The 140442-nt window shown below is 51.2% G+C and overlaps 8 protein-coding genes and 2 pseudogenes across 10 annotated transcripts; 4 read left to right on the plus strand and 6 right to left on the minus strand.

Moving 5' to 3' along the window:
- Nucleotides 1-2871: 2871 nt before the first annotated feature.
- On the minus strand, nucleotides 2872-11992 carry LOC308268355 (cocaine esterase-like; the record flags this gene model as incomplete). The annotated part of the gene is made up of 12 exons (XM_080703501.1): nucleotides 2872-3058; nucleotides 3476-3548; nucleotides 5434-5571; nucleotides 6591-6735; nucleotides 6955-7035; nucleotides 7133-7273; nucleotides 7556-7654; nucleotides 8071-8329; nucleotides 8409-8542; nucleotides 9382-9523; nucleotides 10746-10950; nucleotides 11929-11992. The coding sequence occupies 12 exons, from the start codon at nucleotides 11990-11992 to the stop codon at nucleotides 2872-2874; spliced, it is 1668 nt and encodes a 555-aa protein (XP_080559627.1).
- Nucleotides 11993-15243: 3251 nt separating this feature from the next.
- LOC308268356 (cocaine esterase-like) lies at nucleotides 15244-25349 on the minus strand (the record flags this gene model as incomplete). Its single annotated transcript, XM_080703502.1, has 17 exons — nucleotides 15244-15430; nucleotides 15848-15920; nucleotides 17266-17403; nucleotides 17813-17957; nucleotides 18181-18261; nucleotides 18372-18512; nucleotides 18787-18885; nucleotides 19294-19552; nucleotides 19632-19765; nucleotides 20652-20793; nucleotides 21681-21885; nucleotides 22873-23102; nucleotides 23311-23333; nucleotides 24526-24572; nucleotides 25004-25110; nucleotides 25167-25183; nucleotides 25329-25349. 17 exons carry the CDS (start codon nucleotides 25347-25349, stop codon nucleotides 15244-15246), a joined length of 2049 nt encoding a protein of 682 aa, XP_080559628.1.
- A 3736-nt stretch (nucleotides 25350-29085) lies between these two features.
- LOC308268357 (cocaine esterase-like) lies at nucleotides 29086-43530 on the minus strand (the record flags this gene model as incomplete). The annotated part of the gene is made up of 16 exons (XM_080703503.1): nucleotides 29086-29272; nucleotides 29690-29762; nucleotides 32182-32319; nucleotides 32730-32874; nucleotides 33097-33177; nucleotides 33296-33436; nucleotides 33722-33820; nucleotides 34235-34493; nucleotides 34573-34706; nucleotides 35634-35775; nucleotides 36753-37181; nucleotides 38066-38179; nucleotides 38337-38392; nucleotides 39729-39731; nucleotides 40054-40175; nucleotides 43482-43530. 16 exons carry the CDS (start codon nucleotides 43528-43530, stop codon nucleotides 29086-29088), a joined length of 2172 nt encoding a protein of 723 aa, XP_080559629.1.
- A 394-nt stretch (nucleotides 43531-43924) lies between these two features.
- Nucleotides 43925-52307, minus strand: LOC308268358 (cocaine esterase-like; the record flags this gene model as incomplete). Its single annotated transcript, XM_080703504.1, has 12 exons — nucleotides 43925-44111; nucleotides 44528-44600; nucleotides 46590-46727; nucleotides 46931-47075; nucleotides 47498-47638; nucleotides 47915-48013; nucleotides 48395-48653; nucleotides 48733-48866; nucleotides 49572-49713; nucleotides 50686-50890; nucleotides 51746-51912; nucleotides 52270-52307. 12 exons carry the CDS (start codon nucleotides 52305-52307, stop codon nucleotides 43925-43927), a joined length of 1728 nt encoding a protein of 575 aa, XP_080559630.1.
- A 5781-nt stretch (nucleotides 52308-58088) lies between these two features.
- On the minus strand, nucleotides 58089-69637 carry LOC308268359 (pyrethroid hydrolase Ces2e-like; the record flags this gene model as incomplete). The annotated part of the gene is made up of 13 exons (XM_080703505.1): nucleotides 58089-58275; nucleotides 58693-58765; nucleotides 61080-61217; nucleotides 61638-61782; nucleotides 62005-62085; nucleotides 62199-62339; nucleotides 62852-62950; nucleotides 63342-63600; nucleotides 63680-63813; nucleotides 65812-65953; nucleotides 66935-67139; nucleotides 68100-68266; nucleotides 69552-69637. 13 exons carry the CDS (start codon nucleotides 69635-69637, stop codon nucleotides 58089-58091), a joined length of 1857 nt encoding a protein of 618 aa, XP_080559631.1.
- A 1166-nt stretch (nucleotides 69638-70803) lies between these two features.
- On the plus strand, nucleotides 70804-72154 carry LOC308269019 (nascent polypeptide-associated complex subunit alpha-like; annotated as a pseudogene). The gene is made up of 2 exons: nucleotides 70804-71141; nucleotides 71854-72154. The product of its transcript is annotated as a nascent polypeptide-associated complex subunit alpha-like (transcript).
- Nucleotides 72155-94030: 21876 nt separating this feature from the next.
- On the minus strand, nucleotides 94031-98322 carry LOC308268360 (acylcarnitine hydrolase-like; annotated as a pseudogene). The gene is made up of 7 exons: nucleotides 98173-98322; nucleotides 97980-98078; nucleotides 97080-97220; nucleotides 96388-96532; nucleotides 95859-95995; nucleotides 94635-94707; nucleotides 94031-94217 (listed from the first exon to the last, which is right to left on the minus strand). The product of its transcript is annotated as an acylcarnitine hydrolase-like (transcript).
- Nucleotides 98323-101564: 3242 nt separating this feature from the next.
- On the plus strand, nucleotides 101565-103647 carry CIAO2B (cytosolic iron-sulfur assembly component 2B; the record flags this gene model as incomplete). The annotated part of the gene is made up of 5 exons (XM_080702715.1): nucleotides 101565-101709; nucleotides 101843-101946; nucleotides 102206-102331; nucleotides 102800-102845; nucleotides 103550-103647. The coding sequence occupies 5 exons, from the start codon at nucleotides 101565-101567 to the stop codon at nucleotides 103645-103647; spliced, it is 519 nt and encodes a 172-aa protein (XP_080558841.1).
- A 5556-nt stretch (nucleotides 103648-109203) lies between these two features.
- RRAD (RRAD, Ras related glycolysis inhibitor and calcium channel regulator) lies at nucleotides 109204-112153 on the plus strand (the record flags this gene model as incomplete). Its single annotated transcript, XM_080702432.1, has 4 exons — nucleotides 109204-109570; nucleotides 110693-110766; nucleotides 110881-111085; nucleotides 111876-112153. The coding sequence occupies 4 exons, from the start codon at nucleotides 109204-109206 to the stop codon at nucleotides 112151-112153; spliced, it is 924 nt and encodes a 307-aa protein (XP_080558558.1).
- A 4420-nt stretch (nucleotides 112154-116573) lies between these two features.
- CDH16 (cadherin 16) lies at nucleotides 116574-124773 on the plus strand (the record flags this gene model as incomplete). Its single annotated transcript, XM_080702930.1, has 17 exons — nucleotides 116574-116654; nucleotides 116927-117010; nucleotides 117388-117543; nucleotides 117617-117755; nucleotides 118079-118237; nucleotides 118975-119171; nucleotides 119748-119870; nucleotides 120072-120222; nucleotides 120452-120679; nucleotides 120762-120838; nucleotides 120909-121097; nucleotides 121198-121439; nucleotides 122017-122150; nucleotides 122985-123227; nucleotides 123373-123480; nucleotides 123750-123866; nucleotides 124676-124773. The coding sequence occupies exons 1-17, from the start codon at nucleotides 116592-116594 to the stop codon at nucleotides 124771-124773; spliced, it is 2508 nt and encodes an 835-aa protein (XP_080559056.1). The 5' UTR covers nucleotides 116574-116591.
- Nucleotides 124774-140442: the final 15669 nt, after the last annotated feature.

Raw genomic sequence — 140442 nt, forward strand, 5'->3', positions numbered from 1 at the left:
GTCTCAGCCTCCCAAGCGCGGGGATTACAAGTGTGCGCCACCACACCTGGCTTCCAACTCTATTTTTTATTCTTTATTTTGAAACAGGGTCTCACTAAATTGTGGATGGCCTCGCTAAGTAACTGAGGCTGGTCATGAACCCACAATTCTCCTGTCTCAGCCTTCTGAATAATGAGATTAAAAGTGCACGCCACCACGCCTGGCTTAGATAGAGCTTGTGTGTGTGTGTGTGTGTGTGTGTGTGTGTGTATGTATGTATGTATGTATGTAGGAGGAAGAAAAGTTTCAGGACAACAATGAGGTGAGAAGGAAAATTGATCACGTGGATGCCTGTAGAGAGTGGGGAAGGTCAGGAACTGGGAAAGAATTGCGAATGAAGAGGAACTCAGAGAGCCAGGAACAGAAATCCTTTCTGATGCAGAAATGGGACCTTTCCAGTCCCACTTCTAGGAAACACTCTGCAGATGAACATCTTCACAGATGTGGCATGAGCAGGTGAGTGTGGAGCTCATGCTGTCTGCAGAGCCATGAAGATAAGCGCAAGCTCCAGGAGAGAGGACCTAAGGAAACTGCCTGAATCTCCTGCACTTCGGCTGGCCAGGCTCCAGGGGCCAATGGACATACCCAGTCCTCCTCCTCAAAGCATGGAGCCAACCAGGGCGTGGTGGCGCACGCTTGTAATCCCAGTACTTGGGAGGCTGAGACAGGAGGATTGTAGGTTCACGGCCAGCCTCGGCAACTTTGTGAGGCCCTCTGCAACTTAGTGAGATCCTGTTTCAAAATAAAGAAAAAGAATAGGACTGGGGTTGTAGTTCAGAGGTAGAATGCCTCTGGGTTCCATCCCCAGTACTGCAAATAAAACAAAACAAAACATGAGGCCAGTCACCTCTTTGGGACAGAAATAGATGAGTGAGTGGGTTGTTCAAAATGTCAACGATAAGCCGGGCGTGGTTGTGCACACTTGTAATCCCAGCATTCGGGAGGCTGAGACCGGAGGATCGCGGTTCGCCCACAGCCTCAGCTATCTAGTGAGGCCCTCTGCAACTCTGTGAGACCCAGTTTCAAAATAAAGAATAAAAAGACGGGCGTGGTGGCGCACGCTTGTAATCCCCGCGCTTGGGAGGCAGAGACAGGAGGATTGCGCTGGTTCGGAGCCAGCCTCGCTGGCTTAAGAGACCCTGTTTCCAAATTATAAAATAGGTCTGGGAGTGTAGCCCGGCGGTAGAAGGGCTTCCAGGAACCCCAGTACCACCAAAAAAAAAAAAAATGTCAACGATAAATGACATCTAAAAAAAATATCATCTAGCCTTCAGGGGCAACAGGTGGAAACAGGGACTCTCACCTTTTTTAGTCTCTAGCCCAGTGGCTGATCTGCGGGGACTCTACGTGCTATGAACTGAGAAATTGCATCCCTCAAATTAGTATGTTGAAAGCCAGCCTCTCGAATGTGGCAAACCATGGGGAAGGATCAAGAACCATATAAAAGAGGTTTGAAAACCTTATTTGCCTTCTCAGTCCCCACAGGGGAACACAGAGAGAAGGCGCCAGGAAGAAGGCAGGAGCAAGCCCTCAGCACACAGCAGATCTGCTCACACCTCCATTCTGGACTTTCAGCTACCGACGCGGAGTGCAATGAATTTTTGTGATTTTAAAGCTATCTGAAGCCGGGCGTGGTGGTGCACGCTTGTAATCCCCGTGCTTGGGAGGCTGAGACAGGAGGATCGCACGGGTTCGAAGCCAGCCTCAGCTACTTAGTGAGGCTCTCAGCAACTTAGTGAGACCCTGTTTCCAAATAAAATATAAAAAAGGTCTGGGAGTATAGCCCGGAGGTAGAAAGCCTCTGGGTTCCACCCCCAGTACCAACAACAACAACAACAAAATTTAAAAATTAAATAGGGCTGGGTAGCTTAGAGATAGAGTGCCTTTGGGTTCAATCCCCAGTTAGGAAAACAAAAATGCACCCAGGAACGGTTGGAATGCAGAACCAGCCCAAGTCCCCTGCCCTTGTTCTTGGCTGGACCTTGCCCGCAAAAAGGAACATAATTTGAGGGCAGTGTAGCCCAGAGGTAGAAAGCCTCTGGGTTCCACCCCCAGTACCACCAAAAAACAACAACAAAAAAAAGCTATCAGCCTTGTAGTTATATTTTGTTTGTTCATTTTGGTGATAGTACCGGGATGGAATTCAGGTCTCACATGAGTAGGCAAGTGCTCTATCCCAAGTCCTTTTTATTTTATTTTGAGATAGAGTCTGGGTAAATTCCCCAGGCTGGTCTAGAGTTTGCAAGCCAAGCCTCCTTCCTTGTCTCCCAAGTAGCTGGGATAACAGGCACGTACCGTGGTGCTCGACTAGCTTGCACTATATTTGTTACTTTACTCTGAGCGAACAAAGACACTGGGGCTTCCAACACCCAGGGTTTCTATTGGCCCCTTACAGATAAGAGAATGCAGGAGGCTTGCTGAGAAGTGGGTGTGGGCCTGTAACACGTGTGGGGGGGGCACTCCCCAGGGAATCTTTCTCAGAGTGGAAAGTGTGGGGGAGCCTGGAGGAGAGGGAGAAGAGAGGGTGTAAGGAGGGGAGGTGAAAGGAAGAAGGGACCTAGTGGGTCTGCAGGAAGGTGGGTGTTCACTGAGGCTCATCCATCCCCAGCTTCCTGGGGGTGACTTACTGAGTGTGTCTAAACAGAGAGGACTTGTGGCTGGCCTGGCTATCAACATCATGTGAGGGGGTCTTTGTAATCACTGGCTGAATGGACAGATAAAGGGTGGCTCTATGGCTTTGTGAATGAAGGTCAGCCCTGCTCCTGGGTGGGCATGTGGGGCCCTGGTCTACCCCACCTGCTCTCAGCCCACCCTCCCTCCCCGGCACAGGGACTACAGCTCCGTGTGATTCTCCTTGGTCCCGCGTAGCTCTCGGATCTTCTGGGGCAGGGTCTTGGTCCAGAACTGCAGCCTGTGGGCCTTCAGGGCCCGGCCCACGGCAGGATGGATGTCCAGCTGCAGGTACTGCTCGTCCTGGTCGAACACGGGCCAGTGGGGCAGGCCCTCGCTGTTGGGGTTCCTGTGCACATGCCCCCAGCGGGGCAGGGCAGGGTCACTCTGAGCCCTGCCGAGCCCAGACCTGAGTCCCCTGCCCTCCAAATTTGGGTCATGCCAGGGGGCTGGGGTTGTGGGATAAAGGGTGTTTTGCTGGTGTAGGAAAGCAATGGTCTCCCCTCATGATCCATGGGGTCAGGGCAACCTGGCCTGTTCTGTCCTCCCTCTCTGGCTCTGAGGGCGGCACAGCACTGTGGCCCACCTTCCAGGGCACTGGAGAAGGAAGCCGTGACCAGCACCCAAGTGGGGCACTGTGTCTGAGAGATCCTGGCTGGGGACACTGCCATCATGTGACGAGGCCCACAGGAAGCCCAGAGGCCACCGGAGACAAGGAGCATGGCGGGGACCGTGGCTGGGGAGGCTGAGCGGGGCTTCCTCTCACCCAGCTCTGGCAAAGTTGGCCCAGTACTTCATCATCCTCCTGCTCAGCAGCTGCTCCTCCTCAGTGAGTTCAACTGCAGGGAGGAGGGGAGCAAGGTCCAAGCCTGGCCAGCCACCAGCTGCCCAGTCACACCCATACTCACCACCCAGAATGTACCTGACCCTAGAGCCCAGACCTGGTTCTCTTCTGTTACAGTTTGGATCTGAAATGTCTCTAAAAGCTCATGTGTTGAAGGCTTGGTCTCAGGTGGTGGCGCTGTTGGTAGGTGGTGGAAACTTTAGAAGGCGGAGTCTAGGTGCAGAGGTGGTCCCTGGGATCAGTTTGAATGCATATTTTATACCTTCACTATTCCATTCACTCTCTTTTGCTTCTTGACTGCCGTGAGGTGAGTGGCTTTGCTCAACCTCCAGCTCCCAGCCATGAATCTCTACCTCACCACAGACCCAGAATCAAACGAGGCAAAAGGCCCTGGATAGCCAGGGGTGGTGGTGCATGCTTGTAATGCCAGCATTCGGGAGGCTGAGATAGGAGGATCACGGACAGCTCGGCAACTTAGTGAGATCTTGTTACAAAATAATAAATAAAATGGAGCTGGGGGGGTAGCTCAGAGGTAGAATGCCCCTGGGTTCCATCCCCAGTACCACACACACAAAAAAAAAAAAAAAAGAAAGAAAGAAAAGAAAGAAAGAAAGAAAGAAAAGAAAAGAAAAGAAAAAGAAAAAGGAATAAAAGTTTACTCTAGGCATTTTGTTGGGAAAAGATGACTAACATCCTCTCCCCTAACAATTCTAGTGTCAGGCCTTCCCATTGTTCAGTCCAACCTTATTCATCCTGGCCTCCTCTAGTTGAATAGACCTTGGGCTTATTCCTGGCCCAGAAGGCCCCAGCTCAAATTCATAAATATATATAGTATGTGATAGTGTATGATGGTGTGTGTGTGTGTGTGTGTGTGTGTGTGTGTGTGTGTATCTGTATTTGTGTGTTACTGGGAATCTAACCCAGGGGCATTCTACCACTGAGCTACACCCCAGCCCTGTTTTATAACAGGGTCTCACAAAGTTGCTGAGGGCCTTGCTAAATTACTGAAGTTGGTCTTGAACCCATGATCCTATTGTATAAGTCTTTCAAGTACTGGGATTACAGGCATGTGCTACCATGCCTGGCAATGGAAAGTCATTTAAGAAATAAATATGCCAGTCAGTCATGGTGGTGTACACCTAGAATTTTAGTACTCAGAAGGCAGTGACAAGAGGATTATAGATTTGAAGCCAGTCTCAGCATCTTAGCAAGGCACTCAGCAACTTAGTGAGACCGCATTTCAAATAAAAAATAAAATTGTTATGGGAGTGTAGCTCAGAGGTAGAATGTTCCTGGTTTCAATCTCCAGCACCACACTCACAGCCACACATAAGAAACAAATATGCCATTTAAACAACCCCCTCTATGCCCAAGCTGGACACCATGGGGCTGTGGGGGAACACAGACTGAAGTGGAAAGGGGTTTGAATTCTTTTTCTTCTCTCTCTCTCTCTCTCTCTTCCTCTTTCTTTCCTTCCTTCCTTTCTTTCTTTCCTTCTTTCTTTCTTTCTTTCTTTCTTTCTTTCTTTCTTTCTTTCTTTCTTTCTTCCCAGAACTGAGGATTGAACCCAGGGGCATTCTACCTCTGAGCTACACCCCCAACCCTATTTTATTATTTATTCTGAAATAGGATCTTACTAAGTTGCTGAGGCTGGCCACGAACTGATGATCCTCCTGTTTCAGGCTCCCAAATACTGGGATTACAAGTGTGCGCCACCACGCCTACCTTAGGGGCTTGGTTTTAATCCTGGTACAGCCTTTTGAGCTGTAAGATGGTGGACACCTAATGCTATTCCATCTCTAAGCCTCAGTTTTCTCATCTGGACAGTGAGGGCAATGACCTCACAAGGCCCCAAGTCCTGGAGAATGATGAAGACTCACCTTTGTTGCCCCAGAAAAAGGATCTGAAGACAAAGAGGACCTCATCGCCATGGTCAGCTTTCACGTGGGGAGGTCTAATGTCCTTGAAGAAGCTGGGCCGATGCTGGAACTCATAGAAGTAGACAGGGGCTCGGGACCCTGGGGGTGGGCAGGCAGTGATGTGGTGATGCCTCACCCGGAACTCCCCTGCCTCACCCTTGGTGATAAGATCCTTAGACCAAGCCTGGTGTAGTGCCTTGAAAAGCTTGTAATCCCACGGCTGGGCGTGGTGGCGCACGCTTGTAATCCCCACGCTTGGGAGGCTGAGACAGGAGGATCACACGGGTTCGAAGCCAGCCTCAGCTACTTAGTGAGGCTCTCAGCAACTTAGTGAGACCCTGTTTCCAAATAAAACATAAAAAAGGTCTGGGAGTATAGCCCGGAGGTAGAAAGCCTCTGGGTTCCACCCCCAGTACCACCAAAAAAAAAAAAAAAAAGCTTGTAATCCCAGTACTGGGGAGGCTGAGACAGAATTGCAGGTTTAAGGAGAGCCTCAGTAAGTGGTGATCAACCTAGTGAGACTCTGTTTCAAAATATAAATAAAAAAGGGTTGGGGATATAGCTCAGAAGTAGACTGCTCCTGGGTTCAGTTCCCATGAACACACACACACACACACACACACACACCACACACCACACACACACACACACCACACACACCACACACACACACACACACCACACACACACACACACACCACACACACACACACACCACACACACACACACACCACACACACACACACCACACACACACACACACACCACACACACACACACACACACACACACACACACACCCCTCCACCAAGGATGGCTGGAATCTGGAGAGCAGAGTGGGAAGCCCAAACCTGAGCAGGGGTAGTGGTGAAATCATGGCTAAGCCATGACCTTGGACTTCCTAGCTGTGTGGTTGTGGCCAAGTCAATAACTCAGTTTCCTTATCTGCCAAAGGGGAGCGATACCTGTCTCCTATGTTACTCAGGAGCATTTGCTGAGATGAAGGCTATCAAGTGCCTGACACCAAATGCTTGATAAAGACACAGGTCAGGACCTGGACAACACAGACCTCACCTGGAACCTGCAGCAGTCAGGATTCAGGTACAGATGTACTCACGCTGAAAATGTGCTACTTGGAGAGCAGGCATCACAAACACGAAGTCTTCCATCATGTTCTGGAACTGGGCTCGGAGGGTGTGGGGGTCCTCATTGTCCTCCATGTATTCCTCCATCAATAGGTCAGCAAACTCAGCAGGCAGCATCTAGCCCAGGGGATCAGGAAGAGTCAGGTTAGACAGACTCCCATGTAGGAGGCAGCACCTAGAGGTGGGGAGATGGGGCCTGGTGTGGGGTAGGGAAAGGTGGGAAGCCGTCAAGTTCTAGGGTGACCCCACCCACCCACGCATAGTTCAGCCTTTGTTGCTGGGGTGCTGCAAGGGCAGGACATCTGGGGGTGTGCTTTTCTACCCCAGGAGTCTCACCATCTGTGCTGCCCTTCTCTGCAACACTGCCTGTACAGTTCCTCTGTCTATTTCCTTCTGGGGGTCAACGGTGCCCATGCTCTGGGTGGCAGAAGCAGAGTTTAGATTGCAGTTCAGATTGGCTTGGAACTATGGGAAGTGCTTCCCAGATACCCAGGGGCTTGGAGCTGGGCCTCACCGAGGGAAGGATCCAGCCATACTCATCACTGTTGATACCAATGATGCTGGGGACAGGTTGGAAATCTGCAGAAGCCAGCAGTTCCTGGGGGTGCTTGGGCAAGAAGGCTCCGTCCACAATGCCGGGGATGATCTTGAAGGCCTGAGGGGGCATTCAGTATCAGGGAGCAAGGTCAGGTCCTAGAAAATATTTCATGCCTTCTGAGTGCCTTCTATATCTGTTTGGCTCATCCCAGGATGCTCAATCCTCCTGGAGATCCTACTCTTGACTTAGACAATCCTGGCTTCATTTTCCATTCAGAATTTTGGGGCACCAGAAGATGGTTATGAATGAATCATTTCAGAGTTGCCAGAGCACCCAGATCTGCCTGCCTCAGTAAGTACCAACCCCACCTTCCTCCAATCTGGGACCACTCGGCCCGACCTCGGTGATAGCCAGCATTTCCTCTTCACTCTTGCCCCGCAGGCAGCCCACGAAGGCCTCGGAGTCCACCTGCTCACAGCCAGACAGGTTGGCCACCATCTGAAAAGGGCAGGCAGGGGCTGGATCTCCCTCCAGGCAGCGAGAGGGGTTTGTCCAGCACCCCAGTTGGGTGTAGATGCCCCCAAAGCTCAAAGCATCCTGTGTGTAGATGGCTGCAGGTGTGAAATTGTCCCACCTTTGGTGATCCTTGGAAGCCTCAGCCACAGGGTCATCCCACCCACTTACATGGTTCTGTCCTCCATGGGCCCCCAGGGTGCAGCTGTGCAGGCCCCAGAACAAACTCCACCACCAGGATCCAGAGGTGTGTGGATTCTGACCTGGAACCCCTCAGCAATTTCTCTATAGGGAGTAATTCCCAAATTAAATGGACTGTCCTTGTCCCTACCACAGACCAGCAGAGGCTCTAGGCTGAGGGGGAGGCAGCGGGCTGGACTCGGCTGGTTAAGGACACTCACTGTGGAGACGGACTCAGATGAGACTACAATGAGGCTGGGAATCAGGGCCACCCCACTCTCCATGATGGCAGCCTGGAAGAGTCCTCGGGCCATGGGGGACACCACAAGTAAGGACACGCTAACGCCACCTGCAGACTCCCCAAAAATGGTGACGCGGTTGGGGTTGCCTCCAAAGTGGGCGATGTTCTGCTGGACCCAGCGCAGGGCGGCCACTTGGTCCAGGAAGCCCCAGTTGCCGGTGGCGTGCTGGTCCCCAGTGCTGAGAAGTGGCAGGGACAGGGTCACTGGGTGCTCTGGCTCTTCCCAGCGCCCAGTGACCAGAGCAGCTCTAGGCTCACCTGAAGAAGCCCGGGACACCCAGGCGGTACTGGATGGTGACCACCACCACGTCCTCAGTGGCTGCCAGAATGGAACCATCAAACATGGAAGCCATGCCTATAACTAGTGCACCACCGTGAATCCATACCATCACCTGGGGAAGTCAAGAGATGTTTCATGTGACTCCTACCAGCCCAAACTCTACCTGGAATCCACACTAGGCCAAACATTATGCATACAGATGGAATTCCAGTAGAACCCTATGACTTGGACCATGAGTGAGGGGCATAAGTTCAATAAGGATGACCAGGCCTCCCATAGTTTGGGTCTACTCCATGTATCAAAGCCTGGATCTATTACTTTACTTTCTGAGTCTTCTATGAAACCATAAGAAAGAAGAATCTCCCTGATATCCCCAAATATATTAGTCAAAAGTATTCTTCAAAGCCAGGGTGGTGTCACACACTTGTAATCCCAGCATTTGGGAGGCTGAGAGGAAGATCGCACTCAGTTTGTGGATAACCTCAGCTACTTAGTGAGGTCCTTTGCAACTCAGTGAGACCCTGTCTAAAAATAAAGAATAGAAAATAGAGCTGGGGGTGTAGCTCGGAGGTAGAATGCCCCTGGGTTCAATAAAAAAAAAAAAAAAGTATCCTTCAAACTCATGAGCTGAAAGATAATTCATGGCTGGAATCTTTGGTGACCTAAAAATTTAGCCTTTGGGTACCATAGTGGATTGCCTGGGCACAAGTTGGTTGAATGACCCTATGTCCATCCAAGAGCCATAGCCTTTGACCTCTGGGAGCAACCAGGGCTTTTTGACCCTCTGTTCAGATCAGGAGCCCAGTTAGGTAAGAGATATTTTGGGATCAGATAGTGAAGGCTTCTTATCAGGGTCCAAACTGCAGTTGGGCCCAGATAAACTTGTCTCTGATATATCCTTGCTGAAGAAATGTCCCTCTGCTCCCCATCTGACCATGGTCCAACACTCACAGGAAGGTTAGAGCCCTCCTGGGCATGGGCTGGTGTGTAGATGTTGAGGTACAGGCAGTCCTCGGACATGGGAAGGGGAGGCAGGGTCACATTCAACAGCTTCAAAGCCTGGGTGTTCATTGCTTCCGCATTTTGCTGACACCTGGTGGCCAACCATGGGAGACAGTCCACCGAGTGTCTATGCAGCTGTCAAAAGCGGAGCCTGGGGCCGGGTATGCGCCCAGCCCCTCCCCCACCCCTGATGCCCTGCTCTAGGATCCTTCTCTCCAGCCCTCCCCATCAAGTTTCAGGACACAGGCTCTGGGAGGCTGGGAAGGAGCACAGACCAGCAGGGGGGCCTCAAGGTCAGTGAGGCCTGGATCCCCCTCCTCCTGAGGCTGGGGTTCAAAGACTCTATGGGAACCATTGTCTGCACGTGTTGACACGCACCATTTACCCCTCACCCATTCAGGCCTGGAGGAGGGTATGTGCTCCACAGGTGCTGCAGGAATGAGCAGAGCTTCGTTCCCCATAGAAGGGCAGTGAGACCCCACATCCCAAATCTGGACTCTCAGGAATCTCATCCGTCCCAGAGTCCAGCTGTAAGCATGCACACGTGTTCCTTGAAGAAGGGCACCTGGCCCCGTGTGTGGACACAGTGACGGGGAGGGCGGGCCCCCAGGAGCCACCTCTGCTGCCCTCCTCAGTGGTCTCCAGCATCTGTGCTAAGTCTGGGGCTTCAATGGTTCATAGAGCCAATGTGAACCTTTCCCAAAGACAGCTGACCTGGTGGCAGAGAAAACTGGACATAACTAGAAATGGGGGACAAATGTGTCTCTGCTTCTCTTTTAGCATCAGGTTTTTTGTGTGTGGTACTGGAGGTGGAACCCAGAGGCTCCGGGCTATACTCCCAGACCTAGTTTATATTTTATTTGGAAACAGGGTCTCACTAAGTTGCTGAGAGCCTCCCTAAGTAGCTGAGGCTGGCTTTGAACCTGTGCAATCCTCCTGTCTCAGCCTCCCAAGCGCGGGGATTACAAGTGTGTGCCACCACGCCCGGCTAGCATCTGGTTCTAATACCTCTGGATGCCAAGGCCTGAGCCAGGCACCTGGCAAGTTCCTGCACCCCCCAGAGCCTCCGGATACTCACAGATAAGGGAATATCCCCAATGTGAAGAGAAAACCGCATGTGGCATTTCCCCTTAAGTGTTTGTTTTTTTAGGGCTGGGGATCAAGCTTTAAGGTTGCTAACCACGCTCAACCTCTGACCTACACCCCCAGCCCTTGCAGAGGGGTTTTGGTGAAAGAACCACTGAACCTGGCCCCAATCTCAGAGCACCCCCAACCTCAGCCCAGGAGATTTCTGGGCACCCATGAGATCTTACATGGCTGGGTGGGTAGTCCCATCCCTCACTCCACTCCAAGGCTGAGGGTGCTCAGGGGGTGCAAACCGCAGCGGTCCTAGAGGTGGCTTGGCAAAGGGAATTCCCAGGAAGGTGTGCACCCCCACACCGGTGCCCTCCACGTGGACGAGGCTGCCACGCACCTGCCCAGTGTACGTGTTCCGGATGGGGCTGGCCGAGTCCTGGCCTGCGGGAGAGAGATGCACTTGGGGCTGGGGTCTGCCCAGTGGCCGTCCTCCACACTGTGGGAGCTGCTGCCTCCTTAGGCTCCTCAGCTGGGCCTTGTGGGGGACCCTGGCCTGCAACGATGGCCTCTCACTCTCCCTGCTGTCACCCTCTCCCTCCTCCACCACCGCCTTCAGTGCCCTGCTGTCCTGGCCACTGCCTGGAGGCCTGGGGTCCTTAAGAGCCTGGGTAAGGTAGGCCAGGGAGGAGCCTGGCAGGGTGGGCTCTGGAGGAGGGGAGTGTGGAGTCCTGCTGGGAGATGAGGTTGGGGCAGGGTGGCTGGTGTTCAGGTTCCTCCCTAGGATCCTGTGGGCTGAGAGGAGTCAAGGGCTGCAGACACAGCCCAGCCTGGCGCTCCCTGGGAAGGTTCCTCAGCCTCCTGGCAGCACAGAGCACCATCACCTTTGCCCTAATGCCAAGTCATGCCTGTGCCCCAGCTGGGGTGTGGGGTGAGGGGCCCAGCAGGCTCTCAGCTGAGCTTTGGGAAGTGGTGCTGGTGGCTCTGTATCTTCCAGGGTCAGTACCTTGCCAGGGTCCTTTGGGAAAGTGTCAATGGCTTCTCTGGACCTAGGAGTCACACTCAGAGACAAAGGACAAAGGGCAGGTTTATGATTATTCTTGTTATTACCTGAGGCTTGGTAGCAGCTACAGGAAGCCTCACACACTGGAGGGAAGTGTCACCAGTCCCTGCTCCTCTGCCGGGAGGGTGCCACTGCCCATCCATGTTCCTCAGAGCCCCTCCCACGCCGATCACACCCCTGTGGAATGACTGCACTGACTCTCGCTGGAATCCGGGGGCCTCTCTCCACTTTTGCTGGGGCACATTTTCCGGCTGTCTTTGTCATCTCCACTAGCTTCTCCCTGGTGCCTCCTCTCTCCCAGTCACAGGAGCTGGATCCCACCCTGGCCCCTTCCCCCTCCCACCCTGCGGGAGCCTCACCCTGAGCCTGGCTGAGGAGTAGCAGGAGACCCCAAGATGCTGCGCTAAGCGCCTCCGGCCGCATGGCTGCCTTGCAGGTTTGTTTCTGTGGCGCCGTGGAGAGCCACTCTTCACCGAGAGGTTGCTTTGGAGCTGAGTTTTGCCCAGACCAGAGTTTGGATCTTTCAGGGAGTAGGTGGGGCGGAGTTTGGTGCTGGGCCAGATGAGTGCTGCTGGAGAGCTGCCCTAACTGAGCAGGCAGAGGTCAGGAGAGTCCGTGGGCAGAAGGAGGGGCAGGGTACTTCTCTGTCAGCTCTTCACCCTCTTCCCAAGGACCACGCAGCCCCCGCAGTCCCTCTGAGAATCTCGGAAACCTCTCCTCAAACTTAGACTCACTGAGTGAGTGACCTGTAGACGCCCCCATAGCGGGTTGGGGTTCAGAGAGGGAGCAGAGGGCTGCAGCTAGAGAAATCAGGAGGACTCCTGAGGAGGCGCAGGGGGAAGGTCTCCACAGGCGGAGGAATGGGAAGCCCTCTGAGGGGGCGAAGGAACTGCTTGGACGAAGCAGGGAGGTGTCTGTGCCCTTCATCCAGAATGCTCTTCCCCCACTTTTTTTTTTGTGTAGAAGGATATTATTACAGAATTGTTTATAATTACAAAAGTTATTTAAAATGAGGCAATGGCTTCTCAAGTGTCTTCCTGAGAGGGCCACATCTTTGAAGTATTTGGCATGAGGGAGCTGTAAGAGCTGTAGAAAAATTGGGTCAGTGCCTGCTTGTAAGCCCCAGGGGTGTTTTTAGGTAAGAAAACCCACCATTTTGGCATTTATGTATTTATGTATATGTATATATATATATATATATATATATATATATATATATATATATAATTTGGTACTATGTACCAAACCCACCCAGATCATTCTACTTCTGAATTATACCTCCAGTCCTATTTTTTAAAATTGATTTTGAAACAGAGTCTCACTAAATTGCTGAGGGCCTCACTGGGTTGCTAAGGCTTACTTTAAATTTGTCATCTTCCTGTCTCAGCCTCCCAAGAACTGCTATTACGGATGTGCAACATCACATCCAGATTTTTGACATCTATGTTTTTCCTCTTTTCTTTTTTTAAAATTTTGTGGCACTAGGAATTGAACCCAGAGGCATTTTACCCCCAAGTTATGCCCCCATGCCTACTTTATTGTTTCTTTGTAAAGAGTGTCTTACCAGGTTGCAGAGGGCCTCACTAAGTTGCAGAGGTTGGTCAGGGCACTATGATCCTCCTGCCTCAGCCTTCCAAGAACTGGGATGACAAGTGTGGGCCACCTTGCTGGCTCCAAATCTTGATGTCATAGTGGTTGCATGTTTTACACATTTACTCAGAATTTTTAAGCTGTTAACCTAAAAGAGATTAATTTTACAGTGTGTAAACCATGGAGACGAATCTACACTGGATGGAGTGCAGCTCCATAGTTTACACACAGTAAAATTAATCTCTTTTAGGCTACCATGCAGTTCTCAGCACACAGATAACACAAAAACAATCCTCACTAACGCTGTTAAAAATTAAGATGACTATGACATCTAAACAATTTTTTGGAGTCCACTTTGGAGAAACATAGTGAATATCCTCAGAACTGAAAAACAGAGGGATGCTTGCAGCCGGAACTCAAGGAATGGTTTAAAGATACAGCTTTAAGCTGGGCGTGGTGACGCACGCTTGTAATCCCTGCGCTTTGGGAGGCTGAGACAGGAGGATTGTGCAGGTTTAAAGCCAGCCTCAGCTGGCTTAAGAGACCCTGTTTCCAAATAAAATATAAAATAGGTCTGGGAGTGTAGCCCAGAGGTAGAAGGCTCCTGGGTTCCATCCCCAGTATCACACACACAAAAAAAAAAAAAAAAAAAAAGAAAAAGAAAAAAGAAAAAAAAAAGATACAGCTTTAAAGGGAAGCTGGGCGTGGTGGTGCAAGCCTGAAATCCCATCCTTGAGAGGCTGAGACAAGAATAACAGGTTAGAAGGCAGCTGCAGCAATTTAGTGGAGTTCTGAGTAACTTAGTGAGTCCCAGTTTCCAAATAAAAAATAGAATAGGCTGGGGTTATAGCTCAGAGGTAACAGGCCCCTGGGTTCAATCCCAAATCTCTCTCTCTCTCTCTCTCTCTCTCTCTCTCTCTCTCTCTCTCTCTCTCTCTCTCTCTCTCTCTCTCCGGGGAAAATATCCACTAAGAAGTGTTCCTGACAGGAAACTCTTTCTGTGTCAATTCAAGTCAGGCCAGGCTCATGCACCAGCCAGTGAGCTAAAAGGAGCATCTCTTTCTGAAATCCCGTCAGCCTAGCAGAATGTCGTTTTTGTCTGCACCTTGGTGTCCAGCGCGGGCAAGGCAATCTTCATTTTTTCCCCCAAAGGTCATTATGTCCTTACATTCACTGGATGAAAGAACAGGGACTTCTCCCCGGGTGACCCACATGGCATGTTGGTCAGAGGTGGGGGTACAGGGGAGACCCAGAGTCCATGGAATGGGCAATACAGCCACTTTGTCACAGAGAGAAAATGCACCAGGGCACAGAGGCAGATTGGACACAATCAGAACAAAATGAGATAAAAAGGAAATTTAATCATGTGGGCACCCATAGCGCGTGGGGGATGGTCAGGGGGTTTCAAGATATTCTGAAAGCGGGAGACAAATCCCTGGCTGGAGAGACCCTCAGGGAGCCAGGGACAGGAATCTCTTCTGCCACTCACCTCTGGACCTCCCCAGTCCCACTTCTAGGACACACCCCACAGATGGTCATCTTCACAGATGTGGTGTGATGAGGTGTGTGGGGCTCACGCTGTCTGCAGAGCCGTGGAGAGTTAGAGGAAGCTCCAGGAACCCACCCGGCCCTCCTGCACCCCCAGCTGGCCCAGGCTCCAGGGGCCAATGAACATGCCCAGTCCTGCTGCTCAAAACATGGGGACAGTCACCTCTTTGGGACAGAAATAAATGAGTGGTATAGCTTGGGGTGGGGGAAAGGGGTGGTCCATGCCGATAGTACTGGTCTTGAGAGTCGGAGACAGGAGGATCTCAGGTTTGTGGACAGTCTCAGCAACATAGCAAAACCCTCAGCAACCTTGTGAGACTCAGTTTCAAAATAAAAAAGAAAAATGGCTGAGGTATAGCTTGAAGATAGAATGTCCCTAGGTTAAATTCCTAGTACCACAAACAGACAAAGAAATAAATTAAAAAGTGACTGTATGGCTTTGTGAATGAAGGCCAGCCCTGCTCCTGGGTGGGCGTGCGTGGGGCCCTGGTCTACCCCACCTGCTCTCAGCCCACCCTCCCTCCCCGACACAGGAGCTACAGCTCCGTGTGATTCTCCTTGGTCCCGCGTAGCTCCCGGATCTTCTGGGGCAGGGTCTTGGTCCAGAACTGCAGTCTGTGGGCCTTCAGGGCCCGGCCCACGGCAGGATGGATGTCCAGCTGCAGGTACTGCTCGTCCTGGTCGAACACGGGCCAGTGGGGCAGGCCCTCGCTGTTGGGGTTCCTGTGCACATGCCCCCAGAGGGGTAGGGCAGGGTCACTCTGAGCCCTGCTGAGCCCAGACCTGAGTCCCCTGCCCTCCAAATTTGGGTCATGCCAGGGGGCTGGGGTTGTGGGGATAAAGGGTGGTTTGCTGGTGTGGAAAACAATGGTCTCCCCTCATGATCCATGGGGTCAGGGCAACCTGGCCTGTTCTGTCCTCCCTCTCTGGCTCTGAGGGCGGCTCAGCACTGTGGCCCACCCTCCAGGGCACTGGAGAAGGAAGCCGTGACCGGCACCCAAGAGGGGCACTGTGTCTGAGAGGGCCCGGCTGGGGACACTGCCATCGTGTGACGGGGCCCACAGGAAGGCCAGAGGCCACCGGAGACAAGGAGCATGGCGGGGACCGCGGCTGGGGAGGCTGAGCGGGGCGTCCTCTCACCCAGCTCTGGCAAAGTTGGCCCAGTACTTCATCATCCTCCTGCTCAGCAGCTGCTCCTCCTCAGTGAGCTCAACTGCAGGGAGGAGGGGAGCAAGGTCCAGGCCTGGCCAGCCACCAGCTGCCCAGTCATGCCCACACTCGCCACCTGTGCAGGCTGACCCTAGAGCCCAGACCTGGTTCCCTTCCCTCCTTACAGCACGGAGTGTCAGGCCCTCCCCTGCCCAAGCTGCCTTCCTCATCCCAGCCTCTAAGTGGGCTCATTTCTTTTTCTTTTCTTTTCTTTTTTTTTTCTTTTGGGTACTGGGAATTAAACTCAGAGGGACTCAACCTCCAACATATACTCCTATACTCCTGGCCTCCTCTTTCTCTGTGGTATTGGGGATTAAATTCAAGGCCATTCTACCTCGACCTACATTCCCATTCTCATATATATATATATATATACATATATATATATATATATTTGGATACAGGGTCTCACTTGGTGACTGAGAGACTTGCTAAGTTGCTGAGGCTGGCTTTAAACCTGCAATCCTGCTGTCTCATCTTCCCAAGTACTAGGATTACACCACACCAGGCTTAAAAAATTTTTTTTTCAAATGGGAATTGAACCCAGGGGCATTCTACCTCTGAGTTACATACCAGAACTTTTTATTTATTATTTTGAAATGGAGTCTGGCTAGACTCCACTAGCAACTGCTAAGTTGCTAATTCTGGTCTTAAACATGTGATCCTTCTGTCTCAGGCTCCCAAGTTCTAGGATTCTAGGTGTGTGCCAACATGCTAGAGTACAGTTGTTGTTTTTTTTAATTTTGAAACAGGGTCATGTGAAGCTTGGCTTCAAACCAAACTTAGTTTGCCTTAGTTTCCCTAGTATTGGGGTTCTAGGCATGTACCACCGTGCCCAGCACCATTATGTCTTTAATACATCCTCCTTAGGCTTGTCTGTGGCCTATGTCTGAAGCCTCGTACTTGGGAGGCTGAGGGAGAAGGCTCACAAGCCCAAGACCAGCCTCAGCAACTCAGCAAGAGCTCTGGAAACCTAGTGAGACTCTGGAAACAATAACACAAAACCAAGGGGCTAGGGATGTAGCTCAGGTGGAACTCCCTTGGGTTAAATTCAGTACCAGAAAATAAACAAACAAACAGTTAAAAGGGCGTGGGTGTAGTTTGGAGGTAGAATGCTCCTGGATTCATTCCCAGTACAAAAAAAAAAAAAGAATAAAAACCACCCTCATCTGCACCCATGCTGGACACCATGACTGGGCTGTGAGTAGATGGAGGGAGCTGATTTCTAAGCCAGGCACAGTCTTTTGAATTATAAGCTACTGATAACCAGATCATGCCATCTCTGAGCCTGTCTCCTCATCTGGACACAGGGCACATTTAGAAGCTCCTGGGCAAAAAGGGATACTCACTTTTGTTGCCATGGAAAAAGGATCCAAAGATCAGGAAAACCTCATCGCCATGGTCGGCCCTCACGTTGGGCGGCCTCATGCTCTTGATGAAGTTGGGCCCATGCTGGAACTCGTAGAAGTAGACGGGGCCACGGGATCCTGGGTTGGACAGGCAGGGACGTGGTGGCCCCTCCACTGCAGCTCTACTGTCCCACCCTTGTGCTAAGACACTAAGGACACAGGCTGGCTGGAATCTAGACAGGGGTGGAAGCCCAGGCTGGAGCAGGGTCAGGGAGGCTTTGGCAAAACCATGACCTTGAACTTCCTTGCTGTGAGGTCAGATGCAAGTCACTAAGTGTCACTAACTCAGTTTCCTCATCTGCCAAATAGGAATGATGTCTGTCTCTTACACTGTCCATGAGGATTTACTGGGATCTTCAAAGGCCAAGTGTCTACACCTGAGGCCTGATAAAGACATAGGTCAGGACCTGGATACCACAGACCTGGCCTGGGACCGCAGCCCTGAGCTGCCCCTAGACAGTCAGGACACAGGGACAGATGTACTCACGCTGCAAATGTGCTACATGGAGAGCAGGCATCACAAACAGAAAGTCCCCCATCAGCTCCTGGTACCCAGCTTTCAGGGTGTGGGGGTCCTCACTGTCCCCCATGTACTCCTCCATGAACAGGTCGCCCACCTCAGCAGGCAGCATCTAGCCCAGGGGACCAAGGAGAATAGGTGAGGCAGCTCCAGGGCAGGAGCCAGTGGCCTCAGGGTGGGACAGGGTTCTGGGATGGGACAGGGATGGAGGGAGCTGTTCAGCTGTGGGGTGACCCCTCCCACAAACACACATAGAGTAGCTCTTTGCCCTGGGGCTGGTGCAGGGCAGGGTAGCTGGCTGGGCTCTCTCTGCTGCAGGACCCCAGGAGTCTCACCATCTGTGTTAACAGTTTTTGCAGAATAGCCTGCACGGTCTCTCGGTCCATTTCTTTACTGGTTTCAGCAGAGCCCATATACTGGGTGGCGGAGAGAGAGTCACAAGTTATGGGTAGGAAGGACGAGGCTTGAGGCTTGAGGCCCATCAGACCCACTGCCCAACTTTCACGGGGCTGTAACCAGGTCTAACCGAGGGGAGGATCCAGCTATACTCATCATTGTTGACACCGATGATGCTGGGCACAGGCTTAAAATCAGAAGAGGCCAGCAGCTCCTGGGGGTGCCTGGGCAGGAAGACTCCGTCCACCACACCGGGAGTGACCTTGAGGAGCTGAGGGGCATCAGGGCAGTGGTCAACATAAGGTCCAGGCTTCTTCTCATGTCCCTGCGTCACTTCCTAATGTATTCACATCCCATGATGCTCACACCAACATTAAGAGACCCTATACCTGGTGAAACATATCACTGTCTCCATTTGCATGGAGGGTTATGTTGATATGAGAACGCCAAGCCTTAGAATGAGATAATTGGTTCGGAGCAGTAGAACTTGCTGCCCCTCCCACTATGACCCCTCTTCCTCCACACCTGGGATCACTCAGCCCGACCTTGGTGATAGCCAGCATTTCCTCTTCACTCTTGCCCCGCAGGCAGCCCACGAAGGCCTCGGAGTCCACCTGCTCACAGCCAGACAGGTTGGCCACCATCTGAAAAGGGACCGGGCAAGAGCTGGATGTTCTTTCAGCCAGAGAGAGTGGTTTGTTCAGTACCTTAGCTGGGTGCAGGTAGTCCCAAATTTTTGTGTGTAGATGGGTGCAGGTTTGAAATTAATTGTCCCCCCTTCCCCGATGCTCAGAGGTTTCAAGAGAGGGTTCATTCCACCTGTTTACATGGTTTTCCCATGATGAGCCCCCAGGGTGCAGCTTTGAAGGCTACAGAACACACTCCACCACCATAAGTAAGAGGTAGATTTTGACCTTAGCCCTTCAGTAATTCCTCTGTAGGTAGGCATTCCCAAATCAAAAGGACTGTCCTTGTCCCCATCACAGACCAGCAGAGGGTCTAGGCTGAGGGGACAGGCAGCGGGCTGGACTTGGCTGGTTAAGGACACTCACTGTGGAGACGGACTCAGATGAGACTATAACGAAGCCGGGAACCAGGGCCACCCCACTCTCCATGATGGCAGCCTGGAAGAGTCCTCGGGCCATGGGGGACACCACAAGTGAGGACACGCTAATGCCACCTGCAGACTCCCCAAAAATGGTGACACGGTTGGGGTTGCCTCCAAAGTGGGCGATGTTCTGCTGGACCCAGCGCAGGGCGGCCACTTGGTCCAGGAAGCCCCAGTTGCCGGTGGCGTGCTGGTCCCCAGTGCTGAGAAGTGGCGGGGACAGGGTCACTGGGGGCTCTGGCTCTGCTCAGCGCCCAGCGACCAGAGCAGCTGTAGGCTCACCTGAAGAAGCCCAGGACACCCAGGCGGTACTGGATGGTGACCACCACCACGTCCTGGGTGGCTGCCAGAATGGAGCCATCGTACATGGAAGCCGAGCCTACAACCAAGCCGCCACCATGGATCCACACCATCACCTGGAGAAACCAAGAGAAGTGGCACATTTCTCCTGCCATTCAAACACTCCTAACTATGATGCTCCTAGAATAAACAGCTCTTTTGCTTTTGCAACTAGCCACATAAACCATACTCCATTAGAACCTTATGAGCTGGGACAAAGGTCAGGGGCCATGTTTAATCTGAAATAGCAGGCCTCCCCAACTGGGATCCAACAAACAGCCCATGCCTGGGCCCAATATTCTCAGAACACCTTTTTATTTATAGTACCAAGACTGAGCTCAGGCATGTTCTGCCTAAAAGCTACATCCCCAGCTCAATTTTTATTTTTTATTTTGAAACAGAGCTGAGGCTGGATGTAAACCTGTGATCTTCCTGTCTTAGCCTCCCAAGTGCTGGGATTACAAGTGTGCACCACCATGCCTGGCTAAGAACACCTTGAAAAGAAAAGAAAAGGCATGTTTCCCTGAATGTCCCGTCTGAATATTAATTAATAATATCATCTAATTTCTACGTCCAAATAATCCATCCCAGGGGCTTGAGTCACCTCCTTTGCTCCGTTGGGCACCCGCCTGGGTCTCTAGAGTGAGACCTGCATTAGCATTGGCCAATGACCTATGCTCTCTGGGAGCAGCCAGGGCTCTGTGACCCCTTGCCCAGGGGTCAGCTGCTCGTCTGGATAGGAGGCCTCTTGGACGGGTAATAGAGGCCTCTCTAGAGTCCTCACTGTGGCGGGGCCTGGCTGGACTGTCCCTGTCAGGCTTGCTGTGTCATTATTCTAGTGATCAGAGCCAAGCCTCATAATGGTTGGCAAGCATCCTAGCACTGAGAGATGTCCCTGACCCCTTTCTGAGGTTCCAAAAGAAATGTCCTCCCACATTGGACAGACCATGACCTGACACTCACAGGAAGACTGGAGCCCTCCTGGGCATGGGCTGGTGTGTAGATGTTGAGGTACAGACAGTCCTCGGACATAGAGATGGGAGGTATTTGCATATTCATTTTCTTGAGACCTTCTCCAATCATTTTGTCAGCGTTTTGCAGACACCTGGTCACAGTGGAAGACAGTTATTGCAGGCCTGTACAGCTGTCAGAGGCAGAGCCTGGGGCCAGGTGTGCTCCCAGCCCCTCCCACATCCCCATGATGCTCTGCTCTAGGATCCTTCTCTCCAGCCCTCCATCAAGTTCCAGGACACAGGCTCTGGGAGACTGGGATGGAGCATAGACCACCAGGGAGGCCACAAGGTCGGTGAGGCCTGGATCCCCCTCCTCCTGAGGCTGGGGTTCAGAGACTCTATGGGAACCATTGTCTGCACGTGTTGACATGCACCATTTACCCCTCACCCATTCAGGCCTGGAGCAGGGTATGTGCCCCACAGGAGCTGCAGGAATGAACAGAGCTTCGTTCCCCATAGAAGAGCAGTGAGACCCCACATCCCAAATCTGGACTCTCAGGAACCTCATCCATCCCAGAGTCCAGCTGTAAGCATGCACACGTGTTTCTCGAAGAAGGGCACCTGGCCCTATGTGTGGACAACAGTGACGGGGAGGGCGGGGCCTCAGAAGCCACCTCTGCTGCCCTCCTCAGGGGTCTCCAGCATCTGTGCTAAGTCTGGGGCTTCAATGGTTCATAGAGCCAGTGTGAACCTTTCCCAAAGATAGCTGTCCTGGTGGCAGAGAACACTTGCATAACTTGAAACTCAGGAAAAGTATGTCTCTGATCCCCTCTTCTGTACCTGGAGCTAATTCTTCTGGACACCAGTCCCTGAGCTAGAAGCCTGGCAAGTTACTGCACCCTCCTGAGCCTCAGGAGGCTCATGGATGTGAGACTCTCCCTAACATGAAAGGAAAACACTGTGGCATTTCTCTATAAATATTTGTTTGCTTGTTCATGTGCCAGAGATCAAGCTTCAGGGTTGCTAAACACACACTTACCTAGCTGGGTAGGAGGTCCCATCCCTCACTCCACTCCAAGGCTGAGGGTGCTCAGGGGGTGCAAACCGCAGCGGTCCTAGAGGTGGCTTGGCAAAGGGAATTCCCAGGAAGGTGTGCACCCCCACACCGGTGCCCTCCACGTGGATGAGGCTGCCCCGCACCTGCCCAGTGTACGTGTTCCGGATGGGGCTGGCCGAGTCCTGGCCTGCGGGAGAGAGATGCACTTGGGGCTGGGGTCTGCCCAGTGGCCGTCCTCCACACCGTGGGAGCTGCTGCCTCCTTAGGCTCCTCAGCTGGGCCTTGTGGGGGACCCTGGCCTGCAACGATGGCCTCACACTCTCCCTGCTGTCACCCTCTCCCTCCTCCACCACCGCCTTCAGTGCCCTGCTGTCCTGGCCACTGCCTGGAGGGTCTGGGGTCCTCAAGAGCCTGGGTAATGTAGGCCAGGGAGGAGCCTGGCAGGGTGGGCTCTGGAGGAGGGGAGTGTGGGGTCCTGCTGGGAGATGAGGTTGGGGCAGGGTGGCTGGTGTTCAGGTTCCTCCCTAGGATCCTGTGGGCTGAGAGGAGTCAAGGGCTGCAGACACAGCCCAGCCTGGTGCTCCCTGGGAAGGTTCCTCAGCCTCCTGGCAGCACAGAGCACCATCACCTTTGCCCTAATGCCAAGTCATGCCTGTGCCCCAGCTGGGGTGCGGGGTGAGGGGCCCAGTGGGCTTTGAGCTCAGCTTTGGGAAGTAGTGCTGGTGGCTCTGTATCCCCAGAACCAGTAACTTTGTTTGTGTCCTTTGGAAATCATCTGTGGCTTTTCTGGATAAATAGGGTCACACGAGAGCCAAATGGCAGCAGGAAGCTATTACTGTTGCTGTAATTAACCCAGGGTGGTAGCAGCTATAGTCCCAGTCACAGCCTCACACACAGGAGGGAAATGTCCCCAACTCCTGCCCCTCTGCCAGGAGGGGCTGACCTTCCCGTCCACGATCCTCAGAGCCCCTGCACGCAGCTCACCCCTGGGTGTTGCATGTCCCCCGGGGCCCTGCTTCTCTCTGGAATCTTGGGGCCTCTTCCTACATTTTGGGGCGTGTCATCTGTCTTCTTTACCATGTTCTCTCTTCCTGGTTCCCTCTCTCTCTTAGTCTGACAAACTGGAAGATTCCACCCTGGTCCCCAACTCTTCCCACCCCCGCAGGAGCCTCACCCTGGGCCTGGATGAGAAGAAGCAGGAGCCCCCAAAATGCTGCACGAAGCAGGTCATGATGCTGGCCTGGTCGCATGGCTGCCTTGCAGGTTTGTTTCCACGGCAGTCCACACTCCAAGAGGTGCTTCAGAACATAGTGTCTCCCGGGCTGGAGTTTGGACCTGGTAGGGGGTAGGCGGGGCGCAGCCTGGGGACTGGCCCCATAAATGTTGCTGGAGAGCTGCCCTGAACTGAGCAGGCAGAAGTGTCCAGAGCCAGTGGACTGCAGGAGTGGCAGGGCCACCTCCCCTGAGCCAGCACCTCAGCCTCCTCCCACCCTGGCCTCTTCCTGCCGCAGTCTCAGCCTCTGTCTCTGCACAGGTTGGCCGGTGTATCCCTGGTCCTATTACCCATGCCGCAGAGTTCAGATGCATGGGGATTGCAGGGCTGCACAGTCACCTCAGGGACATGTTGCTGGCACTCTGCAGTAGAGGGGGGTGGCTGGAGTTTGGACCCAGCATGGAGTGGGCGGGGCATACTTTGGGGCGGGGCCAGGTGCCACTTGGCAAGGGGAGGGCTCCTCTGAGGAGGTGCCTTGGAGATCTCCATGGATGGAGAAATGGGAAGCCCTCTGCTGGGGTGATGTGAACTGCTTGAGCAACGGCGGGGAGGTGTGTTTGGCCTTCGTCCTAAACCCTCCTCCTTTTTTTTTCTTTTTTAATGGAGAAGGATACTTTTTGCAGAGTTGTTTATAATTACAAGAGTTGTTTAAAACAAGGCAATAGCTTCTTTCCCTCTCCTGAGAGAGCTGCGTCTTTCTTTGAGAGTTTGGCATGAGGGAGCTGTAAGAGCCGGGCAGGGTGGTGCCCAGGCAAGCCCCAGGTGTGTTTACAGGGAAGAATATCACTATTTTTGGCACCTTCTTCCACCCCCACCCCAGATATTGAACTTGAACCCAGAGGCATTCTACTTCTGAGCTATACCCACAGTCCTGCTAAATTGCTGGGGCTAGCTTTGAACTTCAGATCCTCTTGTCCCAGCCTCTCAAGAACTGAGATTACGGGCATGCACCACCACATTTATCTTACACACACACACACACACACACACATATTTGGTGGTGGTAGAATTGGGAGATTAAACTCAGAGGCATTCTACCTCTGAGCTATATCCCCAGGCCTTTTTTTTTTTTAAAACAGGATTTTACTACATTGTGGAGAGCCTCACTAAGTTGCTTGGCTGGCCAGGAATCTGATCCTCCTGTCTTAGCCTTCCAAGAACTGTGATTCAGGTGATTCAGACCTGGCCACCACGCCCAGCTTTTTGGCGCCTATTCTGACACAGTGTCCTTAAGTATTCTGGTGAAGCAAGAGCCCTACCCGAACACCCCTGTAGCATTCTGAGAAGTGATCTTGTAAAAAAAAAAAAAAAAAAAAACCCCAAAACAAACAAACCAAAGAGGTAGATGAGCTCTCCTGGATGTATGTGTGTGTGTGTGTGTGTGTGTGTGTGTGTGTGTGTGTACACACACTTACAAACAGAAGTGTTGAAACCAAGCCAGGACGCAGATACGTGTAGTCAGTTCACGTTTCTTGTTACATTTCCACGATTTTGAGAAGCCGGATCAATTCTGCAAGTATCCTTGCATTTCAACTCAACCAAGACAGCCTTTACCATGCCTCTTAATGTGCCTGTAGAAAAGATGAACGAATATTTAAAGGCTGCAAAAGACAGAGAACAGAATCAGATTAAGCCAGTTCTCCAGCCACGCCATTTGGTATTTTATATGATACACGTCTTTCAAACAACAAAGAAGGTATGATTAGTCTAGAGAGAGAAACTGTTGGGATTTCCAATGCAGCATAAAGAGATGACAGACTCATACCAGTGAAGGAATCCTTTGAGATTCTGAATCCTTTGAGGTACTTGGAATGTATAGTAGAATTCCACTACAAAGTAGGAGAAGCCGCCATAGCTGTCTGTTTGCTCACACAGCTGTGCAGACTCACAATAAACTGAGTGCCCTTCAACAGCCCCTCACCTCTGACAGACCCAAGGGCTTTCCCTAATTGGTATGGCACACACGCACGTGTTGGTGCAGTGCTGCAGGACCCCGTGCCCCACGACCAGGATGGAGTTCACAGTCACTTACCCACTGGAGAAGCAGGAGCCAGTGGCTGCAGGTCCAGCACCAGGAACTTGTCAGGGAAGTCCCAGCCTTCTGTGTCTCGGGGCAGCCAGGATCTTGTCTGGGAGGTTCTGAAACACCCAGAGCCCTGTGTGATGGAGGAGAGCCCGCCTGGGTGTGGGAATACCCAGCCAGCCTGACGTCCTGCAAGAAGGGGTGCAGAGCTCAGCTGAGACAGCCTAAGGTGCCTGGAAACCGGCCTTGCTCTCTGTGCTCCAGCCCCACAGGCTCTCAGCCCAGCGCTGTCTGGCTGGCTTCCCCGGGGCTTCAGGGAGCAGTCAGTGTTTACCTGGGTCTGAGGAGCCGCCATGTCAAGTGAGAGCCTCCTCTCCTTGGTCTCCACCTGGTCGGCAAGGCCAGTGTCGAGTTGCGTCTCTCATCCTAGACTGGCCCCAGCCGTTGCCCAGCCCTGCCTGCACGCATGCTCTTAGGCTTATTCCCCACACCTCACTAACAGCTGGGCCGTGGGCAGGAGACCCCGGCTCCTCTCAGCTCAGGTGATGCTACCAGCTCCCTTATGTCGGCTGGACACACAGAGCTGCTCCTGAGGTGGAGGCTGTCATCCACCACTACTGGGGTGACTGCTGCTCACTGCCAAAGGAATACTACACACACAGAAAGAAGAAAAGAAGGCTCTCAGGAGCATGTGATGCACGTTCGTGTTTGGGGGAAAGAGTTCCTGGTATGCTGGGATGCCTGTGGATACAGAGTTCCAGGAAACATCTGCAATGACATTACGCTATACATCCACTCAGCGTAATCAGTTTTAAGACCTGGAAGACCCAGTGTGGTGAGATGTGGAGCCACTGCGCCCCTCATAGACGGCTGGTGGCGCAGGACGGCATAGGCATTTTGGAAGACTCTTTGGCAATTTCCTTAAAAGCTCTCCATTTGGCCCAGGCAATTCCACCATCAGCCATTCATAGGAGAGAAATGAAAACATATTTCCACACAAATTCATTTCTAAAAATGTCTAAAGAGTTTTATTAAAAATAGCTATAAAAATAAATAAGTAAAAATAGCCATAAAATGGAAGTCACGCAGATATGCACCAACTAGTGAATACATAAGGTGTCATGTATCCACACGTGGAATGCCGTTCCCAGCAGTAGGAAAGGACTACTACTGAATCGGAAGACTGTCGGGTGAAGTGGCAGAGACCACACCAGATCTCATTCACATCCTGTCCAGCACAAGGCAGCCTGTAGAAGAGAAGGCGGTTTCCAGGAGCAGAGGCCAGGGCAGCGGAGGGCGAAGGGGTGGGAGGGAAGACTTGGAGTGAGAGAAACATTCCCATCTTGATGTCACAGTAGCTGTGGGTCTCACACGCTCCCTCAGTTATTAAGCTGTAAACCTAAAAGAGATTAATTTATCTGCATGTGAACGATTCCACACTGGATGGGGATGCAGCTCAGTGGTACTTGCCTAGCATGCATGAGGCCCCAGGTTTCAGTCCTCTGCAGGGGCGCGCATGCGCACACACACACACACACACACACACACACACACACTCACACACTCACACACAAACACACACAGTAAAGCTGTTAAAATCAATGTAACTAAACGCTTTTTGGAGCCCACTTAAGGAAAAATAAGTGAGCATCCTCAGAACTGGAAAACAGAGGCATGCTTGCAGCAGGAACTCAGTGAATGCTTTGAAGATACAGGGAAGCTGGGCATGGCGGTGCAAGCCTGTAAGCCCAGTCCTTGGGAGGCTGAGACAGGAGGAGCACAGGTTTGAAGCCAGCCTCAGCAATTTAGTGGGGCTCTGAGTGACTTAGTGAGGCCCTATGTCCAACTTAAAAATAAAATGGGGTTGGTGGTGTAGCTCAGAGATACAATGCCCCTGAGTTCAATCCCTAGCACCACAAAACAAAAGATAATAAGATTCGGGGGGATATGTACCAGAAAGGGTTCCCTGAAAGGAAAGTCTTCCTGTGCCCAAGTCAGGCCAGGCTCGTGCACCAGCCAGTGAGCACTGGAAGAGTATCTCTTTCTTTCTGGAATCCTGTCACCAGGCAGAGCCTTATCCTTGTCTGCTCATTGCTGTCCAGAGTGGGCAAGGCGAGAATCTTCATCTTTCCCCCAAGGTCATCATTTCCTGTGGTTGACTTACATTCACTGGATGAAGAAACAGAGACTTCCCCCTGGGGCAATGGAGGCCCCAGGGTGGCAAGTTGGTCCAAGGTGATGGTGTAGGGGAGACCCAGAGTTTATGGAATGAGAGACACAGCCACTTAGTCACAGAGAGAAAATGCTTCAAGGGGACAGAGAGGCAGATGGAACACTTTCAAACCTTTGCGAGGTAGGACACCCAGTCAGGGCCTTAGAAATATTGGCAGGAGTTTAAACCCAAGATAGGAAAGAGTAAGAGTTCCCCAACACCTCCCCCTAGTGGCCCATGAGCAAGTGAACAGACACTTCCAAAAGATAAGGGTTCTTTAGGGAACCCAGGGTCAAGATCCGGGAGCTTTTCCTAATGTAAACGAGAGCGAGCCAGTTAAAAGACTGGAGAGGGCTGCCATGGTATGTAACTTAACCATCTTGCTAAGTATAATAAATTTCAAACTTACTCCTCCCCTCTCCAAAGTGAGAGAACAGGGTATACAAATCATGTGATTCCTTTGTTCAAGGCTCAGTGGAGTGAGTTTGTCCATTGAGCCATTTACCAGTAAATAAATAAAGAAACCTATCTCTGATTTCAGCCTCTGGAAATTCTGTCTCGGAAATTAGGGGGAAGCTGAAGAAGGGGAGATGGAGTCTCCTGCAACATTTATACAATGAGGAAAGATACATTTATTTATTTATTTATTTATTTATTTATTTATTTATTTATTTTAAGGCCATGAAATAAAAGTTTAAATAAAATGAGTTGAGAAGGAAATCTAATTATGTAAACACTCGTAGTGAGTCGGGCATGGTCAAAGGGTTTCAAGGAATTCTGAAAAGCCAGAGGAGCTGGGTGTGGTGGCACACGCTTATAAACTCAGCATTCGGGAGGCTGAGACAGGAGGATTGCTATTGGCGGTCAGCTTCGCTACTTAGTGAGGCCCTTAGCAACTCAGTGAGACCCGGTTTCAAAATAAAGAATAAAAAATAGGACTGTGGGTATAGCTCAGAGGTAGAATGCTTCTGGGTTCCATCCCCAGTGCCACAAAAAACAAGAACAAAAACCAAACCAAACCAAACCAAAAAATCCCAAGAGAACAAATCCCTGCCTAGAAAAGCCCTCAGGGAGCCAGGGGACAGGAAAAATACCTTTTTTTTTTTTTTTTTTGGTGGTACTGGAGACTGAACCCAGGGGCACTCCACCTTTGAGCTATACCCTTAGACATTTAATTTTTATTTTAAAACAGGGTCTTGCTGAGACTATCCTGGAACCTGCAATCCTCCTGTTTCATCCTCCCAAGTACTGGGATTACCAGTGTGCACCACCACCCCTGGCAACAGGAATCTCCTCTGCTACATAAGCCTGGACCTCCCCAGTCCCACTTCTAGGACACACTCCATAGATGTGGCATGATCAGGTGTGTGAGGAGAGCTCACACTGTCTGCAGAGGCACAGAGTTACTAAGAGAAAGCTCCAGGAGACAGGACCAAGGAAACTGCCTGGCTCCCCAGCTGGCCCAGGCTCCAGGACCAATGGACATGCCCGGTCCTACTTCTTCAAAAAATGGTACCAGTTAGTTCTTTGGGATAGAAATAGATACATGGTGAGCCAGGGGGTGAGGGAGTAGCCCATGGCTGTAGTGCCAGGCATGGAAGTCTGAGACAGGAGGATCACAGTTTTATGGATAACCTCAGCAACATAGCCAGATTCTCAGAAGCATAGCAAGACTCAGTTTCAAAACAAAAAGGAAAAAGGGCTGGGTGTAGCTCAGAATGCCCAAGGTTCAATCTCTAGTACCACAAAAAAACAAACACACTTAAAAAGTTGCTGTATGGCTTTGTGAATGAAGGTCAGCCCTGTTCCTGGGTGGGCGTGTGGGGCCCTGGTCTACCCCACCTGCTCTCATCCCACCCTCCCTTCCCCGACACAGGGGCTACAGCTCCGTGTGATTCTCCTTGGTCCCACGTAGCTCCTGGATCTTCTGGGGCAGGGTCTTGGTCCAGAACTGCAGCCTGTGGGCCTTCAGGGCCCGGCCCATGGCAGGATGGATGTCCAGCTGCAGGTACTGCTCGTCCTGGTCGAACACGGGCCAGTGGGGCAGGCCCTCACTGTTGGGGTTCCTGTGCACATGCCCCCAGCGGGGCAGGGCAGGGTCACTTTGAGCCCTGCTGAGCACAGACCTGAGTCCCCTGCCCTCCAAATTTGGGTCATGCCAGGGGGCTGGGGTTGTGGGGATAAAGGGTGGTTTGCTGGTGTATGAAAACAATGGTCTCCCCTCATGATCCATGGGGTCAGGGCAACCTGGCCTGTTCTGTTCTCCCTCTCTGGCTCTGAGGGCGGCACAGCACTGTGGCCCACCCTCCAGGGCACTGGAGAAGGAAGCCGTGACCAGCACCCAAGAGGGGCACTGTGTCTGAGAGGTCCTGGTGGGGACACTGCCATCGTATGACGAGGCCCACAGGAAGCCAAGAGGCCACCGGAGACAAGGAGCATGGCGGGGACCGTGGCTGGGGAGGCTGAGCGGGGCGTCCTCTCACCCAGCTCTGGCAAAGTTGGCCCAGTACTTCATCATCCTCCTGCTCAGCAGCTGCTCCTCCTCAGTGAGTTCAACTGCAGGGAGGAGGGGAGCAAGGTCCAGGCCTGGCCAGCCACCAGCTGCCCAGTCACGCCCACACTCTCCACCTGTGCAGGCTGACCCTAGAGCCCAGACCTGGTTCCCTTCCCTCCTTACAGCACGGAGTGCCAGGCCCTCCCCTGCCCAAGCTGCCTTCCTCATCCCAGCCTCTAGCTGAATGGACCTGGGCTCATCCCTGGGTTTTAGACACACACACATACACACTCAGGATTGAACCCAGAGGGCTTCTACATCCATGACATACTCCTGATTCCCCTTTTTGGTGGTGCTGGGATTTTAATTCAGGGACATTCTGCCTCTGAGCTATACTCCCAGCCCTATTTTACTTTTTATTTGGAAACAGAGTCTCACTAAGTGACTAAGAGTCTCACTAAGTTGTAGAGGCTGATATTAAACCTACAATCCTAACCCAGTGTCCAAAAATGTGATACAAGTGTGTGCCACCATGAATTCCCAACTTTTTAATATTTTTTGTGGTATTGAGAATTGAGCCCAGGGGCATTCTATTTCCCCTCCTCTTCCTCCTCTTCTTCTTCCTCCTTTTCCTTCTCTTCCTCCTCCTTCTTTTTGTACTTGGGATTGAACCCAGAGGCATTTTCCCTTCAAGCTACACCCCAGCCCCATTTTTATTTATTATTTTGGAAACAGGGTCTCACTAAATTGCTGAGAACTTCGCTATGTTACCAAGGCTGGCTTTGAACCTGTGATCCTCCTGTCTCAGTCTCCTAAGTACTGGGATTACAAGCAGGTGCCACCACGCCCAGCTCCAGGGGCATTGTGCTTCTGATCTACATCCCCAGCCCTATTTTAATTTTTGAAACAGAGTCTCAAAGTTTTAGAGGGCCTCACTGATCTGGTGAGGCTGTCCTCAAACCTTCACTCCTCATGTCTCGACCTGGCAAGTACTGGGATTACAACCATGTACCAACAGGTCCGGCTGGCCCAGCCCTTAAAATTATTTATGTATTTATTTATGTGTGTATTTATATATTTATGTATTTATTTATTTCTGTGGTACTGGTGATTGAACCCAAGAGCATTATACCTCTGAAGTACACACAAGCCCTATGTATAGACATAGTTTTTAGTTTTATTTATTTACTTACTTAATTAATTTATTTTTGGTGGTACTGAGGTTCCTGGAAGCCCTTCTACCTCTGGGCTACACTCCCAGACCTATTTTTACATTTTTATTTGGAAACAGGGTCTCCTAAGCCAGCGTACACGGCTGGTTTCGAACCTGCGTGATCCTCCTGTCTCTGCCTCCTGAGCGCGGGGATTACAAGTGTGCGCCACCACGCCCGGCTTTTAGTTTTATTTTGAAACAGGGTCTCAAGGTGGATGGGAAGCTTACTATGTGAATAGATTGTACTTGAACCTGGGATCCTTCTGTCTCAGATTCCCAAGTACAGGAATTACAAACATGTGCTAACACGCTATGGAACTCTTTTTAAGATTTTGATACAGGGTCACACTAAGTTCATGAGGGTGGCTTCAAGCCTTCAGGCCTCTTGCCTCAGTTTCCCAGAAATTGAAGTTACAGGCATGCACCATCACATTCAGAACAATTGTGCTTTTAGTACATCCTCCAAAGGCTGGTTGGTGGCCCATGCCTGTGATCCCAGTACTCGGGAGGCTGAGATAGGACGAACAAAGGTTCAAGATCAGGCTCAGCAACCTTGTAAGACTCTCAGTAGCCTAGTAAGACCCTGTCTGGAAACAGTAAACAAAAACAAGGGAGGCCAGGGATGTAGTTCAGGTTGAGCTCCCTGCATGACTCCCCAGCCAAACAAAAACGAACACACCAATGAAATAAAAAAGAAAATTCAAAAGGGACTTTGTGTGGAGGTAGAATACCCCTGGATACAATCCCTAGTACAAAAAAGAATATAAATGAATAAAATAGAATATAAATTAAAAAAAAACCACTTTACTCCGCACCCATGGTGGACGCCATGACTGAGCTGTGAACAGATGGAAGCAGCTCAGACTCACTGGGAAGGGACTCGGTCTCTAACTCTATCAGAGCGTTTTATTTTATTTTTATTATTTTGGCACTGGGGATTGAACATACAGGCACTCCATCTCTGAGCTATACTTCAAGCCCTATTTTATTTTTATTTTAACACAATGTCTCAGTTTTATTTTTAAACTAGTAGATGAAAGTCTCACTACTTGGTGAGGCTGTCCTAAAACCTGTGATCCTCTTGTCTCAGCCTCCCAAGTCCTGGGATTATAGGTGTGCACCACCACACCTGGCTGGCTAGTCTTTTGAACTTAAGCTGTAGACCACATGATCATGCCTGTCTCCTGGCCTGTCTCCTCATTTGGCCTGTAAGGGCAATGTCCCCTCCTGTGCCACTATAAACCTCCTGGGCAAAAAGGGAGACTCACCTTTTTTGCCCCAAAAAAAGGATCCAAAGACAAAGAGAACCTCATCGCCATGGTCGGCCTTCACGTTGGGCGGCCTGATGTTCTTGAAGATTCTGGGCCCGTGCTGGAACTCGTAGAAGTAGACGGGGCCACGGGATCCTGGGGGTGGACAGGCAGGGACGTGGTGGCCCCTCCACTGCAGCTCTACTGTACCTCCCTTGTGCTAAGACACTAAGGACACAGGCTGGCTGGAATCTAGACAGGGGTGGAAGCCCAGGCTGGAGCAGGGTCCGGGAGGCTTTGGCAAAACCATGACCTTGAACTTCCTTGCTGTGAGGTCAGATGCAAGTCACTAAGTGTCACTAACTCAGTTTCCCCATCTGCCAAATAGGAATGATGTCTGTCTCTTACACTGTCCATGAGGATTTACTGGGATCTTCAAAGGCCAAGTGTCTGCACCTGAGGCCTGATAAAGACATAGGTCAGGACCTGAATACCACAGACCTGGCCTGGGACCGCAGCCCTGAGCTGCCCCTAGACAGCCAGGACACAGGGACAGATGTACTCACGCTGCAAATGTGCTACACGGAGAGCAGGCATCACGAACAGAAAGTCCCCCATCAGCTCCCGGTACCCAGCTTGGAGGGTGTGGGGGTCCTCACTGTCCCCCATGTACTCCTCCATCAACAGGTCGCCCACCTCAGCAGGCAGCATCTAGCCCAGGGGACCAAGGAGAATAGGTGAGGCAGCTCCAGGGCAGGAGCCAGTGGCCTCAGGGTGGGACAGGGTTCTGGGATGGGACAGGGATGGGGGAAGCTCTCAGTTGTGGGGTGACCCCTCCCACAAACACACATAGAGCAGCTCTTTGCCCTGGGGCTGGTGCAGGGCAGGGTAGCTGGCTGGGCTCTCTCTGCTGCAGGACCCCAGGAGCCTCACCATCTGTGCTGCCATGCTCTGCAGAACAGCCTGTGTGGTCTTTCTGTCCATTTCTTTTATGGTTTCAACAGAGTCAGTAACCTGGGTAGTAAAGAGATCTTGAGTGAGAGATGGGGTGGACCAGGGGCTATGAAGGGTTGAGGGTCCAGGCCCCCAGGACCCACTCCCCAAGTTGCTGGGAGATGGAATTAGGCCTCACCATGGGGATGATCCAGCTATACTCATCATTGTTGACACCAATGATGCTGGGCACAGGCTTAAAATCAGACGAGGCCAGCAGCTCCTGGGGGTGCTTGGGCAGGAAGACTCTGTCCACCATAGCAGGAATGACCTTGAAGGGCTGAGGGGCATCAGGGCAGTGGTCAACATAAGGTCCAGGCTTCTTCTCATGTTCCTGCGTCACTTCCTAACACATCCACAGCCCTTGATGCTCAGAGCAACCTCAAGAGACCCTCTACCTGGTTTAGCATAACACTCTTCCCATTTGACATGGAGGGCTATGCAGATATGTTGACCCCAAGTCTTAGTTTGAGGAAACTGATTTGGATTAGTGAGGAGTGAGGATCTGCTGCTCAACCAGACAACCTGCTTCCCTTCCTCCACACCTGGGACCACTAGGCCTGACCTTGGTGATAGCCAGCATTTCCTCTTCACTCTTGCCCCGCAGGCAGCCCACGAAGGCCTCGGAGTCCACCTGCTCACAGCCAGACAGGTTGGCCACCATCTGAAAAGGACCAGGCAGGAGCTGTCTCACCTACAGCCAGGAAGAGGGGTTTGTCCAGCACCCAGCTGGGTGCAGATGCCCTAAATCTCACAGGGTACTGTTTGTAGATGGTTCCAGGTATAAATTGTCCCACCTTTTACGATGCTATGAGGTTTCAGCCACAGGGTCTTCTCACTGACTTACATGATTTTATCCCAGTAGGGCCTCTAGGGTGCAGCTGTGCAGGCTCCAGAACAAACTCCACCACCAGGATCCAGAGGTGTGTGGATTCTGACCTGGAGCTTCTCATCAATTTCTCTACAGGGAGTATTTCCCAAATCAAATGAACTGTCCTTGTCCCCATCACAGACTAGCAGAGGCTCTAGGCTGAGGGGACAGGCAGTGGGCTGGGCTCGGCTGGTTAAGGACACTCACTGTAGAGACCGCCTCAGATGAGCTCGTGATGAGGTCGGGCAGCAGGGCCACCCCACTCTCCATGATGGCAGCCTGGAAGAGTCCTCGGGCCATGGGGGACACCACAAGTGAGGACACGCTAACGCCACCTGCAGACTCCCCAAAAATGGTGACGCGGTTGGGGTTGCCTCCAAAGTGGGCGATGTTCTGCTGGACCCAGCGCAGGGCGGCCACTTGGTCCAGGTAGCCCCAGTTGCCGGTGGCGTGCTGGTCCCCAGTGCTGAGAAGTGGCAGGGACAGGGTCACTGGGTGCTCTGGCTCTACTCAGCACCCAGTGACCAGAGCAGCTATGGGCTCACCTGAAGAAGCCCGGGACACCCAGGCGGTACTGGATGGTGACCACCACTACGTCCTGGGTGGCTGCCAGAATGGAGCCATCGTACATGGAAGCCATGCCCATGACCAAAGCACCACCATGGATCCACACCATCACCTGGGGAAACCAAGACAGTGCCACAATTATCCTGCCATTCAAACCCTCCTAACTGAGCCAGGCGTGGTGGCGCATGCTTGTAATCCCAGCTTTTGGGAGACAGAAGGATCACGGTTCGATGACAGCCTCAGCTAATACTTAGTGAGGCCCTTTGCAACTCAGTGAGACGCTGTTTCAAAATAAAGAATAAAAAATAGGGCTCGGGTGTACCTTGGAGGTAGAAAGTCACCTGGGTTTCATCCTCACTACAGCAAAACCCCAAACCAAACCCCTCCTAACTGTGATTCTCCTAAACAGTTCTTTGACTTTGCAACTTGCCACATATACTTAGCTCCAGAGCGCCTCATGAAATGGGATATGGGTCAGGGGCTAAGTTCAATCTGAAATAACAGGCCTCCCCAACTGGGGTCAAACAAATGGCCTAAGAAGTATTATCAGGAGTCCTGTACAGTGAACAGAAAGGGTGTATTCCCCTCATTTTTCCAGCAGAGGAGTAATAACGCATGCCATCTGACTTCTATATCTAAATAATTCATTTCCAAGTACGAGAGTGACCTCATTTGCCCCCTTGGGCACCTGAGTGGGTCTCTTGGGCTCATGGAGGTAGAGTGAGATCTGGGTTAGCATTGGCCCATGATCTATCATCTCTGTGAGCAGCCAGGGCTCTGTGACCCCTTGCCCATGGGTCAGCTGCTTGTCTGGATAGGAGGCCTCTTAGATGGGTAATAGAGGCCTCTCTAGAGTCCTCACTGTGGTGGGGCCTGGCTGGACTGTCCCTGTCAGGCTTGCTGTGTCATTATTCTAGTGATCAAAGCTCACACATGCTAGGCAAGCCCTCTATCACTGAGCTATATCCCCAGACTCTCTGAGATCTTCTTCTAAAAGAAATGACCTCCTACCTCCAGCTGACCACAGATTGACACTCACGGGAAGATTGGAGCCCTCCTGGGCATGGGCTGGTGTGTAGATGTTGAGGTACAGACAGTCCTCGGACATAGGGAGAGGAAGCATTTCGATATTCATTTGCTTGATAGCCTCTACATTCATTGCATCTGTGTTTTGCAGACACCTGGTCACAGTGGAAGACAGTTATTGTAGGCCTGTGCAGCTGTCAGAGGCAGAGCCTGGGGCCAGGTGTGCTCCCAGCCCCTCCCCCAGCCCCATGATGCTCTGCTCTAGGATCCTTCTCTCCAGCCCTCCATCAAGTTCCAGGACACAGGCTCTGGGAGGCTGGGAAGGAGCATAGACCACCAGGGAGGCCACAAGGTCGGTGAGGCCTGGATCCCCCTCCTCCTGAGGCTGGGGTTGGTTCAGTGAGTCTATGGGGACCATTGTCTGCATGTGTTGACACACACCATTTACCCCTCACCAATCAGGCCTGGAGCAGGGTATGTGCCCCACAGGAATGAACAGAGCTTCGTTCCCCATAGAAGGGCAGTGAGACCCCACATCCCAAATCTGGACTCTCAGGAACCTCATCCCTCCCAGAGTCTCCAGCTGTAAGCATGCACACATGTTCCTTGAAGACGGGCACCTGGCCCTGTGGGTTGGCTTATTGACTAGGGATTGTGGGGATCTCCAAGGAGCCATCTCTGCTGCCCTCCTCAGGGATCTGTTGCTGGAGTCAAGGTCTAAGGGTTCAGAGCCAAGGTGATCCTCTCCAGAGACAATTAATTGTCCTGGTGGCAGAGAACACTTGGCGTACCTTGAATCTGTGAACATATGTGTCTCTGCTCCCCTATTCTGAACCCAGAGCCAACTTTTCTGGACACCAGGCCCTGAGCTAGAAGCCTGGCAAGATAGTGTACCCTCCTGCCTCAGGATGCTCAGGGATGTGGGAAAACTGTGTGTAGCAATTCTCTCTATTTGTTTGTTTATTTAGGTGCTGGGAATCAAGCTTTAAGGTTGCTAACCACGCTCAACCTCTGACCTACACCCCCAGCCCTTGCAGAGGGGTTTTGGTAAAAGAACCACTGAACCTGGCCCCAATCTCAGAGCACCCCCAACCTCAGCCCAGGAGATTTGCGGGCACCCATGAGATCTTACATGGCTGGGTAGGAGGTCCCATCCCTCACTCCACTCCAAGGCTGAGGGTGCTCAGGGGGTGCAAACCGCAGCGGTCCTAGAGGTGGCTTGGCAAAGGGAATTCCCAGGAAGGTGTGCACCCCCACACCGGTGCCCTCCACGTGGACGAGGCTGCCCCGCACCTGCCCAGTGTACGTGTTCCGGATGGGGCTGGCCGAGTCCTGGCCTGCGGGAGAGAGATGCAGTTGGGGCTGGGGACTGCCCAGTGGCCGTCCTCCACACTGTGGGAGCTGCTGCCTCCTTAGGCTCCTCAGCTGGGCCTTGTGGGGGACCCTGGCCTGCAACGATGGCCTCTCACTTTCCCTGCTGTCACCCTCTCCCTCCTCCACCACTGCCTTCAGTGCCCTGCTGTCCTGGCCACTGCCTGGAGGGTCTTGGGTCCTCAAGAGCCTGGGTAATGTAGGCCAGGGAGGAGCCTGGCAGGGTGGGCTCTGGAGGAGGGGAGTGTGGGGTCCTGCTGGGAGATGAGGTTGGGGCAGGGTGGCTGGTGGTCAGGTTCCTCCCTAGGATCCTGTGGGCTGAGAGGAGTCAAGGGCTGCAGACACAGCCCAGCCTGGTGCTCCCTGGGAATGTTCCTCAGCCTCCTGGCAGCACAGAGCATCATCACCTTTGCCCTAATGCCAAGTCATGCCTGTGCCCCAGCTGGGGTGTGGGTGAGGAGCCCAGCGGGCTTTGAGCTCAGCTTTGGGAAGTGGTGCTGGTGACTCTGTATCCTAGGGCTGGTACCTTCTCTGGGGCTTGTCAGTGGCTGCTCTGGACACAGCGATTACACTCAGAAACAAATGGCAGTGGGATGGTCTTATTATTGCTGGTTTTATTACCAGAGGCTCCGTGGCCATTATAGTTTTAGCCCCAGTCTCACACACTGAAGGGAAATGCCCCCAGCTCCTGCCCCTCTGCCAGGAGGGTGCTGACCTGCCCGCCCACGCTCCTCAGAGCCCCTCTCATGCAGCTCACCCCTTGGTGTTGTATGTCTCCTGGGAGCCGGACTCTTCCTGGAGTCTGGGGTTGGGCTCTCTCTAGGTTTTGGGGGTATGTGGGGTAGGCACACGTTTTCTCTGACATCTCTACTATTTTCTTTCCAGTACCTTCTCTCTCCCACAAGCTGGCAGATCCCACCCTGGTCCCTGCCTCTCAAACCCCACGGGAGCCTCACCCTGGGCCTGGACGAGAAGCAGGAGCCCCCAAGCTGCTGCACAGAGCATCTCACGTCGTAGGTCCAGCCGCACGGTTGCCTCCCAGGTTTGTTTCTGCAGCAAAGTGCTGAGCTTCACCAAGAGGTAGCTTGCAGCAGAGTCTGTCCCAGGCTGGAGTTTGGACCTGGCAGGGAGTAGAGGAGCCGAGGGTGGAGCCTGGCCAGGTATGTGCTGCTGGAGAGCAGCCCAGATCTGGGCAGGCAGAGGGCAGAGCAGTGTGCAGCAGGAAGGGCAGGGTGACTTCCCCTGTGCCCGCCCTCAGCCTCCTCCCAAGGGCCACCAGGCCTCGGCAGCTGCTCCAAGAATCTCAGGAACTGCTCCTCAGTCCTGGAGTCACTAAGTCAGTGACCTGCAGCCAGGCAGCCCAGGAGGGCTCGGGTCCAGAGGAGGCAGCAGAGGCTGCAGCTGGAGAAAGGGGGAGGGCGGCTCAGAGGAGATCCAGGGATGGAGAAATGGAAAGCCCTCTGATGGGTGAAGGCTACTGCTTGAGCATTGGCAGGGAGGTCTCTGTGCCCTTCATCCCCAATTCTGTCTCTCTTTTTTAATATAGAAGGATATTCATTATAGAATCGTTTATAATTTCCAAAAATTTTTTAAATGAGGCAATAGCTGCTCTTCCTCTTCTTGAGAGAGCTGCATCTCTCTCTGCAGTTTCTGGCAAAGGGGATTTGTAATAACTGTAGAAAGGGTGGGTGAGTGTGTGCATGCTTGCAAGCCCCAGGTGTATTTACAGGTAAAAAAAAGATCACTATTTCAGTACTTATTATTATTATTTTTTAAGCTGGGAGTGAACCCAGAGGCATTCTATCTCTGAGCACACCCTCAACCCTGTTTTCTTTATTATAAAACAGGTTCTGACTAAGTTTCACAGAGCCTCACTAAGTTGCTGAGGCTGGCCAGGAAACTGTGATCCTCCTGTCTCTCAGCTTCTAAGAACTCAGAATACAGGTGTGTTCCACCACACCCAGCTTTGTACACCTATTCTCACACCATCTCCTTAAATAATTCTGGTGAAGCAAGAGCCCCACCCCACCCCACCTCCTGTATTATTCTGAGAACTGCTCTAGTAAAACAATAGAAATGTGGATAAGCTCTCCTGGGAATGTGTGGGTGCACAAGCACTCTGTCAGAAGAAGTCCTGACCAAGCCAGGACACAAACACATGGACTTTTCTTGCTACTTTTTCATGTTTTTGAGAAGCTGAATTAATGTTTGCAGGTCTCCTTGAAGTAAACTCAATCAAGATACCTTTTATGATGCCTCTTAATAAGATGAATTAATGTGTAGCATTGAGAAAGTAGAGGGATTGGAGAGACAACAGAAGTCAGAGAAGCCAGTTCTCCAGCCATGCCATTTGGTATTGGATATGGCACACATCTTTCAACTTACAAAGAAGTTATGATTAGTCTAGAGAGAAACTATTGGAATTTCACATGTAAGATAAAGAGAGGACAGACTCTTACCAGTGAAGGAATTCTTTGAGATTCTGAATCCTTGAGGTACTTGGAATGTATAGTAGAATTCCACTACAAAGTAGTAGAAGCCTCCATAGCTGTCCATTTGCTCACACAGCTGTGCAGACTCACAATAAACTGAGTGCCCTTCAACAGCCCCTCACCTCTGACAGACCCAAGGGCTTTCCCTACTTGGTCTGACACGCACTCTGGCACACACACACGTGTTGGTGCAGTGCTGCAGGACCCCGTGCCCCACGACCAGGATGGAGTTCACAGTCACTTACCCACTGGAGAAGCAGGAGCCAGTGGCTGCAGGTCCAGCACCAGAAACTTGTCAGGGAAGTCCCAGCCTTCTGTGCCTCGGGGCAGCCAGGAGCTTGTCTGGGAGGTTCTGAAACACCCAGAGCCCTGTGTGATGGAGGAGAGCCCGCCTGGGTGTGGGAATACCCGGCCAGCCTGACGTCCTGCAGGAAGGGGTGCAGAGCTCAGCTGAGACAGCCTAAGGTGCCTAGAAACCGGCCTTGCTCTCTGCGCTCCAGCCCCACAGGCTCTCAGCCCAGTGCTGTCTGGCTGGCTTCCCCAGGGCTTCAGAGAGCAGTCAGTGTTTACCTGGGTCTGAGGAGCCGCCATGTCAAGTGAGAGCCTCCTCTCCTTGGTCTCCTTCTGGTCGGCAAGGCCAGTGTCAAGTCGCATCTCTCTTCCTAGGATGTGTTCCCAGCTGTTGCCCAGTCCTGTTTGCACACATGCTCTTAGGCTTATTCCCCACACCTCACTAACAGCTGGGCCATGGGCAGGAGACCCCGGCTCCTCTCAGCTCAGGTGATGCTACCAGCTCCCTTATGTCGGCTGGACACACAGCGCTGCTCCTGAGGTGGAGGCTGTCACCACCACTGCTGGGGTGACTGCCGCTCACTGCCAAAGGAATACTACACACACAGAAAGAAGAAAAGAAGGCTCTCAGGAGCATGTGTCTGTGTGTGTTGCACGTTTGTTTATTTGTTTGTAGTGGGGTGCTGGGATGCCTGTGGAAACAGAGTTCCAGGAAACATCTGCAATGACATTCCGCTATACATCCACTCAGCGTAATCAGTTTTAAGACCTGGAAGACCCAGTGTGGTGAGGTTGTGGAGCCAATGCGCCCCTCATAGACGGCTGGTGGCGCAGGACGGCATAGGCGTTTTGGAAGACTCTTTGGCAATTTCCTTAAAAGCTCTCCATCTGGGCACAGAGTCCCTCTGATGGCCATTTGTGTTGGGAGTTGCTAATGCAGAGGAAGTTCTGTCTTGGGCTTAGATTGACTAAAGACGTTTTGGGGAAAAACAACAAATGCATGTCATCAAAAAGGGGCACTCTGCTCGGGAGAATATTCTGACCGGCATTTGTGGCAGTTTTGAAAAGTAAATGTGTTCATGTGTGTTTTTGTAAACATGTCCTTTGAAGTGGGTGGAATCGATCTAGGGAAAATTTGTAATGGAATAGAGTATTTCGATATTGTTCATTCGGAGGGTGATTTGTACATATCTATATTGTGTCTATGTAATGAAAATGCATTGGCTTTTGTGCAAACACAACCTCTTCTTTGTACTGTTGGACAGTCAGCGTTTTAATGTTCCTACACTTTTGCTATTACACGATTTCATATGCTGCTTCTATGAGGAAAGGCACCCATTCTTTGTATGTGTTTAGTGGTGCAGAGAAATATTCCAAGTGTCATTAGGATTGTTTTTACTAGAACTAATATGCATGAATGGGACTTAAAATAAATATGTTAACTCTATTTACCAAAAAATTAAATTAAAAACTGGCATGGTGGCGCATGCTTGTAATCCCAGCATTTGGGAGGCTGAGACAGGAGGATCATGGTTCGTGGACAGCCTCAGCTACTATTTAACTCAGGCCCTTTGTAACTCATGAGACCCTGTTTCAAAATAAAGAATAAAAAATAGGGCTGGGGGTGTGGCTCAAAGGTAGCATGCCCCTGGGTTCCATGCCCAGTACCGCAAAAAACAAAAACAAAACCAAGAAACTCCATTTGGCTCTGGCAATTCCACCTTTAGCATTCAGAGGAGAGAAATGAAAATATATTTCCACACAAACTCATATCTGAAAATGTCTAAAATGCTTTATTTAAAATCACCATAAAGCCCGGTGTGGTGGCCCACTCACTCTTGTAATCCCAGCATTTGGGAGGCGGAGACCAGAGGATAGCGGTTCTCAGAAAGCCTCAGCTACTTAGCAAGGCCCTTCACGACTCAGTAAGATCCTGTTTCAAAAAAATAAAAAGACTAAAAATAGGACTGGGAGTGTAGCTCGGAGGTACAATGCCTCTGGGTTTCATCCCCAGTACTGCAAAATAAATAAATAAATAAAATAAAAATAGCCATAAAATGGAAGTCACGCAGATATGCACCAACTAGTGAATACATAAGGTGTCGTGTATCCACACGTGGAATGCCGTTCCCAGCAGTAGGAAAGGACTACTGTCTGAATCGGAAGACTGTCAGGCGAAGTGGCAGAGACCACACCAGATCTCATTCACAGCCTGTCCAGCACAAGGCAGCCTGTAGAAGAGAAGGCGGTTTCCAGGAGCAGAGGCCAGGGCAGCGGAGGGCGAAGGGGTGGGAGGGAAGACTTGGAGTGAGAGAAACATTCCCATCTTGATGTCACAGTAGCTGTGGGTCTCACACGCTCCCTCAGTTATTAAGCTGTAAACCTAAAAGAGATTAATTTATCTGCATGTGAACGATTCCACACTGGAAGGGGATGCAGCTCAGTGGTACTTGCCGAGCATGCACGAGGCCCCAGGTTTTAGTCCTCTGCAGGGGCACGCGCACACACACACACACACACACACACACACACACACACACTCACACACACACACACAGTAAAGCTGTTAAAATCAATGTAACTAAACACTTTTTGGAGCCCACTTAAGGAAAAATAAGTGAGCATCCTCAGAACTGGAAAACAGAGGCATGCTTGCAGCAGGAACTCAGTGAATGCTTTGAAGATACAGGGAAGCTGGGCATGGCGGTGCAAGCCTGTAAGCCCAGTCCTTGGGAGGCTGAGACAGCAGGAGCACAGGTTTGAAGCCAGCCTCAGCAATTTAGTGGGGCTCTGAGTGACTTAGTGAGGCCCTATGTCCAACTTAAAAATAAAATGGGGTTGGTGGTGTAGCTCAGAGATACAATGCCCCTGAGTTCAATCCCTAGCACCACAAAACACAAAACAAAAGATAATAAGACTCAGGGAAATATGCACCAGACAGTGTTCCCTGAAAGTCTTCCTGTGCCCAAGTCAGGCCAGGCTCATGCACCAGCCAGTGAGCACTGGAAGCGCATCCCTTTCTTTCTGGGATCCCATCAGCCAGGAGGAACCTTATCCTTGTCTGCGCTTTGCTATCCGGAGGGGGCGAGGCGGGGATCTTCATCTTGTCCCCAGAGGTCATTATGTCCTTACATCCACTTGATGGAGGAACAGAGACTTCCTCCTGGGGAAATGGGGGAAGGGCACCAGCTGGTCAGAGGTGGGGGCACAGAGGGGACCCAGAGTCTATGGAATGAGCAATACAGCAACAGAGTCACAGAGCAAACACTTCCAGGGAACAGGGAGGCAGATTGAACACACTTTCAAACCTTTATACAATGAGGGAAAAATAAAAGCGAGGGCATTTATTTATTTACTTATTTATTTTGAGGATGAGGAAGAAAAGTTTAGGAACAAAATGACTTGAGGAGGAAATCTAATCATGTGAACAATCGTAGTGAATGTGGCATGGGTCAAGGGGTTTCTAGGAATTCTGAAAAGCAGGAGAACAGATCATTGGCTGGAGGGGTGCTCAGGGAGACAGGGAAATGGAATACCTATTTTTTTGTGTGGTACTAGTGTGGACCTCCTCAGTCTCACTTCTAGGACACAACCCACAGATGTTCATCTTTACAGATGTGACATGATCGGGTGTGTGGGGCTCACACTGTCTGTAGAGGCCCAGAGAGTAAGAGCAAGCTCCAGGAGACAGGAATTGAGGAACCTACCTGGCTCCCCTGTACCCCCACTAGCCCAGGCTCCAGGGCCAGTGGACATGGCCAGTCCTGCTTCTCCAAATAATGCGGCCAGTTACCTCTTGGGATAGAAATCGATACGTGGTGAGCCAGGAGTGAGCGAGTGGTCCATGGCTGTAGACCCAGGCTTGGAAGTTAGAGACAAGGATCGCAGTTTTGTGTATAGCTTCAGCAACACAGAGAGTCTCAGCAACATAGTGAGACCCAGTTTCAAAAGAAAAAAGAAAAAGGGCTGAGTGTAGCTCAGAGATAGAATGCCCGAGGTTCAATCTCTAGTACCACATGCAAACAAACACACCTAAAAAGTTGCTGTATGGCTTTATGAATGAAGGTCAGCCCTGCTCCTGGGTGGGCGTGTGTGGGGCCCTGGTCTACCCCACCTGCTCTCAGCCCACCCTCCCTCCCCAGCACAGGGGCTACAGCTCTGCGTGATTCTCCTTGGTCCCCCGTAGCTCCCGGATCTTCTGGGGCAGGGTCTTGGTCCAGAACTGCAGCCTGTGGGCCTTCAGGGCCCGGCCCACGGCAGGATGGATGTCCAGCTGCAGGTACTGCTCGTCCTGGTCGAACACGGGCCAGTGGGGCAGGCCCTCGCTGTTGGGGTTCCTGTGCACATGCCCCCAGCGGGGCAGGGCAGGGTCACTCTGAGCCCTGATGAGCCCAGACCTGAGTCCCCTGCCCTCCAAATGTGGGTCATGCCAGGGGGCTGGGGTTGTGGGATAAAGGGTGGTTTGCTGGTGTAGGAAAACAATGGTCTCCCCTCATGATCCATGGGGTCAGGGCAACCTGGCCTGTTCTGTCCTCCCTCCCTGGCTCTGAGGACGGCACAGCACTGTGGTCCACCCTCCACGTCACTGTGGAAGGAAGCTGTGACCAGCACCCAAATGGGGCACTGTGTCTGAGAGGTCCTGGTGGGGACACTGCCATCATGTGACAAGGCCCACAGGAAGCCAAGAGGCCACTGGAGACAAGGAGCATGGCGGGGACCGCGGCTGGGGAGGCTGAGCGGGGCGTCCTCTCACCCAGCTCTGGCAAAGTTGGCCCAGTACTTCATCATCCTCCTGCTCAGCAGCTGCTCCTCCTCAGTGAGCTCAACTGCAGGGAGGAGGGGAGCAAGGTCCAGGCCTGGCCAGCCACCAGCTGCCCAGTCACGCCCACACTCGCCACCTGTGCAGGCTGACCCTAGAGCCCAGACCTGGTTCCCTTCCCTCCTTACAGCACGGAGTGCCAGGCCCTCCCCTGCCCAAGCTGCCTTCCTCATCCCAGCCTCTAGCTGAATGGACCTGGGCTCATCCCTGGGTTTTAGACACACACACATATACACTCAGGATTGAACCCAGAGGGATTCTACATCCATGACATACTCCTGAGTCCCCTTTTTGGTGGTGCTGGGATCTTAATTCAGGGACATTCTGCCTCTGAGCTATACTCTCAGCCCTATTTTACTTTTTATTCGGAAACAGAGTCTCACTAAGTGACTAAGAGTCTCACTAAGTTGCAGAGGCTGACATTAATCCTCCTGATCCAGCTTCCCAAACTGGGATACAAGCGTTGCCACCATAAACCCTATTTTATTTATTTATTGTTGTTCTTGTATGGGAATGCAGCCCAGGGACACTCAGCTCTTTCTTATTTATTTATTTATTTATTTATTTGGTACTTGGGATTGAACTCAGAGGCATTCTCCCTCCAAGCTCCACTCCAGCCTCATTTTTATTTATTATTTTAGAAATAGGGTCTGACTAGGTTGCTGAGAGCCTCACCAAGTTGCCAAGGCTGGCTTTGAACCTGTGATCCTCCTATCTCCAGCTGCCAAGTACTGAGATTACAAGCGTGTGCCACCACGCCTGGCAACATGGGCATTCTGCTTCTGATCTACATCCCCAGCTCTTTTTTAATTTTTGAAACAGAGTCTCATACATTTTCAGAGGGCCTCACTGAGATGGTAAGGCCTCCATCAGCTCAATCCTTCACTCCTCCTGTCTCAGCCTCCCAAGGACTGGGATTACAACTGTGGGCCACTATGCCCGGCTTTAGGTATATTTTGAAACAGGGTATCTTTAGCTAGGTGATAGTCTCACTACATGATAAGTTTGTCCTTGAACCTTCAATCCTTCTGTCTCAGCTTCCCAAGTGTAGGCATTACAAGTGTGTGCCAACATACTAGGAAAGTTTTTTTTTTAAAATTATGATATAAAAGTTTACTCTAAGTTCCTGAGGCTGTTTTCAAACCTGCAGCCACCCAGTTTTCCAAATATTGAAGTTATTGGCATGTACCATCACATGCAGAACAATTATGCTTTCAATACATTCCTAAGGCTGATTGGTGGCCAATGCCTGTAATCTCAGTTCTTGGGAGGCTGAGATAGGAAGATCACAGCTTCAATACCAGGCTCAGCAACCTAGCAAGAATCTAAGTCACCTAGTGAGACCGTGTTTGGAAACAGTAAATAAAAACAGGGGAGACTGTAGGTGTAGTTCAGGTTGGGCTTCCCTGAATTAACTCCCAACCCCCAAACAAACAAACAAATAAAATTAAAAAATTCAAAACAGGCTTGGCATGTATTTTGGAGGTAGACTGTCCCTAGACTCAATCCCTAGTACAAAAAGGAATTTGAATAAATGAATAAAAACCACCCTCATCTGTACCCATGCTGGTCGCCAAGACTGAGCTGTGAACAGAGGGAGGGAGGTCAGACTCGTTGTGAAGGGGCTGGGTCTCTAACTCTATCATAGCATTTTATTATTTTTTGGAACTGGGGATAGAACACAGAAGCATTCCATCTCTGAGCTATATTTCCAGCCCTACATTTTTTGAAACAATGCCTTGTTTGATTTTGAAAGAGGTAGATGAAAGTCTCACTACTTGTTGAGGCTGTCCTCAAACCTGTGATTTTCTTGTCTCAGGCTCCCAAGCCCTGGGATTATAGGTGTGCACCACCACACCTGGCTGGCTAGTCTTTTGAACTTAAGCTATAGGGTATGTGATCATGCATTCTCTCTGAGCCTGTTTCCTCATCTGGACTGTGAGGGCAACACCCTTCCTGTGCCCATGAGGAAGGTCCTGGAAAAAGGGAGACTCACCTTTTCTGCCCCTCAAAAGGGATCCAAAGACGAAGAGAACCTCATCGCCATGGTCGGCCTTCACGTTGGGCGGCCTGATGTTCCTGAAGATGCTGGGCCCGTGCTGGAACTCGTAGAAGTAGACGGGGCTACGGGATCCTGGGGGTGGACAGGCAGGGACAGGTGGCCCCTCCGCTGCATCTCTACTGTACCTCCCTTGTGCTAAGACACTAAGGACACAGGCTGGCTGGAATCTAGACAGGGGTGGGAATCCCAGGCTGGAGCAGGGTCCGGGAGGCTTTGGCCAAATCATGACCTTGAACTTCCTCGCCCAGCCAGGACGCAGGGACAGATGTACTCACGCTGCAAATGTGCTACACGGAGAGCAGGCATCACGAACAGAAAGTCCCCCATCAGCTCCCGGTACCCAGCTTGCAGGGTGTGGGGGTCCTCACTGTCCCCCATGTACTCCTCCATCAACAGGTCGCCCACCTCAGCAGGCAGCATCTAGCCCAGGGGACCAAGGAGAAGAGGTGAGGCAGCTCCAGGGCAGGAGCCAGTGGCCTCAGGGTGGGACAGGGTTCTGGGATGGGACAGGGATGGGGGACGCTGTCAGCTGTGGGGTGACCCCTCCCACAAACACACATAGAGCAGCTCTTTGCCCTGGGGCTGGTGCAGGGCAGGGTAGCTGGCTGGGCTCTCTCTGTTGCAGGACCCCAGGAGCCTCACCATCTGTGCTGCCATGCTCTGCAGAACAGCCGGCATGGTCATTCTGTCCATTTCTTTTATGGTTTCAGCAGAGCCCATGATCTGATGGTAAAAAGATCATTTTTAATTAGATATTGGTTGGAGCAGGAGCTATGAGCCTTGAGGGTCCAGGCCCCCAGAACCCACTCCCCAACTTGTTAGGGGATGGAATTAGGCCTCACCATGGAGAGGATCCAGCCATACTCATCATTGTTGACACCAATGATGCTGGGCACAGGTTTAAAATCAGACGAGGCCAGCAGCTCCTGGGGGTGCCTGGGCAGGAAGATTCCGTCCACCACAGCAGGAATGACCTTGAAGGGCTGAGGGGCATCAGGGCAGTGGTCAACATAAGGTCCAGGCTTCTTCTCATGCCCCTGCGTCACTTCCTAACACATCCACAGCCCTTGATGCTCACAGCAACATCAAGAGACCCTCTACCTGGTTTAGCACAACACCCTCATTTTGACATGGAGGACTATGCAGATATGTTGACCCCAAGTCTTAGTTTGAGGCAACCGGTCTGGACCAGTAAGTATCTGCTGCTCAGCCAGACAACCCGCTTCCCTTCCTCCACACCCGGGACCACTCGGCCTGACCTTGGTGATAGCCAGCATTTCCTCTTCACTCTTGCCCCGCAGGCAGCCCACGAAGGCCTCGGAGTCCACCTGCTCACAGCCAGACAGCTTGGCCACCATCTGAAAAGGACCAGGTGGGAGAGGAGTTTGTCCAGCAACATAGCTGGGTACAGATGCTATAAAACTCACATAGATGGCTGCAGGTGTGAAAATGTCCCACCTTCTCTGATGCTTTGAAGCCTCAGCCACAGGGTCATCCCACCCACTTACATGGTTCTGTCCTCCATGGGGCCCCCAGGGTGCAGCTGTGCAGGCCCCAGAACAAACTTCATCACTGGGACCCAGAGGTGTGTAGATTTTGACTTGGAGTCCCTCAGCAATTACACTACAGGGAGTAATTCCCAAATCAAATGGACTGTCCTTGTCTCACCACAGACTAGCAGAGGGTCTAGGCTGAGAGGACAGGCAGCAGGCTGGAATCAGGTGGTTAAGGACACTCACTGTGGAGATGGACTCAGATGAGCTGGTGATGAGGTCAGGCAGCAGGGCCACTCCACTCTCCATGATGGCACCCTGGAAGAGTCCTCGGGCCATGGGGGACACCACAAGTGAGGACACGCTAACACCACCTGCAGACTCCCCAAAAACGGTGACGCGGTCGGGGTTGCCTCCAAAGTGGGCGATGTTCTGCTGGACCCAGCGCAGGGCGGCCACTTGGTCCAGGTAGCCCCAGTTGCCGGTGGCGTGCTGGTCCCCAGTGCTGAGAAGTGCAGGACACAGGATCACTGGGGGCTCTGGCTTTGCTCAGCACCCAGAGACCAGAGCAGCTCTAGGCTCACCTGAAGAAGCCCGGGACACCCAGGCGGTACTGGATGGTGACCACCACCACGTCCTCGATGGCTGCCAGAACAGAGCCATTGTAAATGGAAGCCATACCCTTGACCAAAGCACCACCATGGATCCACACCATCACCTGGGGAAACCAAGACAATGCCACAATTATCCTGCCATTCAAACCCTCCTAACTTTGATGCTTTTAGCAGAGACAGATCTTTGGCTATTGCAACTAGCCACATAGACCTAACTCCACACAGAACCTCGTGAATTGGGACATGGGTCAGGCGCCAAGTTCAACCTGCAATAGCAGGCCTCCCCACCTGGAGTCTAAGAAATGGCCTAAGAATATTCTTAGAAGTCCCATGACGTGAACAGAAAAGGGATATTCCCCTCATTTTTCCAGCAGAATAGTAATAACTCATGTCATTTTATTTTTATGTCCATATAATACATCCCAGGTGTGAGAGTACCTCCTTTGCCTGCACCTTAGTGGGTCCTTGGGCTCACAGAAGTAGAGTGAGACCTGGGTTCTCAATGGCCCATGATCTATCATCTCTGGGAGTAGCCAAGGCTCTGTGACCCCTTGCCCAGGGGTCAGCTGCTGCATCTGGATAGGAGGCCTCTTGGATGGGTAATAGAGGCCTCTCTAGAGTTCTCATTGTGGTGGGGCCTGGCTGGCTGTGTCCCGGCCAGGTTTGCTGTTGTCATTCTTGTGACTAAAGTCAAGCTTCACACATGCTAGGCAAGCCCTCTATCACTGTGCTATAGACCCAGATTCTTTCTGATATTCTTCCAAAAGCAATATCCTCCTTCCTCAAGCTGACCATGGTTAGACACTTACAGGAAGACTGGAGCCCTCCTGGGCATGGGCTGGTGTGTAGATGTTGAGGTACAGACAGTCCTCAGACATAGGGAGGGGAGGAAATTGCATATTCATTTTCTTGAGACCTTCTCTATTCATTACCTCAGTGTTTTGCAGACACCTGGTCACAGTGGAAGACAGTTATTGCAGGCCTGTGCAGCTGTCAGAGGCAGAGCCTGGGGCCAGGTGTGCTCCCAGCCCCTCCCCCAGCCACATGATGCTCTGCTCTAGGATCCTTCTCTCCAGCCCTCCATCAAGTTCCAGGACACAGGCTCTGGGAGGCTGGGAAGGAGCGCAGACCACCAGGGAGGCCGCAAGGTCGGTGAGACCTGGATCCCCCTCCTCCTGAGGCTGGGGTTCAGTGACTCTATGGGAACCATATTCTGCACGTGTTGACACGCACCATTTACCCCTCACCAATCAGGCCTGGAGCAGGGTATGTGCCCCACAGGAATGAAAAGAGCTTCGTTCCCCATAAAAGGGTAGTGAGACCCCACATCCCAAATCTGGACTCTCAGGAACCTCATCCCTCCCAGAGTCTCCAGCTGTAAGCATGCACACGTGTTACTGAAGAAGGGCACCTGGCCCTGTGTGTGGACACAGTGACGGGGAGGGTGGGGCCTCAGGAGCCACCTCTGCTGCCCTCTTCAGGGGGTCTCTTGCTGGAGTCAAGGTCTAAGGGTTCAGAGCCAAGGTAATTCTCTCCCAGAGACAATTGTCCTGGTGGTAGAGAACACTTGGCATACCTTGGATCTGTGAACATAGGTGTCTCTGCTCCCCTATTCTGCACCCAGAGCTAATTCTTCTGGACACGTGGCCCTGAGCTAGAAGCCTGGCAAGATAGTGCACCCTCCTGCCTCAGGATGCATAGGGATGTGGGAAACCTGTGTGTGACAATTCTCTCTCTACGTTTGTTTATTTGTTTAGGTTCTAGGAATCAAGTTTCAAGGTTGCTAAGCACACATTCAAACACTGAGCTATACCCCCAGCTCTTGCAGAGAGGTTTTGGTGAAAGAACCACTGAACCTGGCCCCAATCTCAGAGCACCCCCAACCTCAGCCCAGGAGATTTCCGGGCACCCGTGAGATCTTACATGGCCGGGTGGGTGGTCCCATCCCTCACTCCACTCCAAGGCTGAGGGTGCTCAGGGGGTGCAAACCGCAGCGGTCCTAGAGGTGGCTTGGCAAAGGGAATTCCCAGGAAGGTGTGCACCCCCACACCGGTGCCCTTCACGTGGACGAGGCTGCCCCGCACCTGCCCAGTGTATGTGGTCCGGATGGGGCTGGCCGAGTCCTGGCCTGCGGGAGAGAGATGCACTTGGGGCTGGGGTCTGCCCAGTGGCCGTCCTCCACACTGTGGGAGCTGCTGCCTCCTTAGGCTCCTCAGCTGGTCCTTGTGGGGGACCCTGGCCTGCAACGATGGCCTCTCACTCTCCCTGCTGTCACCCTCTCCCTCCTCCACCACCGCCTTCAGTGCCCTGCTGTCCTGGCCACTGCCTGGAGGGTCTGGGGTCCTCAAGAGCCTGGGTAAGGTAGGCCAGGGAGGAGCCTGGCAGGGTGGGCTCTGGAGGAGGGGAGTGTGGAGTCCTGCTGGCAGATGAGGTTGGGGCAGGGTGGCTGGTGGTCAGGTTCCTCCCTAGGATCCTGTGGGCTGAGAGGAACCTTTTCCTTAATGCCAAGTCATGCCTGTGCCCCAGCTGGGGTGTGGGGTGAAGGGCCCAGCCGGCTCTCAGCTCAGCTTCGGGAAGTGGTGCTGGTGGCTCTGTATCCTAGGGCTGGTACCTTCCCTGGGGCTTGTCAGTGGCTGCTCTGGACTAAGCAGTCACATTGAGAGACAAATGGCAGTGGGCTGGTCTTATTATTGCTGAGCTGGTGTAGTTCAGTGGCAGCTACAATTCTATTTACAGCCTCACACACTTGAGGGAAATGCCCCCAGCTCCTGCCCCTCTGCCAGGAGGGTGCTGACCTGCATGTCCACGTTCCTCAGAGCCCCTGCACACAGCTCACCCCTCGGTATTGTATGTGTTGGCCTGACTCTCCCTGGAATCTGGGGTTGGGCTCTCTCCAGGTTTTGTTACCTTCTCTCTCCCAGTCTCACAAGCTGGCAGATCCCACCCTCGTCCATGTCCCCTTGTAGCCCCACAGGAGCCTCACCCTGGGCCTGGACGAGGAGAAGCAGGAGCCCCCAGGCCGCTGCGCACAGCATCTCACGTCGTAGGTCCAGCCACACGGTTGCCTCCCAGGTTTGTTTCTGCAGCAAAGTGCTGAGCTTCACCAAGAGGTAGCTTGCAGCAGAGTCTGTCCCAGGCTGGAGTTTGGACCTGGCAGGGAGTAGAGGAGCAGAGGGTGGAGCCTGGCCAGGTATGTGCTGCTGGAGAGCCGCTCTGATCTGGGCAGGCAGAGGGCAGAGCAGTGTGCAGCAGGAAGGACAGGTGACTTCCCCTGTGCCCGCCCTCAGCCTCCTCCCAAGGGCCACCAGGCCTCAGCAGCTGCTCCAAGAATCTCAGGAACTGCTCCTCAGTCCTGGAGTCACTAAATCAGTGACCTGCAGCCAGGAAGCCCAGGAGGGCTCGGGTCCAGAGGAGACAGCAGAGGCTGCAGCTGGAGAGAGCGGGAGGGCGGCTCAGAGGAGATCCAGGGATGGAGAAATGGGAAGCCCTCTGATGGGTGAAGGCTACTGCTTGAGCATTGGCAGGGAGGTCTCTGTGCCCTTCATCCCGTTTCTCTCTTTCTCTCTCTCTCTCTTTCTCTCTCTCTTAAATTTAGAAAGAAACTTAATGAAGAATAGTTTATAATTACAAAAGTTCTTTAAAATGAGGTAATAGGTTACTTTCCTGAGAGAGTTGCATCTGTCTACAGTTTTGTCATAGGAGAACTATAAAAACTGTAGAAAGGGTGGGTAGGTGCCTGCTTGTAAGCCCTAGCTGTATTTACAGGTAAAAAATAATCACTATTTCAGCACTTCTTCCTTTTGTAAACTGGGAGTGAACCCAGAGGCATTCTGTCTCTAAGAGACACTCTCAGACCTGTTTTGTGTATTTGAAACAGGTTCTCACTAAGTTTCATAGAGCCTCACTAAATTGCTGAGGCTGGTCAGGAACCTGTGATCCTCCTGTCTCTGCTTCCCAAGAACTCAGAATACACGTGTGCTCCACCATGCCCAGCTTTTGTACACCTATTCTGACACAGTCTCCTTAAGTAATCCTGGTGAAACAAGAGCCCCACCCCAACGCCACCTCCTGTATTATTCTGAGAAGTGATGTAGTAAAACAACAGGAGAGGTGGATAAGCTTTCCTGGGCATGTAAGGCTGTACAATCACTTATAGACAGAAGTCCTGACCAAGCCAGGACACAAACACATGAACTTTTCTTGTTACTTTTCCATGGTTTTGAGAAACTAAACCAATGTTTGCAGGTCCTTGTGTTTCGATGTGACCCATGAAGACATGTCAGGTTCCTAGGTGCCACTGGCTGGCAAGCAGCATTTAAGAATACTGCTGGGCTGGACCTTTGGTTTTGCAGAGTCTTTTATAGGCCAGAAAGGGAAGGACCTCAGTTCAGCAACAAAGCAGGCTGTTTACGGAAGCAAAACTTTAGCAGTTGTGGCCTTGCTGCAACCTTGCAAAACAGGCACTTATGGAACATTTCCTGGTTCTTCCTTGAACAGTGAGTATGAGTCACACAGGAGGGCTGCAGTCCCCAGTTCTGGCGAGAGGCTGTCCAGGAGTCAGCGGACTCAACTTACCCCACGGTCTCACTTGCATTTAAACTCAGCCAAGATACGCTTTACAATGCCTCTTAATGTGCCTGTTGAGAAGATGAATGAATGTTTAGGGACTGAGAGAGTAGAGGGATTGGAGAGACAACAGAAGTCAGAGAAGCCAGTTCTCCAGCCATGCCATTTGGTATTGGATGTGGCACACATCTTTCAATTTACAAAGAAGTTATGATTAGTCTAGAGAGAAAAACTATTGAAGTTCCAAATGGAAGATAAAGAGAGGAAAGAATCTTACCAGTGAAATACCTTAGCAGCCTCGGAATCCTTTGAGGTACTTGGAATGTATAGTAGAATTCCACTACAAAGTAGTAGAAGCCTCCATAGTTGTCTGTTTGCTCACATAGCTGTGCAGACTCACAATAAACTGAGTGCCCTTCAACAGCCCCTCACCTCTGACAGACCCAAGGGCTTTTCCTACTTGGTCTGGCACGCACTCTGGCACACACACGTGTTGGTGCAGTGCTGCAGGACCCCGTGCCCCACGACCAGGATGGAGTTCACAGTCACTTACCCACTGGAGAAGCAGGAGCCAGTGGCTGCAGGTCCAGCACCAGGAACTTGTCAGGGAAATCCCAGCCTTCAATGCCTTGGGGCAGCCAGGAGCTTGTCTGGGAGGTTCTGAAACACCCAGAGCCCTGTGTGATGGAGGAGAGCCCGCCTGGGTGTGGGAATACGCGGCCAGCCTGACGTCCTGCAGAGCTCAGCTGAGACAGCCTAAGGTGCCTGGAAACTGGCCTTGCTCTCTGTGCTCCAGCCTCACAGGCTCTCAGCCCAGCGCTATCTGTCTGGCTTCCCCAGGGCTTCAGGGAGCAGTCAGTGTTTACCTGGGTCTGAGGAGCCGCCATGTCAAGTGAGAGCCTCCTCTCCTTGGTCTCCTCCAGGTCTCCACAAGTGCTCTTGCCCTTATTCCCCACACCTCACTAACAGCTGGGCTGTGGATGGGAGACCCCGGCTCCTCTCAGCTCAAGTAATGCTACCAGCTCCCTTATGTTGACCAGACAACATGGTGCCGCTTCCTGAAGCGGAGGCTGTTGTCCACCACTGCTGGGGTGAGTCCTCACGTGACCTGCCACTCAGTACCAAAGAAATATCACACACACGGGAAGAAAAAAAGAAAGCTCTCTGGAGCACGTCTCTGTGTGAGTGCATGTTTGTGTGTTTGGGGGGAAGTTAGTGGAGTTCTGGGATGCCTGTGGAAACAGAGTCCCAGGCAACATTTACAATGACATTCCGCTATACATCCACTCAACATAATCAGTTTTAAGACCCAGGAGACCAAGTGTGGTGAGGATGTGGTGAGTCAGAGCCTTAGAAATATTGTCAGGAGTTTAAACCTAACATGGGAAAGAGTAAGAGAGCTCCAGCCCCTCCCTCTGGCTGCTCAGGAGCAAGTGAGCAGACACTTCTGAAAATAAGCGAGCTCCAGGGAGCTGTTCCTTAGGCAGCCCAGAGTCATGGTCCTAATGTAAACAAGATAGAGCCCGTTAAAAGACTGGGAAGAGCTGGGGGATGGTATGTAACTTAAGCGCTCTGCTAGATATAATAAATTTCAAATTGACTCCCCCTTTCTCCAAAGTTAGAGGCTGAGGGTATAAGAATCATGTGAGCCCTTTGTCTGAGACTCAGTTCTGTGAGTTTGTCAACTGAGCCATTTACTGGTAAATAAGTAAAGGAACTTGTCTCTGATTTTGGCCTCTGGAAATCCTGTCTTAGGGACCAGGGGGAAATTGAAGGGGAGAGACTGAGTCTCCTGCAACAATGGAGAAAACAGAACCCTCATAGACGGCTGGTGGGACGGGATGGCATAGGCATTTTGGAAGACTCTTTGGTGTTTTCCTTAAAAGTTCTCCATTTGAGCTGGGCATGGTGGTGCATACTTGTAATCCCAGCATTTGGGAGGCTGAAACAGGAAGGTCATGGTTCGCGGACAGCCTCAGCTATTTATGCCCTCTGCAACTCAGTCAGACCCTGTTTCAAAATAAAGAATACAAAAATAGGGCCGAGGGTGTAGCTCGGAGGTAGAATGCCCCTGGATTCCATCCCCAGTACCACAAAAAATAAATAAATAAAATAAAAGAGGGATGGGAGTGTATAGCTTGAAGATAGAATGCCCTTGGGTTCCATCCCAGTAACACACACACACACACACACACACACACACACACACACACACATATCTCCATTTGGCCCGGCAGTTCTACCATCAGGCATTCACAGAAGAGAAATGAAAACATATTTCCACACAAACTCATTTCTGAAAATGTCTATAACAGCTTTATTAAAAAACAGCCATCACAACTTAGCGAGACCCTGTTTCCAAAAAAAATATAAAAAAGGTCTGGGAGTATAGCCCAGAGGTAGAAAGCCTCTGGGTTCCACCCCCAGTACCACCAAAAACAAAAAAACAAAACAAAAAAAGCCATCAGCCGGGTGTGGTGGCACATTCTTGTAATCTCAGCATTCAGGAGGCTGAGACAGGAGGATCGTGGTTCTCAGACAGCCTCAGCTGCTTAGCGAGACCCTTCGCAACTCAAAGTGAGACCCTGTTTCAAAATAAAGAATAAAAAATAGGGTTGGGGGTGTAGCTTGGAGGCAGAAAGGCCATGAGTTCCATCCCCAGTACTGCAAAAATCAAACAAACAAACAAACAAAAAACAGCCATAAAATGGAAGTCACAAAGATGCACCTCAACTAGCGAATACATAAGGTGTCATGTATCCACACGTGTGCCGTTCCCAGCAGTAGGAAAGGACTACTGTCTGAATCGGAAGACTGTCAGGCGAAGTGGCAGAGACCACACCAGATCTCATTCACAGCCTGTCCAGCACAAGGCAGCCTGTAGAAGAGAAGGCGGTTTCCAGGAGCAGAGGCCAGGGCAGCGGAGGGCGAAGGGGTGGGAGGGAAGACTTGGAGTGAGAGAAACATTCCCATCTTGATGTCACAGTAGCTGTGGGTCTCACACGCTCCCTCAGTTATTAAGCTGTAAATCTAAAAGAGATTAGTTTATCTGCATGTGAACGATTCCACACTGGATGGGGATGCAGCTCAGTGGTACTTGCCTAGCATGCACGAGGCCCCAGGTTTCAGTCCTCTGCAGGGGCACGCGCGCACACACACACACACGCACACACACACATGCGTGCACACGCGCACGCGCAAATACACAGTAAAGTTGTTAATATAGCTATAAAATTTAAACAATTGTTCGAGCCCACATTGTAGAAATTTAGTGGGCATCTCAGGAACTGGAAAACAGAGGCATGCTTGCAGCAGGAACACAATGCATGTTTTAAAGAGGCAGGGAAACCAGGCCTGACAGTGCATGCTTATAATCCCAGTCCTTGGAAGGCTGAGACAGGAGGAGCACAGGTTTGAAGCCAGCCTCAGCAATTTAGTGGGGCTCTGAGTGCCTTAGTGAGGCCCTATGTCCAACTTAAAAATAAAATAGGGTTGGTGGTATAGCTCAGAGATATAATGCCCCTGAGTTCAATCCCCATACCACAAAAACAAAAGAAAGCAAGACTCGGGGGAAAATATGCACCAGGTAGTGTTCCCTGAAAGGAAAGTCTTCCTGTGCCCAGGTCAGGCCAGGCTTGTGCACCAGCCAGTGAGCTCTGGAAGAGCATCTCTTTCTTTTTGGAATCCCATCAGCCAGGTGGAACCTTATTCTTGACTGTGCCTTGTCCAGAATGGGCAAGGCAGGAATCTTCATCTTTCCCCCAAAAGGCAATTATGTCCTGTGGTAGCCTTACATTCACTGGAAAAAGAAACAGGGATTTCCCCTCTGGAAAACTGGGGGCCCCAGGACAGCAAGTTGTTCAGAGGTGGGGATATAGGAGAGTCCCAAAGTCTACGGAATAACGGACATAGTTACTTAGTCACAGAGAGAAAATGCTTTAGAGAACAGAGAGGCAGATTGAACACAATTTCAAACCTTTGTACAACGAGGGAAAAAACAAGAAAAAGTATTTATTTATTCACTTAATTATTTATTTTTGGAAAGGAAGAAGGAAAGCATAGGAATAAAATTAGTTGAGAAGGAAATCTAATCACGCGACACGCATAGCGAGTGAGGCGTGGTCAAGGAGTTTCTAGGAATTCTGAAAAGTAGGAGGTCAAAACCCTGGGGTACAGCACTCTCTTCTGCCATACAAGTCTGGACCTCCCCAGCTCCACTTCTAGGACACACCCCGCAGGTGATCACCTTCACAGATGTGGCATGACCAGGTGTGTGGGGCTCATGCTGGCAGAGAGTAAGAGCAAGCTCCAGGACACAGGACCCGAGGAACCTGCCTGGCTCCGAGCTGGCCCAGGCTCCAGGACCAATGGACATGCCCAGTCCTACTTCTCCAAAGAGTGGGACCAGTTACCTCTTTGGGATAGAAATAGATACATGGTGAGCCAGGGGGTGAGGGAGTAGCCCATGGCTGTAGTGCCAGGCATGGAAGTCTGTGGAAGTAGGAGACAGAAGGATCACAGTTTTGTTGGTAGTCTCAACAACACAGTGTGACCCAGTTTTAAAACAAAAAAGAAAAAGGGCTCAGAGATAGAATGCCCAAGATTCAATCTCTAGTACCACAAACAAGCAAACAAACAGAATTAAAAAATTCCATTATGGCTTTGTGAATGAAGGTCAGCCCTGCTCTGGGTGGGCGTGTGTGGGCCCCTGGTCTACCCCATCTGCTGTCAGCCCACCGCCCTCCCTGACACAAGGGTGGCTACAGCTCCGCGTGATTCTCCTTGGTCCCCTGTAGCTCCCGGATCTTCTGGGGCAGGGTCTTGGTCCAGAACTGCAGCCTGTGGGCCTTCAGGGCCCGGCCCACGGCAGGATGGATGTCCAGCTGCAGGTACTGCTCGTCCTGGTCGAACACGGGCCAGTGGGGCAGGCCCTCGCTGTTGGGGTTCCTGTGCACATGCCCCCAGTGGGGCAGGGCAGGGTCACTCTGAGCCCTGATGAGCCCAGACCTGAGTCCCCTGCCCTCCAAATTTGGGTCATGCCAGGGGGCTGGGGTTGTGGGGATAAAGGGTGGTTTGCTGGTGTGGAAAACAATGGTCTCCCCTCATGATCCATGGGGTCAGGGCAACCTGGCCTGTTCTGTCCTCCCTCTCTGGCTCTGAGGGCGGCACAGCACTGTGGCCCACCCTCCAGGGCACTGGAGAAGGAAGCCGTGACCGGCACCCAAGAGGGGCACTGTGTCTGAGAGGTCCCGTCTGGGGACACTGCCATCGTGTGAAGAGGCCCACAGGAAGGCCAGAGGCCACCGGAGACAAGGAGTATGGCGGGGACCGCGGCTGGGGAGGCTGAGCGGGGCGTCCTCTCACCCAGCTCTGGCAAAGTTGGCCCAGTACTTCATCATCCTCCTGCTCAGCAGCTGCTCCTCCTCAGTGAGCTCAACTGCAGGGAGGAGGGGAGCAAGGTCCAGGCCTGGCCAGCCACCAGCTGCCCAGTCATGCCCACACTCGCCACCTGTGCAGGCTGACCCTAGAGCCCAGACCTGGTTCCCTTCCCTCCTTACAGCACGGAGTGCCAGGCCCTCCCCTGCCCAAGCTGCCTTCCTCATCCCAGCCTCTAGCTGAATGGACCTGGACTCATCTCTGTTTTTGTTTTTTTTATTTTATTTTTGTTTTTTCTTTTTTTGTACCTGGGATTGAACCCAGAGGGATTCTATCTCCAAGATATACTCCTGACTTCTCTTTTTTTGTGGCGCTGGCATTAAATGCAGGGGCATTCTACCTCTGAGCTATACTCCTAGCACTGTTCTTTCTTTTATTTGGAAACGAGTCTCCTAAGTGGCTCAGAGCCTCATTAAGTTGCAGAGTCTGGCATAGAACCTACAATTCTCCCTACTCAGCCTCCCAAACTGGGATTACAAGCATGGGCCACCATGTCCAGAACCCCAAACCTTTTTTTTTTTTTTTTTTTTTCATTTTTTTGTAGTAGGGGAATTGAGCTCAGGGACATTCTATTTTGATCTACATTCCAGCCTTATTTTGTTTTTTGAAACAAATTCTCATAAAGTTTCAGAGGACCTCACCGAGTCTGTCCTCAAACCTTCCCTCCTCATGTCTCAACCTCCCCAGTACTAAGATTACAAGCATGTGCCAACAGGCCTGGCTCTCCCAGCCCTTTAAAAGTATTATTTATTTATTTATTTCTGTGGTACTGGTGGCTAAACCCAAGGGCATTCTACCTCTGAGTGACACACTAGTCCTATATTTCTTTTAGTTTTATTTTGAAACAGGGTCCTATGTGGTACATAAGAGTCTCAGTACTGGGCAAAGTTGTCCTTGAACCTGTGATCCTTCTGTCTCAGCTTCCCAAGTACTGGAAGTGCTAACACTCTAGGAAACACTTATTTTATTTTATTTATTTATTTTTTGGTGGTACTGGGGTTCCTCGAAGCCCTTCTACCTCCGGGCTACACTCCCAGACCTATTTTTTTATAGTTTTTTATTTGGAAACAGGGTCTCTTAAGCCAGAGAGGCTGGCTCCGAACCAGCACGATCCTCCTGTCTCCGCCTCCCAAGCGCGGGGATTACAAGCGTGCGCCACCACGCCTGGAAAAACACTTATTTTAAATTTTGATAAAGGGTCATGCTAAATTCCTGAGGCTAGCTTCAAACTTACAATCCTCTTGCCTCAGTTTCCCAGGTATTGAGGTTACAGGCATGCACCATCACACACAGAATGACTATGCGTTTAATACATTCTCCCAAGGCTGGTTGGTGGCCCATGCCTGTAATCTCAGAACGTGGGAGGCTGAGATAGGAAGATCACAGTTTTAAGACTAGGCTCAGCAACCTAGCAAGACTCCCTGCTGACTAGAGAGACCCTGTTTGAAAACAATATATAAGAACAAGGGAGGCTGGGGGTGCAGTCCAGGTTGAGCTCCCCTACGTTACATCCCAGCCAAACAAACAAATGAAATACAAAAGAAAATTTAAAAAGGGCTTGGGGTATAGTTTAGAGGAAAAATGCCTCTTGATTCAATTTCTAGTACAGAAAAACAAAATAAATAATGAATAAAAACCAGCCTCTTCTGTATCCAGGCTGGAAGCCATGACTGAGCTGTGGACAGAGGGAGGGAGTTCAGACTTATCGGGAAGGGGCTGGTTTCTAACCCAGGCAGAGTTTGTATTTTATTTTTTTATTTAATTAATTAATTAATTTTATGTGGTGTTCAGGATTGAACTCAGGGGCATTCCACTTCCGAGCTATACCCTCAGCCCCATATTTTATTCTTTGTTTTGAAACAGGGTATTACTAAGTTGCGGAGGCCCTCACTAGGTAGCTGAGGCTGGCCGGGAACCATGATCCTCCTGTCTCAGCCTCCCAAGTACTGGGATTACAAGCGTGCACCACCACGCCCAGGTTTGGAGTTGTTATTTTTATTTTTATGTTTTAGCACTGGGGATTGAACACAGAGGCATTCCATCTCCAAGCTACACCCCTAGATCTATTTTATTTTTATTTTGAAACAGGTTAATGAAAATTTTATTGCTTTTTGAGACTGATTCTCCTATCTCAGCCTCCCAAGTGCTAGGATTAAAGGCATGGGCACACACACCTGTTGGCATAGCATTTTGCATTATAAGGTCCTGACCACCTGATCATGCCCTTTCTCAGGCTGTTTCCTCATCTGGACTGTGAGGGCAAAGTCCCCTCTTGTGCCCACTACAAAGTTCCTGGGCAAAAAAAGAGAACTCACCTTTGTTGCCAAATAAAAAGAGTCCAGAGATGAAGAGAATCTCATCGCCATGGTCGGCCCTCACATTGGGCGGCCTCATGCCCTTGATGAAGTTGGGCCCATGCTGGAACTCGTAGAAGTAGACGGGGCCACGGGATCCTGAGGGTGGACAGGCAGGGATGTGGTGGCCCCTCCGCTGCAGCTCTACTGTACCTCCCTTGTGTTAAGACACTAAGGACACAGGCTGGCTGGAATCTAGACAGGGGTGGAAGCCCAGGCTGGAGCAGGGTCCGGGAGGCTTTGGCCAAATCATGACCTTGAACTTCCTCCCTGTGAGGTCAGAGGCAAATCAATAAGTGTCACTAACTCAGTTTCCTCATCTGCCAAGTAGGGTTGGGGGGTGGGGGGGTCTGTCCCTTACACTGTCCATGAAGATTTACAGGGATCATCGAAGGCCAAGTGTCTGCACCTGAGGCCCGATAAAGACATAGGTCAGGACCTGGACACCACAGACATGGCCTGGGACCGCAGCCCTGAGCTGCCCCTAGACAGCCAGGACACAGGGACAGATGTACTCACGCTGCAAATGTGCTACACGGAGAGCAGGCATCACGAACAGAAAGTCCCCCATCAGCTCCCGGTACCCAGCTTGCAGGGTGTGGGGGTCCTCACTGTCCCCCATGTATTCCTCCATCAACAGGTCGCCCACCTCAGCAGGCAGCATCTAGCCCAGGGGACCAAGGAGAATAGGTGAGGCAGCTCCAGGGCAGGAGCCAGTGGCCTCAGGGTGGGACAGGGTTCTGGGATGGGACAGGGATGGGGGAAGCTCTCAGTTGTGGGGTGACCCCTCCCACAAACACACATAGAGCAGCTCTTTGCCCTGGGGCTGGTGCAGGGCAGGGTAGCTGGCTGGGCTCTCTCTGCTGCAAGACCCCAGGAGCCTCACCATCTGTGCTGCCATGCTCTTCAGAATAGCCTGTGTGGTCTTTCTGTCCATTTCTTTTCTTATTTCAGCAGAGCCCATGACCTGGGTAGTAAAGAGATCATCTTGAGTTATGGAGGGGTGGACCTGGAGCTATGAAGACTCCAGGCCCCCAGGACCCACTCCCCAACTTGTTAGGGGATGGAATTAGGCCTCACCATGGGGAGGATCCAGCCATACTCATCATTGTTGACACCAATGATGCTGGGCACAGGTTTAAAATCAGACGAGGCCAGCAGCTCCTGGGGGTGCTTGGGCAGGAAGACTCCGTCCACCACAGCAGGAATGACCTTGAAGGGCTGAGGGGCATCAGGGCAGTGGTCAACATAAGGTCCAGGCTTCTTCTCATGTCCCTGCGTCACTTCTTAATGTGTCTGTAGCCCTTGATGCTCACACCAACATCAAGAGACACTCTACCTGGTTTAGCATTACACTCTCATTTTGACATGGAGGGATATGCAGATATGTTGACAGTCTTAGTTTTTTTGTTTTTTTGGTTTTTTTTGTGTGGTACTGGAGGTGGAACCCAGAGGCCTTCTACCTCTGGGCTATACTCCCAAACCCATTTTATATTTTATTTGGAAACAGGGTCTCACTAAGTTGCTGAGAGCCTCACTAAGTAGCTGAGGTTGGCTTCGAACCTGCACAATCCTCCTGTCTCAGCCTCCCAAGGGCGGGGATTACAATCGTGCGCCACCACACCCGGCTGCAAGTCTTAGTTTGAGGAAACTGATTTGGTCCAGTGAAGATCTGCTGCCTCACACAGACAACCCGCTTCCCTTCCTCCACACCTGGGACCACTCAGCCCGACCTTGATGATAGCCAGCATTTCCTCTTCACTCTTGCCCCGCAGGCAGCCCACGAAGGCCTCAGAGTCCACCTGCTCACAGCCAGACAGCTTGGCCACCATCTGAAAAGGTCCAGGTGGGAGCTGGGTCACCTTCCAGATGGGGAAAGGAGTTTGTCCAGCAAAAAACTCAGAGTATTTTGTAGATGGCTGCAGATGTAAATTGTCCCACCTTCTCTGATGCTTTGAATCCTCAGCCACAGGGTCATCCTACCCACTTACATGGTTCTGTCCTCTATGGAGCCCCCAGGGTGCAGCTGTGCAGGCCCCAGAACAAACTCCACCACCAGGAACTAGAGGTGTATGGATTCTGACCTGGAGCCTCTCATCAATTTCTATATTGGGAGTAATTCCCAAATCAAATGGATTGTCCTTGTCCCCACCGCAGACTAGCAGAGGCTCTAGGCTGAGGGGACAGGCAGCGGGCTGGGCTCGGCTGGTTAAGGACACTCACTGTGGAGACTGTCTCAGATGAGCTGGTGATGAGGTCGGGCAGCAGGGCCACCCCACTCTCCATGATGGCAGCCTGGAAGAGTCCTCGGGCCATGGGGGACACCACAAGTGAGGACACGCTAGTGCCACCTGCAGACTCCCCAAAAATGGTGACGCGGTTGGGGTTGCCTCCAAAGTGGGCGATGTTTTGCTGGACCCAGCGCAGGGCGGCCACTTGGTCCAGGAAGCCCCAGTTGCCGGTGGCGTGTTGGTCCCCAGTGCTGAGAAGTGGCGGGGACAGTGTCACTGGGGGCTCTGGCTCTACTCAGCACCCAGAGACCAGAGCAGCTATGGGCTCACCTGAAGAAGCCTGGGACACCCAGGCGGTACTGGATGGTGACCACCACCACGTCTTCTGTGGCTGTCAGAACGGAGCCATCGAACATGGGAGCCGAGCCTATGACCAAAGCACCACCATGGATCCACACCATGACCTGGGAAAACCAAGGCAATGCCACAATTATGCTGCCATTCAAACCCTACTAACAGTGATGCTTTTTAGAAGAGACAGATCTTTGACTATTGCAACTAGCCACATAGACCTAACTGCCACCATCTTTTCTCGGCATATACACGTGTGACAAATGCTCGTATGATCGGCAAATGCTTCACGGAAACAAGCCCTGAGAAAGAAGCGTCATCTCTGGCAAAAATACTCCGTACTCTTAGAATTCTATACTAATAGCTCCAATGATGTAAAACGGGATCCCAAGAATTAGGACTGTGGAAGAAGTTGAGTCCGTGAAAGATAAATTTCCTAGTAAAATGTCTGAGCCCTCAGACTTTCTCTGCCTTACTTTAAGTTGTAATCTAGGAACTGTGAAAGAATTTAGGTAGGGGAGGGGATGCTATGTTCCTCCCTATCTTTGACCTTCATTCTAATCATCTTGACCTTTGCACCTAGTAATAGCACTGCCTGGAGACAGGGCGACACCACCTGGTTAAAATAGTTATGACAGAACAAAAGACAAATATAATAAAAACTTCATGTTGTTTTTTGGGCCTTGTCTGCTAAAATATATTTTAAGTGTTTAATAGGATGAAGTGTTCAGACAGCAGATGGTATTGCAGACAAAATCCGGCAGACATTCATCGAAATCCTCTAAATCATCATAAATGTACACGACACGGATTTCCCTATGCCAACTACATGTATGAAAGCTGGAATCTACGACTTCGTCCCCATTCAGCTCAAAGGAGGTTGCTAGATAGAGAAGGACATTGGACTAAGCCCTAGGAATAAAAGGTTCTGAAAGGGTTAAAGAAAACTCTTAAAAACTGAATTCTTCAAGTGATTTTGGGTGTGACTTTTATTCTTCTGGAATTTGCCTACTAAAAGCCTCTGCAGCTGCAAGGCCAAGGCAAGGCCAAAGGGGCTGACTTAAAGCACAAGACCCATCTGCAGGGTCATGGGAATGATTTCAATCACAAAGACCTGTGATGTCACAGGCCTTACTTTTGTCTTGTTTAGGGTTGGTAATTTACATGTATATTTCACTATTGTTTTTTGATGTTTATACTTTTCTACTAGGGAATCACTGGAAAATAGGGAAATATAAAAAAAATCGTGTGTCTAAAATAAAGTGGTCAGTTGCACGCGAGAGGAGGCAATTGTCCATGTCAGTCATTTCAGATTTTTCCCGGAGAGGAATCCCCACTTTTAGCGCCGTAAACAGAAACTTAAAGGAGTTTATTTCATAAAAAGGGGGAAATCACTGTAGAGAAGTCTCTGCAGAACTACAACCGAAGCCTTTGCCCACCTTTCTGAGAATCTCGGTCCTGAGAGGACTCAATGCCTGGATTTATTGTGCCCAGAACTGAGGAGCCTGTAGCACCTAACTCCACAGAACCTCATGAACTGGGACATGGGTCAGGTGCCAACTTCAACCTGCAATAGCAGGCCTCCCCACCTGGAGTCTAAGAAATGGCCTAAGAATATTCTTAGAAGTCCCATGAAGTGAACAGAAAAGAGATATTTTCCTCATTGTTCCAGCAGAATAGTAATAATTTGTGTCATTTGATTTCTATGTTCAAATAATTCATTTTCAGGCATGTGAGTCACCTCTATTGTCCCTTGGGCACCTGAGTGGGTCTCTTAAGCTCATGGAGGTAGAGTGAGACCTGGGTTAGCAATGGCCAATGACCTATGATCTCTGGGAGCAGCCAGGGCTCTGTGACCCCTTGCCCAGGGGTCAGCTGCTCGTCTGGATAGGAGGCCTCTTGGACGGGTAATAGAGGCCTCTCTAGAGTCCTCACTGTGGTGGGGCCTGGCTGGACTGTCCCTGTCAGGCTTGCTGTGTCATTATTCTAGTGATCAAAGTTCACACATGCTAGGCAAGCCCTCTATCACTGAGCTATATCCCCAGACTCTTTGAGATCTACTTCTAAAAGAAATGATTTCTACTTCCAGCTGATTACAGATTGACACTCACAGGAAGACTGGAGCCCTCCTGGGCATGGGCTGGTGTGTAGATGTTGAGGTACAGACAGTCCTCAGACATAGAGATGGCAGGTATTTGCATATTCATTATCTTGAAACCTTCTCCAATCATTGTGTCAGTGTTTTGCAGACACCTGGTCACAGTGGAAGACAGTTATTGCAGGCCTGTGCAGCTGTCAGAGGCAGAGCCTGGGGCCAGGTGTGCTCCCAGCCCCTCCCCCAGCCCCATGATGCTCTGCTCTAGGATCCTTCTCTCCAGCCCTCCATCAAGTTCCAGGACACAGGCTCTGGGAGGCTGGGATGGAGCGCAGACCACCAGGGAGGCCACAAGGTCGGTGAGGCCTGGATCCCCCTCCTCCTGAGGCTGGGGTTCAGAGACTCTATGGGAACCATATTCTGCATGTGTTGACATGCACCATTTACCCCTCACCAATCAGGCCTGGGGCAGGGTATGTGCCCCACAGGTGCTGCAGGAATGAACAGAGCTTCGTTCCCATTAGAAGGGTAGTGAGACCCCACATCCCGAATCTGGACTCTCAGGAACCTCATCCCTCCCAGAGTCTCCAGCTGTAAGTATGCACACGTTTTCCTCGAAGAAGGGCACCTGGCCCTGTGTGTGGACACAGTGACGGGGAGGGTGGGGCCCCAGGAGCCACCTCTGCTGCCCTCCTCAGGGGTCTCTTGCTGGAGTCAAGGTCTAAGGGTTCAGAGCCAAGGTGATCCTCTCCCAAAGACAATTGTCCTGGTGGCAGAGAATACTTGGCGTACCTTGAATCTGTGAACATAGGTGTCTCTGCTCCCCTATTCTGAACCCAGAGCTAATTCTTCTGGACACGTGGTGCTGAGCTAGAAGCCTCGCAAGATAGTGCACCCTCCTGCCTCAGGATGCTCAGGGATGTAGGAAAACTGTGTGTAGCAATTCTCTTTACATATTTATTTCTTTATTTAGGTTCTAGGAATCAAGTTTCAAGGTTGCTAACCACACACTCAAACACTGAGCCACACCTCAGACCTTGCAGAGGGGTTCTGGTGAAAGAGACACTGAACCTGGCCCCAATCTCAGAGCACCCCTCAAACTCAGCTCAGGAGATTTCTGGGCACCTGTGAGATCTTACATGGCCTGGTGGGTGGTCCCATCCCTCACTCCACTCCAAGGCTGAGGGTGCTCAGGGGGTGCAAACCGCAGCGGTCCTAGAGGTGGCTTGGCAAAGGGAATTCCCAGGAAGGTGTGCACCCCCACACCGGTGCCCTCCACGTGGACGAGGCTGCCACGCACCTGCCCAGTGTACGTGTTCCGGATGGGGCTGGCCGAGTCCTGGCCTGCGGGAGAGAGATGCAGTTGGGGCTGGGGTGTGTCCAGTGGCCGTCCTCCACACCGTGGGAGCTGCTGCCTCCTTAGGCTCCTCAGCTGGGCCTTGTGGGGGACCCTGGCCTGCAACGATGGCCTCACACTCTCCCTGCTGTCGCCCTCTCCCTCCTCCACCACCGCCTCCAGTGCCCTGCTGTCCTTCCTGGCCACTGCCTGGTGGGTCTTGGGTCCTCAAGAGCCTGGGCAAGGTAAGCCAGGGAGGAGCCTGGCAGGGTGATCTCTCGAAGGAGGGGAGTGTGGAGTCCTTCTGGGGAGATGAGGTTGGGACCGGGTGGCTGGTGTTCAGGTTCCTCCCTAGGATCTTGTGGGCTGAGAGGAATCAAGGGCTGCAGACACACCTCAGCCTGGCGCACCCTGGGAAGGTTCCTCAGCCTCCTTGCAGCACAGAGCACTATCACCTTTGCCCTAATGCCAAGTCATGCCTGTGCCCCAGCTGGGGTGTGGGGTGAGGGGCCCAGCGGGCTCTCAGCTCAGCTTTGGGAAGTGGTGCTGGTGGCTCTGTATCCTAGAGCTGGTACCTTCCCTGGGGCTTGTCAATGGCTGCTCTGTACAAAATGGTCATAGTAGGAGACAAATGGCAGTGGGATGGTCCTATTTGAATCCTCATACACAAGGGAAATGTCCCAGCTCCTGCCCCTCTGCCAGGAGGGTGCTGACCTGCCCGTCCACGCTCCTCAGAGCCCCTCACATGCAGCTCGCCCCTCGGTGTTGTATGTCTCCTGGGAGCCGAACTCTTCCTGGAGTCTGGGGTTGAGCTCTTTCTAGGTTTGAGGGTATGTGGGGTGGGCACACGTTTTCTCTGACATCTCTACCATTTTCTCTCTCTCTCTGTTACCTTCTCTCTCCCAGTCTCACAAGCTTGCAGATCCCACCCTCGTCCATGTCCCCTTGTAGCCCCACGGGAGCCTCACCCTGGGCCTGGACGAGGAGAAGCAGGAGCCCCCAGGCCGCTGCGCACAGCATCTCACGTCGTAGGTCCAGCTGCATGGTTGCCTCGCAGGTTTGTTTCTGCAGCAAAGTGCTGAGCTTCACCAAGAAGTAGCTTGCAGCAGAGTCTGTCCCAGGCTGGAGTTTGGACCTGGCAGGGAGTAGAGGAGCAGAGGGTGGAGCCTGGCCAGGTATGTGCTGCTGGAGAGCAGCCCAGATCTGGGCAGGCAGAGGGCAGAGCAGTGTGCAGCAGGAAGGGCAGGGTGACTTCCCCTGTGCCCGCCCTCAGCTCCTCCCAAGGGCCACCAGGCCTCAGCAGCTGCTCCAAGAATCTCAGGAACTGCTCCTCAGTTCTGGAGTCACTAAGTCAGTGACCTGCAGCCAGGAAGCCCAGGAGGGCTCAGGTCCAGAGGAGGCAGCAGAGGCTGCAGCTGGAGAAAGGGGGAGGGCGGCTCAGAGGAGATCCAGGGATGGAGAAATGGAAAGCCCTCTGATGGGTGAAGGCTACTGCTTGAGCATCGGCAGGGAGGTCTCTGTACCCTTCATCCCGTCTCTCTCTTCCTCTTTCTGTCTGTCTCTCTTCCTCTCCCTGAGATAACTGCATCTCTCTTTGTAGTTTTTGGCAAGGGGTGCTGTAAGAACTGTAGAAAGGGTAAGTGTGTGCCTGCTTTCAAGCCCCAAGTGTGTTTACAAGTAAAAACATTACTATTTCAGCACTTATTATTTTTTAAAACTGGTTGTGAACCCAGAGGCATTCTATGTCTGAGACACACTCAGCCCTGTTTTGTGTATTATGAAACAGATTCTTACTAAGTTTCCTAGAGCCTCACAAAGTTTCTGAGTGATCCTCTTGTCTCAGTTCTTGAGTTCTTGGGAAACAGAATACAGGTGTGCACCCACCACCATCTCCAGTTTTTGTACACCTATACTGACATAGTCTCCTTAAATAATTCTGGTGAAGCAAGAGGCCCATCCCTACCCCACCTCCTGTATTATTCTGAGAAGTACTCTAGTAAAACAACAGAAAAGGTGGATGAGCTCTCCTGTCAGTGTGTGGGTATACAACCACTTGGTCAGACAGAAGTCATGACCAAGCCAGGACACAAACACAATGGACTTTTCTTCATACTTTTCCATTAATTTGAGAAGCTGAATCAATATTTACAGGCCTCCTTGCACTTAAACTCAGCCAAGATATCCTTTACTATGCCTCTTAATGTGCCTGTTGAAAAGATGAATGGATGTTTAGGGATTGAAACAATACAGGAAAAGACAGAACAGAAGTCAGATAAGCCAATTCTCCAGCCATGCCATTTTGTACTGTATATGGTACACAACTTTGAACCAACAAAGAAGTTATGATTAGTCTAGAGAGAAAAACTATTTTAGTTCCAAATGTAAGATACAGAGAGGACAAAATCTTACCTGTGAAATACCTTAGCAGTCTCTGAATCCTTTGAGGTACTTGGAATGTATAGTAGAATTCCACTACAAAGTAGTGGAAGCCGCCATAGCTGTCCATTTGCTCACATAGCTGTGCAGACTCACAATAAACTGAGTGCCCTTCAACAGCCCTTTACCTCTAATAGCCCATGTTCTCAGAGCCTCTCAGGGACTCTCACTACTCCACCTGGCTGTTCTTCTGCAAGGCACATGTGATGGTGGTGGTGCTACAGATCTCAATCCCCTCCAAGACCAAGATCGAGTTCATAGTCACTTAGCCACTGTGAACTGTGATAGGAGGCCAGTGGCTGTAGGTCCAGCACCAGGAACTTGGCAGTGAAGTCCCAGCCTTCGTTGCCTCAGGGCAGCCAGGAGCTTCTCTGGGAGGTTCTGAAACATCTTGTTAGAAATAATTTTTCATGGTATTATGAAAAGACAAGTCGTTGAAATTTGCTTGGCAAGGTGATTTTACTTTTTTGCAAAAAAGGGTGCTCCCAGCTATGCAACTTGTGGGTTATTGGCTTCCATGGTGAAAAGACTTTCAATACACACCAGAGTTAAAGACAGAGGTCTTAATTCAAGTAAGATACACATTCAGAGGGAACGCAGGCCATCCTGAAAGCATGAGATCCGTGCAGGAGAGGCCCAAGAGGTGCAAACGCTGTTCCAGAGCTGGCCCAAAATGGCTCAAAATGAAAAGTGAAAATAAAAATTATTTCTAAAAAGAAAAATGGCTCCAAAATAGAAAAATGGCACAAATGATTCAAAGTGGCCAAAAGAAAACAAAACAAAAATATAAAGCTTCCTGGTTCACAAAAGGTGAGAATTCATTTTGCGTAGAATTCCAGGGAGGAGACACATGAAGCCTGGGTATGCGACTCTTTTAACAAAAAGTATAACCTTATTGAGGATATCCCTCCAGGTGAGCAGAACTTTCACAAAAGGTGAAGTTCAGGTTTAACCACCTCAGGAATTTCCTCAGCCAGTCCATTTTGATTTAAAATTGTGGGCCTGGCTTTTTAAGACTAACCAAGCTCTACTGAAGATTTCACATTTTAAAACCCTATCTTCCTTCCTTTCCCAATGCATCTTCTTTCTAGCTAAAATTTTATTTCTTTTATTCCACCTCATCACTATCAGATTACAAACTGGTGGTTCAAGTTTAAACTACTCATTTGACCGAAAAGACACAAATAGGCTCGCTCTCTTTCTGCCGCCATCTTGGTCCTGCGATCTCTGCTCGAAATGCCCTGTGAAGCCACGGAAACCGTCCCTGCTACAGAGCGGGAGCTGCCACAGCCCCAGGCTAAGACAGGGTCCGGAACAGAATCTGACAGTGATGAATCAGTACCAGAGCCTTAGGAACAAGATTCCACCCAAACAGCCTTACAACAAGCTCAGCTGGCAGCAGCAGCTGAAATCGATGAAGAACCAGTCAGTGAAGCAAAACAGAGTAGGAGTGAAGGCACAAAAGGCCCTGTCAAAACTGGGTCTTCAACAGGTTATAGGGGTCACTGGAGTCACTATCCGGAAATCTAAGAATATCCTGTTTGTCATCACAAGATCAGATATCTACTGTACCAGTATTGGGAAGAGGTTTCAAAATGTATTAATGCACCAGTATTGGGAAAGATTTCTAATTTTAGAAATATATCTTCGGTAGTGAAGAAAGCCAGGAGCTGTGGGGAGAGGGCTAGCAGATTTCTCCATGGATAATTAGCAAAAGAATAGAAGAAGCCTAGGGTCTTTTTACATTTCTAAAGGGAGGCAAGGTTCCTCAAGGATGGGAGAAAATCCCAGATTCCAGAGAAGCAACTTAACACATTTTGGAACATAACAAAAGGTGTGGGTGTCTGTGCAGGAGACAGAGCTGCCCGTTCCTGCCTCAGAGGGGGCGGATCTGGCTGGGATGGAGACAAAGCAGATACCTGGGCTAGAGATAGGGCAGCACATCCACACATCAAAGGACCTGCCCAGATCTGGTCAGGTGGCCTATAAAAAAGCTCCACATGTTGTCTTGGTGAATTCATTCGAACCACCCCCTCATGTTACCCTTGGGTACATGAGGCTGTAACTGTCTTCTGAATTTCTATCTTTTTAATAAACTTCTTTAAATCTTCAGCAAGAGTCCAGGCTAATGTGTATTTACCGTTAGCTCAGGACCCTTGGTTTTTCTGTTTTGGTTTGTGTGTGTGTGTGTGTGTGTTTTGAGGGAAATTGTGTCCGGAACCCTAAACGGGGTCCTCGGGGACAGTTTCCCCAAAATCTCAAACCGTAACATCTACAAGTGCCCAGCTTCAGATACTTACACCGTTTTGGGGGAAGCCAAGATTGAGGATTTGTCTCAGCAAGCACAATTAGCAGCTGCTGAGAAATTCAAAGTTCAAGGTGAAGCTGTCTCAAACATTCAGGAAAACACACAGACTCCAACAGTACAAAAGGTGAGTGAAGAGGAAGAGGTTGAAAAAACAGGTGTGGAAGTTAAGGACATAGAACAGGTTATGTCACAAGCAAATGTGTCCAGAGCAAAGGCTTCCGAGCCCTGAAGAACAACAGTAATGATATTGTAAATGCTATTCTGGAATTAACAATGTAACCATCTGAAAGCAAGGACCGACCTTTTTTTGGTGTTTGAAAAGGGTAACTGAAGCTTGCTTTGAAATTTGTACTGTTTCTATCATTAATAAAGTTATGGCTTCTTGTTGGTTTTTTTTTTAAATGACACAAATATATTCTCCCAATCCTCCCCCCCATTTTATTATACACTATTACTCTTATCTTCAAATTCTACTAACATATGGTGACTCTTACTCTCAAAGGTGTTTGGTTAGAACTGTCTCTGTCTGTCTAGGGAGGATGTCTCTAATACAGAGGATTCTACCACATCCTAGTAGGATCATTATTCCAAATACTATCAGAAATATTATGACCGGAGTGATTATTTCTCCTTGTTTTCCAAACCATAGTTCCATCCGGCTGGAGAAAGGATCATCTATCCTTGAGCTTTTGACCAGCTCAGCTGCTAATGCAGACAAACTTCACAGGCTTCTGTTACAGTGCCATCTGTTGCCAGGCGTGGTGGCCCATGCTTGCAATCCCAGCATTTGATGTTACGGTGCCCAGAACTGTCATGGGAGGCCCTGTTGGGCTCCCAAACTGTAACAGTGAGAGATGTAGCTGCGGGTTCTTGTTCTGAACTATCTTAGAAAAGAATAGCCTGAACTCTGTTTGCTGCAGGCTTAAGCAATTTTATTATTACAAAAATGGAAAGATAGGACATAACTTAGATTAAAGCAGTACACCATAGACAGTGACATAGTGGGCTGACTTGAAAAGAAGTCACCGGAGGATTTGGACACAGAATAGCTTTATACCAAGTCTTCTGACCTGACTAGATCTGCCCCTTCTCCAGGGCAGGTCTTTTGATGTGAGGATTCCTTCCTGTAGGTCTGCCCTGTCTCCTGTACAGACCCCAAGCCTTTGAGTACACCCCAAAATGTGTTAATTGATGATCTGAGTCTGGGATCTCTTGGAGGTTCATGGCATCCCCCTACATCCTTGGGAAATCTTAGCTTATCTTAGAAACATAAAAGACCCTGGGCTTCCTCTATTCTCTTGCTAATCACCCTTGGAACTCTGCAGGGTCCATTCCCGAACCTTCTGGCTTTCAATATCAAAGTTATTTTCAAAAACATTTTGAAGCCCTTTCTCAATACTAGCACATTAATATATTTTAAATACATTCTGAAGCCATTTCCCAATACTGGTACATTTGGGAGGCTGAGACAGGAGAATCATGGTTCATGGACAGCCTCAACTACTTAGTGAGGCCTTCTGCAACTTAGTGAGATCTTGTTTCAAAATAAAGAATTAAAAATTGGGTATGGGGGTGTAGCTCAGAGGTAGAATATCCTTGGGTTCCAATATGTATATTGCCATCTGTTGCAATATTGTTTGGGATATAAGTGTAACATTGATTGCCTCTTTATGGCCCATAACTTTTTTTTCCCCTACGATCATATTTAAGGCTAGTCTATTTTCTCCAATTATTTTGTTAGTAGCATCTAACTGTTTATTTCTTGTACGACATCTAGGGTGTGGTTGACAAACCTCGTTTGATTGTAATATATCATTCATCCAGTCTACCTCTTTATTAGTGGTGAACCTCCAAAGTAATATTGGTGTAAACCACGTAGCGAATTGATTTTTAGCCTTAAGTTGGTACCTCCCTTTGAAAACCCAATCAAATCAACATAAATGCAGGAGTCTAATGACTCACGTGGAATTTGAAATGCCAGGGTGAAAGGGATTGCCAACTGTACTAGAGTGTAAATTCCACTCCAATTGATTGATAAAATCGTGAGTAACAGTCTCCACAATACCAGAGATCACCTATTGGTTAGCTTGTATGTAGATAAAAATTGATATACTTTTAAGTTATAAGCTTTTTATAAAACATTTAGATGAACCTGAATCCACGGCATATTTAGCTTTCAGATATGTACACATCTATGGTCATAGTTGTTAGGTCAGAGGGTACATGGGGCCCTGGTGGGTTTCACAACTACAGCTATGTGGGTCTCATAAGCACGGCTGCACCATGATAATGCAGGTCAGTCTGTCTCAGTCTAAGTAGCAGTTACCAAACATAAGAAAAAATCACAAGGGGGTAATATTCCAACCCTGACCACCAAGGCCAGCACCCACCACCCATGAGCAACTGAGTCTGGCTGTTCCTAGAACCAGGCACTACGCCCTCCCTCGCTCTCTCTGATATAAGTTTCTTTCTTCCCCCTAGTGCTGCTTTTCTCCTGCAAGATGTTACGGTTCTGGACTGTTATGGTTTGGGAAACTGTCCCCAGGGACCTTTGTTAGACCCCTGGGAATAATTCCCCCCCCAAAATACAAAAACCACAGGTTCTTGTCCTGAGCTACAGATAAATATACAATGGCCCGGACTCTTGATGAAGATGTAAAGAAGTTTATTAAAAAGATAGAAATACAGAAGATATTTACAGCCTCATGTTATCCAAGGGTAACATGAGGGGGTGCTTCGAACGAAATCACCGAAATACAAAACACGGAACAGACTTTTTATATATGTGATATCCTCCATCTTGTTTCACGTAACAAGTCCCTGTAAAGCTCCTCCCCGTACTTTTCCTGCTGACCTGAGTCTACGCCCATTTTTCTCCTTTCCCAAAGGTCGACCCCCTCCTCCCATTCAAACTAGATTATCCAATTACCATGTAGATATGTTTTTAGAGAGAGGAAGTCCTAGCTCCCCTCTCCTATCAACTTGCTAATTACTTTTAGCTAAGTCAATTTAAGTTTCAATAGCTGTTTGCTTTCTGACAGAAACCAAAACCAAGTCTTTCCCCAGGTCTGCCATTTTATACAATTATTTTTGAAATATATTTATTAATAATCAGAGCTTTCTCAAATCTTCCTAAGCCATTCCCAATACTGGCACACAAGAGACAACCCAACAGCTAACCTCACCTGCAATAAACTTTCCCTAATGGACCGACCTCTGGGTCTCTTGTCTCTTGGGTTATGCTGATCATTTTACATCTGGTGCTGAATCCCAGGAGGAGGATCTTTCCCTCCCTGAGACCCCTGTGGCTCCTTAGTGAACCATCCCACCAGGTCCCTGAGGGGAGCCCTCCTCTCTACTTCCCGGAACCTAAACTCTCCAAACCTTGATTGGACCGACGACTCTCGGACAGGTGAGTTCCCTACCCTTCCTCTGGTTGCACAATGGTAGACTGAAGAGTGCTGCATCTCCGGCTACAAAATTGGACTCTAAATTTTATGTCATAAGTGCTTTAAGACTGACTTTATTAATGCTATTTATGATGATCTTAATTTCAACATTTATGTACACTTAAGCCCCCTCCTTTCTAAGCTCCTTCAAACTCATGTATGGGCACCCCCTTTCTTCTTGGAAACTTCCCCATCAGAGCCAATCTCTCATAACTGGATATCTGCTCACCTTCACGCTCTTTAGAGAATTGAACATGCAGACTGTGTCCTCCCACAGCCTGACCCTGGTCCTATTGCTGGCTCCCTCCCCCTAAAGCCCGCAAAAAAACATATCACTCTCCCTGTTTGCATGGAGGGCTAATGCAGATATGAAGACACCAAACCTTAGAATAAGTTCACAGCAGTAGAACTTGTTTTCCCTCCCACTGAGATCCCCCTTCCTCCACACCTGGGACCATTCAGCCGGATCTTGGGGGTAGCCAGTATTTCCTCTTTACTCTTGCCCCACAGGCAGCCCACCAGGGCCTTGGAGTCCACCACCATGGATCTACACCATCACCTGGAGAAACAAAGACAAGTGCCACATTTCCTCTGGCAGCCCAAACCCTACTAGACTGGGATGCTCCTGGAATACACAGCTTTTTGGCTTTTGCAACTAGCCACATGGACCTCACTCCATTTGAACCTTATGAGCTGGGACATGAATCAGAGGCCTTCACATGGGGCGCCCTGAAGTCCTTGAAGATGCTGGGCCCATGCTGGAACTCAGAGAAGTAGACAGAGACATAAGATCTTGGGGGATGGGTAATTAGTAGCCCGGTGGCCCCTGACATCATACTGCAGCCCTGTTCTGTCCCATACTTGGTGATAAGACACTTAGGACCACAGCTGGCTGGAATCTGAGCTGGGAAGCCCAGGCTGAAACAGGACAGGAGGAAGGCTCTTGGTGAATTCATGACCTTGAACTTCCTAGCTGTATGGTCATTGCCAAGTCACTAATTGTTACTAACTCAGTAGCCTTATCTGCAAAATGGGGACGGGGGTAGCCATATGTGATTGGGCATATTTGTAATCCCAGTATGTGAGAGGCTGAGACAGGAGGATTGTAGGTTCAAGACCAGCCTCAGGAACTTTGTGAGACTCTCCGCAACTTAGTGAGACCCTGTTTCAAAACAAAAATTAAAAAGGTACTGGGGGTAGCTCAGAGGTAAACATCCCTATGCTCAATCACCAGTACCAAAAACACATACACACACAATGGGATGAAGGGGGTGGTTCTGTGTCTTACACTGTCCATGAGAATTTACTAGGAGGGAGGCCAAGTGTCTGCACCTGAGGCCTGATAAAGACGTGGGTCAGGACCTGGACACCATAGACTTTGCCTGGGACCGCAGCTCCGAGCTGCCCCTAGATAGTCAGGATGCAGAGACAGATGTACTCACACTGTCAATGTGCTACCTGGAGAGCACCATCACCTGGGGAAACCAGAACAGATGTGTTGGGAGAGTCAAAGCATAGTGTTCATTACTATTCCTAGCCTCCTGATACAGGCTGCGGTTATATCAAAACTAAGCATGTCCCTGAAGCCATATTGCCTTCTGTAACTCTGTGGCTGGGCTAGCTACCACCATTGTTAACCCTGTGCCCTGGTAAGCTGCCACCTTCCTCCTGCTTTGACCTATATAATGGACAGAGACGTATTGCGGCACAGAAGTCTTGTAGGGAAGTCTCTTATGGAGCACGCTTGTACTCAGCTGGCTGCCACTGAGTAGTGGAAGCAGAGGTCTTCTATTTCAGCACACTGCTGCTGAAACAAAGGCATGTCTCATCCCCCACCCCCTCGGCACCTCACTTTTTTTCCTGACTGGCTAAATCCCCAGTCTCATTAGTTGCAGAATGGATGTCACACTTCTTCCTCCCAGCCTGCACCCTCCTGGACTGGGATGCTCCTGGAATAAACACCTCTTTGGCTTTTACAGCTACCTACACAGAAAGAACTCTATAAGGACCTTCTGAACTGGGACATGGGAGAGGGACCCAAATTCAACCTGAAAGAGCAGACCTCTCAAACTTTGGTGCCTACCCAATGAATCCAGACCTGAACCCAGTATTTTCAGCACTGCCTTGAAGTGAAAGAAAAGAGATGTCTCCCTGAATGTTTGCCTGAATATTTTTATTTTTATTTTTTTGTGGTACTAGCATGGTAGTGCATGCTTGTAATCCCAGTACTTGGGAGGCTAAGATGGGAGGATTGTAGGTGCACAGCTACCCTCAGCAAGTTATCAAGGCCCTTTGTCACTTAGTGAGACCCTGTTTCAAAAGTAAAAAACAAGCTGGATGACGTGGTGGCGCACACTTGTCCCCACATTTGGGAGGCTGAGACCAGAGGATTGCAGTTCAAGGACAGCCTCAGCTAGGTAGTGAGGCCCTTTGCAACTCAATGAGACCCTGTTTCAAACTAAAGAATTAAAAAATAGGGCCGGGGGTATAGCTCAGAGGTAGAATGCTCCTGGATTCCATCCCTGGTACTGCAAAAAAAAAAAAAAAAAAAAAAAGTAAAAAACAAAATAGGGCTGAGGTGTAGCTCAGAGGTAGAGTGCCCCTGGGATCAATCCCCAGGACCATAAATAAATACATAAATAAATAGAAATAAATTTAAAAAATAAAATAGGATTGGGAATGGAGCTTGGAGGTAGAATGCCCTTGAGTTCAATCCACAGAACCCTTCCCACCAAGTCCTCCCACAAACAGACAAACAAACAAACAAATCATTAGGACAGATATTCTCCCCCCTTTCTGCTTCCTTTGATGTCCTGCTGACACACGATCCCTCTCTGCTTCCCAATAAGTTCCAGATCACAGGCTCTAGGGAAGCCTGGATGGAGCAGAGACTTGGATTCCACTTCTCCCAAGTTCTGGGGCTGGGGTTTAGTGACTCCAGGGAGGACCTGTAGGGATCCATTGGCTGCATGTGTTGACACGCGCCATTTACCCCTGTACCTATTCAGGCCTGAAACAGGATATGTGTCCCACACAGGTGCTGCAGGATTGAACAGAGCTTAGTTCCCCCACAGAAGAGGAGTATACGTAAAAGAACATACCTGTGTTTCTGGACCTGTGGCACTGGGGAGGGGAGGGTCTCCAAAGAGCCGCCACCGCTGCCCTCCTCAGGGCTCCACAGTATCTATGCTGAAGTCAGGGGCTTCACAGTTCCTAGAGCCAAGCTGAAACTCTACCAGGGACAGAGGCAGCAGAGGACACTGGAATAACTGGAATCTGGGGACAAATGTCTCTGCAGTACCTGGAGCTAACATCTCCAGTTGCCAAGCCCTGAGCCTGGAGCCTGGCAAGCTACTCCACCCTCCAGAGCCTCAGGATGTTCCTGAATGTGGGAATCTCCCAGCATCAAGGGAAAACTGCTCCTGGCATATCTATCATCTATCCATCCCTCTCCTCCTCTCCTCCTCTCCTCTCCTCTCCTCTCCTCTCCTCTCCTCTCCTCTCCTCTCCTCTCCTCTCCTCTCCTCCCTCTCCCTCTCCCTCTCCCTCTCCCTCTTCCTCTCCCTCTCCCTCTCCCCCGCCACTGTCTCTCTGGATTGAATCCAGAGGCATTCTACCTCTGAGCTACACCTCCAGCCCTTTTTGTACCAGTATTGGGAAGAGGCATCAAAATGTATTAAGGTGCTGGTATTGGAAAATTGCTTTGATAATTTCCAAAATGTAAAATATAGTCATAGCTTAGGTGCTGTGTAAGCACTCAGGCAGGGAGGGGGCTGCAGCGGTTACAATGCAGAGTTCCTCTCCATCTTTGCCCTTCATTCTAATCATTAATCTATAGTACAAGCCTTAGAGTCAACTGAAGCCTTTAGCTCTAAAACTACAATAGAGGCAACCGGTGCCTCTGTTTACCTCCTCTCCTCTGGATCCGACCTGGGCATAGGAAAGGTAAACTTGGTGTGCGGCAATATTGATGAGCAACCAATACTGCCCAATACAATAATGCCGAGGGCCAGGCAGATTCTTGACCCCTGCACTTAGTAAGTGCACTGTCCGGAGACAAAGAGGCACCACCTGGCTAAGGAATAAGTAACTAGCCCATTGCCTTGGTAACGCTGATGAGAAAGATACCAATACAAAATCTTTTTAAAGGTCGGGGTCCCCAAAAGGGGCCAGAGTTCCATTTTCAGGCTCTCAGCATGCGGGTCAACAGGCTGCTTTTTCCTTCTCTTCTCTATTTCCTACTAATTTTATAATAAAGATTTGTTAAAGCTGCACTGAGCTGCCTGTTAATTTTTCTATTCAACCAACCTCAGTTGAATAAGAAAAAGAACTCTCACCATTCAAACCGTAACACTTTTTATTTTTGTTTTGAAACAGGATCTCACTAGGTTGCTGTGTTCTTACTGAATTGAGGAGGCTGTTGTCGAAACTGAGATTCCCCCGTCTCAGCTTCCCAAACATTGAGATAACAGGTGTGTGCCACCATGCCCAGATTGGCATTCCTTTTATATATTTGTTTGCTTATTTAGGTACTAGGGATCACACCTCAAGGTTTCTAACCACACACTCAACCACTGAGCTGCACCCCCAGCTCTTGCAGTGAGGTTTTAGTGAAAGAGCCTTGGCAGCCTGGCCCCAAGCTCAGAGCACCTACTCATGCTGCAGCCCCTGATGTTTCTCAGCTTTTGGGAGATCTTACATGGCTGGTGGAGGTCCCCTCCCTCACTCCACTCCAAGGTTAAAGCTGCTCAGTGAGCACAAACCGCAGCGGTCCTAGAGGTGGCTTGGCAAAGGGAATTCCCAGGAAGGTGTGCACCCCCACACTGGTGCCCTCCACGTGGACAAGGCTGCCCCGCACCTGCCCAGTGTACGTGGTCCGGATGGGGTTGGTCAAGTTCTGGCCTGCGGGAGAGAGATGCACTTGGGGCTGGGGTCTGCCCAGTGGTCAAGGCAGGCCAGGGAGGAGCCTGGCAGGGTGGGCTCTGGAGGAGGGGAGTGTGGGGTCCTGCTGGGAGATGAGGTTGGGGCAGGGTGGCTGGTGGTCAGGTTCCTCCCTAGGATCCTGTGGGCTGAGAGGAGTCAAGGGCTGCAGACACAGCCCAGCCTGGCGCTCCCTGGGAAGGCTTTATCAGCCTCCTGGCAGCACAGAGCACCATCACCTTTGCCCTAATGCCAAGTCATGCCTGTGCCCCAGCTGGGGTGTGGGGTGAGGGGCCCAGCGGGCTCTCAGCTCAGCTTTGGGAAGTGGTGCTGGTGGCTCTGTATCCTAGGGCTGGTACCTTCCCTGAGGCTTGTCAGTGGCTGCTCTGGACAAAGCGGTCACATTAGGAGACAAATGGCTGCAGGAAGCTATTATTATTGTTGCTTTTATTACCCGAGGGACAGTAATAGCAACTCTGGTGTCCATAGCCTCACACACAGGAGGGAAACTCCCCCAGCTCCTGCCCCTCTGCCAGGAGGATGCTGACCTTCCCGTCCACGCTCCTCAGAGCCCCTGCACGCAGCTCACCCCTGGGTATTGCATGTCCCTAGGGAGCAGTGAGTCTTTGTATCAGGATGGGCTCTGGGGGAGGGGAGTGTGGGGTCCTGCTGGGGAGATGAGGTTGGGGCAGGGTGGGCAAACATTTTCTGTCATCTTTTATTTCCATCAGCAACTTCCCTCCAGCAGAGTCAGGCTCTGCCTCTGCACAAGGCAGCAGATCCAGCCCTGCTTCCTGCCACCATCATCCCTCCAGCCCCCTGCAAAGCAGGAGCCTCACCCTGGGCCTGGAGAAGGAGAAACAGGAGCTCCAAGCTGAGGTGCTCAGCTGCACAGGAAATTGCTCTGGTTGCCCAGTTGTTCACCTGGCGGGTTCGTTTCTAGGTGAAAAGGTGCAACCTTCACTTAGAGGTTGCCTCTGAGCAGAGTATCACCCAGGTTGGAGTTTGGAGTCAGCAGAGTGTAGGTGGGGCTCAAGTTGGGGCAGGGCCAGGTGAGTGTTGTCAGAGAGTTGCCCTGAGCTGAGTGGGCAGAGGTGGCCAGAGCCAGTCGGATGCAGGAAGGGCAGGGTCGCCTCCCCTCTGCTAGTTCTTCTAAGAGCCTCTGCAGCCCCTCTGAGATCCCCAGAAACCTCCCCTCAAACCTGGAGTCACTAACTCAGTGTCTTATAGAGGAGGGGGTGGGCGGTCCAGAGCAGGGAGCAGAGGGCTGCAACTGAAGAAGTCAGGAGGGCTCCTTTGAAGAGGTGCAGCACTCAGCCTTGAGCTACACCCCCAGCCCTTGCAGTGGGCTTTTGGTAAAAGAACTTTTGCAGCTTGACCCAGAGTTCAGAGCACCCACCCATCTCCCAGCCTCAGGTTTCCCACAGATAGAGAAGCAAGCAGCCCTCTGATGGGCTGAAGGGGCTTGCTTGAGCAACAGCAGGGAAGTGGTCCTTCATCCTGAAGCTCCTTCTTGTTTGGAAGACTCACAATTTATTTTGAATGTGCAAGGATATTTATTGCAGAATTGTTTATTTATTTATTTTTCCTTTAAAATTTTTTATTGGTGCATTATATTCAAACATCATATTGGGGTAAAAAACTTGTGTGTACAGACATGTACACATCGCTGATTTAACCCCTACCCAATTCCCACCCCATTCCCTCCCCGTCCCTCCTTCCCTTGCTTGGCTTAGTGATTGACTTCGATATGTTTAAGTACATTGTGTGTTTTAGAGATTTTCCTCTTCCCCCCTCTTTTCCCCTCCTTTAGATTGTCTTGTTTGCTCCTCTATAGGATTTCCTTTTTCAAGAGTTCCTCCTATGACCCATTTTTCCCTAACTCTCACATATTAGGGAAAGCATCTGATTTCTTATTTTTTGTGACTGACTAATCTCACTTAGCATAATGTCCTCCAGTTCCATCCATTTCCCTGCAAATGATGTAATTGAGTTTTTTTTTTTTTTTTTTTTGATGGCTGAGTAAAATTCCATTGTGTACATATCCCACAGTTTTGTAATCCATTCATCTGTTGATGGACATCTTGGCTGGTTCCATAGTTTGGCTATGGTGAATTGTGCAGCTATGAACATAGATACACATGCATTAGTTTGGTAGTTTGGCTTCCTATCTTTTGGGTAGATACCCAGAAGTGGTATTACTGGATCAAATGGTAGATTTGTTCCCATTCTTCTGAGGATTCTCCATACTATTTTCCAAAGTGGTTGCACTAATTTGCAATCCCACCAACAATGTCTTAGAGTTCCCACTTCTCCACATCCTCGCCAGCATCTGTTGTTGTGTTTTGAATGATTGCCATTCTAGTTGGAGTTAGGTGAAATCTTAGGGTAGTTTTGATTTGCATCTCTCTGATTGCCAGTGATGTTGAGCATTTTTTCATGCATTGGCCATTTGAATTTCTTCTTTTGTGAAGTTTCTATTTAGTTCATTTGCCCATTTTGTTGTTGGATGCTTTGTTTTCTTAGTGTTGAGTTTCTTGAGTTCTCTGTATATTCTAGATAATAGTCCTCTATCGGTGGTGTAGGTAGCAAAAATCTTCTCCCATTCTGTTAGCTCTCGATTGAGGTTCTTGATAGTTTCCTTTGCTGAACAGAGGCTCTTCAGTTTCATGCAATCCCATGTATTGATTCTCCTTTTAATTTGTTGTGCCTTTGGGGTCTTGTTGAGGAAATGTTTATCTGTGCCCATGTGTTGCAGTATTGGACCTATGCCCTCTTCAAGGAGCTTCAAGGTCTCTGGTTTAATTTCCAAGTCTTTGATCCATCATGAGTTGACTTTTGTACAGGGTGAAAAAGTGGGATTAATTTCCAGTTTTCTGCATATGGTTAACCAATTTTGCCAACACCATTTGTTGAAGAGGCTATCTTTTTTCCAGTGTATGTTTTTGGCCCCTTTGTCAAAAATCAATTGGCTGAAAGTGTGTGGACTTGTTTCTGGGTCTTCTATTCTGCTCCATTGGTCTATATATCAGTTCTTTTGCCAGTACCATGCTGTTTTTATTACAATGGCTTTGTAGTATAGTTTAAAGTCAGGTATTGTGATTCCTCCTGCGTGGTTTTTTTTGCTGAGAACTACCTTGGCTATTCTGGGCTTTTTGTTATTCCAGATAAATTTAAGGACTGATTTTTCTATGTCTGTGAGGAGCAGAATTGTTTATAACTACAAAAGTTGGAAAGAACTCAACTTTTACAGTGGGATAGGTAGCCATAGGTTCTTGTTCTGAGCTAGAAAACAATAGCCCGAACTCTGTAAACTTAAGCAATTTTATTATTACAAAGATGGAAAGATAGAACATAGCTTATGTTACAGTGTGGAAATGTTATGGTTTTGAGGAAACTGTCCCTGAGGACCCGTGTTAGGGTTCCGAACATAATTTCCCTCAGCACACATAAAAAAACCCAAAACAGAAAAACCATGGGTTCTTGTCCTGAGCAAAGGGTAAATACACATTAGCCCGGACACTTGTTGAAGATTTAAAGAAGTTTATTAAAAAGATAGAAATACATAGCCGGGCGTGGTGGCGCACGCTTATAATCCCCACGCTTGGGAGGCAGAGACCAGGAGGATTGCGCAGGTTCGAAGCCAGCCGTGCTGGTGTAAGATACCCTGTTTCAAAAATATAAAATAGGTCTGGGAGTGTAGCCCGGAAGTAGAAGGGCTTCCAGGAACCCCAGTACCACCAAAAAAAAAAAAAAAAAGAAAGAAAGAAAGAAAGAAAGAAAGACAGAAGACAGCCAGGCATGGTAGCGCACACTGTAATCCCAGCATTCAGGAGGCTGAGACCCAGAGTGTTGCAGGGGATATGTTGTGGGGTGGGGGGGGAGGTGCGTGGTGTGTGTGTGGAGAAGTAACCCCCCCCCACATACAGACAGACAGACAAACAGAAAAAACCGTGGATTCTTGTCCTAAGCTAAGAATAAGTATTCATCGCTTGGACAGCTGCTGAAGATTTAAAGAAGTCTATTAGAAAGATAGAAATACAGAAAATAGAAATACAGCCCCATACCAAGATGGCATGAGGGGATTGTAAGATTGATGGGCGTGTGTGTCCCCCAGTCGCATAGAGACACGCAGAGATCCATAGAAGATATATGGATGCCTTTATTCGTGGGAGATCGGCCTCCAGCCCCCGCGTAGTCGCGGGGGCTGGTGGCGGGGGAGAGCGTGCGTCCCTCCCTCTCGGGCTCCTCTCTGAACTCTGCACACACTTCTTCCGGCCTGGTTCCCTCCCGGAATCGCAGAGCTCCACCTCCTAGCTTCCGGCCCTGCCCCCTGTGGGCCAGGGGGCGACTTAAACCTTACAGGGATGACTCGAATGAGTACACCAAAGGGCTTACTCGTGGACTTGGCCTTTTTATACCCATGATCTCCATCTTGTTTGCGTGACTCTGACGTGAACATCCCTGTAAGGTACCTCCCCTAGCAAGGTGGGGTAAGGTGTCTCCTTTCATAAAGGGCAAAGTCAAACCCTGCCCCGTCCCCCTTAGATCATGTAGATCTGTCTTTAGAAAGAGGAAGCCCTAGCTCTCCTCTTTTGACTTGTTAAGTACTTCGAGCTAGGTTGATTTACACTGGAATAGCTGCCTATTGTTAGGCCGAAACCAAGTCCTTTCTTTATCCATGTCTGCCTCCATTTTGACACAACTATTTTGAAATATACCAATTATTTTCTTTTGAAATATATTAATAATCAGAGCTTTCCCAAATCTTTCTAGGTCATTCCCCATACTGGCACACAGAGGATCGCGGTTCGTGGACAGCCTCAGCTACTTAGTGAGCCCTCTGCAACTCAGTGAGACCTGGTTTCAAAATAAAGAATAAAAAATAGGGCAGGGTGTGTAGCTTGAAGGTCGAATGCCTCTGGGTTCCATCTCCAGACCCGAAAAAAAAAAAAAAAAAAAGAAAGAAATACAGAAGACAGTTAAAGTCCCATGCCATCGGACTCCTGGCTTTCTTTACTACCAAAGATATATTTTTAAAATTGGAAATCTTTCCCAATACTGGTACATTAATACATTTTGAAACCTCTAAGCTGTACCCAATACTGGTATAGCTTAGAGTAAAGCACTATGCCATAAAGGGTGACATAGTGGGGTGACTTGAAGTCACCAAAGTCTTTCAGACACAGAGTAGCTTTATGACCAGTCTTCTGCCTCGACTAGATCCACCCTTTCTCCGGGGCAGATCTTTTGATGTGGGGATTCCTTCTTGTAGACCTGCCCACTGCAAGGGCTGGGGATGTAGCTCAAGGGTTGAGACCCCCAAAATGTTTTAGTTGATTCTGAGTCCGGGGTCTCTTGGAGGCTCATGGCATCACCCACATCCTTTCTTTTATCTTTAAAATGTAAATGACCCTGGGCTTCTTCCTCAGCCATCCCCCTCCCACATCCTTAGGGAAGTCTGCTTCTCTTAGAAATGTAAAAGACCCTGGGCTTCTGGGCTTCCTCTTATTCTCTTGCTAATTACCCGTGGTGCCTGAAATTCTGCAGCCTTTCCCTGAAGCTTCTGGCTTTTGTAATACCGAAGTTATTTTCAGATACATTTTGAAAATATTTCCCAATACGGGCACATTCATACATTTTAAAGCCCTTTTCCAGTACTGGCACATTGATAAATTTTGAAGCCCTTTCCCAATACTGGTACATCAACCATATATTAGTTAAGTAACATACGGTATAATCACATAAAGGCATATTATGCAGCTGGCATGTTGGCCCATGCCTGTATTCCCAGTATTTGGGAGGCTGAGACAGGAGGATTGTCAGCCTAAGCGATTTAGTCGGATCCTCAGCAGCTTAGTGAGACCTTATTTCAAAATAAAAAAATGAAAAGTGCTTGGGTGTAGCTGGTGGTAGAAGTCTCCTGAATTAATTAAAAAAAATTTTTTAAAGGAATGTTATGCACTATTAATGATGATGCAGTAGATACTTTTTACTCAAATGGATAGGTTTTTATGATCTGTTTTTAAGTTAAAAAGACAATTTTTTATAAAAAACATATATTACTATGCTAAGAAAGATTTCTCTTTATGTCTATATCACATTCTCTGTGTACATGTGTGTATATAACATACATTGTCAATAAATTATACAAAGTTTAGATGGTGGCATTGTGAAGAATTATAATAATATATGTAGTAGTATTGGGAATGGCCTGGGAAGATTTGAGAAAGCTCTGATTATTAATAGATCTATTTCAAAAATAATTGTGTCAAAATGGCAGACCTGGGGAAAGGAAGACTTGGTCTTGGTTTCAGTCTGGAAGCAAACAGCTATTGAAACTTAGATTGACTTAGCTAAAAGTAATTAGCAAATCCATAGGAGAGGGGAGCTAGGACTTCCTCTTTCTTTTTTTTGTTTTTTTGGTGGTACTGGGGTTCCTGGAAGCCCTTCTACCTCCCGTGCTACACTCCCAGACCTATTTTTACATTTTTATTTGGAAACAGGGTCTCCTAAGCCAGCACGTGCGGCTGGCTTTGAACCTGCAGGATCCTCCTGTCTCTGCCTCCCAAGCGCGGGAGATTACAAGTGTGCGCCACCACACCCGGCTAGGACTTCCTCTTTCTAAAGACAGATCAATATAATAATCTAGCTAGCATGAGAGGAGGGGGTCGACCTTTGACCTTCAGGAAAGGAGACACCTTGGTGGGTGTAAAGTAACCTGCGAGTCTACCACAGCACAAAGCACAGGAGAGATCCAGTATGCATGATATCAGCCTTTAATGGTACAGCTCTCCCGGGAAAGGAGCTGGGCAGTTCTGGGGAACCGTGCCTCTCCCAGGCTAGAAGGACAGGGCCCTTCTTTTAAGGTATGCATCTCAGGAGGTGGGGTTTACTCGAGGGAACAAAAGATTCTCCTGAGATACTTCTTGGGAGGCAGACTTTCTGCCTCTGGGCTTCTGGCCCCTCCCCCTGCCCGAGCAAAGGGGACCTCAACTCACCAGTGGGGGAGGAAACTTACAGGGTTTTTACTACGTCAGAATTACGTGAAAGATGGAGGGTGTCGTGTATATAAAAAAGTCCGGTCCACGTGTTGTATCTTTGGTGAATTCGCTCAAATCGCCCCCCCCCATGCCATTTCTGAATGGCATGGGGCTTTAACTGTCTTCTGTATTTCTATTTTTTTAATAAACTTCTTTAAATCTTCAGCAAGAGTCCAGGCTATTGTATACTTACCCTTAGCTCAGGACAAGAACCCGTGGTGTTTTTCTGTTTGGGTTTTTTTTGTGTGTTTTGAGGGAAATTGTATCCGGAACCCTAACAGGGGTCCTCGGGGACAGTTTCCCCAAAACCATATCTCAAACTGTAAAAATATCTTTACTTTATATTTTATTTATTATTGGAAATAAACACGACTAGCTTGTGTGGTGATCATAATGATGGTGACAAGGAGAAGCAGTACTCTGTCACCATCAGGTCTGCTAGGGTTCTACTGATCTCCTAGGCCCTGAAAACTGGTTGTTCTTATGATCTCACTTCATTCTAGTTTAAAACTTTGAGCCCTTCTAATTTAAAATGAGGCAATAGCTTCTTTCCCTCTCCTCAAGAGAACTACATTTCGTTTGTGGGTTTTTGGCATGAGGAAGCTGTAAGAGCTGTAGAAAGGGAGGGTCGGGGCCTCCTGGCATGCCCTGGGGGTGTTTCCAGGTAAGAGCATCACTGTTTTGCCGCCTATTCCAACACAAGACACCGGCTCCTGAAGGAGTGCTGGTGAACTATGACCTCTACCCCCCTGTGTCATTCTGAGAAGTGATCTAGGAAAACAACAGAAGAGGCAGATGAGCTCCTTTGGGAATGTGCGTGTATATACACACACTTTCAGCCAGAAGTCCTGAAACCAAGCCAGTATATACAGGTACATGGACAGACAGACCTCTTTTCTTGCCACTTTTCCATGTATTTGACAAGCCAAATTAATGTCTGCAGTTAGCCTTGCATTTAAACTCAACAAAGACACCCTTTGGGCTATCTTTTTTTTTTTCTTTGAGTGGTAATGGGGATTGAACCCAGAAGCATTCTACCTCCAAGTTACACTCCAAATACTATTTATTTATTTCATTTTTTTAAACAGTCCCTAAATTGCTGAGGCCAATCTTGAACCTATGAATCTCCTGTCTCAGCCTCCCAAGTACTGGAATTACAGGCACGGGCCACCACACCTGGTTTAGTATACCTCTCAATGTGCCCATTGAAGAAGTGAACAAATTGTTCTAGGAAGCTGTGCCAAGCTGGCCCATACCTGTAATTCCAGTACTTGGGAGGCTGAGACAGGAAAATCGCTAGTTTGAGATCGCCCTCAGCCATTTTAGCAAGACTCTCAGCAGCCTAGTAAGACCCTGTTTCAAATAAAAAAAATAACAAGCCGGGCGTGGTGGCGCACGCTTGTAATCCCCGCGCTTGGGAGGCAGAGACAGGAGGATCGCGCAGGTTCGAAGCTAGCCCCGCGCGCTTAGGAGACCCTGTTTCCAAATAAAAATGCAAAAAAATAGGTCTGGGAGTGTAGCCCGGAGGTAGAAGGGCTTCCAGGAACCCCAGTACCACCACCAAAAAAAAAAAAAAAAATAACGAAAGGACTGGGGGTGTAGCTCAAAGTAGAATGCCCCTGGGTTCAATTTAATCCTCAGTGCCAAAACAAAAAACAAAATGGTGCTGGGAGTGTGGAGACTGAGAAAGACAGAAGTACACAATTTAAGCCAGTTCTCCAGCCATGCAATTCGATATTGTACATGGTAGCACATTTTTTAACCAACAAAGAAGTTATGAATAGTCTAGAAAGAGAAACCATTTGAATTTCAAATGTAGGATGCAGGGGGGACAGAATCTTACCAGTGAAATGCCTTAGCTACATTGGAAGATGCATCTACAAGGCTTTTGAAATATAGAGTAGCATTTCAACTACAAAGTAATAGAAGCCGCCATAGCTGTCTGTTTCCTCCTGAAGGTGTGCAGATTCATCATTACCCGGGCTTCCTTCAACAGTCCCTCACCTCTAATAGGTTCTGAGAACCTCTTGGGGTCTCTACTCCGCCTGGCCGTTCTTTCCATCTGACTGTTCTTTTGCAACATACATGTGACGATGCCAGTGCTGCAGGTCCCCATCCCCCCATGACCAAGATCGAGTTCAGTCACTTAACCACTGGAGAAGCAGGAGACCAGTGGCTGCAGGTCCAGCACCAGGAACTTGGCAGTGAAGTCCCAGCCGTTGGTGTTTCAGGGAAGCCAGGAGACTGACTGGGAGGTTCTGAAACATCCTGAGCCCTGTGTGATGGAGGAGAGCCTAACCTTCATGTGTGGCTGGTAGGGATTAAAATGATATAACAATTTCCAAAGACTGTTTGGCATCGTTCTTAAACATTCAGCGCATCTCTCCATATGGCTCAGGTAATTCCACCCTCAGTCATTTACACGAGAAACGAAAACACATTTCCACACAAACTCATTTCTAAATATGTCCGTAACTGCTTTACTAAGAATAGCCGAGCTGGAAGAGATAGTGCATGTCTGTAATCCAAGTTCTCGGGAGACTGAGACAGAAGTTATCACAGGTTTGCAGCCAACCTCAGAAGCTTAGTAAGTGTCTAGCAATTTAATGAAACCCTGTTTAAAATAACTAAAATAGGGCTGGAGGTGTAGCTCAGAAGCAGAATTCCCTGGGTTCAATTCCCAGTAACACACACACACACACACACACACACTGAAAAGACATAAAATGGTAGTCACTCAGATGAGCATCCGCTAGTGATAAGGTGTCGTGTATCCATATGTGGAATTATCTCATGAATCCGAAAAACAACATGTGAAGTGACAGAGACAGGCATAAAATATTCCATTTATATTCTATTCTATTCAGGACAACACACACTATAGCAACAGAAAGGTGGTTGCCAGGGAGCAGAGTTCGGGGATGTGGTAAAAGGGGCAGGAGGGAAGTTTTTAGAGTGAAAGAAACATTCCAGATCTTGATTTCACAGTAGTTGTGTGTCTTACACATTTACTCAGTTATTAAATTGTAAACCTAAGCCGGGCATGGTGGCGCACGCTTGTAATCCCAGTATTTGGGAGGCAGAGACCGGAGCATTGCGGTTTGCAGACAGCCTCAGCTACTTAGCGAGGCCCTTCGCAACTCAGTGAGACCCTATTTCAAAAAGTAAAAGAATACTTTTGGAGGGAGGTCTGTGGATGGAACCCAGTGGCATTTAACCTACGAGATACACCCTTTGCCCTATTCTTTATTCTTTATTTTGAAACAGGGTCTCACTAAGTTGCGGAAGGCCTAAGTAGCTGAGGTTGTCCGTAAACTGTGATCCTCCAGTCTCAGCCTCCCGAATGCTGGGATTACAAGCGTGAGCCACACTTTTAAAATATGATTGAATGGGCAGGATGACATTTTACCATATTTTCTAGTGAAGGCAACAATGGCAGTCCGTTTGAAATCCCATGTCTCCATAAAACTTCAGTTCTTGCTTCTGCATGATGTGAGGAAATTTAATTGTCGGCACAAACTTTCACTATGAAGTCTCAAATCACGGAGATTGGATTTGGAGCATGGGACCCGTGTTTGCCCTCTTGAACCTTCCATAGCTCCCACTTGCTTCAGAAGAAATGAAGACTATCTCACTAGCCTAGTGGCAGGGTTGAGAAGGCAGCTGCCTGTTTGCTGCCGATCTGAGCACAACCCAGATCACCCTAACTGGGGTGAAGGGACCTTGGAGCTCATTTGTCTACAAAGCAGGATGTGCTTCCACACAGGGGAAGGCATAAAGAGCCACCGATACACAGGAGGACAATTCTAGAAACCCTAGGGATACTTATTTGTATCACATCCTTCCAAAATAATGCAATTTTGGTGTGCTTCTTACTAAGAAAATCACATATTAATACAGTGCTACCACTATATAGTTTGTGCATGAATATATGAAAATATACAGGAGTCATATGTTCCAAAAAAAAAAAAAAGTAAAAGAATAAAAAACAAGGCTAGGAGTGTAACTTGGAGGTAGAGTGCCCCTGGGCTCTGTCCCCAGTAGTGAAAAAAAATGTAAACCTAAAAGAGACAAAGTTAACTGCATGTGAACTATTCCACACTGGATAGGGATGTAACTCAGTGGTATGGTGCTGGCCTAACATGCTTGAGGCCCTAGGTTCAGGCTTCAGCACACACACACACACACACACACACACACACACACACACACACAGAGAGAGAGAGAGGGGGGGGGGGCTGGGCGTGATGGTGCACGTTGTAATCCCAGTACTTGGAAGGCTGAAACAGGATGATTTCCCAGGAAAAGAAAAATCCACACTAAACTTGTTAAAAATTGGGAAGCAGGGCATGGCAATTCTAGTATTTGGGAGGCTGGCAGAGGAAGATCTCAAGTTTGTGGCCAGCCTCAGCAACTTAGTGAGGCCCATAGCAATTTAGTGAGGCCTTGTTTCAAATTAAAATAGGGTTGGGGATATATGGCTTGGAGGTAGAACAATCCCTGGGTTCAATCTCCAGTACCAAAAGAAAAAAAATTAAGGTAACTATGACATCTAAACAATTTTTGAGAACTCACTTTAAGGAAACAGTAAGCATCCCCAGAACTAAAAAATAGAGGCATGCTTGCAGCAGGAACTCAAAGAATACTTTAATGATACAGGGAAGCTGGATGTAGTGACGCATGCTTGTAATCCCAGTCCTTGGGAGGCTGAGACAGGAGACAGGAGGATTGCGGGTCCAGGCCTCAGCAACTTAGTGAGGCTATGAGCAACTTAGTGAAGCCCAGTTTCCAAACAAAAGATAAAATAGGGCTGGGGGTGTCACTCAGAAGTGGAATGCTACTGGGTTTAATTCCCAGCAACAAACAGACAGACACACACACACACACACACCCTGATGCAGGGGGGAAATATGCACCAGGCAGTGTTCCCTGAAAGGAAAGTTTTCCTGTGCCCAAGTCAGGCCAGGCTTGAGCACCAGCCAGTGAGCATGGAAAGAGCATCTCTTTCTGGAATCTCATCAGCCAGGAGGAACCTTATCCTTGTCCAGAGTGGGCAAGGCAGGAATTTTCATCCCCCCCCCACCCAAGGCCATCATGTCCTGTGGTTGCTTTACATTCACTGGATGAAGGAACAGGGATTTCTCCCCTGGGAAAATGGAGGCCCCAGGGTGGAAGTTGGTGAGAGGTGGGGGAATAGGGGAATTCCGAAAGGGGAATTCTGGCCCGGGCTACCGGGGCCAATAGACATGCCCAGTCACCTCTCTGGTACAGAAATAGATGAGTGTCATCAATAATAGATGCCATTTGATCACTGGGGACAATAGGGAGAGGGAATTTCAGTAGTTGGCTATCTCAGGTGGCTTATATGCAATGAGGTCTATGCAATGAGGAATATAGCTAAGTAGTCACAGAGAGAAAAATGCTTACAGGAAACAGAAAGGCAGATCGAACACAATTTCAAACCTTTGTATAATGAGGAAAAAATATCAGAGAGGGCATTTATTTATTTATTTATTTATTTATTTATTTATTTTGGAGGATGAGTAAGAAAAGTTAAGGAACAAAATGAGTTGGGAAGGAACTTTAATCGCATGGACACTGAGAGTGCGTGGGAGATGGCCAGGGGGGTTTCAAGGAATTCTGAAAAAGCAGGAGACAATGTCTGGACCTCCCCAGTCCCACTTCTGGGACACACCCCACAGATGGTCATCTTCACAGATGCGGCATGACTAGGTGTGTGGGGCTCATGCTGTCTGCAGAAGCACGAAGAGTAAAAGTAAGCTCCAGGAGACCTGCCTGGCTTTCCTGACTCTGAGGAGCCCACCCAGCTCTCCTGCCTCCCCGGCTGGCCCGGGCTCCCGGGGCCAATGGACATGCCCAGTCACCTCTTCGGTACAGAAATAGATGAGTGTTATCAATAATAGATGCCATTTGATCACTGGGGACAATAGAGAGAGATATTTTCAGTAGTTGGCTATCTCAGGTGGCTTATATTCATGAGCTCTAGGTCTATGGTCTGAGAGCTTGTGTCCCCCCTCCACCAACTCATGTGTTGAAACCTAATCTCCAATGTGACAGTAATAAGAGTTAGGGCCCTTAACACAGGAGAGTCATGAGATAAGAGTCCTGAGAGCCATGATTGGCCACTTCTACTATGTGGGGACACAGTGAGAACTGCCCTCTAGCATCCAGAGAACAAGTCTTCAACAGACACCTAGACTCCAAAACTGCAAATAAATTATGAGCTACCCCTTGTCTTTTTATTTATTTTGCTACTGGAGATTGAACCTAGGAACATTCTACCTCTGAGTGCACCACTGTGCCCAGCTTAAGCTAACTACTTTCTGATATTTCTGACAGCAATCTGAACATACAGAGATACTAGGGTTTCAGGTAATCAGGCTTTCTGTTGGCCGCTGATAAGTATGAGAGTATGTAAAACTTGCTGAAAGGCAGATGTGGGATTTTTTTTTTCAGATGTGGGATTTGACATTCAAGTGTGGGCTACCCAAAGCACATCCCTCAGCTGGAAAGGGTGAGTGGGCACGGGGAAGGTGGGAGAAGGTGAGATAAGAAAGGAAGGGAGGGACCCAGGCCCAGCGGGATTTGGAAGAAGGTGGGTGTCCACCTGGGTGGCTGTATGACTTTGTGAATGAGGATCATCCCTGCTCCTGGGTAGGCATGTGTGGGCCCCTGGGTGAGACCCTACCTGCACAGCCCACTCTCCTTCCCCGACAAGGGGGCTACAGCTCCGTGTGATTCTCCTTGGTCCCGCGTAGCTCCTGGATCTTCTGGGGCAGGGTCTTGGTCCAGAACTGCAGCCTGTGGGCCTTCAGGGCCCGGCCCACGGCAGGATGGATGTCCAGCTGCAGGTACTGCTCATCCTGGTCGAACACGGGCCAGTGGGGCAGGCCCTCGCTGTTGGGGTTCCTGTGCACATGCCCCCAGTGGGGCAGGGCAGGGTCACTCTGAGCCCTGCTGAGCCCAGACCTGAGTCCCCTGCCCTCCAAATTTGGGTCATGCCAGGGGGCTGGGGTTGTGGGGATAAAGGTTGGTTTGCTGGTGTAGGAAAACAATGGTCTCCCCTCATGATCCATGGGGTCAGGGCAACCTGGCCTGTTCTGTCCTCCCTCTCTGGCTCTGAGGGCGGCACAGCACTGTGGCCCACCCTCCAAGGCACTGGAGAAGGAAGCCGTGACCGGCACCCAAGAGGGGCACTGTGTCTGAGAGGTCCTGGTGGGGACACTGCCATCGTGTGACGAGGCCCACAGGAAGCCAAGAGGCCACCGGAGACAAGGAGCATGGCGGGGACCGCGGCTGGAGAGGCTGAGCGGGGCGTCCTCTCACCCAGCTCTGGCAAAGTTGGCCCAGTACTTCATCATCCTCCTGCTCAGCAGCTGCTCCTCCTCAGTGAGCTCAACTGCAGGGAGGAGGGGAGCAAGGTCCAGGCCTGGCCAGCCACCAGCTGCCCAGTCACGCCCACACTCACCACCTGTGCAGGCTGACCCTAGAGCCCAGACCTGGTTCCCTTCCCTCCTTACAGCACAGAGTGCCAGGCCCTCCCCTGCCCAAGCTGCCTTCCTCATCCCAGCCTCTAGCTGAATGGACCTGGACTCACGTCTGGAGTGTCCTTTCTCCTTCTTTCTGACACTGGACATTGGGAAGTCATTTAAGGAACAATTGTGCCCTCTTTTTTTGTACTGGGTATTGAACTAATGGGAATTATACCTCTGAGGTATACTTCTAGAACTTAACTTAAAAATATATATATTGCCGGGCGTGGTGGTGCACGCTTGTAATCCCCACACTTGGGAGGCGGAGACAGGAGGATCGCACAGGTTCGAAGCCAGCCTCAGCTACTTAGTGAGGCTCTCAGCAACTTAGTGAGACCCTGCTTCCAAATAAAATAGAAAATAGGTCTGGAAGTATAGCCTGGAGGTAGAATGCCCCTGGGTTCCACCCCTAGTACCACAAAACAACAACAACAATATATATACATATATATAAATATAAATATATATATAATTTTTTTTAAGCAGGCTTTTGCTAAGTTGCTGAAGCAGTCTCAACACTGCAATCCTTCTTGTCTCAGATTGTGATGTGGTATTAGTGGTGTGCCACCAGGCCCAGCCCAATTATGGGAATTGAACCCAGAGGCATCATACCTCTGAGCCACACCAGCCCTATTTTATTTTTACTTTTGAAATAGGATCTCACTAGGTTGATGAAAGTCTCACTATTTGCTGAGGTTGTTCTCAAACCTGTAATCCTCCTGTATCAGCCTCCCAAGTACTAGGATTATAAGTGTGCTCCACAATGCCCAGCTCCAATTATGCCTTTTAAACAACCTCGTCTGCACCCATGCTGGACACCATGTTTGGGGTTTGGTCGGATGGAGGGTGCACACGGGTTGGGAAGGGGCTGGAGTTCCGACCCTGGCATGACCTTTTGAGTTATAAAATATTGGACACTTGATCATGCCCTCTCTCTGGGCCTCAGTTTCCTCACCCAGACAGTGAAGATAATGCCTCCCTCCTGCTGTCCCAGCTCCAGGGAAACAGGAAGACTCACCGTTATTGCCCCAGACCAAGCATCCAAAGATACAGATGATGTTGTCGGCATGGTCGGCCTTCACATGAGGTGGCTGAAGCTCCTAAATACTTCAGGCTGATGCTGGAACTCGTAGAAGTAGACAGGGGCATGGGATCCTGGGAGTGGACAAGTGGTGATTTCCTGACCCATCACCCATCGCCTGGAGCTCTCCTGCCCCACGCTTAGTGATAAGACACCTAAGACCCCAGCTGGCTGGAATCTAGACAGGGGTGGGAAACCCAGGCTGGATCAGGGGCAGGGGGAAGGCTCTTGGTGAAAACATGACCTTGGAATTCCTCCTGTGAGATCAGAGTCAAGTCACTAAGTGTCACTAACTGGAGGTGGGAGGGTCTGTCTCTTGCACAGTGCATGAGGATTTACTGAGATGAAGGTCATCAGGTGCATAAAACCAGAGGCCTGTGGGACCTGCACATCACACATGTCACCTGGGACCCACAGCTCTGAGCTATCCCTTAGACAGTCAGGATTCAAGTGCAGATGTACTCACGCTGAAATTGTGCTACTCAAAGAGCAGGGATCACAAAGAGCAAGTCCCCCATCATCTGGTGGTACTGGATTTGCAGGGTGTGGGGGTCCTCATTATCCCCCATGTACTCCTCCTTCAACAGGTCCCCCACCTCAGCAGGCAGCATCTAGCCCAGGGAATGAAGGAGAATCAAGTTAGGCAGGCTTCAGTACAAGGAGCCAGTGGCCTTGTTGGGGAGGGGCAGAGAGGGACTTGGGATGGGACAAGGAATGGGGGAACCTATCAAGCTCCCTGTCAAGATCAAGGAGAGTTCTCAGACATTTAATTAACTTCTACCCTTCCTAATTCATCCCATGATGGTTATAACACTGAGAGCCTACACCTGGATCAGCATATCACTGTTTGTGGGTGGACTGACCCCACCCACAAACACACACAGTTCAGTCTTTGCCCCTGGGGGTTGCTGCAGAGAAGGATAGCTAGGGGTGGGCTCTTCCTTGGTCAAGACCCCAGGAACCTCACCATCTGTGCTGAGAGGCTCTGCAGAACAGTCTGAATGGTCTTTCAGTCCACTCCTTGTCCAGGTTTAGTGGCACCCAAGAGCTAGGTGTTGCAGAAGTTGTCTTGAGTTGTTGGTGGGGTAGACCCAGAGCTGAGCCAGCCCCTACTGGTCCCGCTGCCCATGTTACTAGGGGATTGGAATTGGGCCTCACCAAGGGTATGATCCAGCCATACTCATCACTGTTGACACCAATGATGCTGGGGACAGGTTGAAAATCAGCAGAAGCCAGCAGCACCTCGGGGTGGCTGGGTAAGAAGGTCCCATCTACTACACTGGGGAAGACCACGAAGGCCTGAGGGGACATTCAAGCGCAGAGATCAAGGAGAAGTTAATTAACTTCTAGCCCTTCCTAATTCATCCCATGATGGTTATAACACTGAGAGAACCTACACCTGGATCAGCATATCACTGTTTCCATTCCCTTGGAGAGCTGTCAGTGTCTAGTGCACTGGAGACCTAAGGGTAAAGCCGATTCACGGGACACAGGGGATGCAGGTTTCATGTAACTCCATGTTTTATTGAAAGAGCAATCAGACTTTTATAGAGAAAGCTGCTATGGGATCCATAGACAAATTAACCATTTTAGACATTACAAGGTTATCTTAAAGCAACAATGGATGTGTGTGAGTAAAGCCAAAGGACGAGTCTCAAAGCTACTTTTGTTTTACAATTAGAAGCAAAGAACACCTGTGACTGCTCATAACATCTCAAGCTGTTTATCATACCAGTAAGTTTTCTGAGAGATGTCTATGCTGGGAAGGACATTCAGAGAGAGGGCCGGAGCTGCTTCCGACCTTGAAGGCAACTCAGCAAGACTCAGCTCTCTGATTAGAGGAAGTATGCTTGCCTCCCAGCCTGGCATTCCAAGCTGCTTCTCAGGAGCCAGAGTTGCTTCATTAACCCTTCAAGCAGGAGCCTGCATCTCAGTACTCTCACAGAGAGCTATGCATATATGAGGACACCAAGCCTTGGAATGGTCCGGAGCAGAAAGGACTTGCTGCGCCTCCCACTATGACCCCCTTCCTCCACACCTGCGACTATTCAGCCCGACCTTGGTGATAGCCAGCATTTCCTCTTCATTCTTGCCCTGCAGGCAGCCCGCCAGGGCCTCGGAGTCCACCTGCTCACAGCCAGACAGGTTGGCCACCATCTGAAAAGGGACCAAGCAGAGGCTGGATCACCCTCCAGGTGGGGAGAGGGGTTTGTCCAGCACCCCAGTTGGATGCAGGTACTCCCAAGCTCACAGGGCACTGTGTATAGATGGCTACAGGTATGAAATTGTCCCACCTTCTCTGAAATTCTGAAGTATGCATGATACTCCATCCTTGCGGAGAAGCCCTCCGTGGAGTGGTATGAGGAGTTTCTACCATGTAGTACTGTGAAGTGTCCCTCATGTTGACGTAGAATAGAAGAAAGAAAATATTAGGTAGAAAGCAGACAACTTGGGAAGGAAAGCATAAAATATAGTTTTAAAATCTGGAAAGTTCATAATCTCTAACTCCACCCTATAGAATACATTCTGTCTTAGGCAGAAGCCTCAGTGAGCACACCCTTAATCACAATGGCCCCTCTCCCATTCCGAGAGACGCCAGAGGTGCTAAGTAAACAAAGGTTCCATTAGGAGGCATGAGGTCAGATTACTACCCATTGATTGGGGAAGAGAAAGTCCAGACCTCCACCCCAGCCATGTGCCCCAAGCCATCCCACCGTCTAGGTCCCCTATAAAAAAGGGGTTGCAAAGATCCCAGGGGCCTCTCATGTTCTCGAGATGGCTCATGCTCTCCCTTGAACATGTATCCTCACTTTCCTTAATAAACCCCAGTCTTTGTCTCTGACTGGTGTGTGCTGGAATTCTTTTTGCCATGGAAGCCAAGAACCCTGAGAGTCCTAAGGTGGGTTTCCAATCCCAAACCTGGGAACTCCTCAGAACCCCGTGGATCGTGGTTTTCTGTGACAATATCAAGAGGCAGAGAAGCCCAGGAACAGAATGGGGTGAGTTTGGATCATTTAGGGACAGGTGCACTTCTCGATTCTTAGGTAAAGTCCTGGGTATGGTGTATAAGATCCATCTGTCTGTGACTTCGATGGGTCCTATGGAAAGCTAGAACTGGATGAGAGACAAGAGGTTAGGACCCAAATCTGTGCCTTCTTATGCCTCACCAGTAATTCTTTCTGAATTTGAGTCCAAGACAAAAAGACTGTTTAAAACCAGAGCCTTGAGTGGGCGTGGTGGCGCAGGCTTGTAATCCCAGCACTTGGGAGGCTGAGACAGGAGGATCGCATAAGTTTGAAGCCAGCCTCAGCTACTTAGTGAGGCTCTCAACAACTTAGTGAGACCCTGTTTCCAAATAAAATATAAAATATGTCTGGAAGTGTAGCCCAGAGGTAGAAAAGCCCCTGGGTTTCACCACCAATACCACAAAAACCAAAACAAAAAACAGGGCCTTTGGTGAGGATGGAAGGAACCTCCTGCCTGAAAGGAAGGTTCATGTGCCCTTCAAGAATCTGGTCAATGGCAGGGAAGAGAGAAAGTCTAACAGGGTGGCCAAGAAGGTGAGGTGAGTTTGGACTCCAGCTGGGCAGATGAGGTTCAGAAAGGTTGGGGCAGATGGTCAGGTCTCAGGACTGTTCAGGTGAGGGGGTGGGGGACGGGAGTGGTGTTCTCCTGACAACAATATCTGATAAGGGCCTGGAAATTCCCAGCAGGTACAGAGCATCATCACCTTTACCCTAGTGGCGAAGCCAAACCTTTGCCCTAATGGCCAAGCTATGTCTTTGCCCCAGTTCAGGGACAGGAGGTGAAAAGGGTGGTGGCCTCCCAGTTTTGCTTTGGGATGTGGTGCAGGGGTGATGGATGGTGGTGGTAGGATTTCTATATTCCTCACAGCTAGTAATCTTGTTGCGGCCCCTTAGAAGGGTGCAAGGCACTCTTGCAACAAGGTACGACAGCTAAAGAGAAATACTCAGAGCCAAATGTCAACAGGAAGGTCTTACTGTTGTTCTTATTACCCCAGAGTCAATAGCAGCTACAGCTACACACACACACACACACACACACACACAGAGAGAGAGAGAGAGAGAAGGGAAATGTGCCAATCTTTTCTCTTAGAGGAGACTTCTGACCTGCCCATCCAAGGCACTCAGAGTCCCTAATATATGGCTGGCCCTTGGTGTTGGGTGCTGTCAGGCAGGTCTGACCCTTTCTGGGTTTAGGGGAGCCACGGGTTTGTGGTGGTCGTGTATGTTTTGTGGTGGCTGCACATCTCCCCTTCTGTCATCTTCTCCCCTGCCTCTTTTCCTCGTGCACTCCCAGGCTCTTCTTCTGCACAAGTTGGCAGATCTGACCCTGTTCCTGCCGCCCCCTCCAGCGGCCTCCTGGAGAGGAGCGGGGGGGGGGGGGGTGTGCCCACCCTGGGCCTGAATGAGGAGAAGCAGGAGTCCCCAGGCTGATGGGCTCAGCCGTGCAAAAAGTCCGTGGGGCAGCATGGTCTGCTTGCCTGGGTGTTTCAGCGCTGCTGAAGGCGTGCCTGTGCCTCGATTCACCTACAGGCTGCAGAGGAGCTGGGTGTAGCTCACTCAGGAGTCTGGACTTGGCTGGGAGTAGGCGGGACGCAGGGTGGGGCAGGGCCAAGTGGGTGTTGGGGGTAGGAAGCAGAGCAGGGTCGCCTCCCCTTTGCTCGCCCACTTGGCCTCTACCCAAGGTCTGTGCGGCCTCTGAGCGACTTCCAAGATCCCAGGAATCCTATCATCAAACCTGGAGTCACTCATTCACTGTCCTGCAGTCACAGGGCCACAGAGTGCATGGAGGTAGGGGTGCGGGGGAAAGCTGTCGCTGAAGATGCCAGGAGGGCTTTTCTAAGGAGGCACGAGCTCAGGATCCCCACAGAAGGAGATCGTAATTGACCTTCGATCGTGCGATTGTGGCAGGGCGTGTATGTTTTGGGATGGCTGAACATCTCCCCCTCTGTCATCTCCACCAGTTCCTTCCTCCCCTGCCTCTTTTCCTCCTGCACTCCCAGGTTCTGCACTCTCGAGCAAAAGCTGGAAGTGTAACTGTGCTCTTTATCTTGAAAGTTCCTCCTTACTTTGTGGGGTTATAGTTTTCCCTTACAGTTGGCGGTCTGAAGGTCCGTGAACAACTTCTCTATTCTTGGCTTCTCTTCTGAAATGCACACCTGCATATGCCACTTCTTAATGACCCCCCCCCCGGGTTTTTTTTTTTAAGCACTTTCACTTTCTCCGCTCCTATCTAGGTTGATTATCCACCTGACACACAAGAAGTGCCTGCTGGTCCCAGCAGTCAGGCTCCTCACTAGGAGATTCGGAAACACCAAGAACCTTGCGGGCAACGGGCCATGGCCTCTGCATCCCAGCTTCCAATAAACAATCCAGGCCCCACGTGGCCGGGGTCCATCCATGCTCAGTCCCTCTGCGGGAAACACCGGCATTCTCTCCGGACCCGCGTACCCGGCACGCCAGAGCTACCTGGGGTCTCAAAGCCGCGCCTGCGTACTGGGAGCGCGGCGTGTCCCTCACGCGACCCCGTAGCCGCGCCCGCCAAGCCCTCCTCCCTCCCCCGGAAGTGCGCGGGTCGGAGCGGAAGTGTACGCGGACTCGGGTCAGCCGCGGTTCCGGGATGGTGGGCGGCGGCAGCGGAGTGGGCAGCGGCCTCCTGGAGAACGCTAACCCCCTCATCTACGAGCGCTCTGGGGAGCGGCCGGTGACCGCGGGCGAGGAAGACGAGCAGGTTCCCGACAGCATCGATGCGCGCGAGATCTTCGATATCCGCCGCTGCAGGGCGCGGGCGAGTTCGCGGGGGCTTGGGGTAGGGGGAGAAGCGATGTCCGGCCGCTGGTGGAGAAGTTTCTCAGCCAGGCATTCCTGGCGGAAGCTTCTGAGCGGCCCAAACCGCAGAGTCCCTTTTCCTTCACTTGACACATCTTATTCGCTCCATCAATGACCCGGAGCATCCGCTGACGCTGGAGGAATTGAACGTAGTAGAGCAAGTACGGGTTCAGGTGAGTCAGTTCCAGTGCCAGACAGGAGCAACTAGTTTGGAGAGTCCGAAAGGTTCCATTGTACACCAGGCCTTGGCGTTCTCTCAACTCACCTACACCTAGGTGGGTCTTTGGGAGGGAGGGTTGTCCTGCTCATTTTAGGGATGTTGAAACTGAAGCCTCTTAAGGGTTAGGCGACTTGTCTAAATCAACAGACCGAGAAGAGGGCCTTTGGGGTGGGGACGGCCGTGATCCCTGACACCTTCCCCACCGCCTCCAGGTTAGCGACCCCGAGAGCACAGTGGCGGTGGCCTTCACGCCCACCATTCCGCACTGCAGCATGGCCACCCTTATTGGCCTGTCCATCAAAGTCAAGCTTCTGCGCTCCCTTCCCCAGCGTTTCAAGGTCAGTGTTGAGCCCCAAGGGTGAAGCAGGTGTGATGGCCAGCTACTGAGGAGAAGGGACAGAAGGATCATGAACCTGAGGACATCAGAGTGGGGCCTGAAAGGATTCCGACTAGCAGAGATGAAACTGGAAGGAAAAGTTCCAAGTTGATGTGACTATAATAATAAAAAGATCAGAGCTGGAATAGTGTAGAAAGTAGTGAGGAGCAGGAACTGAAAGTGCAGGAAGAAGCTGTAGGTGAATATGGATCAGGGATGGGGCATGGGCAGTCAGTAAATCAATAATAAGTGGTCAGTTCATTGGGTAGAGTCAGAGTGGCTATAGATGTGTTTACATTACAATGGAAGGGCAGTGTCTAAGGCATGGTTAGTAGGAAAGTTTAAGGTATGATTAGGTGGTGGTACTTGAGGGTCTGGGGGAAGGGGGGCAAAAAGACGGGTGCCCAGGCTCAGGTTATCTCCTTCCCAGATGGATGTACACATTACACCAGGGACCCATGCCTCGGAGCATGCAGGTAAGTGTGGACTGGGGATGATGTCCTGGGGCCCTAAGCTATCAGAGGCTTCCCTCTTGCTACCAGAGTGGGAGACTCTTGCCAGAGTGAGAGAAATTGCCAGTGGCTTTTCACTGGAAGTGATAGCCTAGATCAAAGCTGGCTTGATGCCGGGCGTGGTGGCGCACGCTTGTAATCCCCGCGCTTGGGAGGCAGAGACAGGAGGATCGTGCAGGTTCGAAGCCAGCCATGCGTGCTGGCTTAGGAGACCCTGTTTCCAAAATAAAAATGTCAAAATAGGTCTGGGAGTGTAGCCCGGAGGTAGAAGGGCTTCCAGGAACCCCAGTACCACCAAAAAAAAAAAAAAAAAAAAAGCTGGCTTGACTTGAGTCTCCTATTTATCATGTACTACCCTCTGGTACCTCCCAAGTACATAAGACTAGTGTGTCAGGCTTCAGGAGATAGATGTGAGCAGCCAGGTGAGAGTCCTAAGAAAGTAGGGTAGGTATGGGCTCAGGTGGTTGGGATGGCTTACCCAAGGCTTGGGGTCCTGGGAAAGAGGTGACAGGAGATCCTTACTGGTGGGGACATACTGTACTAAAGCTCAGAGGTGGAGCAGGTTCGCAGCCTAGCCAGAGCCTGCCCCCACCCCCACCCCCAGCCGCCCTTGGTACTGGGGATTGCGTACCAGGGTACTACTGCCTTTTCCACTCCTTCCTACCCAGTGAACAAACAGCTTGCGGACAAGGAGCGAGTTGCAGCAGCCCTGGAGAACACCCACCTGCTGGAGGTTGTGAATCAGTGCCTGTCAGCGCGCTCCTGAGCCTGGTTTTGGGTCCCAGCCTGCGCATCAGTGTCCTGGCCCCAGCTCTGTCCAGGGCTCCTGGCTTTGTCTTCTTGAATCACTGACAATAAGAAACCAACATTTTGCATTTTGTAATAAACCCTTAATTTATATTCATTTCCCAGCATTCCTTAGTGTCTTTCATCTTGGTGGAGTCAGGATCTGGGAGAAGGTAGAGGCGGTCGGTGCCTCTGCAAGATGGATTGGGGCAATGTGGTTCATTACTTTTAAATTCCCAGTTTTGTGACTAGGAAGAATTGCAAGTATACCAAAAAAAAAAAAAAAAAAAAGGTTGAAAGAGTAATACATGAATATACCTGGAATGTGCCAGACACTGCCGCTAGATTCAATAGTTGTTGCCCTTTGCAACACTGGCTCTATATAATCACACTACTTTTATCCAGCCAAAAAAAATGAGCAATTCCTTAACACTAATATCCATTCCTATGTGAATCTCCTCAAAATGACATCCTTAGTTGTTTGTCTTTTAATCCGGTACTATCAGGATTTAGGTATTTCTTTTGATTGTTATCTCTCTTCAGCCTCTTCAAGAATTGTCTCTCCTACTCCCACTGTGGTAGTCCGCTTTCCATCACTAGAACAAATACCTGAGATAGTCGGCTTATAAAGAGGACATGTTTGTTTTGGCTCATAGGTTTGGAGGTTTCAGTTCCTAGTTGCTTGGCCCTGTTGCTTCTGGAATGAATGGGAGCAAAGCCGCTCACCTCATGACTGGGAGACAAAAGAGAGTAAGAAGAAGGGGCTGGGATCCTGCCGCCCCCTTAGGGCACATCCTCAAGGACCTGAACACTTCCTCTCATTAGGTCCCAGCTCTTAAAGGTTCCACCAGTAGTCCCCTAGGGAACAGACCTTTAACAGATGGGCCTTTGGAGGATATTTCCAGGTCCATACTATAGCACCACCTTTGTGTTACTTGACTGTGACTTTTTTTTTAATCCAGGTGAGTCGTCCTGGAGTCCCACAGTCTGAATTTGCTCCTTTGTTAGCTATGTTTCCTGTAAACTGGAGGTTGGTCTAAAGGCTTAAATGAGCTTGGGTTTGAATTTTTGCCCAAGAGTATCATATGTGTCCTGTAACACCCAGTAGCAGGTGTGAGAGACCAGCCTGTCCTGCTGGTGGTGAAGCTCAGTCTTGTCTTTCTCTGCTGACGGGATCCTGAGGAACCCTCTCCATCTGCCCTCCCAGAGGTGTGTGTCACCCCAGGTGCTAGGTAAGAGGGGAGGCTCAGATCCATTAAATGATACTCACAGCTCTGGGGTCACCCAAAGACACACCGGGCTTAGATCTTGGCTCAGCTACTTAGTTCTTTCCCACGGCTCCCTCCCTTGGAATTCCCTGCCTCAATTTCTTTCTCTGAGGCTAAGTTGGAACATCCATCCCTGTTGGGGCTCGGATGTGACTGTGGGCCAGTACCTCAGGAAGTCCCAGCAGGAAGCCTTGGCTCTTGAAAGATCTGCTCTTGACAGCCAGCTGACAACATCAAGTCTGTCCCCAAAGTGGGCATTGGGTGGAGGAGTTTATATTTACTGTTTAGCTGATCAGTTCTCCATCCAGCCCTGTGCAGCAGCTACTTTTCTTTTTTATCCCTAATTTGCAGGTGAGGAAATGGGCTTCTAGAATAAGTAACTTCCTTTTCAAGATTTCCAGCTAGGAGTAAAGGAGAACTTGAGCAACCTGGCAGGTGCGGCTCAGCTGGCAGGGGGCGCTGTTGCCTCCATAGTAGGGCCTCGGCCCGCACCATGCCCAACTCCACAGCTCCATCTTCGGAGTGGCTTTGTCACCAAAGGATCAGACTCTGCCCCAGATCAGAGAAGCCCATGTTGCTCAGAGTTCCTTCATCTGTGATGGGATAGTCACGGCAATCACTCAGGACTGCTCTGTGGGGATTGTGCTCTCTGGGCCTATCTCAGAGAGCACAACCTGAAAGATGATCTTTCAGGCATTGTATCCCTCTTTCCACAGAGGAAGAAAGATGATCTTTCAGGCATTGTATCCCTGTTTCCACAGAGGAAGAAGCTAAGTGTTCCAGAGAGACGGGGTGAACAAGTAGGGTAATGAGGCCCCAGGGAGCCTTCGCAAACTCTAGGTCTCCCCACAGGTGAACCTCTGTCCTGACAAACCCCATCTGGCTGTGGTATCTATCCAGCTGGGGTTGGGGATAAGAGGGGAGGCAGGTGTTTGTGAGTCATCCCGCTGACCCTCTTGGCGCCAGGTCACGGTGCGTGACACTCAGCCATTCGTACTATAGCTGGCATTTCAGACAGTCCCCTTGACAATCTTGACTCATCTATGCCTGGCCCGTGGCTGCCTGTAGGACACCATCTGTGCATACTGGGCCTTTGCCCAAGGAACTTTCTGGAACCCTAGCTGCTGTGTGAGTACATCAGTATGGGGGGTGGTGAATTTTAAGGTCTCCGTTACCCTCCAACAGATATATCTAGCTCGGCTATTTCTAGGAGGGCAGAGGCCTAACTGACCGCAGGCCTCAGTTACCATGTTTACAAAATGGGAATAACAAATCACAGCTAAATGAGATGGACTCAGGGGTCATGTGTCCAGCTATGGCTATTTTCACTCAATCCTGGCAGGCAGTACTTAATATAAATGGGTGGAATGAATGGACAAATGAATGACTTGAGCCTTAGAGCAGGGCCCCGAGGCATGGGGGCTGTGATGTGATGAGGGGCAGGGACACCGCAACATTTTGTTACCTGAGGAAAAGGAGAGAGCAGGAGATCCCACAGAGGAGAGAGGTGTTTGCACTGTTCCAAAGATCCTAAACAGACCACCAGCCTGGAGAGAACAGAGCAAAAGCAAGAGATTCACTCAACCTGCCCCATCCACCAAGGCTGACGGTAATAGAAGTGTTCTTGCTGAGGTAGGACCAGGTGCCAGACTTGAGCCAACCACCTTACTGCTGCATTTCATGTTATTTATGTCTCAGAGCCACCTCCAGGAAGACATTAACCCTGGTCTACACAGAAGGAAACTGAGGCTCAGCTCAAGTAAATGGACAGAGGTTAAACAGTGAGCAAGGGGCAGACAGTCCTAAGCCTGGTTCCCCCCTCAATCTGCCTCTTCCGGGCAGCCAAGTTCAGCCCAGAGAGTGAGGAGGACCAGCCAGCAGGAGTAGAGGTGGCTCAAGGTCACATCCTGGTGTCGGCCCCAGAAGCCCATGATGAGTGTCTCTGGCTTGTTGGGGCAACTACCAGAATACCTGGGGTCTGAGTGGCCCTGTGTGGATACTGTTCCCTTGGCAATGAAGATACACTGCTGAAGTCAAGGGCTCAGATTACCAGCGGGGAAAGCCAGCCCTGTTTCCATGCACGGCAACCTGCTGGGAAGGGCCACAGCTATGTGCACACCCACCTTCTGCCAGACGCTTCACTAGAACCTAGGGGCTCTTTCCAGCTGCACAGTGTGTGTGTGCAAGACGGAAGGGAAGTCTCACAGCAGCCAGCCAGGGTTCCTGCGGGAAGCAGTGTGCGCGCTCTTGAGACTTGTGTCCTCAGAGGGAAGGCTGGGCTCATGATTCCCTCTTCCTACTGAACCTTGTCCAGGAAGCCAAAGCCAGCCTGGGCTTGCCCAGGCCTCCCACAGGGGAGGACACAGATGGACAGACATCCCTCAGCCCAGCTCTTACCTACTTTGGGAAGCTCAAGAACAAGAGGACCCTGCAGGAACTACTAACCTTACCTAGCCAGGCCCTCCTCAATACAAAGCTTTCTTAGGCGTTGCCAAGGAAACGGACACAATAGCCAGAGAGCCTGGTCTCCATGACAACCTGTCACAAGTGTGACAGGTGGGTCCTCACATCTGTGATGTCACCTGAGCCCTCCCACCCCCACCACACTCATCACAATCAAACGTCAGAGTCTGATAGGAAGTCCCTGTCACTATATCCTCACACACCCCAGGGATGAGCAAGGGAGGAACAGATCATTGATGCCCAGTTTATAGTTGGGCACCCTGAGGCTGGGAGATGGGCAAGACCAGTATGCTGAAGGCAGAGCCCAGACTAGACACCTAGCCTCCTCATTATCCCCCTTCCTCCTGTATCCCCAGCCCCCACCCTAGGTGTCAGGAGAGGGTGAGTTCTGGGCAGTGGTAGCACCAAGGTGCTAAGACACAGCCCACCTCTTTCCCATACTCTGCATTTATGCCTCCTCCTGGGTGGGTTGTGCTCTGAACAGCAGGCTCAGCTGGAACCAGGCCGCAGAGAAAGCTTAGAGAGCCTGAAGTGGCTGGTCCTGCAGGCCTCCCACACCCTCTGCCTGGATTTCCCCAACTCTGGGCAGCCTGTGGCCCAGGAGAAGAATGGCCAGGGCCAGGGCCAGCGCCAGGGCCAGGGTGGGTATTTTTAGCAGAGTTGCTGGCAGCTGCTTGGCAGGTGCTGGGAGGTGGGGTGGGCCTGAGCTCATCTTTCGCCCTCTCTGGGTCTGTGTTTCCTCTCCAGGATTCAAGCACCCCCATCTGCTAGATACTGCCAAGAGGGTCCTCTCTGCCTCTCCCCAGCTGTCCTCCAAGAGCCCCTGAGGGTTCATGGGTGCCTCACCCTGAAGGACAGGCTCTTTAGGAAGAATTTCCAACTCCCCAGGGCAGGGAGGGGAGTGGGAAGGGCTTCGTGTTGAGGCTAGAAGTGCCCGTGTAGGATGCCTGAATTCTAGTGTGGATATGGGCCTGTGTGGAGTGGGTGTCATAGGCCGACGGTGTTCAGTCCATAACTGGTCTCCTTGCTTGGGCAACTGGCCAGGACTGGGAGAGGGAAGGGAGAATTCACCCTTAAAGGGCCAGACCTAATTCTTCCCCAGAGGGGAGCTGCGCTTGAGTGGTCCAGTTTACCCGCTGCTTGCCTCCCCATCATGCACCCCCAATTACACGCTGCTACTTCTTCCTCCTGCCTTGCCCCTCCCCACACACACACTCTCACACTCACTCACTCTCTCTCTCTCTCTCTCTCTCTCTCTCTCTCTCTCTCACACACACACACACACACACACACACACACACACACACAGAGCTATCTGCCCCGCCCCTGACGGGGTGGGGGTAACTCAGCGGGTGTGAGGTCCGAGGAGGAGGGTGGGGGATTCCGGGGCGAGGGGGGGATGTGAACACGTCAGCCCCCGCAGCAGCGGGGATGGGGGCGGGGGCGGGGGCGGGCGGGGGTTTAAATAAGCCGCTCTGAAGCCCGGACCGCAGGCGCTGAGGAGGCAGCAGCAGAGGCCAGCTGCGGCAGCGGCGAGGGTCCGAGTGTCTGAACCCTGGTCTGCGAGTGCATTGTATCCGAGCCCGGATCCTGGTCCCGACAGTGTCAGTGTGGGAGTGGGTGAGTGTCCTGGCGGAGCGGGAGGGCCATGCCGTCTATGGGTCTCTATGGGTGACGGGAAGGACCCTAGCTGCTGGGAGTGGGTCGCGGCAGGTCTTTGACCCTGAGCATCCTTCTCCGGGTCCCGATACCCCGAAGCTTACGCGGCCTCTGGGTTCCTGGTCCCCCAGACGGCGCCGGACGCGATGACCCTGAACGGCGGCGGCAGCGGAGCAGGTGGGAGCCGCGGGGGCCGAGACCGCGAGCGCCGTCGGGGCAGCACCCCCTGGGGCCCGGCGCCCCCGCTGCACCGCCGGAGCATGCCGGTGGATGAGCGCGACCTGCAGGCGGCGCTGGCACCCGGCGCCCTGGCCGTGGCGGCGGCAGGGACCCGGACGCAGGGCGGGAGGCTGGACTGGCCCGAGGGCTCCTCCGACTCGCTCAGCTCTGACGGCAGCGGCTCAGACGAGAGCGTTTACAAGGTGCTGCTGCTGGGGGCGCCTGGTGTGGGCAAGAGTTCTCTGGCGCGCATCTTCGGTGGAGTAGAGGATGGGCCCGAAGCAGAGGCTGCAGGTGAGAAGATGGGGTGTTCAGGAGAGGGGAGGTCTTTGGGCGTGGGGGGCGGGTCTGGGGGCTGGAGTCAAAGCAGCAAACAGCATGGGCTTCTAAAGGTGTGTGTGTGTGTGTGTGTGTGTGTGTGTGTGTGTGTGTGTGTGTGTGTGTGTGATTAGAGATGGAACCCAAGGGCATTCTACCACCGAGGTACACCTCTAGCCCTATTTTTAAATTTTTGTTTTTATTTTGAAACAGGGTATTCATAGGTTGATGAGAGTCTCATTACTTGCTGAGACTATCCTCTAACCTGTGAGTCCCCTGTCTCAGCCTCCCAAGTACTAGTATTACAGGCATGCACCACCATGCTCAGCCTAAAAGCACTGTCAGATCATTCCTCTACCTTCCCATTTCAAGATGGGAAAACTAGAGTGGGCGTGGTGGCACACACTTTTAATCCCAGCATTGGGGAGGCTGAGACAGGAGGATCACGGTTCACAGACAGCCTCAGCTACTTAGGCCCTTTGCAACTCAGGGCGACCCTATTTCAAAATAATGAATAAAAAATAGGGCTGGGGGTGTAGCTGGGAGGTAGAATGCCCCTGGGTTCCATCCCCAGTACTGCAAAAAAAAAAAAAAAAAAAAAAAAGATGGGGAAACTAAGGGAGAAGGGACACCACCCTTAACCCAAACTCCCTGTGTCAGTCGTTGGTAGGAAAGATGGTTGGATGAGACTACCCTGTGGCATAGGGGTAGTACAGCCCTCCCTGCCAGGGCTGGCAGAAACACAACTCCTTTCTAGGAGAGGAGCCTCAAGTGGCCAAGGCCACCGGGTGTGTGTGTATGTGACAGTCTATTTCTAACTCAGGCCATTGGGCTCAGAGCCACCCAGGGGCCAGGCAACAGGCAAACAGGGAGCACTGGAGTGGACACCCAGGGCATTGCTAGACTAGGGGGCATGTAGGTGGAGGTCAGGCTCTCTGTGCCCTCGAGCTCCGAGCCCTGTCCCTTCTGTTGCTTACAGTGGAGGGGAGAGGTAGGGGGTTTATGGGAAAGAGAGGCGAGAATGTAGCCAGAATAGGGAACCAGGCAATGAGGCTTTTGGCAGTCAGCTCATAACCTAGCTATTGGTCTCCTGCCTAGGGCACACATATGATCGCTCAATCCTGGTGGACGGAGAGGAGGCATCACTCATGGTCTATGACATTTGGGAGCAGGTAAGTTGCAGAGTGGATCCTGGAGTCGCAATAGGAGAGCTAAACTGGGGTGAAGTCCTGCTGGAGGTTGGGGCTGAGGACCTTTGGCTAGGTGTGTGTGTATGTGTTCTCCAGGATGGGGGCCACTGGCTGCCTGGCCACTGCATGGCCATGGGGGATGCATATGTCATCGTGTACTCTGTGACGGACAAGGGCAGCTTTGAGAAGGCCTCAGAACTTCGGGTCCAGCTACGGCGGGCACGGCAGACAGATGATGTGCCCATCATCCTTGTGGGCAACAAGAGTGACCTGGTGCGCTCTCGAGAGGTCTCCGTGGACGGTGAGCAGGCAGAGAGGGTCAGGAAAGGGAGGGAGACCCTGGTTGGGCTATGGTCCAGTTGGTCTTGGCTCAGCTGGAGTCCCTGGGGATCATCAATGGCTAAAAATGTTCAGGAAGAAAACTTGGGGCAAAAGAAGGAAGAGCTTCTGACCCTGACCACAGGGTTCCCAAAGGCCTGAGGGGGCTGGGGTGGGGGATAGATCTCTGGGGCCCTCCTCTCCTGCTACTCTGACCCTGGTCTGACAGGTGAGGAGAGAAGTGGGTGGCAGAGTGTTCAGGGAACCAGGCCAGGAGGCCAGAGTCTGCTTCTAGGCTGACTCTTCCTTCCTTCTGGGGGCTCAGTATCCTCCTCTGTGGTCCCCAGCTCAGAGCTACTCAGAGAAACCTAGCAGTGCCTTGGTGATACTGCCCTCCACCCTGGTCCACTCGATCATTCATCATAATATCGAACCACAAAACACTAAGCTGTCCAAAATAGTGCCCATTCATTTTCCTTTGACTACTATTGAAGTATTTCCTTTTAAATATTCTACTTCAAATAAATGAATAAATCACATTCTTTTTTTGTGGGGCACCATTTTAGGGCCTCCTTAAATATAGGCATATCTCCCCTATGGGGTGACCCACTGGACCCTTAGTACAAAGCTGGAGTCTCTGTTTCTAGGGAGGACCCCCCCACCACCTTCCCTTTCTTGAGGATTCCTGAGTGGTGGCTACTTAGAGCTGGTCAGGGTTTGTGTGGGTCCTCCATCCATTGTTTACGGATACATGCCTATCCCTACCACCCCAGAGGGCCGGGCCTGCGCTGTGGTCTTTGACTGCAAGTTCATCGAGACATCAGCAGCTCTACATCACAACGTCCAGGCGCTGTTTGAGGGCGTCGTGCGCCAGATACGCCTGCGCAGGGACAGCAAAGAAGCCAATGCACGTCGGCAAGCTGGTACCCGGAGGCGGGAGAGCCTTGGTAAGAAGGCGAAGCGCTTCCTGGGCCGCATCGTAGCACGCAACAGCCGCAAGATGGCCTTTCGGGCCAAGTCCAAGTCCTGCCATGACCTCTCGGTCCTCTAATGCCCCATGGGCTCTTACTGTGGTGGGCAAATGGATGGATGGTTGGTGGGCTGGCCCAGCTAACCTCCATAGTACCTTAGAGCTGGTTCAGCTTTTACAGCCCTTGGAGCTGCTAACTGGGCGCCCTCCACCTCGTGGTCATGGACAGACAGTGCTACCCAGGGAGGTGGCTCCCAGTGGCCGGTGAGGGCTAGGCCCGCACACATGTCTGTGCAGGTCCGTGTGCATACCAAGCAGCAGCCTGATCCCAGCCCATAGGGCAGGCCTATGTGTGAGGACAGGACTGATCCCAGCCCATAGGGCGGCCTGTGTATGAGGACAGGACTCTGCCCTTCTCTGCATCCAGGTGTGCATACCCTGGAAGGAGGCTGCTGTTCAGTGCAGTTTTTGTTTACATGCAAATTTTTGTAATAAAGACTTATTTCCTGACATGTTGGGGACTGTGGACTGTTTTTTCCTTCCGTCTTAGAGCTTCAGGAGCAGGAAGGGTTTCTGAAGTTGAAAGATCGGGGTTTCCTGCCCCACACTACTGTGTGGTCTTGATGGTCCTGATGTTTGAGCTTGGATGTAGCCATATGGGCTGAGGAGATAGGTGGCAGACAAGACATGGCTGAGGGCTCAAGGTGCAGGAGGACACGTGAACCCCTCCCAACTCCTGATATCTAGATAGGCCTTCTGCACTGGGGCCTGGCATCGCCTGGCTGACTGAGGATTCTATCACCCCACTGCACATAAAGGGACACTGAGACTGCCCCCAGGGAACACCCCTTCCCCTGGGTCTCACCGCCTAACAAGAATCCTGGGTCTGGCTCTGTATCTGGTATTTCCCTCCTGAGGGGCTGGAAATCAGCTGAGATGGAGAGGGGGTGAGGGAAACTTCAGAGACTTAGGTGGGGTCAAGGTGGATGGTTGGTTAGGAGTGGGAGTGAAGAAGGTGCACTCAGGTATTCTCTCTCTCTCTCTCTCTCTCTCTCTCTCTCTCTCTTTCTCCATATATATATATATATATATATATATATATATATATATATATATGGAGAGAGAGAGAGAGAGAGAGAGAGAGAGAGAGATATATGGAGATATATATGGAGATATATATATATATACTGGGGATGGAACCCAGAGGCATTCTACCTCCGGCCTACACTCCCAGAACTATTTTATATTTTATTTGGAAACAGGATCTCACTAACTTGCTGAGAGCCTCACTAAGTAGCTGAGGCTGGCTTCGAACCTGTGCAATCCTCCTGTCTCAGCCTCCCAAGTACAGGGATTACAAGCGTGCGCCACCACGCCCAGCTGCACTCAGGTATTCTTGACTCCATATGGCTTCTCCATCTCCTGGCTGGAGTTGGACTACTGAAAAGACCCTTACCACCCTCTCTTCTATGAGTGGCCAAGCCAGCATTGGCTAATTTGATTTCGGCAAAAACAGCTCCCAGGAGCCCCTTGCCTGGAGTATAAGATTTTGCATCTGTGTAGGAATGTGAGCCTGTGGTCCTGCTCACCCTTCTTGACACAAGTGCCTATGTAGGAGATTACTGGTAGTAGTCCTCCCATATCCATAGCTGCACTTTCTGTAATTTCAGTTACTCTTGGTTGACTGCAGTCTGAAAATATTAAGCGGAAAATTCCAAATTAACAGATCATAAATTTTAAATTTTATGATGTAAAGAGTAGCACAATGAAATTTGGAGCCACGCAGTTCTGTCCTACTTAGGATATGAGTCATTCTTTGTCCAGAGGATCTACAATGTATACACTACCCACCTGTTAGTCACTTAGAAGCCATTTCAGTCATTATATCGACTCAGTATTGTAGTGTTAGTCATCAAGTAACCTTTATTTGATTTAAATATGTTCCCTAAAGCACAAAAGTAGTGGTGCTAACAATTCAAATATGCCAAAGAAGAGCTGTAAAGTGCTTCCTTGAAGTGAACGTTTATCGTAGGTATATGAGGCGTGGTACCATCTACAGTCTCAGGCATCCACTGCGTCTTGGGACGTGTATCCCATGGGCGAGGAGGACTATTGCACATGGTTTTAGGAATGATAATCCCCATTTGGTGATGACTGAGCAGGAACTGGCCTTCAGGTCCTCATCCCCAAAGCCTAGAGGCAGTTGTGTCAAAGCAAGGAACAGATTCTGAGAAGGTTCTGGGCCAGGGTCCATACACTTCCACATGAGTTCCATATATTCATTCCACAGACATCTGGGAATCCTGGAGACCTGGTTAGAACCCTGGCTGCAGCTTGTCCAAGGGCAAGAGGAGATCTGAGGACTGTTCCTGGGGTGGGGGGACTGCTGAGACTCACCCACATGCCCCCTGGGGCAATGTTAACTGCTCAAACCTGCTGCTGCTTCTCTGACCCCCTGAGGCACCACAGGGACAGCATGGTTTTCTCAGAGAAAGTGAAGGTCCCCAGGCCTGAAAAAGAACCCTGGCCTTCATGACTGTGCTACTTATTGGCTGGATGACCTTGGGCAAACCACTTGGCCTCTTTGGGCCCCAGTGTGTGACGTGGAGACAATGCTCTCCTTCAGAATGGAGTGGGTAGTTTAATGAAGGTGTCCACTTGGAGCAGTGCTGGGAGCTTAGAGTTTAATGTGTGTGAAGCCCTTTCAACATCCCCACCCAGCATGGACCCAAGCTGGGTACCCAAGGGACCCTGAGACAGGCACTCAGCTTGTAACAAGGCTGCGGGCAGCTAATGGGTTCCTGCCAGTTCCAGTTCCAGCCTGAGAAAAGCTAACCAGATACACAGTTGAAGGCCTCAGAGTAGATGGCCAGAAGTTCTGAGGACAGAGAGGGACAGGAGAGGGTCTCTTCTTGGACTCCCAGGACCCAGAAGGGTCTCCTAGTTCTGCTCAGGGCCCTCACTGGGGAAAGCACCCTGCAACTCCCTCAAGGTCACCTGAGCTGGCTCCCTCTTTCCTTTCCTTCTCAGAGGCATGAGACAATCCATTGTCTCAGCCCTACAGTGATCAGGGTCAGTGTGAGGATGTAGGGAGCCTCACGGGAGTTCACAGCCTATTGTCCCAACCTGTGGGTTCTCTTGGGGGACAGTCTATAGCCCTCCAATGCCCACTCATGGTCATGCACTGCTCATCTACCCTTCAGGTGTAACTTCCAGTCCTTTATTTCTACAAACCTGCCAGGGCAGGGCTAGGGCTGGGTCATGACTAGGACCTGCTTTGGAGGGGCTCCGGATCTCAGACAGCATATGATGTGAGGTAGGGACATTTCCAAAGGAGGTCCCTGGACCACCAGCCTTGAGCCTGAGGGCTTTCCTAGAAAGGGGCCATTTAAGCTGAGAAGCAAAGCAGAAGCGGGTACTCACCGCATCGATGAAGAGTGTGGAGGGCATCCCAGACAAAAGAAACAGCATACATGCAGCCGCGGATGCCAGCACACGGGAGAAGCGAGAGTCTGAGCCACAGAAAAAGAAAGAGTGTCCAAGCCCAGAGGGCCAAGGAGCACCCACTGGGCTGTGTCGGAGCTGGGGAGAGCCAGGCCATGGTCTGCCCACCTCCTGGGGCTGGCAGTCACGGACACCGAGCAGCAACCAGCTTCCCAATGTCAATGAGTAACTTGGGGGGCTAGGCGGGGCCAGGCCTGCTGCTGTGGGCCCAGTGGCGTTTTCCACTCCAGAGCAAGTGTGTGCCGGACCGCCTACCTGCTCAAGTGTCCGCCTTGCCCTGCCCCACCCAGCCCAGCCGGTCAGAGCTCCCTGGAGAAGGAGCCCTCTTTCCTGGCAGCGGGACCAAGGGAGCCGCCTTTGGCACCAGTGGGTGAGGGGCTGGGAGCACAAGGGTGGGCCAGGCTGATGTTGGATGGTGGGGGGGGCACTGCCCTGTCTTCCCAGGAATCCATCTTGGAATGGCTGTCAACGCTCTGTATGCTTAGCTACATGCAGAGCGTTGGAAACGCTGAGCTGAGGCATTTGGAGGCACTCCAGGAGGGCGGCGGTGGGACTCAGGACAGCCTCCGAGAGCCAGCGGCACGAGTCTTCTGCTCCAGGAGGAAGCCTCTGTGGTCAGGTCCTCTATGACCTTGGCCAGGCCCTGCCCTTCAGAGCTTTCCTACATGAGACAATTGCAGGAAGTGACTTCACAGAAATCTTTCCATCTAAAACTTGTATGATTTTGGGAGGCCACTGGAAAATGACCACTTTGGGATCTATGAGCTGGGGAGGCTATGGCATGAAGGAGACAGGGGTCTGGAGGCGAAATTCCCAGGGTTGGGGGTCCTTGTGGGAGTAAGAGCCAAGAGGCAGGGTGGCTGGGCCCGGGGACCCCACTGGGTCTGGCTGAGGAGCTGTCCCTGCATAGGCTCTTAGGAGAGGAAGAAGAGGCTAGTGTGTAGCAAGAGCCCTGTAGGTGCGTGGATGGGAATGAACCTCCCTTCCCACCCATCTGGGCTGGATCCTCACTGCCATGTCCCCCAGGTCCGTCCTGACCATGGTCCCCGCCTGGCTGTGGCTGCTTTGCCTCTCCCAGGTGAGCTGGCCCCCCTCAGGTCCTGGCATTGGGGGTTGGCGTCCTTGCTCTCAACTCCACCTGGACCAATCACGCTGATTGCGGGAGCAGCAGGGGTGGGTGGGTTTCAGAGCTGGGGCTACAGGACGTGGGATCAGGAGGTCAAAGGCTAGAGGGTGGATGGATTGAGGTGTGGCCAGGCCCCAAGAAGGGGAAGAAATTCCCCTTTCCCATCAGGTCCCAGCACCCGAGTGGGAAGCTAGATCCTGGAACAACATAAGAATTCTCCTTAGGTTTTTCCCAAGGCCCAGTCTGCAGAGCTGTATGTGGAAGTCCCAGAAAACTATGGTGGAAATTTCCCTTTGTACTTGACTAAGGTGAGCCTGGGAAGCCTGAACTCCCAAAGTCCCTCCCCGCAAAGTCCTGCTTCCCCACCTCTAGCACCCCCCCTCTTTATTGCTCCAACTCTCTTTTGAACCCTACTTTCTAGACAGTACGTGTTATAGTGTGAATGACTGGTGAGATTTTAGTCCCAAAAGAGACTAGAGCTTTCAGTTAAAGAATAAAATATTGGCGGGGAGGTTGCAAACTTAGAGGAGGAGCCGGGAATATTGGGGAACATCAGGTACAAGGGAAAGATTTGAATCATAGTCCTGTTACTGTCTAACCTCAGGCAAGCGCCATCTCTCTCTGAGACTCAGTGTCCCTGCGTACCCAGGCCTCACCCACCCCCATCTCTGTTCTTACTCGCCAGCTGCCACTGCCCCGTGAGAAAGCTGAAGGCCAAATTGTGCTATCTGAGCACTCAGGCATGGCAACCGAGGGTCCCTTTGCTGTGGATCCAGATTCTGGCTTCCTGGTGGTGACCAGGGCCCTGGACCGAGAGGAACAGGCAGAGTACCAGCTACAGGTAAGGCTGAGTGAGGGAGGACAGGGGAGATCAGGCAAGATAAGGGCAGGCACTGACCATTCTTTCTCGCCAGGTCACTCTGGAGACTGAGGATGGACATGTCTTGTGGGGTCCTCAGCCTGTGATTGTGCGTGTGAAAGATGAAAATGACCAGGTGCCCCAATTCTCCCAGGCCATCTACAGAGCACGGCTGAGCCAGGGTACCAAGCCTGGTGAGTGACCAGGACAGCCAACTTGCAGCAAGGTCACATGGGCACTAAAACAAAGAGTAAAAACAAAGAGTAAAGACAAAGTCAGCGCAGGGACAGCGCAGCCAGTGTCCACGCTGCACCTCCATCTCTACCTCACCCTGCATGCTCTCTACCCACTGAGGGTTCCATCTACTCTTGGCCTTAGTTTGCTGTCTTTGAAGTGGGATGAGAATCCTGATAAGATGATGGCTATGGAAAGAGGGGCCAGAGAGAGATAAGGCAGGCAGGGGAGACGCCCCACTCCTGCCATCCCTTACAGTTTGCCTTCCCCCCTCCCACACCAGGCGTCCCCTTCCTCTTCCTTGAGGCTTCGGACGGGGATGCACCAGGCACAGAAAACTCGGATCTTCGATTCCACATCCTGAGCCAGGCCCCAGCCCAACCTTTGCCAGACATGTTCCAGCTGGAGCCTCGACTGGGCGCTCTGGCCCTCAGCCCTGAGGGTGAGCCTGAGCTGGGTGTGATGGAGGGAGGGCCAGGGGATTCTGGAGAAGGGAGCCTCTGAGCTGTAAAAACAGATGGGTTAGAGCTTGGGATGAAGGAGAAGGAAAGGACGTAAGTGGAGAGAGCAGCAAGGCAGAGACCATGCCTGGGTCGTGCATTGAGAGTTAGGAAATGGGGTGCGTGGAATACCTTGGCTCCACACCCTAGAAACCAGAGAGGAATGGATTGAGACGCTACAGTCCAGAAAGCTCAGAGCTGAGAGCAGGGCAGGTTTCCACCTGGGAGTTCAGACCAGTGATGGAGATGGAAGGAAAAGTGAATCATCCCTCAACCCAGCTAGATACCCTTTCACCGTCTCCCCCCCAACCACCCAGGCATCCCATCTGTCTAGCAATCACTCAGCCACACTCTTCCATTAACAACCCCAAATCCCTATCCATCTACCTTCTCAGCCATCCATTTATCTAACCCATCATCTGTCCATCTACCCGTGTCTCCACCCTGGCTTCCAGTCCATCAACCAGTCACTGTGTGGGTAGACATGGAAATGATATTGCAAACTGTCAAGTCTGAGTTGGTTGCTCACAATGGCCCTAAAAGTCCCTCTCATCCCTTGGCCAAGAGCCTTTCCTGCCTGCCTGCCTTATGCTTGGTTTCATGTATGGTACCTGCCAAGGCAAATACCCTGATTCTTGCTCTTTGGCCCATACTCAGGTAACCATTCTACCCCTTCTAGGGAGCACCAGTCTAGACCATGCCCTGGAGGGGCTCTACCAGCTGTTGGTACAGGTCAAGGACATGGGTGACCAGGCTTCAGGCCACCAGGCCACAGCCACCATTGAGGTTTCCATAGTAGAGAACACCTGGCTGCCCCTAGAGCCTGTCCACCTGGCGGAGAATCTCCAAGTCCCATACCCACACCCCATTGCCCAGGTAAGCTAGTGGCTGTCAGTGGCTGAACCAGCCCCATGAATGTTGCGGCTGGGCTCAAGTCCCATGGACAGTTGGGAAGTGGGTCCAGGACCCAACGTGACCCTCACTCCTCCTTCTACTCTTCCCGTCACTTCTCACTGTGGGGTGGGGTGCGTGAGGACCAAGCCCACAGTCCTCCTGTGGTCCTCGGGCAGGTGTGGCTCTGTGTTCTGACCTCCCGAGCTTGCCTAAGGCTTCCTCAGGGAGAACAGCTGCTACCTCTTGCTGTCAGGGGGATTTTCACCCAGGCCAGGAATGTCTCAGGCCTCCTCTAGGAATGCCCTTGGGTCAGGCCCAACCTGGGAGGACAGAAAAGAAAACAACCTGGTCATTCAGGCCAGTTCCAGGCTTAGACCAGGTCAAGCAAACAGAAGGATCCTACCTGGGCTCCAGGCCCAGGGTCACGATAGTGGGGATCCAGCCAGGCTCCTTGGACCTGGGATCCAGGCTCCTTGGACCTGGATCAGTGGGGAGCACGAGGGCTGACAGGGATCACTCCTGCCCTCAGCCTGGGGTCACGCCATGTCCTCCTCCCAGGCACACTGGAGTGGGGGGTACGTACACTATCACCTGGAGAGCCATCCCCCTGGACCCTTCGAAGTGGACGCAGAGGGGAAACTCCATGTGACCAGGGAGCTGGACCGAGAGGCCCAGGCTGAGGTAAGATGAGAGGAAATCTGGGGGGCAGGTGGGAGGATGCTTAGTACTCTCTGGTTGGTGGAAGGTGACATCCCTATGATGCTGAGACAGTGGAAGAGAGCCCAGAAGAGCCAGAGCTGGCCACCAGAGGGGACCCAGACCCAGGCCGGGCTGGAGTTGCCCTTGACCCTGACCTGAACCCCCCCCTACTGCCCAATATAGTACCTGCTGCAGGTGCGGGCCCAGAATCCCCGTGGTGAGGACTATGCAGCACCCCTGGAGATGCCCGTAGTGGTGACGGATGAGAACGACAACGCGCCCATCTGCCCCCCGCGTGGGCCCTCAATCGGCATCCCTGAGCTCAGCCCCCCAGGTGGGCTATGGGCTTTGTCCCTGTGAACCATCTCACCTTGCTTCTCTGGGGTGAGGGTCTAGCTTCAGGGCCCCATATCAATGTCCCTCTCTAACACACACACACACACACACACACACACACACACACACATACACACGTTCAATTCAACACAAAAAAGGAAAGGACAGGGTGGGGTAAGGCCTCCAGGCTGGGCCGTCGTCCCACCCTGGTGGGGGCTGTCTTATAGGCACTGAAGTGACCCAGCTGTCAGCAGAAGACGCGGATGCGCCTGAGTCTCCCAATTCCCATGTGGTGTACCGGCTGCTGAGCCCTGAGCCTGAGGAGGGTGCTGAGTGGGGAGCCTTCAAGCTGGATCCCGCCTCAGGCAGAGTGACGCTGGGGGCTGCCCCGCTCCATGCTGGCCAGAACATCCTGCTTCAGGCGCTGGCTGTTGACCTGGCAGGAGCAGAGGGTGGTAAGTGCCCTGGTGGTGACCGGGGTCCTCTGCCCTCTCTGTCCCCCGTGAGGCCTCACCAGCAAGCCCTGTCCTGCCTCAGGCCTCAGCAGCACCTGTGAGGTTGCAGTCACCATCACAGACATCAATGACCATGCCCCCGAGTTCACCTCCTCCCAGGTAAGCTAAAGCAGGGGGAGGCCTTGGGAAGGGCACTGGAGGGCCTCACCACCCCAGGCCATCTCTGCAGATTGGGCCCATAAGCCTCCCTGAGGATGTGGAACCCGAGACTCTGGTGGCCACACTCACAGCCACCGATGCTGACCTGGAGCCCGCCTTCCGCCTCATGGACTTTGCCATCGAGGCAGGGGACATGAAAGGGACCTTTGGCCTAGACTGGGAGCCAGACTCTGGTCAAGTCCAACTCAGACTCCGCAAGGTAAGCGCCTGGGTGGGTGAGTAAGGGGCACACACACACACACACACACACATACATGGGTGTGCCATGCCCCAGCTCATACCAACCTTGCTGGTTCTAGAACCTCAGCTATGAGACAGCTACCCATCACAAGCTGGTGGTGGTGGTGCGGAACGTGGAGGAACTGGTGGGCCCGGGCCCAGGCCCTGGAGCCACAGCCACAGTGACCGTGCTGGTGGAGAGGGTGACGCCACCTCCTAAGTTGGACCAGAAGAGCTACGAGGCCAGCGTCCCGGTCAGCATCCCAGCTGGCTCGTTCCTGCTGACCATCCAGCCCTCACAATCTATGAGCAGAGCCCTCCGGTGAGCCAACACCCCAGGCCCTTATCTGGACTGGGTCTGCCCTGCTCCCCGGGGACGGCTTCAGGGCCTCAGAGGGGACTGTCATTATCTATGGAACTGTAGCTTATGTCGAGGTTGTGAGTCTTGGGAGACTCAAGGCTGGATGGACTGGACAGGGTGTGGAGGACGGTGTTTAGGCCACATGGAAGCTCCGATTATGTCTCCCTACTTGGGGAGAGGACCAAGCCCTCCCAGACCCCACTGAGGTTCCAGTAGAGCCCGGGATCTTCCCAGGCTCTGGTTCCATCCAGACCCCTTCACAAGGGGCCCTGGGACCAGCGAAGCTGAATCAGGCCCCATTATTCTCATAGTCCCTCTTCTACCAACAGTGTCCACTATTCAAGCTCCCTCCCCCAAGCTGGGTACCTAAGTCCTAAAGCTGGGCAGAGAGCCTGGGTGCCCCTGCACCGCTGCCACCCTGACACACAGAGGACATGGAGCCTGAGCAGTAATGGTCACCTGGTCCTGGGGGCTTCTGGGCAATGCCCCACATGTAGCCCCAATGCCTCCTTACACCCCTTCCTTCTCTGGGCCTCAGGTTCTCCCTGGTCAATGACTCAAAGGGCTGGCTCTGCATCAAGGAGGTCTCTGGGGAGGTGCACACTGCCCAGTCCCTGCAGGACGCCCGTCCTGGGGACACCTACACAGTGCTTGTGGAAGCCCAAGATGCAGGTATGCCAGGCAGCATGGGGCCTGGGGAAGGAGGCACTGAGGTAGTTACATAGTCAAACCTTACTCAATCCATATGCAAATCTCAGACAGACAGACAGACAGACAGACAGAGGGCAGGACTGAACTTCCTCCCTGAGACCCTTGCAGACAATGACTCAGTCCCAAGCAGAAGACAGGTTGTTCTCTCTCTTCCTCTCTCTCTCTCTCTCTCTCTCTCTCTCTCTCTCTCTCTCTCTCTCTCTGCAAATGGGTCTACCTGGGTAGACTTGGCCTGGCCTCTGCCTCCCCGCTCTCACCACCTTCTAGATTAACACTTGAAATCCCTGTACCTTACCCCTTAGTCCATGGAGGGCCTCTTAGGGACAGGCTGGGGACAGAAGGTGCTAGGCTGGGGAGGTGGACGGAAGGCCAGGGCTGCTTGGAGGACCAGAGTGCTGGGAGGTGAGCAAAAATGAGGCCAGATGTGGGGGACCCTAAACTGAACCTTGATGGGATGAACTGCTGGCCCTGGGGAGGGTATGTCAGGAGGCCCAGGGCAGGCCGGCAGGGTGCACCCCTCCATGATCAGGGTGCCGCCATGTTGCCGCATGCTGGCATCCACAGAGGGGGTGGCAGGTTTGGCATCCAAAAGAACTCAGCCTGTGAGTTGTTGCAATAGAGAAGCCATGACGCCCGCTGTAGGGAAGAGCCTGCCATGGGGATGGGGGATGGAGGGATGGAGAGAAGGGTGGAGTGGAGGAAGAGGGGCAGGGAGGCAGCAGAGTGAGACTGATGGCTGTTGGGGGAGGAGTGAGGTCAGGACTGCGGGGCTCACCTCCGCCCCTGTCGATGCAGACGAGCCAAGACTGAGCACCTCTGCCACCCTCGTGGTCCACTTCCTGAAGGCCCCCCCTGCCCCGGCCCTGCCTCTCGCCCCTGTGCCTTCCCGACACCTGTGCACACCACGCCAGGACTATGGCGTGCTCGTCAGCGGGCCCAGCGAGGACCCTGACATGAACGGAGAGCATGGTCCCTACAGCTTTGCCCTCGGTCCCAACCCAACAGTGCAACGGGATTGGCGCCTCCAGCCCTTCAATGGTGTGTGCTCAGGGAAAGGATGGATGAGGCCACAGGGGGAGGGGGACCACTTGGAAGTGGGATGAGGTGGCTCTGGGCCAAGGGGGAGCAGCCCTCGGCAAGCCCATCCAGGCTAGTGACCCTGGTCATTGTCTACAACCAACAGATTCCCACGCCTTCCTCACTCTGGCCCTGCACTGGGTAGAACCACGTGAGCATGTCATTCCTGTGGTTGTCAGCCGCAATGGCCAGATGTGGCAGCTCCTGGTCCAAGGTGAGGTTGGGGCTTGGGTGCTGCCAAAGTTGGCATCTTCATTCCCCAGGGAGCCACTGGGGTGCGGAGTGCGGGGCTGGGCACCTCGTGTAGGCTCACATGTGCACACTTGCACATCTGTGGCTTGGCACACACACAGGATCGCACACCTTCACATAGCTCCGCATACATGTGTGTGACAAAGACGCCTCTCCACCAGCTGGCCAGACAGGGGCTCTGGGCACTCAAAGAGCCCTCCCCTACCTCCCTCTTCTCCCCCCCCCCCACAGTGATCGTGTGTCGCTGCAATGTGGAGGGGCAATGCATGCGGAAGGTGGGCCGCATGAAGGGCATGCCCACGAAGCTGTCAGCGGTGGGCATCCTCGTGGGCACCCTGGCAGCCATTGGTAATGGAGGCTGGGCTCCCGTGCCAGGGAGGGTGGTAGGTGGTTGGAGCCACGGTTTCTAGATAAACAGTGCATTTTTGTCCCCAAAGCACCCCCAGGTCTGGAAGAGAAGCCCCCTAATTTCCCTTCTCATCATACTCTTGTCCCCTGGAGTCAGAGTCATGATCACTATTGATAACAGCACTTGCTATTAATTATTATGCACTGTCTGTATGTCAGACCTGTGCGGAGCACTACGTGGATTATTCCCTGGAATCCTCTGTGCAGTCTTGGAGGCAGATCCTGGTATCTCCCCATTTGGCAGATGAGGTGAATGACGCGTCCAAGGTGAATGACGCGTCCAAGGTTGCACAGCCAGGATGTGGCACAGCCCAGGCCTTTCCAGCCCAATTCCTTCAGCCCAAGCCACCTTTCCCTTTATTCACTCAGCCGCCTGCATTTTCTCCTAGTGGGTTTTCTTTGCTGGTTCTAGCACAGGGCTATGGTGTGCCTTCCTCTTGGAGGTCCATGGGAACAGCCCATTGGCTCTCAGGTGAACTCTACCCACACTGTTCCCCAGAGAAGGGGACTTTGGAGGCTGGAGCAAGCTGTCAGAGTGCAGCTCAGTGAGGTTAAGGCCTGTGATGGCTGAGTGGGCCCAGCTGTCCAACTTCTCCAGGCTCCCGAGTCATAACCAGCTCAGCCTCGGGGACATTGTCTAGGAAGCATCATCTCTTTATTAAACCACTGCCAATACCAGTGAGTACTTAGAGACTGACACGTCCCACAGCCTCCCCTGAAGGCTGACCCATCCCTCTTGGGCCCCTCAGGCTTCTTGCTTATCCTCATCTTCTCCCACCTGGCCCTGGCGAGGAAGAAGGACCTGGATCAGCCGGCAGACAGCGTGCCCCTGAAGGCGCCCATCTGAGCGGCTGGGGCAGCCCCAGCGGGGAGTTGAGTCTCTGGCTCCATCCGAATCCACTGGGAGAGGGCCCCAAGCTCCGGTGGAGATGAAGACAGAGGAAAGCCACTGCACCTTCCTGGGGCAGAGACACTGTCACTAGACAAATCCCCGGAGCCTGAACACTGACTATGGGCTCTCCATGGGAATATTTCAAATGGCAGCTCGTTGTCCAATAATAAAGCCTCAGCAAGCCGGGCTGGTGTCTAAAGGATCACTATGCCAATGTCTAAGTGTCCACGATGCACTCGTGCCTCAGTGTGCACACACATGCCCCTTCCTGCCTTCCCCATCCCCTGCTTCACAGAACGGGTCTGGGGGCTTGAAAGATAAGACTGGGGTCCCATGGAAGGAGGAACATGGAAGCATCATATGGACCATTGGTGAGATCTTGGGACCAAAGCAAGGTGAGCCATGTCCTTGGGCATCCAGAACCCACCGGCCATGAGCCCTCCTGCATGGGCGAACTGTGCAGGTGGTGGTCAAGGAAGAGTGTCTTTGAGGGCATCATTCTGACTCTCAGGACAACCTCTCTGCTATGGTAAGACACAACCTGTGAGTCCGTGTCCTCTGCTCTCGTGTGAGCACACTCGTGTCCCTGTACATGAGTCTCCTGCTCCCAGGTTAGGCAGAGGTCCCTGTTTCCGGAGGAGCCTGTACAGGGATCTTGAGAGCCCCCAAGAGGCAGAAACAGGATGGGTGAGGAAAGGATGAGTCCTTCTGCCCCAGTTCAGGCTCCAAGGCACTTCTGGCTCTCGTGCACAGGCTGGCAAGCATGGGGGCACATGCAAGAAGTCAGGGAGGGGGAGTCGCTACAGTGGATGTCATGGCGGGGGCAGGAATTCCTGTGGCTCACTGGAGCAGCCCTTTCTCTGGCCCAGTATTAAGCCATGGCCCTCCTGCCCTGCTGAACACTGAATGCACCTCCAGAGTGACCTCTAGTCCCTGCCCCTTGACTGACCCCAGGCACAGGCCAATCCCACTTACCCCCTTCCTGATGGTCTCTGGGTACTAGGGTGGGACTCGCCGTCCCAGCACCCTGAGCTGATGATGGTAAATCACGGGGAAGGAAGAAAAACAACCTCGGTGGGGCCCAGCCCTATTTTTAGGAGATAATCTCTCCACTGCTGGCAGATTCTGTGGGATGGGGGCCAAACTCGGCCGAGAGAGACAAAGCGGGCTTGGCTAACTTGGGGAGGTTGTAGATGGGTTCTGAGGGCAGCCTGAGTGGCCCTGGGCTCAGGGCTCCCCACTGGAGGTCCTGCTGACCACCCAGCCCATGCAGGGCTCCCCGCCCTCTCCCAGCATGCTCTGGTTAGCCTGCACCCACTCGTCTTCAGGACACAAAGCTCCCCCCAGGTTGCATCTCATCTAATCTCCCATCAATCTGCCAGGGCAGGCTGTTGGTCCCATTTTTCCAGTGGAGGATCTTGAAAGTCAGGGAGGTTAAGGGCTGAGATTGAGAGTCTTAGAATCAGAGAAGAAGGAAGAACTGTGTGGCCAAGGTCCATGTTACCTCTAGAAGTGTCCACAGCCTTTGCCTGGCTCTGCTCCTACAAGATCCCCCCGAATGGCCTTTAGAGACTTCCCTGCTCGGCTCCTCTGGTAAAGGTGGCAAGACTGATTGCAAAGAGATGGAAGGACCATTCCAAGTCAGACCTGCTGGTGAAATGTGGCACCTCAGCCCCTCCCTGCCCTCCGAGTCTCTGTCCTGGGTGAATGGGTAGGTAGCAGGAGGAGCGGCTGGGTGGGTGGGTGAGGGATGGATGGGTGGGTGGATGGGTGGTTTGGTGAGCAGGTGGATGGCGGACCAACAGAGGAAACGTTGGATGACAGGCTACCAGGAAAAATTGGGGCAACTGGCCCTGTTTGAAGGCTTCTCTTAGTTTCCAGGCCCCAGGCCACTCTCTGGTTGTGTCACTGCTAGAGCCGACCACAGGAGTCAAAGGCTCATTTTCTCTGAGCATCTGTGAACATAAATTTCTCCTAATGATTCTGAACCCCATTCTAAAGAGGAAGGGGAGGACCAGAGTGGGCGTGGCTTGTCCTGGGTCACAGAGGGAGAGAAACACATTGGCAGTGGGGCAGGGAATCCTTATAGGGATTCATGGTAGGGAGGTAGTCCTCACCCTACGAACAGGGTCTAGTAGGGCAAGATGGGGGTAACCAGTGGCATAGCACTGGTAGAAGAGCATGCAATCTATGCCCACCTCATCTTTGTTGTGTGCTCCCAGGTAAGTCACTTCACTTCTCTAAGCCTCCATTTACTTGTTGATAAAATGGGGCCCACTTCATGGGGCTACTGGGAGCATTGCATGAGATAATCTTTGCAAAATGCATTTAGCAGAGTATTAGGCACACTGCAGTCCATGAGATTTTTGAGGGGAGGCTTACCAAAAATGCCTGAAGCCCCCCTCACACTCCGAGAGGCCCCATGGGGCCTAGGCTCCGGGGCAGAAGTATGGAAAAGGACCCCAGCTCCAGCCCCCACCTGGCTTTGCCGGTGGCTGAGGACAACCAACTGCTTCCGGCCCGGGCTCCTTTCCAGCCCCTTGGCTTTTTCTAGTCCTATGATGTCTGTCGAGGGGTCTCCTGGGGCTCTGACTGGGCTGCAGCTGGAGGGGTGGAGGGGTCAGCCCCAGAGGGGGCTCGTGCTCCCCCTCTCCCAGGCCCCTTCCAGAGGCACAGTACCAGATCAAAGGGACCCAGCACTGAGGACTAGGAGGCTGCTGGGAAAGATTGTAAACATGAGGATATTTTTAAACTTTTTCCAGCCCCAACGATAGAGCTCTTGAAACAAGAGGCCCAGAGGTCAGTCCAGCCCTCACCCCCAAAGAATAAAACAGTCTAAGGACCCCAGACACCCCCGCCTACCTATACCCACTGCAGGACTCTAGCTTGGGCCTCAGGGCGGCTTTTCCTAGGGTCTCATGTCCTGTGGCTAGGGGATGACCGTTCCTCCTGCGAGGGCCTCAGAGGTGTGGTGGAGGCCTTCCTGGCGGGGCATAGGAGACCCCTCAGCAGCCCTGTCACTGTATCAGGCATGTGCGTGTGCACGTGTGGGCCTGTGGGTGTGTAAGCATATGCCACAGTCTTGTGTGTGTGCTGTCAGGATGTGGGGGTGTACAAGGATCTCCCTCATCCTATCACCTCTTCTCCTAATATCCTTGAGGGGACAAGAGGCAGGCCAGAGGCCTGGGGGGAGCAGAGAGCCAGGGGGCTGGGTGGGGGCGGCGGTGCAGGTCCACGCACTGAGTCAGGCTGTGAGGACTGCAGGGGCCACTGACGTGGGGCCTGGGGGCCTCAGCTCCCTTGATTCCGCTCAGATGTCACTGGGAATGTGGAGACAAGGCTCCCAGACCTCCCCCCTTCCGGTGCCACGGTGACGCTCACCGTCGGCTCCATGACAACAGCCTCTTCCCTCAGAGTGACGTGGGCCACCCGGGCACACTCACAAGAGTGTCACAGGGATGCTCGTGCAGGGGACTCAGCCAATGCAGGCCCTGCTCCACGTGGGATTATATCTCAGGGCCCCTCGCCCTACCATCTCCCCACTGACCAGCGTGGGGGGTCTCAGGGGCATTCAGAATCCAGGTTGGGCTGCCCTGCTTGGGCTCAGAGAGAGACAGTGGCCAGCTCCAGGTCACACAGCTCCTCGGTGGAGGGCAGGGCTCAGGACCCAGGCTAAGATTCAGAAAGTGCTCTGGTCTTCCAGCGAGGGGATGTCAGGCCAGGAGAATGGGGGAGCCAGGCAGGCCTGGGGAGGAGGACCCAGAGACCTGTCCTCCAGCTGAGGGCAGAGCTGCCCTCCCAAAGGCATTGCTCTGTGGTCCAGGTTGCGGCGGCCTTGCGTGCGCCCACTCACAGGTCCCGTTGCTATTCTTACCCACTTGGCGGTGGCGGTAGGGTCAGAGATAGTGGTAGGGCGGGAGGGAGTCATGAGCACAGGCCCCTTATCTGACACATTCCCTGGAAACTTGGCAGGGGCCACCAGTCTCGGGGGCCTCGGCAGGGCGGGGGCTAGGTGGTCACAGGGACGGCGTGGGGGCTGGGCACCCCGCAGATGAGGCCCCGTCCGGTCACCTCTCCTACAGCCAGGCGAGGTCTGGTGGAAACGGATCCTAGAGGGACCTCTTCCCACAGGTCACCTGTAGTAGTTCCCACGCGATCCAACCAGAATGCACCACCATTCCCATCTCTGAACCTTTGACACTTCTCGGGACCATGGGCTGGCTTCCTCAGTGACGGGCTGCCTCTAGGGAACAGCACCGGCCTGGCGACCACAGACACGGAGTCTGTCCCTGGTCCAGCTGTGTGGCCTCGGGCAAGTCACTGTCCTGCTGTGCGCTTCGGTTTCCTAATACCTTTACCCAGCAATTGTAAGGAAATGGCTGGGGAGGCAAGGGGCTGCAACTTGTATGGGTATGTGTGTGCTCACATGTGCCCCGTGTGTGTGTGTGGGGTCAATCTAGGGGGAAGGAGGCACATGGATTCCCCACCTTGAAGACTCCCGCCCCATGAATTTTCCATTGGCACGTCGGCACCCTCTCCCCAAAAATAGGCCCTACCAGCCGTGTGCGACAGAGCCCAGACTGAGGGGGCTTTTTATAGCTGCCCTTTGATTGTCAGCTCTTGAGCGGCTGCTATTTTGAGCCCCCATGACCAGAGAAATAGGGCCGAATGGGCGGGGTTAGTTCAGTGGGCCGGGTGGCTCCCCAAAGGCATCCCCAAAGGGGCCAGCCCTGCCCTCTCATGCCCAGCACTGCTGCCAGGGAGAACCCAGCATCTCCTGGATATCAGGCCCGAGGCTAATCTGTCTACCGCCAGGGATGTGACAGACTGGGCAGGACCCAGCCACCTGGCTGAGCACATCTGATGGCTGCCACCCACACTCTCACTCAGCAAGAAGGGGGATTAACTGAGATATTCAGACAAAGCCCTGACTTAGCACAGGGGCTAGCACATAACTGGCCTTCAAAAGGTGAAATAGAGCTGGGCGTAGCGGCACACACTTGTAATCGCAGTATTTGGGAGGCTGAGACAGGAGGATCACAGGTTCAAGGACAGCCTCAGCAGCTTAGTGAAGCCCTCTGCAACTGAGCTGAGACCCTGTTTCAAAATAAAGAGTAAAAAGCCGGATGCAGTGGCACACGCTTGTAATCTCCGCGCTTGGGAGGCTGAGACAGAAGGATCGCACAGGTTCAAAGCCAGCCTCAGCTACTTAGTGAGGCTCTCAGAAACTTCGTGAGACCCTGTTTCCAAATAAAATATAAAATGGGTCTGGGAGTATAGCCTGGAGGTAGAAAACCTCTAGGTTCCACCCCCAGTACCACCAAAAAATAAATAAATAAAAATAAATAAAGAGTAAAAAAACAGGGCTGGGAGTATAGCTCAGAGGTAGAATGACCCTGGGTTCCATCTCCAGTACCTGAAAAAAAAAAAAAAAAAAGGAATAGGAGCCAGGTGTGGTGGAGTACACCTATAATCTCAGTACTTGGGAAGCTGAGACAGGAGGATAGCAGGTTTGCAGCCAGCCTGGGCAACTTAGTCAGACCCTCAGCAACCTAGTGAGACCTGGGGGTATACAGTACAAAAAAAAAAAAAAAAAAAAAAAAACCACAAAGCAAAAACTGGAATAGAGAGGCCGGTGCAAATGACACATGCCAGTAATCCCAGATAGCTGGGAGGCTGAGGTAGGAAGATTGCAAGTTCAAGGCTAGCTTGGGCAACTTAGTGAGACACTGTTTCAAAATTAAAAAATGAAGCTGGGTGAGGTGGTGCACACCTGTAATCCCTTGGGAGGCTGAGACAGGAGGATTGTGGGTTCGCAGCCAGCCTCAGCAATACAGTGAGGCCCACAGTCATTTAGTGAGACTCTGTTTCAAAATTAAAAATTAAAAAATAGGCCGGACGTGGTGACGCACGTTTGTAATCCCCGCGCTTGGGAGGCTGAGACAGGAGGATCGCACGGGTTCGAAGCCAGCCTCAGCTGGCTTAAGAGACCCTGTTTCCAAATAAAATATAAAATGTAGGTCTGGGAGTGTAGCCCGGAGGTAGAAGGCCCCTGGATTCCATCCCCAGTAGCACCAAAAAAAAAAAAAAAAATTAAAAAATAGGTAGAATGCCCCCTGGGTTCAATCCCTAGTATAAAAAAGAAGAAATAGGGGCTGGGTGTGACTCACTGGTAGAGAGAGAGAGAGAGAGAATGAGAATAGCTCCTGTTCTTATTGTCATTACAGCCATAGTCATTCCTGGTTTTGTTGTTACTGTGATATTTTTGTCAGATTTCCTTCCAGTCTTTCTTCTGAGCATTTATCTCATGAGGCTGAGCTCAGGACCTAACATTGTCCCCCATACAAGCACACACATCTGGTTTGGGTGGGTAGGAACCCCAAGTCTTCTGGGGTGCCCCACTACATAAAATAATCATATGACCTCTCCATAAATGGTCTTTGGGGCCCATGTGTTTCTGGCTGTGTCCACAACCCCTACCATCTCCTCAAATGCTCCACACACAGGATTCCGAGACCCCAGATTCTGAAAGTCAAGTTCTAGGTTTGGGGTCTTTAGATGACTCCCACATCTGGATTCTCAAACTCTCTGGCCAGCACCTGATGAAATGGGCTTATTCCACAGCTAGACATGAGAAAGAACTTTCAGGTTGCTCAGACGCACAAGACTTGACAATGAGCCATTAGAGCAAGTTCTGGGCTTCCCGGCCACAGTGCGCATGTGTGTGGAGCGTGGGCTGCCGAGAAGAGGGGACCGGATGGAGGGAGCCAGGTTCGGGGAAGTGGCTGGGACAGGGGGAGGAGGGGAGTGTGGCTGAGCCGGGCCTTGCTCTTCCCAGTTAGGGTCATTTCCCAGCAGGGCAGGAAGGTCAGTTAGGGTTGAGGGGTCACATGATCCCCCCTTCCCCCAAATGGTTACCGCACAAGGTGAGACTTCCTTGTTACCCGAAGGATAAAAATAGGTCCCAGGTGATGGCCTGTACCCATGCCCAGAATCACCACGGTTATTCTGAGTGACAGGCCCAGGGCCAGGTCTGTGGGGACTGACCGAGCTGGAAGCGGCATCCTCAGCCTGCGGTGGGCACGCTGCCCTTTGGGGGATCCGGAATGGGGGTGGAGGACTAGAACTGCAGACCAGCTGACCCCAATAGGCGGGAGCTCCAATCCTGACTCAGCTCCGTGACCCTGGGCAAGCCAAGTATCAGCCTCCTTCTCAAATGCTGGGAACCCTGACCCCTGCTTTTTGGTGTAGTTGAGAGAATTTGGTGAAATTGGTAGATGCCATTTAAATATTTATTTATTTATTTATTTATTTATGTACTAAGGATTGAACCTAGGGGCATCTGCCTCTGAGCTACACCCCCAGCCTGACTTTTTATTCTTTATTTTGAAACCGGGTCTCACTGAGTTGCAAAGGACCTCATTAAGTAGCTGAGCCTATCCAAGAACCACGATCCTCCTGTCTTAACCTCCCAAATGCTGGGATTACAAGTGTATACCACCACGCCCAGCTTTTATTCTTTCTTTCTTTCTTTCTTTCTTTATTTGGTGGTACTGGGGGTAGAACCCAGAGGCTTTCTACCTCTGGGCTATACTCCCAGACCCATTTTATGTTTTATTTGGAAACAGGGTCTCACTAAGTTGCTGAGACTGGCTTTGAACCTGTGTGATCCTCCTGTCTCAGTCTCCCAAGCACGGGGATTTACAAGCATGTGGTACCACGCCCGGCTTCTTCTTTATTTTGAATCAGGATCTCACTAAGTTGCAGAGGCTGGCTGTGAACCTGCGATCCTCCTATCTCAGCCTTCCAAGTACTGGGATTATAAGCATGCACCATCATGCCCGGCTGACAAATGGTACTTAACAGGTGTGCTAACCCCCCACTTTAGCTGTCTCAGAGGCCAGGCCTAGATGTTCAGAGAGGCTTTTGCCTGAGTTTCCCAGCAGTAGAAAGCCCCTTCCCTTCCAATTCTGAAGGAGCCAAGTCAGGCGTGAAAACACAGTTCTGGAAGGGCTTGTGGGGATTTTCCAGGAACAAGTCCATCCAACTGGAGAATTCTATTCCTGGCCCTGCTGCCCAGAGCCCAGGCTAAGAAGGGGACACTCTGGCTCATTCCAGTTCTGCCCAGCTCCCGCTCCTTGTCTACCAAACCCAGGCTGGGGTACCCCACACCAGGCTCGCTTGCTGGGTGCTGTGGAGTCTGGGGGACCTGAGGTTCCTGCTCTGCCTCGTGGTCTGAGCACAGAGCTGTGCTGAGCACACGGTTGGTCCTCTCCTGACCCTGTATCCCTTCCAAGGGCCGGCCTTTCTTTCATCTAACATATTCTAGAATTTTCCCTGGACCCAGATCCAGACCATAGATGAACACTAACTTGGGACGGATGGCACCTGACTCAGCTCGGGGGTCAGGGAAGGGGAAAGGTGGCCAGGCTGGGGAGCTGCCAGGCAGAGGCTCAGGACTGGGCCGCACTGCCGTTTTCTTGAGGATGGAGCCCAGGTTCGGGGTGGCCCAGTGGGCACTGAGGCTGCGGCACGGGGTGAGGGAGGTGAAACCGAACTCAGTTTATTCTTTTTCTCTTTTTTCGTGGTGTGTGTGTGTGTGTGTGTGTGTGTGTGTGTGTGTGTGTTATTAGAGATTGTATCCAGGGGCATTTTAACTCTCAGCTACACTCCCAGCCCTATTTTAATTTTATTTCAAAACAAGATCTCCCTAAGTTGCCACATGATCCTCCTGTCTAGCACAGGGATTATAGGCACACACCGCGGTGCCTGGTGAACTCAGTTATTTTCTGATCTGGAAATGAATCCAGTTCATTTTTGATCTGGATCCAGTCCAATTCTTTTTTTTTTTTTTTTTTTTTTGGTGGTCTGGGGATGGAACCCAGGGGCATTCGACCTCCGAGCTACACCTCCTGCCCTATTTTTTATTCTTTATTTTGAAACAGGGTCTCACTAAGTTGCAGAGGGCCTCACTGACTAGCTGAGGCTGTCCACAAACCGCGATCCTCCAGTCTTAGCCTCCCGAATGCTGGGATTACAAGTGTGCGCCACCACGCCCAGCTTGGATCCAGTCCAATTCTGATCTAGAGTTGGGTTCTTCTTCCAACCCTAACCTCTCCCCTCCACAACAACCCTTAGCAGAGTTTTGGACCAAAATGGGGGAGGGCTCTTTGGCTGGCTGATTGGCATCCCAAGACCAATCAGGCATTAGAGGCACTGCCAGGGGGCCAGCTCTGCTCTTTGGGCTGTCCTCTGGGATATGATGATGATGATGATGATGATGATGATGATGATGATGATGATGTTTGGTACCAGGAACTGAACTCAGGGGCATCCTAATCCTACCTCCAAGATACACCCCAGCCCTTTATTTTTATTATTTATTTATGTGTGTGTGTGTGTGTGTGTGTGTGTGTGTGTGTGTGTGTGTGTGTGTTGCTGGGGATTGAATCCAGGGGCATTCTACCTCTGAGCTATACCTCCAGCCCCATTTTTTATTCTGTATTTTGAAACAAGGTCTCACTAAGTTGCTGAGGGCTTTACTAAGTAGCTGAAGCTGGCTGTGAACCCAGATCCTCCAGTCTCAGCCTCCCAAGTACTGAGATTACAAGTATGCACCACCACACCCGGATTCCTTTTCTATTTTTTTTTATGTAGAAACAGAGTCTTGTAAGTTGCTGAGGACCTTCTAAGTTGCTGAGGCTGGCCTTGTGCCTGTGATCTATCTACCCGTCTAACCCTTCAAGTACTGGGATTATAGGCGTGTGCCACCATGCTTGGCTGGGATATTCTTGCACCCACAAAATGCACTTTTTGTCCACACCAGGCCCTAGGTAGTGACAGACACCCAGATTTACTTTGGAAGCAAAGTTGTTATTGGGTCACAATCAGCCCTGGGACACCCCCTCCCAGGCCCACTCTGCCGCTCCGTCTCCACTTTAGCCCTATCCCGTGCCCTCCCCAGCTTTGGCCACCATCTCTTTGCTGGGGATGGGGCAATGGCTTCCCTCCCTCCTGAGACTGGCGCCAAGGTTTATGAGCCAGTGCAGAAGTCTCTGAGAGCCATATGGGTGGAAAAAGTTACCCGGTTCTAAATCAGCCAGCCTTCTGGTGATCTCATCCCCTTCCCAAGATAGTTGCACTTCCCTCCCCCACCGCTGGCCCTGGCCAATGGGGTAAGTCACGAGGGAGGAGGAGAGAGAGAGGAGAGAGAGAAAGAGGAGAGAGAGAGAGAGAGAGAGAGAGAGAGAGAGAGAGAGAGAGAGAGAAAGAGAGAGAGGAGGATTTCAGCTTGGGGTCACACTGTACATTCTGTTGACTGCCCACCCCCACGCCCCCTTTACAATATTTACAAACAGCCATTTTCCATCAGATAAACTATAAAGATCTACCATCATATGTTTTCCTCCCCAATTACTTTTAAAGTCCGCCAGGATGGATGCACCAGAATCTCTGCGTCCAGTCCTGGAGGAGGACATGCCAAGAGTGTACGGTTTCTCTTTCTTACAAACACCAGGGCCATGACCATTTTTGTTCAAATCCCCTCGTGTGGTTGCCTGACCCACCCCCTCTCTGAGATAAATTCTCACAGGTGCTGGGTGGGAGGGCAGGCGTCACTGTGTGCCTGAGGAGTTCCGGCCCTTCCCTACTACAAGGCGCCATGCCTGGGGCAGGAAGGGGGATCAGAGACCAGTGCGGGGTGGGGGGGGCAGGGTCAGGAGAGGGGGCACGCTGAGGTCTGCTGCCCTCCTGCCCGCTCAAGGTGGGGACTCCCTCACTCCTGCTCAGTCTTGCCTTCCCATCCCCAACGGCCAGGCTGACGGGGGTGCAGGGAAAGGCCATACATGGGAGCTCCTGACCCATGCTGGAGGTTGTATCCATACACTCCCAGCCCAGGCACAGGCAGTGGTCTCAGCCTGGGGCAGGGCTCCATTCCACCCAGTTCACGCCTTGCTAAGCCCTTCCCCAAGTGTTGCTAGCAAGCTTTCATGGGAGGGGTAGCTCACCTTCCTAGTTGCCACCCTGCCTTTGGGGAAGAAGGGAGCATTGCTTTTGTTTGTTTGTTTGTTTGTTTGTTTGTTTGTTTGTTGTGGTACTGGGGTTCCTGGAAGCCCTTCATCCTTCGGGCTACACTCCCAGACCTATTTTATATTTTTCAAACAGGGTCTCTTATGCCAGCATGGCTGGCTTCGAACCTGCGTGATCCTCCTGTCTCCACCTCCCAAGTGCGGGGATTACAAGCGTGCGCCACCATGCCCGGCATGTTTTTTATTAAATGAAGAAAAATTCACCAGAATCTCATGAGGGCTGAGGGGAAGCTCTATAGTCAAACACAAAGTTTAGAGCCTCCGGGCGTGGTGGCACTCGCTTGTAATCCCAGAACTTGGGGGGCTGAGACAGGAGGATCGCACAGGTTCGAAGCCAGTCTCAGCTACCTAGTGAGGCTCTCAGCAACTTAGTGAGACCCTGTTTCCAAATAAAGTATAAAATAAGTCTGGGAGTACAGCCCAGAGGTAGAGAGTCCCTGGGTTCCACCCCCAGTACCATAAAAAAAAAAAAAAAAAGTTTGAAGCCCAGCTTCGCATCTATATCCTAGAACACAAGTCTCACCTCTCTGGGCTCAGTTTCTTCATCTGTGGGGTGGGTTAGTGATACTTGTTCACAGAGTCTCATAAAGAGGATTAAGTAAGATCATACATGTAAAGTGCAAAGCACTTGGCCAGAGTATGTGCTCACAAATGTGGCCTCGTTTATTATTTTAAGTGATTGCAAACTGCTGGGCATGGCGGTGCACGCTTGTAATCCCAGTACTTGGGAGGCTGAGACAGGAGGATCGCAGGTTCATGGCCAGCTTCAACAACTTAGTGAGGTCCTCTGCAACTTAGTGAGACCCTGTTTCAAAATAAAAGAATAAAATAGGGCTGGGGGTGTAGCTTGGAGGTAGAACACCCCTGGGTTCAATTCCCAGAAACCCCCCCCCAAAAAAAAAATCAGGAATGAAACCCCTGCTGTGTCCTCTCCCTAGCTGGAAGCAAATCAGGATGGCTGAAACACAGGGCGGAAGACACAGGAGGTGAGGTGGGTGGTCAAGTTTGAACTTGGCCTTGCGCATCAGGAAGGGACTGAGATATTTTTCTGACTCTTTGGAAATAAAAGAGGATAGTAAAGACCAGAGATGGAAGGATGTCACTAAAGGCTTGTTTTTGGTACTGGGGATTGAAGCCAAGGGCATTCTACCTCTGAGCTACACCCCAAACCTATTTCATTTACTTTATTTTATATTTTGAAACAAGGTCTCATTATGTTGCTAAGGGCCTCACTAAGTTACTGAGACTGGCCTCAAACCTGTGATCCTCCTGTCTCAGCCTCCCAAGTACTATGATTACAGGTGTGCACTACCGTGCCCAGCTATCGAAGGCTTTCTGTTGTTGTTATTGTTGTTAATTTAAAAAAATTCCAGGGGCTGGGATGTAGCTTGGAGATAGAACACAGATTTAGCATGTGTGAAGCTCTGGGTTTGATTTCCAGTGAAGGAAGGGAGGGAGGGAGGAAGGGGATGCCTATAATTCCAGTATTTGGGAGACTGAGACAGGAGGACCACAAGTTCAAGGCCAGTCTTGGCAACTTAGCAAGATTTTGTCTAAGAATTAAAAAAAAAAAAAAAGAGCTGAGCATGGTGCCGTACACTTATAATCCCAGTACTTGGGAGGCTGCAACAGGAGGATCACAGGTTCGAGTCCAGCCTCAGCTACTTAGTGAGTCCCTCTGCAACTTGGTGAAAACCTGTTTCAAAATAAAGAATAAAAAAATAGAGCTAAGGGTATAGCGCAGAAATAGAATGCCCCTGGGTTCAAGCCCCAGTTCCACAAAAAAAATGATGAGCAAAAAAAAAAAGATGAGCATGGTGGCACACCCCTGTAATCCCAGAACTAAGAAGCTAAGACAGGAAGATTACATGTTCAAGAACAGTCTCAGCAATGAAGTGAGCTCTCAGCAACCTTCAGCAACCTTTCAAAACCATGTTTCAGCCGGGCGTGGTGGCGCACGCTTGTAATCCCCGTGCTTGGGAGGCAGAAACAGGAGGATCGCGCAGGTTCGAAGCCAGCTGCGCTGGCTTAAGAGACCCTGTTTCCAAATAAAATATAAAATAGGTCTGGGAGTGTAGCTCGGAGGTAGAAGGCCCCTGGGTTCCATCCCCAGTACCACACACACACAAAAAAAAAATGTTTCAAAATATAAAATAGGGGTGAGGGTGTAGCTCAAAGGTAGAACTCCCCTGGGTTCAACCCCTAATACTACATATACATATACATACATACATATATGTATATATATGTGTATATATATTAATTATATATAATATATATAGCCAGGGAGATATACATATACATATACATATACATATACATATACATATACATATACATACATACATATATGTATATATATGTGTGTATATATATTAATTATATATAATATATATAGCCAGGGAGATATATATACATATACATATACATATACATATACATATACATACATACATATATGTATATATATGTGTGTATATATATTAATTATATATAATATATATAGCCAGGGAGATACATATACATATACATATACATATACATATACATATACATATACATATACATATACATATACATATACATATACATATGGAGAGAGAGAGAGGAGAGAGAGAGCGCGCGCGCGTGGGCCAGGGATATAGCTCAGAGGTAGAAAGCCCCTGGGTTAAAAAAACCCAAGGGATTAGTATAATGAAGCTATCAGATTCAACAATTATCAAGACTTGGTCACACTTTAAGCTTTGTCAATCCCCAATGTCACTTTTGCTATATTTTCTTCACCACAATCAAGTCCCTAAGGTCCGCCTATATTCAAGAGGAGGGGAATTAGACCCCACGGCTTAACTGATTAACTAGAGGAGTTTCAATAAATGTGTAGTTATCCTCAGACCCACAATAAGAAGCAAAAGATAGAGGATTCCAGGCTCCATCCCAGGAGTGACCGGGAGGCCGGCTCAACTCCTCAAAAGAGATAACTCCAGCTTATGAGGGAAAAACAAAACTTCTTTCCTTTCTCACTCTTCCCAAACATTCATTTATTTATTTATTTATTTATTTATTTATTTATTTATTTATTATTTTGCAGTGCTGGGGATTAAACCTAGGGCCCCACAACATACAGGCAAGAGCTGTACCACTGAGCCACAATTCCAGTCCTCTCCCTAATGTTTTCTTTTGTTTGTTTGTTTTGTACCGGTGATTAAACCCAGAGACATTCTACATACAAGCTACACCCTCCTGTCCAATTTTATTTCTTATTTGGAAACAGGTTCACTAGGTTGGTAATAGCCTCGCTAAGTTGCTGGCGCTGGCTTTGAACCTGTGATCCTCCCGTCTCAGCTTCCCAAGTACTGGGGTTACAAGCGTGCGCCACCGCGCCCAGCTCCCTAATGTTTTAATGCATGTATCAAGTGCCTACTTCATGCACTGGGCTTCAGGCACCAGCCTGATTCCTGGGGAGTCAGAGGAGATTCAGACAAGGTCCCAGTTGCCGCCAAGAGGCCAGACTGACAGGGGACACCTGAGGACCTGTGAAGCTTGTAATCCCAGTACTTGGGACCTGTGAAGCTTGTAATCCCAGTGTCCTGGGAACCAGAGATGACCTGGAAAGACAGGAGCGGGACTCAGCAGTCAGGCTGAATACGCAGGAGTGTGCCAGGAGGGGCTGAGGGCGGGGGTCCTGCTCCATGGAAGAGCAAGAACAAAGGCTTGGTGTATTTTTGGATTCTGGGACTTCCTGAAACTACTTGGCCCACAGACCGTGGGAGGTGGGGGAGGCCAACCTAGGGAGGTGTCTTAGCTCTCACCCTCAGCATGATGGGGAGCCATGGAAGGGTTCTGAGCAAGGAGTGACAGATGAGGGTAGAGCTGACAGCTGTCCTTTGGGAGCTTGGGAAGGGATAAAGGCATTTTGGACCACTCTTACGACAGGGACAGGATGGGGAATGGCTGTGGGGGCTGGCTGTAGGGCGTGGGGTACGAAGAAACAGGTCAAAGGTGTAGGGCCATCCACAGAGGAAAACAGCCACACTGGGGGAGCCACTGTGGAAGTGGCAGCCACTCTGACCGCCTGCTCTGCTGCAGCCCCCTCTCCACAAACTGGTGCGGGGCGACCAGAAGACAGGGTCCTGCCCCATCCTGCACCTGTGCGCAGCCACCAAAGCCCTGTGAGGCTTCCTGAAGGGTGCTCTAGGCTGCAGGCACAGGGAGAGAGGCCTGGGGCCTCTTTCCAGGAACACGCGCGGCCCCCGGCTGCAGCGTGGCTGGATGGTGACATCTAGAGGCAGCCTCTGGGTTTCGCATGGTCACACCCACAGAGCCCCGCAGCAAAGGGCTCTCTGCTGACGCTCCCATCCTGACAGCCTCAGGATGCAGTGACCAATCCACCAGGCCGAAGTGGGAAGAGCTCCAGCACCTCCGTTCCTCCATGCAAAGCCCCCAGGATCCCAAATGAGCGTGGACACTCCTCTCCCACGAGCTGAGGTGCCCCCCAACATCTCCACTCACCCATCACTGCACCGCTTTGTGCAGCAGT

Source organism: Muscardinus avellanarius (genome assembly GCF_963383645.1).
Source record: "Muscardinus avellanarius genome assembly, chromosome: 10".
Taxonomy (NCBI): domain Eukaryota; kingdom Metazoa; phylum Chordata; class Mammalia; order Rodentia; family Gliridae; genus Muscardinus; species Muscardinus avellanarius.